General features: G+C 36.5%; 7 protein-coding genes and 2 pseudogenes across 10 annotated transcripts; 5 read left to right on the top strand and 4 right to left on the bottom strand.

The window, feature by feature from the left end:
- The first annotated feature begins 7,831 nt into the window (after positions 1-7,831).
- On the top strand, positions 7,832-10,759 carry LOC110748481 (uncharacterized). 2 transcript variants are annotated; one of them, XM_088253532.1, is made up of 4 exons: positions 7,832-8,410; positions 9,188-9,255; positions 9,372-9,470; positions 9,591-10,759. In XM_088253532.1, the coding sequence occupies exons 2-4, from the start codon at positions 9,211-9,213 to the stop codon at positions 10,542-10,544; spliced, it is 1,098 nt and encodes a 365-aa protein (XP_088109658.1). In that variant the 5' UTR covers positions 7,832-8,410; positions 9,188-9,210; the 3' UTR covers positions 10,545-10,759. The 2 variants fall into 2 exon arrangements, with proteins under 2 accessions (XP_088109658.1, XP_088109659.1); XM_088253533.1 differs by lacking the exon at positions 7,832-8,410 and adding an exon at positions 8,940-9,041.
- A 637-nt stretch (positions 10,760-11,396) lies between these two features.
- On the bottom strand, positions 11,397-14,063 carry TOM2B (tobamovirus multiplication 2B). The gene is made up of 5 exons (XM_088253534.1): positions 13,826-14,063; positions 12,494-12,559; positions 12,339-12,403; positions 12,035-12,125; positions 11,397-11,601 (listed from the first exon to the last, which is right to left on the bottom strand). The coding sequence occupies exons 1-5, from the start codon at positions 13,955-13,957 to the stop codon at positions 11,563-11,565; spliced, it is 393 nt and encodes a 130-aa protein (XP_088109660.1). The 5' UTR covers positions 13,958-14,063; the 3' UTR covers positions 11,397-11,562.
- Positions 14,064-19,729: 5,666 nt separating this feature from the next.
- On the bottom strand, positions 19,730-21,364 carry LOC110745212 (uncharacterized). The gene is made up of 2 exons (XM_021945293.2): positions 21,062-21,364; positions 19,730-20,593 (listed from the first exon to the last, which is right to left on the bottom strand). The coding sequence occupies exons 1-2, from the start codon at positions 21,134-21,136 to the stop codon at positions 19,940-19,942; spliced, it is 729 nt and encodes a 242-aa protein (XP_021800985.2). The 5' UTR covers positions 21,137-21,364; the 3' UTR covers positions 19,730-19,939.
- A 16,075-nt stretch (positions 21,365-37,439) lies between these two features.
- LOC110745385 (uncharacterized) lies at positions 37,440-39,550 on the bottom strand. Of its 2 annotated transcripts, none has more exons than XM_088253106.1 (4): positions 39,042-39,550; positions 38,559-38,634; positions 38,335-38,461; positions 37,440-37,850 (listed from the first exon to the last, which is right to left on the bottom strand). In XM_088253106.1, the coding sequence occupies exons 1-4, from the start codon at positions 39,153-39,155 to the stop codon at positions 37,649-37,651; spliced, it is 519 nt and encodes a 172-aa protein (XP_088109232.1). In that variant the 5' UTR covers positions 39,156-39,550; the 3' UTR covers positions 37,440-37,648. The 2 variants fall into 2 exon arrangements, with proteins under 2 accessions (XP_088109232.1, XP_088109233.1); XM_088253107.1 differs by having other exon boundaries at positions 38,559-38,665; positions 39,042-39,545.
- A 1,545-nt stretch (positions 39,551-41,095) lies between these two features.
- Positions 41,096-49,390, top strand: PKP3 (plastidial pyruvate kinase 3). 2 transcript variants are annotated; one of them, XR_015835865.1, is made up of 12 exons: positions 41,096-41,517; positions 42,131-42,415; positions 42,959-43,124; positions 44,649-44,783; positions 44,901-45,011; positions 45,113-45,201; positions 45,334-45,396; positions 46,354-46,529; positions 47,424-47,526; positions 47,755-47,903; positions 48,288-48,367; positions 48,764-48,872. XR_015835865.1 is itself a non-coding variant. In XM_021945463.2 (12 exons), exons 1-12 carry the CDS (start codon positions 41,287-41,289, stop codon positions 49,080-49,082), a joined length of 1,731 nt encoding a protein of 576 aa, XP_021801155.2. In that variant the 5' UTR covers positions 41,096-41,286; the 3' UTR covers positions 49,083-49,390. The 2 variants fall into 2 exon arrangements, 1 of the variants encoding a protein (XP_021801155.2); XM_021945463.2 differs by lacking the exon at positions 48,288-48,367 and adding an exon at positions 48,969-49,390.
- A 491-nt stretch (positions 49,391-49,881) lies between these two features.
- On the bottom strand, positions 49,882-54,660 carry NRT1.5 (nitrate transporter 1.5). The gene is made up of 5 exons (XM_021945457.2): positions 54,503-54,660; positions 54,099-54,213; positions 52,136-52,353; positions 51,455-52,014; positions 49,882-51,142 (listed from the first exon to the last, which is right to left on the bottom strand). Exons 1-5 carry the CDS (start codon positions 54,527-54,529, stop codon positions 50,269-50,271), a joined length of 1,794 nt encoding a protein of 597 aa, XP_021801149.1. The 5' UTR covers positions 54,530-54,660; the 3' UTR covers positions 49,882-50,268.
- A 23,701-nt stretch (positions 54,661-78,361) lies between these two features.
- LOC110745388 (serpin-ZX pseudogene) lies at positions 78,362-79,537 on the top strand (annotated as a pseudogene).
- A 21,553-nt stretch (positions 79,538-101,090) lies between these two features.
- On the top strand, positions 101,091-103,859 carry LOC110744365 (eukaryotic translation initiation factor 2 subunit gamma-like). Its single transcript, XM_021944331.2, has 8 exons — positions 101,091-101,245; positions 101,360-101,421; positions 101,872-101,984; positions 102,078-102,180; positions 102,290-102,517; positions 102,596-102,814; positions 103,121-103,381; positions 103,488-103,859. The coding sequence occupies exons 1-8, from the start codon at positions 101,137-101,139 to the stop codon at positions 103,788-103,790; spliced, it is 1,398 nt and encodes a 465-aa protein (XP_021800023.1). The 5' UTR covers positions 101,091-101,136; the 3' UTR covers positions 103,791-103,859.
- A 23,022-nt stretch (positions 103,860-126,881) lies between these two features.
- LOC110744364 (serpin-ZX pseudogene) lies at positions 126,882-128,054 on the top strand (annotated as a pseudogene).
- Positions 128,055-128,801: the final 747 nt, after the last annotated feature.

Genomic DNA, 128,801 nt, shown 5'->3' with positions numbered 1-128,801 from the left:
ATATATATATATATATATAAAATAGGTAGATGAATGAACAAAGTATATGGCTGGAACCTTTTAATTATTTGCTAATTCGGTTGAAAATGTAGTGGCTGGAGAAAATTAGGCTGAAGGTTTTTGAGTCCACTTATCTTATTATATATATATGCAACTGAAGGGTTTGCAAATATATGGCTGCAGGCTTTGGGGATCTACAAATTAACTGAAGAGTTTGCGGGTCGAGAATCTAATTGCATATATATATATATATATATATATATATATATATATATATATATATATATATCAAGGGGAGAGTTTTCACAATCCCAATGACATCTTGGGCAGTTCATGCCTAGAGCTCTGGAAGACATTAATATTGGAAGGATTTTCGAGCCAGAATTAGTTGTGGACATTTAACGGCCAAATCCTGTGAGTTGAAGGAAGCTCTATGAATTGGTCGTCAGAAGAAGAGAAAAGGACCTCCGATTGAACACACAAAATCTATCTTTTTATCCTGTACTTTTCAATTCATAGTCTAGGATTTTATCTTTCAAGCTCTTCAGATTATCCAAGTTCTTCATTTTCCTAGTGTAAGCTTACTTTCTTGCAATTTAATTTCAATTGTCTTTACATTCAAGTTTAATTCAAGTCTTTATCGCTTTAATCTATTTTATCGCATTTACATTTCTGTCATCTATTTTATCTCATTTACATTCCTGTCATTTCGTTTACTGCATTTACACTCACTGCACTTATCACAAAAATCCTAAAAATAGTCATACAAAGCTCGATCATCCTTGACCTCGAGGAAGAAAAAGAACCTAGGCCAAGAGGAGGTTCCTTGCTTGACCGATCAATCATTTGATTAGGATTCGGAAGTGCAAACACACTCACATGATCTTTCCATCCAAGCCATCAAGTGGTTTGGTGGTGGCACGCCTACGTGTTGCATTCCTAAGAGGACACAAATTAATGTGCAAACAACCAATTAAAAATACCCGCAAGTGCACGAATCTATTGAAGTATAGATTATGTAAGTACGGGGTCGATCCCACGAAGAACTTGTCGGCTTCCTATAAGTTCTAATTTGAGTACGTAAAGAACACTTAATTGACACACTACAAATGCACAAATGCAAAATGGAAACTAAAAATGAGTAAAAAAGTGTAAAAGAAATGAAACAACACAAGAAAACTAAACAAAAACACAAACAACACTTTCTATCACCCTTTTATCACCTATTTATCACCTGTGAACAGTGCATGAACAGTGACGACCGAAAATGAACAGTGACGACCGGTCGTGAACAGTGACGACCGGTCGTTTTTGGGCAGATTCATGTGCGACCGGTCGCCTGAAAAGTAACGACCGGTCGTTTTTGGGCAGATTCGTTTCTCTGTTTTTCCAGTTTCGACCTCTGTCCAGTGTTTTGCCTATAACTTTCCAACCGTTTATCCAAATTTCACGTTCTTTATACCATTGGATTCAGCACACAAAAACGAAGAACCAACGCGGACCAAAAGTCCAAAACAGTTACGAAAATAAACAGAATGTAGTAAACAAGACACACAACGTATCAAACACACAACTCACACACACATTGGGGGGGGGGGGGGGTTTGGTTTGGTTCAAGTGACCTATTTCTATTGCATGAAAGTAAATGGACTTTGAATTTAAATGAGAATAGCAGAGATGAATTATCACAATGTGAAATAAAAATGTAACAAACACTAGGGTTTCAGAATCCACCATAAACAATTCTACCCAAGTTCATGAATACTCAAGTGATGAACTCTAAACGTGTTGTTGAAGATGTTCGCAATCAAGACCAGTACGAGTGGCTCAAGACGCATTGATTCTCTCTAATGTACGTAAAGTGCAGTACGAGTGCTACAATACTTGTGCCTTCCCTATAATCGAATCTAGGTGTGCTTAGTACTTTGATTCAATTACAAGAAAAACCCATTAAGTTCAAAGGGAATATGAACATCACAAGAATCCTAATAGCATGGTGTTTACATTAGGTATTCAAGAAACCAATTCACATGGATGATTCTTACTTCATCCATTTCTTGCTTAGGATAACATGAAGATACACATAATCCCAACAACCTCAAGAAGCATGCTTTCAAAGGTGATCAATCAAAGAAGAACATACATCAAGGATAGATTAATTTGGTGAATTGGAATTCAACAACAATATCCAGAAATTCATACACACAAGTATCAAAACAATAAGGTAATCATGTTTAGGGCTTCAACCTAAGCCCTAGCTATGGAGTTTAGTTCCTCATACTTATTTCAAATACAAACTCAAAACAAAACTAGAAAGAAGTTACAGATTTTGTGAACATGGGAGCTCAAGGTCTTCAATGGTGGAAATCTCTTCCACTTCTTGCTTTGTTGCCCTTGTCTTCCTCCTTTAGCTCCCTAGCTCCAAGCTTCATCTCCAGCTCCAAAATCTCTGCAAATTGTGGAATTGCTGTAATGGATCCATTTCCCACGTTGAAAAGCCTCTCCAATATCAGATTGCACTTCCTTTTGCTTCCCTCTCTCCTCCTTTCCAGCTTTTACTTTTAGTATTCTAATGCAAAGTCTTCACCCATTGTCTTCTTGTCCCCTTGCAAATGATGAAGCCTTGTCCTCACAAAGATGCCAAATGCTTCAGAAAATATCTCATCTACTAAGGTAAATTCTTGTTACCAAGTGTTATGGTAACAAGAATAATCAAGATGACACAATGGGGGTAAAAGCTGGCCAATTCCGGATTTCCAGAGCTGTGGTAACATGCTGGATTGGTTGGATAGGCAATACTTGTCCAATGGAGCTCAAATTTGGATATGTTGTAGTTAACATCCATTGGAACAAGTCTCATGAAGATCATGACCTCATCCGAGCACCAGAGCATGTTGATCCCAGGCCAAGAAGTTGACCTACGAAAATGAACAAAAACAAAGTTTATAACCAATAATGCACTTTTAGCTCATTTTCATTCCAACCAAGGTAAAATCTAAGAAAACACAAAAAGGAAGTAAAAAGCTATAAAATGTCAAGAACTAACTCAAAATAGTGGGTGAATAACATGAAAAATCATGTGTAAAAATGAACCGAACACTACGCATCTTAAGAGAAGAAGGACCAAAAACTCCTTCAATCGGCCTACCCGGCCGAAAAGAGGGAAACAGTTAAGCAACACATTGTCAGCGGTTAGAAGACTCAGAGTGGTTAAAAGTTCACTCTTGCATCTCAAGCTTTCATCCCCCAAACCCACAGAGCTCAGCTTGTTTCAGGCTTGTGGGTTTTAGAGAGGGGTTTTCAATTACAAACCATAAAAGGTATGAATTTAAGAGCTTTTACAATATGGGTTTTGTTTGTTTCTCAATCTCAACCTTTCTCATCCCCAACTCCGCAGCCTCAGCTTGTTTCAGTTTTGTGTGTTTCTAGAGTGGGGATTTCAGTAAACTTACTAAAGTGAAGAAAGCAATCTGTGAAGAAATTGGGGAATCAAAGTTTTGTATAATTGTTGATGAAGCGCGTGATGAATTCAAGAGAGAGCAAATGGCTATAGTGTTGCGATTTGTTGACAAAGAAGGTGTTATTCAGAAGCCTTTTTTTTAGGCTTGTTCATGTGTCAGACATTGAGGCATTAACTCTGAAAAAAGGTATATATTCTATATTGTCTCATAATTCACTAAATATTCAAAATATTAGAGGACAAGGATACGATGGTGCAAGTAACATGCGAGGTGAATGGAATGGGTTACAAGATTTGATTTTGAATGATTGCTCATATGCTTACTATGTTCATTGTTTAGCACATCGATTACAATTGGCATTAATTGCATCATCAAGAGAAGTTATTCATATGTTCACCATTTTTTCACTAAATTGACTTCTATTGTCAATATTGTTGGTGCTTCATGCAAACGTAATGATGAACTGACAAATGTTCAAGTTGCTGAAATTGAGTACATGATTGCAATTGATGAGCTTGAGACTGGGAAAGGAATGAACCAAATTGGCACCTTACAACGTGCTGGTGATACTCGTTGGGGTTCTCATTTGAAATCAATTACAAGCTTGGTAAATATGTTTAGTGCAACATGCACTAGTTCTAATTAATATAATTGATAACGGAACTACTTATTCTAGGTGACGCTGATGCAACTTATGAGGCAATGACTTCATATGAATTTGTCTTTATCTTACATCTTATGAAAGAACTTATGGAGATCACTAATGATCTTTGTCAAGCTTTGCAATGTCAATCCCAAGACATCATAAATGCCATGAATCTTGTTTCTTCCACTAAAGCACTCATCCAAGAATTAGGAGATGATGGATGGGATTCTTTGCTTACTAAGGTGAATTCTTTTTGTGAAGCACGGAACATAGATATCCTAGATATGAATGCTCGTTATGTTGCAAGACGAGGTCGAGCTCTCCATCAACAAGATGATTTTACCATTAAGCATTATTACATGATAGATATTTTTTATGCTGCAATAGATTCTCAACTTCAAGAATTAAATAGCAGATTTAGTGATCAAACAACAGAGTTGCTTATTCTGGGTCGGCTTTAGATCCTCATGAAGTGAATAAATCTTTTAGAATTGATGATATCTGTCAATTGGTAGATAAGTTCTATCGCAAGACTTTGAAGATCATGAGAAGATAGGTTTGAGAAGACAACTTCAACATTTTGAGAGTGACGTCGTTAGACGTCCAAAGTTCATAAACTTGTCAACAATTTATGATCTATCTCAATGGATGGTAATGACTAGAAGATCAACGACATATCCACTTGTTTATAGAGTGGTTATGCTTGTGCTTACTTTTCTTATTTCTACAGCAACTGCAGAGCAATCATTTTCTGCTACGCGTATAGTAAAAACTATGCTTCGTAACAAGATGGAAGATGAATTTCTCACAGACTCTTTGATTATGTACATCGAAAGGGAAATTGCAGAAAAGATTAGCATTGACTCAATCATAGATGGTTTTCGAGATATGAAAGAACGACGAGTGTTATTTTGATACCTAATTGAATAAACAATTATTTTCTACCTTTAATTTTTCCAAACATTGTTAAGGTTGAAAAATTGAAATTTTTTAATGTCTTGTTTGGTTTATATGTTGGCCCCCCAACACATAAATTCCTAGCTCCGCCACTGAAGGTATTGTTATCCTACCATTTTGGCGGGATTAGATGGGATAAATTTTCTTCTTGAGTAATCCATATTCTACCTTCAACTTGGTAAAATATATATATATATATATTCATTCTTCCTTAAACATGCTTTAAAGATGAGGAGTATCCAATTCAATCCAATACTATTCACCAAACATGGTCTCTAAGTCATGGGTTTGAATTGGAATATGCTACTTCATGCTTTGCTCATTACCCTCAACCCACAACTTGTTCCCAACCATTTTGTTTGCTTCAAGAAAGTTAGTAGCGAAACAGAAAAGTAAAGAAAAGACGATAGCAGGGCGAGGACAAATATTGGAAGAAAGAGAGAGACACATATATAGATGCACAGGGACGAAGAGGAGTAAAACGTCAATGAAATATGTTCCATACACCTTTCTCTGTATCTCTCTCATCACATGATGAGAGACATGGAAAGGTGTATGAAACCTGGAATAGGCAAATTATGGTGTATGAAACATGGGACATGCAAGTTTTTTTGGAACGAAGAAGGTGAAGGGAGAAGAAAAAGTGAAATGGGAAAAATGAGAGAATTAATTAAAACTAATTAAAAAAATAAAATGCTTTTAAAATTTTGGTCTGAATGCATAAATATTTAAATAAATAAAACTTAATTTGAGAAATCTAGTTCATCTCAATGCTTGAAAGTTATAAATTTCATAGACCAAAAGTTGTGTAATAACTTGTGCACTCTTGCTTTCGTTTTATGTTCTCCCCTTCCCTTTTCTTGCAGGACGGCGCATGCTCTCCCGATTTTTTACATTATTTTCGTCTAATTTTTTTAGTGAAGTGTGTGACTCCAAGGATTTTTGCCTAACTTTATAATAGTAGAGATATCATATATCATACGAATTAATTCGGAAATAGGAATTATGAACTGTTGGTGTGATCGGTCCTTACTAAGAATGATTGTATTACAACCATTTGATAGTGAAAGAGCCAACTGTAGGAATCTCACTTCAACCAGCTGCTGTTGTATTTGTGTGGTTGTATTCCGCATAAAACTATTGTTTAGTAAAAAAGATAAGAGCGAAGAGCTGTTGCCTATGCATATATCATGATTAGTGATCAAATATTGTCTTTTTATTTTCTGTTTTTAACACATTATAACAAGATTTACCGTCAAAAGGTTGATGGAATCATGGAGGGAGGGACCCTTGAAAACATGAATATTCATTTTGTTTGTTCGTTGATGTATGCATGTGTATGTTGTATTCAAATATGAATTGGATACGATTCTTTTATGTTGTTTTTTTTTTTTTGCTCAATTGTGTATTAAGTTTCTTGCAGAAATCAAAATTTTGGCAATAAGATTGTTTTTTTAATTTCAAATTAGTGGGAGGAAAAGGATAGCGGGATAGGTACTCTACCAGATGGATGTAGAGAAACCTCAATTTTCCTATTAAGATTAAAGATCATATTTATAAGGCATAAAAAAGTCACTTATGGTCATGTAGTTTGCCGGATTTTTCACTTTTCTCTATATGATTTTAATTCCGGCGATTTGGCCCATGTAGTTTGATATCCATCATAATTCAGGGACACGTCCAAATTTTCATATAATTTCTTGACGGAATAAGCAATTTTGGACGGAATTGAACGGAAATTTGGACGTGTTCTTGAATTACAATGGATATCAAACTACATTGGTCAAATCACCATAATTGAAATCACAAAGTGAAAAATTTGACAAACTACATGAACCAAAAGTGACATTTTCTCTATTTAGAACACATAATATTTTGGACAAAAAATAGTGTATATCCATCATTTTTTTTTTGTCAAAAGTGTGTATTCATATTCAGAACCCATAATTTTCTAGACAAAAAATAAATAGAATTACCTATATGTAGCACATTGCAAAAAAGAAAAGGCAAATTGACTCCTTTTTTTGGGCATGTGAAAAATTGCAATATTTGTGCGCTTATGTTCATTGTTCTTGTAGTGGAAGTAGTACTTCTTGCTAGTAAAAAAAGCTATCGCAAACTGAAAATCCATAACCCAAATACCATTGGCATGTCATGTTTCAATGGCTTCACTTGATTCTGTATTTTTTTTTCTTTAATAAGGACAAACACCATCTGCATGAAGTCTATTTGGGAGTGTATTTGAAATATCTAAAAGCGCTTTCTGACAATTAAAAATACTTATGATTGTTTTTGGCATAAAAATTAAAAGTACTTATGAGTTATAAAATCGCATTATGAAGAAACAAACAAAACTCTTAACAAAAATTTCGACACTCTTCTAATAAAAGTACTTATAAGCACAAAATACTTCCTACAGAAATAGTCCCAAACGACCTTTTATCGAGTTCAACTTGTGTTAGTCTCCCAACTAGCCCAGTCCTTGACTAGTAAGCGCTCCATAACTTTTTTTATTTTCTGAACCATTTGACACCAATATTCAATTTCCACGAAATTTCATACCTACCAACTAAGATTTGACCCATCATCTTCCTATGAGCTGAAAAATTCTCATCTTAAAGACTCATCTGACCAGTGAAGGTTCTACTCTCTAGTCCCTTTCAACCAGCGCTTCAAGGAACCTTCATACCGTGAACTTCAACCATATCAAAAGAAAAAATATATTTAAAAATATTATTAGACTCTTCAAACTCTGAACTTATTATTCTGTTACTATTTGAGGCAGAGACGTTATGTAATCTGCCTTATAATAATGCTTTCTGAAACTGAAATATAGGTCATTGTACGGCAGCTCATCTTTTCTTAAGATTTTCCCACCAAATTCTTCCAATCTAGCAACAACTCAATCAGAGTGTAGGCATACATGTAGTTGTGTTTTTTTAATGCCAATTTGTATAAATAAATAAGACTAAATTTTGACTTTGTCCATTTGTAAGCATTTAAACAAGGGATCTCCATGCGGCATCTCTGTATATACATCTCTGTCTTTTGAAGCATTGGTTACAACTTACAATTACAATAGATTTGAGCAGAAAAAGATTTCTTTTTGGTTTCTTCTGCAATTAGATCCAATTTGAGTTGTGCCCAATTGAGCCAATATAACATTTATTTTGCCAAAAGAATGTCTAAGAATGTTGAGCAACACATTGTCAGCGGTCAGAAGACTCAGAGTGGTTAAAAGTTCCCTCTTGCGTCTCAAGCTTTCTCATCCCCCAGACCCACAGAGCTCAGCTTGTTTCAGTCTTGTGGGTTTTAGAGAGGGGTTTTCAATTACAAGCCATAAAAGGTATGAATTTAAGACCTTTTCCTATCTGGGTTTTGTTTGTTTCTCAATCTCAATCTTTCTCATCCCCAACCCCACAGCCTCAGCTTGTTTCAGTTTTGTGTGTTGCTAGAGTGGGGATTTCAGTAAACTTACTAATCCATAATCATAATCAAAATAAGGAGTTGGATTCTGATTACGAATTACTATTCACCCGATTACGGATTAATAAACATGTCATAAGGCTTTTACCATCTGGGTTTTGTGTGGTTTAGAGTTGGTTCAAATATTAACTCATTTCTCTATTATTTTGCACCATTATTGCAATGGATCTATGGTTTCGTACTTTTACTTAAATGAATTAAATCATGGGTACTATGGTTTTAGATTTATGGGTATTTCAGATGTGATCTGCACCGTTAAAATGGATATATGTCTTGGGATTCATGTCATGATTTTTGGGCCTTACACTTGTCTTCATGCCTGAATCTGTTTTATTTTCAGTTTCCTCTATTTGTCCATTTCCTAGTGGTTTTTTTTTTCTAGTTTCTTAGTACCCAATGAACTAAATAGTTTTGAATCTTGATCTTCTTTCTTCCATTGCCCTTGGCATAGTTTCTTTCATTTCTTAAATCTTTCTGCTCAAATCCACTTTGTAAGCAATAGAGATTTTAGTGGTGTTTTGGCCACAGCCTTTACATACCAAAAACAAACTGTTTTTTGCTCCTAATCTTATGATCAAAAGTTTGATACTTGTTTGAAAAGCACTTAATAACAAATCTTCTCTGTCTCTGTGAGCAGTGGTGAGAATTGGAATTGATACTATGGGGAGGAACACTGGTGAAATTGTTTCACATGCAGGCTCTGAGGTAAGTGCTGATAAATCAAGATCATTTTCTTCATTTACTGCAAGTATGAATATTATAAGCAAACAATTTGTAACAATCTTAATGGTAATATAAAAAACAAATTTGTAAAAAAATAGGCCATGAAGAAAGGAGAAGGTCGATTGAAAAAATCCCTTTTTGCTTCTATTCACAAACCACCAATAGATGATGGGAGACCAAGAAGCATGGTTATTAAGGTAAAACTTGAACTCTCTCGAAACATCTTTTCTCGTATTTGACTTCAGATATCTCAAATAAATCTGTATCTGATTTGAGTTTGCTTGCTTTGTTTGGTTAAACTTGGAACTACAAAACAGAAAGCACACAATATGATTCCTCCTCACATTGTAGCTGAAGCCATATCAACACTCCATGGTGATGGTGTGGAGCTCAGATTTTCAGGCCCTATTACACCAACAGAAAGGGAATATGTTGAGCAGTATGTGTTGGCAAAGTACCCACAATATGCTGCGCTTGTTGAAGGAGAACAGTTTGATCTTTCTAGTATTTGCATCATTGAAGAATCTACTGAGACCATGCCTGATGATAAGAGGAAATCACCGAGGGGTAGTTTGAAGTCACCTAGGGAGTCAGCAACACAATTCGCCGGGAGCAACCTGCCTGACTTGGACAGGACTCAGTTGGAGCCGTCGAGGTTGCTTGACATCCTCACCAAGAAATCCTCCTTCCCCGGAAGCTTCATCTCGATCCCCGAGATTCAAGCTCAAAACAAGGTCTTGAAGCACTGTGGATTGACTGATGATGAGTACCTTGTTCTCTTCACCCCAACCTACAGGGATGCCATGGTGTTAGTAGCAGAGAGCTACCCTTTCTTCAAGGGAAACTATTACTTGACCATTCTTGGGGAACAAGACTGCATAAAGGAGTTTGCCGGTTACAAGGAATCCAAAGTGATTTTGGCACCAGAGACTTGGTTGGATTTGAGGATCAAAGGTTCACAATTAAGCCAGTATTTCAGGAAGAAGAGTAAGCTCAAGGTCAAAGGGTTGTTCTCTTATCCAGTTTTTGAAAATGGGGTCCATCACTCACTACATTGGGTTTCCGAAGCTCACCGGAGCTCGTGGCATGTTCTTCTTGATGCAACCGAACTGGTTTTTGGGAAGGATCACTTGAATCTCAGGCTTCACAGGCCTGACCTTGTTCTGTGTAGCATTGACAATTCTCATGGCCAGACTTCAAAGATCACTTGCCTCTTGGTCAGGAAAAAATCCTTTGACACTTCAATGCCTTCGCCTCAAGTCAATGAATGAGGGCTATTTGTGTGTTTATGTACAATATGTTAAACGGTTCTAAGACACACCAGTAAGCAGTAACATTTTTTTTAACTGTGGAAAAGGGAAGATGGACACGAACATGAGCGGGTATAATCACTAAATTGATATTTTAATTGATCGAAGTACAATAAAACTTCTGAATGTTGTGAGTTTCTGAACATATATATACATATGATGCACTTGAGTTCTCATCTCTGCAACTATTTTTTGTTCAGATTGGGATTTCATTCTTAGTAAACATTTTTGGCTGATGTATGTAATTTATGCAACTTTCCTTTCCTGCATCTGTGTTGTACAAGCTTTTGGGGCGAGTAATTGTCAGTTAACATTTGCATTGGATGCTTCTTTAACCATTTCCAAAAACCGAAATTGGAACCGTGTTGAGGTTGCCGGTAAAATGAGCTAAACTAATCCTGGCCATTTATGTTAAAAAGAAACTTAAAGACACATGGAATGAGGTTCTAACTTGGTATATTAAAGCAGAGGAATGCTTATGCAGGTTACATAACATAATAATACACATTATGTACCTCACATAGGAAAATATGTTATGGGAAATGAAACTTGCCAGGGATAAGAACATGACCCCGCTTGTCTGCTTCTCAAATGACTCACAAAAGAGTGCCAGAAGCACCAAATGCAGGACAATAGAATAGGAACAAGCCAGGGCCCCTGAAAGTATAAATTAGTTCCTCCAAGGCGCACGCAAATTTGGCATCTTGTCGGATGCGGTCATCAAAATGAAATTCAAGAGATTCAGGAGATCACATTAAGTTGGTCAAGCAGCATGGTTTCTTTCCACTTTATGTTAAGAAAAAGAAAGAGAACAACTTCATACTGAGTCTACTGGTACTATCCCTTAGTGTGTTTATGTACATTGAGATCACATATAATTTACTCTGACCAGTCTCAACAAGAACTCCAAAGGTTCATTTTGACAACCATTATGTTACATCCGCCAATATACAACAAAATGGGTACATAGTTTGGATAGTTAGCCCACCTTTGGAGGTTGATTTTCCACCTCGTGTTCCTGAGAGGGGAAAAATAAGGAATATAAAATATAGATTATTATAAATAAACCCAATCCTAGACATGTATTTATAAAAAAACCCACACACTATTTAAACATAGAAACACACCCAAAATCAACCCCAAAATCAACAATTGTATATTTTTTGGGTGTGTTTATAAATGGGTTTTGAGTGTGTGTAATGATGGGTTTTGGGTGTGTTTATAAAGTGTTTTGGGTGTTGGGTTTTTTTATAATTTCAGCCCCTATTTTGGGTGTTTTAGTGAAACTCCCTATAAAATAAGGAAATCCCAATGAAAGCTAAAGACTTCTAGGGAACAAATTGCGGCAGAAAGATTTTTGCTAACCAAGAAATAATATCTTATGCATTGAGCATTCAAAAAACAAAGGGTCACAAACGCATACACACAGAGAGCGAGAGGGAGATCTTAACCTCTTGAAGGACTTTAGCTTGAGACAGAGAACTAAGTTGGCAGCTTTCCATGTTTTCAAGTAATTGGATTACAGTTTGCAGATGAGGAACACTGAAAAATTTATAAATGTTATCAGTAACAGAATCATATGAGCTTATATTTCTTAGAGGAGATAATAACAACAAAAACGTATGATGACACATCACAACTGTTAATTAAAAATATTTCTGATCTCATGAAAAAGAGTTGCCGCAGGCAAGGTGCTGATGTATGTAACTGTATGCCACAAAAGTTTTGCGAAAACAAAGCCTACATGACTACAACCTTTGTAACCCACTTTCCATATGTGCATCCAGAGATGAAACTACTCGAGGCATCTGCTCCAACAACTGCATAAAAAGGAAAGGAATACAAGATGGGAAGATGAAATTTACATGGAATGTTAATAGTCAAGATCATCTTGGTGAAAGGAAACATACTTGTCCGGTATGCTTTATTGTAGATGTTTTGACCAAAAGGTTCTTTGGTAGCTTTATCAGTTGGGCCTGCATAAGAGACGATATCAGAAATATAATAGGCCAGTGAGGCAAGGTCAATTTATGCTATTACACACATACTGCATAGTGTCTAATTACCTCATGTACCCAAATAATAAGATAAAAATTAAGGGTGAGAGTGAGTAATTCACATTGCGTCGGGACATATAGATATAGTTATGTTATATGCCAGGAAAGTTGCAACAAGAATTTTCACGAGAGTAATCTAATTGATAACTAAGGATATTCAAATATTATGATAACGGTGAAACGTGAATCATACCAAAAGCATGGATTTAGAAGAGTTACAGTGTCAGGCGGCATACAAAAGTATAAGCAACCCTACCAGAGACACAGTTTTACTGACCTTAGTAGTTACTTACCTTCTCATTTCTTCTTCCTTTTGAAACATATTTCCATCTCTAACAACTCTATGCAGATTTTGACAAAATTTAGAATGAAGGCTATCTCCAAGATTACAGCTTGCAGCTTCGTAATAAGAACCAATGCACCTCCACTCCCATCGGCCATCCCAGTGTGTTTATTATATCATCACAGTTTCAACGCCAAGTCATGGTAGGCCACACACCCTCACCACAAACTAGAAGATAATTAACAAATTTTCAAAAGCAAGGAAATTCTGATTCCCTATTAAAAAAACCTGCTTATATCTACCCCATTCCTGTTTCACTAGAAATGTCCTAATAACACAGCCTCCAGAAACTCTTGCATCTCCTGCACATTCTAAATAAGCATTTCAGTCTTCCATTCATCCATCTACTATGTGTATCAGTTTTACAATCCTTCACCAGGAAGAATGTGTCTGATAATTTGGACATCATTTTCTGGTATTTCAGTTCTTTAGTGTCCAGATACATGTCCATGACCACATTCCTTTTCTTCACATTTTTTATTACATTTCTGTCTCAAAAAATTGTACTATCTTTGAAGTAAAATACCCGAGCCACATAGGAATCTCCTTCAAATTTTATGTTTTTAATATATTTCCCCTATTTTTTTCCTCATTAATCTTAATTTTACCAATCAAATCAGCCTCCACACCTGGGATAACAAAAATAATTCTCTCTGTAATACAATCGCCCTCCCCAAATTTAACCAAAACCCATTTCCCAAATTGATTTTATATTGAAATTTTTTATTAAAAAAACAAAGGACAAAGAAGACCCATTAAATCACTATTATCTTCTCCGACATGCATATTCTGATAGAAAATCTGAAAAAATAAAAGGTGAGAAACAGAGAGTAGGAGGATGCCTGGGAAGGAGAGGATTGTTGCATGAGGTGGAGAAGGTTGGAAGTGGACAGTATGGCCTGAGAGATCTGATCAGACACCATGGCTTTTGCCGTATTCCCTCTGTTGCTTCCACCTGCGGTTGAGCTCGCCATTCTTCTCACTGTTCCTAGCTCTCGGAAGCGTGTTTTTATTTTATTTTTGAGAATTTAGCTAAAATAGCCCAACTTCACAACTTTTGTTCCAAAATAGCCACAATTGCATTACATAGGCACTATGACCTTTATATTTTTAGGCAATGGCGATAGCTCGAAAGCGTAGTACAAATATAATTTTTTTTTAAAAGAACGATCCTTCAAATTAATCTAATTTGCTAGAAGGGAGATTCGAACTTAGGTGAAGGGCCAAGCTCACAGCCTGACCAACTAGTTACTAGCCTAACTTATGTTTACAAAATAGTTGCACTTTTACTCAACTACGTCATCCATTCATAATGAGTTTAGCCACAACTAATTATCAAACTTATCATCATCCATGTTAGTGAAATTTGAGACCGTGTCAAAAGAAAGGAGGAGAATGTCTCACTTACTGTAGTGCAAAGCAAACTTGAAATTTCTGTTGGAATTTTAAAAGGTTTTAAAAAATTTAAACCTAGTACGTGGATAACACATATTGGGTGACGTGAAGCACGTGTGGCTATTGGGCTTTCACACATGGGCTAACCCGCTCTGATACTTATGAAGGAAGTTGAGGTTCCACCCCAAAACCAATTGGCAATGAGGGGAGTAGCCCAACTCCTTTATAAGTCCTTGCTAGGTTTCTCAACTTTCCAATGTGGGGCAAAGGACCCACTAGTGTAGTGGTTTGGAGTATTTACTCTCTCGGGCAAGGTTCTGGGTTCGAGTCCTAGCATCCGTGTAGTGTATGTGAGTTTAGTATGCTATCGCCCCTCTCAATAGGAAAGGTCCTCAAAAAAAAAAAAAAAAAAACTTTCCAATGTGGGACTTTTTACATTCACACAAATCTATGTAGTATAATATTTACTTTGATTTTAAATTCTTGAAAGGAAAAAAAAAAGGTGCAAACAGTTCTTTTGTAATTTAATTTTGAATTCAAATTCTAATATTACGTCAATTTTAGTTTTGGCCTATTCGTGTATTCAATTGTTATATTAATTCTTTATTTTCATTTATAGCTATTAATTTTCCGAAAATGGGCAGAGAGTTTATGTGATATTATTGCAAGTTTTATTGAGCTTAATTATTCTTTATTTTGCTAGCTGTCATTGCTTTGAATTTGGGAGAAAAAGGGACAATTTTTTGTTTTGGTAGTATAAATGCAGCTACATGCAGCTTTAGTTTCAAAACTTTAATGTCAATTTCATGACATTTAAAGCTTTTATTTTTGACAATAAAGTTGTTGATATTGTTAGGTGATTATTGCCTTTAATGTTCTGAACATTTATTTAATTTAATTACATTTTTGTTTTAATGTCTTGGATTCATTTTGAGTGCTGCTATTTCCACCCACCTGTCCTATTTCCCCACCCACCTTATCTTCAAAATTTAAAAACAAATTTATCCATTTGTAAAATGACTTTTAAGGACTTTAGATTTAATAAAACACATATTCTCCTTCATCCTTGTCAAACCCCAACCCCTCCCTCTCTCCCTCATCCCGACCAAACCCAAATCAAAATTCCAATAAAGCTTCAAAATTTCCAGTTGGGTCCAATCCAATTCCATCATATTTCTCCTCAGTTTCTGAACCCAAGGGCACAGGCTTTCTGTTCCATGTGCTCAGTTTGCTCTTCGTCTTCTTTCTAATTCTGACATTTCTCTCTGTTATTGTTTTCGTTCGGTGGAGAGATGATGAACATTGAGAGCGATTTTCTTTATTTTTAAAATTTTTTAATAATACTTTACAGAGGATCCGAAGCGTTTTAATTGACAGGGGTTGAAGGTTTGAAGCATGCTTTGAATGAAAGTAAGGAGAATTTGCTTGAATTAATAATTAAAGGGTATTTTAAGAATAATGGTGGGTGTAAAAATAGAATTATGTTTTTTCAAATTTACATGTTGTGTGGGAAGATAAGGTAGGTGGGGAAATAGGACTGGGGGGTGGAAATAGCAACACTCTTCATTTTAATGTCTTGCCTTTAGTGTTCTGACTATTTTGATTTATTTAATTATTTTGGCTGTTTTATTTTATTTATTGTGTGGGGTTATATATATTAAATTTTTAGGTTTTATTTCTATATTGAATGCTTTAATTTTCTAGTTTAATGTGGTGAATGTTACATGTTATTATATGCCTATAAAAGGTCACTCCTCCTTCACATTTGAACAACCACAATACACCATCAGAATATCACATACCACAATCACCACCACAATTTGATTCTCTCATCTTCTACTTTTTATACTTTCTCTACTCATATTATTATTTTGGGCAATGGTTTTGTGACTTGGATACCTATATTCGGCTATAAACGTGCTCATAGAGGATCTTGAGTTTGTGTACAAGGGGTCGTATCTTAGAGTCTTGCAAACCGTCAGTACATGCACGTAGGGAGGCTACAAAGGCTTTAGGACAGTGTCTTTGACATGCTTCACCGTACCAAGCGTGTTCTTACTTATAATTTATTTTGCTTTTACTTACCTATCAATTTGTTTTTCTTCAGTTTCATTGTACCTTAAAAGCTTTCCAATTTGTTCATATGTTATTTATAATATAAATGTTTTTGTATTTGGCTTTACGAAAAAGGAAAACTATATTTTTTATAACAATTTCAGTCACATCGACCCAAGGTGAGAATAATAAAAAAAGAACGAACCATGGAGAAAGCCCCATCTAAGATTGCTCTGAACTCGCTCATCTTCTTCTTGGTTGTTGCATCTTGTGAGTTTTTCTTACTATGAATAATTAATTTCCATTCCTCTATGAATGTTGTAGCAGTTACATTATTCATTTGTTTTTATACACGAGTTTTATTTTGGTCATCCAACTCGTTTTTAGGTCATTTTGATCCTTAAACTGTCACATGTTTTCCAATTCAATCATTTTGGAACATTTTCGGTTGATTTTTAAAGAATAATTGTATAAAAATTGACGTTTTTGCAGGTGTATCATTATTCTCAACGTTGCCAAGAGGAGCAGAAGCCATACTTGTTAAAAGATGTTCTACTAACGATGACTGCAAAGCGTTTCCATGCACTACAAGCTTCGCCTTTTGTGTTAACCACCTCTGCACAAGCCAAGTGGCCAACATTATTGATGACTCAGTTGGGATCATAAAACAAAATGAAAATGGGAAATGTTTGAGTGTAGCTGACTGCAAAGGAATTAAATGTGAGGATTCGACACTCGAATGCGTCGATGGGGTATGTAAATGCGTCCGCTCGCATTGATTAAACCCTCCTTTGTTCTCCTAGGCCATAATATTCTTGGGGCCTTTCGTATTGATGGAAAATGCAAATAAATAGACTTTATTAGAATGACAAGTTTTGTGATACACCATAAGTCATTCGAGTGCATATTTGTGATTTCTAACTATCGATGCATGTGAATTTCACATCCAGAAAATCAGTCACGTCAATTGTTGATGACTGATAAAATCACGCGTTTATGTGCGACTGGGATTGTTCAGATTTTTTTTCAGTTGGCAGGGCCTTGAGTCTTCCCACAATTGCCTAAAATGAAAAAAGAATCCCCAACTCCTGATGTTTTTAGTGACAATCATCCGACTGTTGCCACTTCATGTATTGATCCATCCTAGTCATGATAAGTGTTCCTTCACCAGAATCATTATCTCACAATTGAAATTAGCTAAATAAATAGCATGAAGCTAACAAATGAAGGACTTTCAAATTCCAAGTACGCTTGCAGACGACCAATATTGTGTTGGAAATTTAGAAACTGCTCAAGGAAAAATACAAACTCCATGGCTGGCAATAGTTTATCAAAATCTTGGTCTTTTTCCTCGCAGTTTCATATGAGAGTTTCTTGATCTCCTAAGATGATCACAATGTGAATTTATGTTTGTAATTGGCCAACCTTACAAAATGTTCTACAACCAACACCATATATATATCTAGTGAGTTTCTATTAAGGGATTCTCTTATTTGAGGAACACTCTTGTAGGGTCCACTCCACATTGTATTTCACTAATCCAAATTATCTATTTTGTAGATATTCATTCAAAGACCATCTCTACAAAAAATACTTGAATCCGATGTCATTTGACTATTCAATTAAATTATTGAAATGTAAATACTTTTTTGAAGCACCGTGTTCATAGATTTTGTTGGTCTCAATTAGATGTCTTAATAATTTTCAATTTATCTGATTTTTTGCAAGGATGATCTATGAGTGAAGACTTGAAAAATAGACGGTTTGGATCCAAACTGCCGCAATGAGATTTTTGCATCATATGGAAAAATCAAAGACCATATTCACATAGGTGCCAAGCGCTGCCAAGCCACCCTTGAAACCACTCAGGTGCGCGGTCCAGATCATTGGGGGCCGAGAGTATGATCCCTACTTTGCTGCTGGAGTCGCTAAAGTTTTTGCAGAAACAAGAATAGTTCCTTCACAACTTACCATGTTCATATAACTATGAACTCTGCCAATATCGGTACAATTTTAGGTCAAGACTAGGCTGGCTGCATGCAGACATTTATTCTAGTCTACTAACACATGCCAAACGACTTTATCTTCGGTAATCAAATAAATTGGACTGATAGATACACTTTTTCAACATGGAGAATCAATCGTTGTACAAACCCATGAAGGATGCAGAATATACAATAAGTTTTAGGTACAGTTCTTTTCAGGAGTTTTGTAAAGGTTAATATTTCAGAAGAGATATGTTGTAACTTGTTTGGTTGCTGTGAAATGATAGCAACAGAGAAAGAACAAAGCTGCTTGTTTTTCTTTTCGATTATCCAATACATTACAAATCTTTTACCAGAGTAACGTGAGCATGCGCATTGACTAGTTGTGTGCATTTCATGCATGAGGCTTCTCTGGTAGCTCAGACAATAGATGTTCACTAATTTTTCTTACAACTACAGAGAAAGAAAACAAGACATCTGAAAATTTAAGATTTCTATAATAATTTTTTTTTTTACATACAGCAGTGCTTTTCAAAAGAACTAACAAATTTGAACCATTGAAGCATGAAGGGTCAGGACCACTGACAATTATTCTTTGTAGGTTTTCCCCTATTATGACTGATACTGATACAAAATATGAATATCACATAATTCCATGCCGATTACATTATTATTTCAGGCCTTTTTGCTAATAAAATCTTCCACTTAGCCTGCTCATTTCCAGCCATGAATTTAACAAATGACATGACAGATAAAAGAAAAAAAACTCATACTCAAAGGTGTGCCTTGGAAAATTCAAAATCTCTGCCACTCTAGACATCTCTGCAGCTAGGAATACCATTAAATCAAGTAATCAATGACAGACCAGAACTTGTATTTCAAAATTTACAACTTAGAGGATACGCACAATTGAGAGAGAGAGAGAGAGAGAGAGAGAGAGAGAGAGACTCTGTTAAAGGCCGTTCAGGTATGTTTAAGTATAAAATGGTTCTCTGTTCTGCTTGTTCAACTATTTTATAATTTTTAGTTTTATTATCAGACCCTAACAATAAAGGAAAACCCTTAAATTTGTGAAACACAACTGAGTTGAAATTCAAGCAAATGCCAACACAACAATTTACTTTTAAAGCAAAGTTTAGTTCATCAGTATGTTTTTAAGCAACTCGGCATTACAAAACCCATAGTTACCTTGCCTTCCAAATTTTGGAAAGGTGCATTGACATTAGCTAACAATCAATGATTATTGACTTGTAAACCTTAACACAACTCAAAGAAAAAAATTAATCATGGCAATCAACTCAAGACTTGAAATAAAACATAAATTCCCTTCTCTTCATAAGAGATAAACTCCATTGATGCGATACTTACAAGTTCCAACAGATTTCCAATGTTTAGTGATTAAGTTTAAACTACCCTGAAAAACTAATCAAGGCAATCAACCCTGAAGACAGCAGAGATATAATTTACCTATACATTTCAAAGCAAAGCAATAATTCTACATTACATATATCTCGAACCTTGCTAAATGGTAGCAGCCTTGATAGCTCTCTGCAATTCAGATTCCAAATCACTAGCGGAATTGGTGGACTTTTTCGCCTCTGTTCTCGCATTCTCTTCTCTGACTTTCTTCTTGTTTCTCCACTGTTCGAACCCACCAGAAGTCTCATCCAAAGGAGGTGAAACTCTCTTCCCAACAGAATCACTCTCCCCTCTAAAATGCTTCCTAGAAACTCCCGACTTCATCTCCTCCAACCTGTGCTTCATCTCCTTATTTTCCTTCTCCATGACCTCCAAATCCCTTCTCATCCAAAAGCACATCCCCTTTAACAATTCCAAATCACCCGCATTACTACTATCAGAACCCTTCTCCTCCTCTGCCTTTACCTCCTCAACTCTCTCAATACCGATTTTATTTAGTGTTAGATACGGCATTGCTTTGCCAAACTTTGGTGGAAGATTCACACCCCAGCGCATATTCACCATTGCACTTTTTGTCACTGGCAACACAGTCCTTGCCATCACAACAATGCCAGAAAAAAGCCCATCTTTCCCACTATTTTTCCAAGCCAATGGCTTCTCTGCCACAGACCCACCATTGAAATGAGCTCCACGATTATCCCTAAATTCACCGTTCCCAGCCCCATTTTTGCCACCGCAAGGCTCCAACCTAAGCTCCTGCCAAACAGATGACCCTTCAGAGACAAACCCATTATCAAAATCACCATTTGAAACGGACCCAGAATCCAAATGGGCACCAATATTGGAGGCAGACCCAGAAATCTGTTTAAAATTAGGGTCTGAAAATGCGGTTTGTTTTAGGGAAAAGTTGCCAAATTGGGGCTTGATGTGGAGAGAGAAACTGGGGTTTGTGTGGGAGAGAGAGAAATGGGCAGTGAAAACAAGAGGGGAGTTTTTTGGGGAGCCAAAGAGGCCAAGACCAGACTTGAGGGAGAGAGAGAAAGGAGAGGGTGTGGTGGAGGTGTGAGAGTAAGAAAGTTTGACAGAAGGGCCGGAAGAGAAATTGGATGAGAGAGAAAACGAGAGGTGAGAAGAAGAGTTGGTGGGCATGGAGGTGGATGTGGTGGTGGCGGGGACGGTGGCAATGGAAGAAGTAAAAGGTTGGTTGAAGATGGTTAGAGGTACCTTTGCCTTTATCAGTGGGTTTCGCTGGTTTTGGAACTCTGGTTGGTCTTCTTGAAACCTGAGGGAGATCTTCATCTCTGTGTGTCTGTGATCAAGAGAATACGTTTTGATTTCTGCCTCTAAGGAGGGAGAGGAGTCGTTGAAGCAGCAGATTCTTGATTGCGTTAAAGAGTTCCTCAATTTCGGGGCAGCTGGAAAACAGTGCTTCAGGGCTTTAAACTTCCAATGTTAGCCCTCGTGCTTGCTATTTTATTGAGGCTCGCTTATTTTTCCACCAAATAGACGCGTTGAGATTTTTATGCAAAATTCACTAGTTTTTTGGATAAGTCGTGCTAGGTGCTTCTCCATATATCGCTTTTATAATCTAAAAGCATGTTAAGCAGAAAGCGTTTTTAGGGAAATACCGTAAAATATCATCAAGGCCAAACTTCTCCAAATACCATCCTTGGTTGGACATTTTTGGAATACCAAGTATAAATACATACCTTATCACTTTTTATTTTCCCTCTCAGCTCTCTCTTCGTTCTCTCTCTTAGCTCTTTCTTCGCTCTCTCTCTCTCCATCGTCTCTGCAACCAACAACACTCTCTCCATCGTTGCTCTGCAACCACTACCACTCTATGTCTTCGCTCTCTCTCGCGAAACCCATCTCATCCTCTCATCTCTTTCTTCTGAATTGCAAAACCCACCATCGACCCCATCTTCTAGATCTCTCTTCCGAATCACCTAAGCGAGCAGCTAGTTTGAACCTCGAAGCTCAACTCCATCGTCGACCTCCAATAGGTTGTCTTCTTGTATTCTTTTTGTGTTTTCTAAATCTGTGTGGGTTTCTATCAAATTGGTTTTGTTTTGATTGCTCTAATTTCCTCTGTTTGGTCTTGATGGTCATTTTCTTCATCTATGTGGGTTTCTCTCAAATTGGTTTTATTTTGATTGCTCTCGGTTATATGTTTTTAATGTTCATGCTCCTTTTCTTTATCCGTCTGGGTTTTTCTCAAATGGATTTAGATTGCTCTGGGTATGTGAATTTTGAAACTTGGGATTTTCCATTTGATGTAGTAGATTTGTATTATCTGATTATGATATTTTTTTGTTTGAAACAGCCAATGGGTTTGTTCTTTGTCGATTGATTCTTGCATTTCATATTGGGATTTTCTTATTTACTGTTGTTGTATTGCTTTTGTTTTGTAGTTTTATTTCTGTTTTATTCGAGTGGTTTGCTAGTGGCTTCACATGTGTCAATGAAATGATGTTTTGTCACGCTCATAAATGGAGACAATTGTTATTCTGGTTTGCTACAATGGAAAATGGGTAACCTCAAAGAAGATGTGCAAATACGAATAGGGTGACTCAGAAGGCATAATAGTATCACGGACAATCACATTTTCTTAATTGTTGGATCGCGTGCATAAGATTGGTAATACAAATAGTGGGGAATACAAAGGTGTGCTTAAAGTTCACTGTTGTGGTAGCTTCGAATGAGTTGAAGCACATAAAGATTGAGGACAATGATGATGTTCAATTTTTTTATGAAGTACAATTGTGATGTAACACCTTCAAAACTAGCTCCCTTACAGGTGAGTCTAGAATATAGAGGATTGACTAAATGATGTAGTTGATAGTATATTAGTATGCACATGACGACGGATAGTAGTCGGATGGGTCATTTTTCAGTTGCCGTTGTTGAAAACAATGAAGTAACTCGGAATAATACAAAGGTCGTTGATTTGGCAGGTGATGTTAGGACATATTTTATGGACATGATTGATTTTAGCGAGGTGGAGGAGATGCATGTAATATCCCGACCCAAATTTAAGTATTCGTTTAATTTAATTAATTTAATAAATTATGAAATTACAATTTTTGCCCTTGGGGATAGAGTCATTTTGGTCACTTTTTAATCTGGTGGATTTTGGGGAATTGGATGGCACCATGATGTAGATCGCGTCGATACGAGTTCGTAGACACATAGTGTACGTGTCTTAAATCGGAGTTGTAACGGAGAAGTTATGATCTACGAAAGCCCAGTGGCTTTACCGTAAATAATTCAAAGTCTGATTTTTTATTTTTTAAACTTGTTTTCTCTCTCTCTCTCTCCCCCGATATTTTCCTCCCGCGTGTAACAGGCCCCCGAGTTACTATGCAACGATCGGATTATGCCCCCCCCCCCCCGCCACCTACCGTCCACCTCCGGCCATAAGGCCAGTACCAAAAGAACCGCCTCCACCTCCTTTCTCCATCCCAACTAATTCCCGCCGCAACCGCCACCGTCAGTCACTGGAAAAAGGCCAAAAAGGGTCGGATTTTACCCAATACTTCCCCCGCTCGTTCCGGTGATTTCGGCCACAAATTTCTTCGATCTAGGTATGCTTTTTCATCCTCTCAATGTGTTCTAGTTGATGGTTGGGTTGATTAGGATCAATTTTGGAGTTTTGAAACTTGATTTACCGCTTAAAGTTTGGCCAGTTTTCGGCAAGTTCTAGTCACTTTTTGGCCAAGGTCCAAGAACAAAAGTTGCTCAACTCGTTGTCCTAATCACATAGGTATAGGTATTGATGGGCGTTTCAAGAATTTTTCGGTCGCCGAAATTTCTCTAAACACCCACGCGCTGCTGGCACGTGTGGCGGCGCGCGGGCACTATTTGGGTGACCTATTTGGTACTAAAATGATCCCCATGCCATCCTGAGCACGACATTATGCTCGGATTTGAATTTGGTTGCCGTTTGACTGTTGATCGGATTACGCATATTAGGCGTTATCCGGGTTCGATATGTTCGGACCTTTGGATCGATCATTTCAAAATATGTTGATCTAGATAGCCCTAGGATCGTGTAGGAATTCGCAAATCGTGAATCGGAGTCCCGGATGCTTCGATTCAATGATTCAAAGATTAGGTTAAACGGTAACCGTTCGATCGTGCGATCACGAGCGATCCGACCGTTCGATTCGGACCAAACTTGCAAGACATATATAATAAAGCTTGTTGAACCCGTTGGAACTTTCGGATTGGAAATCGGAGGTTGTGGGCCCATGGGCTCGGTTGACCAAATTCGGAAAGTTTGACAACTCGGTTGACCGAGCGTCTTCCGAGGCCATTCAACCATTCAGAACATGTAGTTGGACCTTAGGAACTTCCTGTCCATCATACACGCTTGAATCCCGGGAGGAATTGATTTTAAAGTTCTTGTTCGAAGTATTTTATGTTAATCTTGCCATTGTATTTTTAAATATGTACTCCGACCCAGCGTATGTAGCAAGCGGGACCTTCTCAGAGTCAAGCAGCGTGGGACTACCTATGAGTGGACTTTGTTTTTAAACTATTATCATTATTTTCAAGGATGGAAAATATGCATGATGATTTCTTGGATTATTGAGTTAGAATATATTTAATTGTTGAATATATATTTTTATGAATACATTGGAAGTATATTTGGATTTTTCGGATTTTGATTTTATTGAATTGATAAATACTATTCTTGAGAATTTCTATCTATATTCGAATATGTGTGGGGTACATGGGTTTTGTTGGAAAGAGGTTATGGAATATGAGTGGTTGTGATGTATTTGGATATGTCGGAACCCGGGCACCCTTGACGGGGTGTTTCGTAGACCCTTAGTGGGGTTAGTCTGCCCGCGTAAGACTTGTCACAGGCGCACGAGTATTGAGGATTCTTCTGTTGGTACTGGTGAGGATACTTCCTCACTCGCCATGCCAATGAGCACGCGTTTTGAGATAGTACTTGGGAAAGGTTTTGGAATCGGATTGGTGATGGTATACTATTACGAGATTATGGATTTCACTATGGTTTTGCCTAACCTATATATATACATATATAGCTACATCGGTTTGAATGCCTATCGTTTTCAGCATCATTTTCTAAACGGTGGGGGGGGTTATATTATGTTGTTTTCAAATGTGGAATAGACTTTGTTTTTGTCCACTCATACTTTCCTGTTTTGCTCCCCCAAGCAGTAGATAGATTCAAACCGAGTGGTCGAGCCGAGATCTTCCTTCCGAACCCCGAGCTTCCGTAGGACACTCTTTTATTCGTTTTTACTTCCGTTAAACTTTATATTCTATTTGTAAACTGAATTCTGTTAGATATGCTCTGATGTCGCCCATACTAGGGTTAATTATAAGGCCGGAGGCCATGGATGTTAATTGCATGACATTATCTTGTGCATGCTACCGGTTGGTGTTATTAAATGTGTTTTTAATAGGTTGAGAATTTTGGGAATGTCCATTTTTCAGGGGAGACTCTATCGAAATTTCAGCAGAAAGTCTCGTCTCTTTTTAGTAAGTGGGCCTGGCATCAGTATGATGTCGGAATTACCACAGGATTCATCCCAGATTCCGAGGAGTTCGGGGCAGGTTTTGTTAATGCATGGTGGTCATAATGGTACTGAAACAAATGAAGTGTCAATGTACTCTACCCCTCCTATTTTGGGCCGTTTGGACACATCAGCCCAACTGCCAATAATGCGTTTAGAAGTAGCATCTGAACCTACTATACAACATAATTTGAGTCCATAGCCTTCTTAATTTTTTTCAGACTCCTTCTCATATTTCAAACACTCATTCTCTAGCATCCCTTCCAAGTCGCACAATCTCTTCCTAAATGCTCGATTTGAAGTAGCTACCTTTGCCAACTTATCCTTTGTGCTTTGTAACTCACATTTCAAACTGTGCAAGTCAGTTGAAGAGAGTTTACTATGGCCCTGGAAAATATAACACTAATATTGTGACTTTATTGCTATCGTGGGTATTACCTGTGAGGTCCCAAGGCTTGCTCTTGTAGATGCCGATCTCAGAGATTGCATTAAATTTGAAGGGTTTTCGACACACCTTACGCTTGAGGTAGTAAATGACGAGTTCTTCGTCTGTTGGATGGAATCTGAACCCTGGAGCCAAAACGTGTTCGATGTCGCAACTGGTAGTGGTCGCAGAGCTGAGATAGAGACTGGCAGTGGTGGCGGAGCGCTGAGAGATAAAGTGGTGGTGGTCACAGAGAACTGAGAGAGAGAGAGAGAGAGAGAGAGAGAGAGAGAGAGAGAGAGAGAGAGTGTGTGTGTGTGTGTGTGTGTGTGTGTGTGTGTGTGTGTGTGTGTGTGTGTGTGTGTGTGTGACAAGAGAGATAACCAAATTTGGGGCTAAGAGAGTGAGTTAGGTTTTCTTTCAGTATGACACGGGAAAGAAGAGAAAAAGAACCTAAGAAGAGAGAGCGCGATAGTGAATTCAAAAGTGTGCAAAACGGGATAGGTGCCCAATATGTATGTATTTAGACTTGGTATTCCAAGAATGTCCAGCCAAGAATGGTATTTGGAGAAGTAAGTTTGGCCTTGATGGTATTTTACAATATTTCCCTCTCTTTTTTTGGGTAATATTTTATTATTATTATCATTATATTTGTTAGTTTATTTTTCCTACTTTAATCCACCTACATAAAAAGCCACTAGCGTTAAGCGTGAAACATTCAAAATCTCACAAATTGTTGTTAATGAAAATGTTGAAACATAAGACATTTCTTTGAATAGGAGGTCATAATTATAATCCAATGGAGCTTTATTGGCAAAGTAAAATAATAAATTCATATTTCTATTTACAATAGAAAATTAGGATTTAAAGTAAATTAAATACAATTAATATGAGAATCCTTGGTGTTGGTCCACAGGTCACGCCAACAATATGTGCATCACCACAATCCCTATTGTTAGCAGGCTCAATAGCATGTCTCCTAATGATGATCTGCTCTCACTCCACTGTCGAGCATAGCTAGAAGTTATGGAGACTAGGCTTGTAAAATGGGACGTTACTGGCCGGGCCAATCAGGCCCTAGGAGGTGTGAACTCATGCCCTACTATTGACGAGTTTTTACAGCCCTAGGAAGTGATCGGGTCGGGCTGGGCTGAGCCTGCCCTATACAAAATATGCTAAGCCCATGCCCTACCCACGGGCTATACTATTTCAGGGTTTTAGAGCTTACTCGACCCATGTAATTTTCAAACTAATATTTAGATATTTTAAACACCAATTTGGAAATTTATCAAAAATCTAAACTAAACATTTTGTAAAAAGCCCAACTTGGCTTTTTGCACGGGCCTATATGGCAAAAATCTGAAGAAAAGAAGTCCAAATCGAGTTGACATTCCGGGCCCAAGCGCCTTGTCAGGGTGGCCTTCAAGTTTGGGTAAAATGCTGCTGGTTGTAATGTGGGACTGCCCCACTCTCATAAAACACAGTCAAATATATTACTTTTCCTGCACCCACAAGAATTGTTTTCTTTCAATTAATCTTATTGTCCACCCTCTTCCTCTTCTTCTTCAAACCCAAATCACCATAAATGCCAACCCATCAACAAATACTTCCTCACCCTAAATCCCTTTGCCTAACAACCAACATCCCCAACCCACATAATTGCTTATTGAAACTAACATTATATACCCTGAATATGAAACTAACGCTAATTGAGTAGTATTGCATTCAGAAGCCTTCAGATCTAATTAAAGTGTGAAACCACACAAATACACAATCAAAACCTTTAATATGTACCTTCCAATTGTGAGCCTTCAAATATGAGGCAAGTGAACAAAACAAAAGGACTAAGTTGCTAGAATTGTCGTCCTTGGTCAACATTGATGTCCAAAGCAATGAAAACATCAACGAGATTTAAGCTATTCTCAAGATTAAACTTCTCAAAACTACCTTCATCAACCTCAAGTACTTAGCAAATTCAGCATCCCAAGCAGAGGCCTCATGTTGGACTGCTACTAGGAGTCCCACATTGGTTTCTTAAGGAAACCTCCCTTTTTTTTTCTTTTTCTTTTTTTAATTCTTTTATAAATAGGTGGTCCATAAGTCCACCCTCCTGCCATAATTGTGTTAGTTGTATTATGTTAAATGTTGAGTTTGAGTTTTTCAACAGAGCATTAGTAATAATTGTTTTTATTTGTTTTGAGTGTTAATTATTATTAATTTAAATAAAACTTAATTAATTAAAATCGGGCTGGGCCGAGCTTTTTAAGGGCTTAAAAACATGGCCCATGCTCTACCCATTAGACATCGGGCCGAACTGAGCCCACCCATTGTGTTGGGTTTGGTAACCCATAATTCAAAAAATCGAGCCAGGTTCCAGCTAACCCATTGAGCCTAGGCTTATTTACAGGCTTAAGGGAGATGTTTACCGAAGATGAGCCTGAAAAAGAGAGTTCATATGGACTCATAATTGAACTTACAATTATAGTTGGCTCATCCAATCCGTTGACGAGCTAAATCATACACGATCATCTTATCTTTTAGAACAAGATCTGCAATTGAAAAAACAGAAAAACGGCATAATTAAAATAGTACATTTATGATTGACATACACGGTTTTCAAAAGCAAATTGTGATCATCAATATTTATCAGTACAAAAGTAACTACAAAATGCTCAGAAAGTCATTGCATTGTGCACCACCAGGTAGACTAGAAAATACATTAGTTAGCATAAACCCTAGCATAAATAAGCTTCTGAACAAATAAACGCACTGAGAAAAATTGAAGAGGATTCATCCAACCAAATATGAGCAAACTTTTTTCCACAAAAATTTAATAACGATCCTAAATTCAGGGACTAACCCCCTAAAATTGTCACCCCTCCCTAAGCCTTCTGAAAACCAATGCACCACACAGTAGTTGCTACCTATAACAATACAATGACCCATTACATTTATGCCATACAATTTGCAATAATCATATGTCTAATGCAATGACTTTAAATAAGAACTTGAATAGATGGAGAAGGAGGAACATCTTACACTATGTATAAGGTACTGTTCTGATTTCAACACCATTGATGCATTGGCGGCAAAGTTTAGACTAATTGCTAGAAAAATCTCAGCCAAACTGGAACATAAAATGTCATTCAGGTCTTCATAGCTTTTCTTTAGAGGGAAACTTAAAGAATATTTAGGGATAGAACCAACTTGGTGGTTACAAGATAACACTGATTTCCGTCTGAAATCAAGGGAGTCATAGATCGTGAAACAGCTAAAGTTATCTACACATCCCAACACAAAATCATATTTTAGTAAGGAGAAGATATCTTATTTTAATAATATACTCATTTTTCATACCAAACACCACAACCATTATGTTCCTCCCAATGCTGCAATTTATTAACTAAAAGGAAGTCTGAACTCAAATAGACAGAAATTAGGATGAGAGATGAATTAAATGGAGAAGAAAGAAAAGGAAATTCCAATGGGAAGTGAGCTTAATTTTGTGCCTTAATAAGTGGAGCTAGCTTCTGTTCATGAAATTTGATCACAAATCAACCCATAAATAAGACCAAGTGAATAAACTTACAACACTAACAAAAGGAACGTAAGCTTCTTCAACAAGGTATGCCAATGTTGTTCATGAGTCGATAATAATTCCTCTGCCGTGTGATGTGTTGGATCAATTGGCAATATTTTCCCATTGACAGCAATGCTTTGTAGATTTAAATAATAATGGTGCCTGGAAATAATAGTGAAGGAAGTTATATGAAAAACTCAAACTCAAAAATAAATAAGTAATATCAGATAGCTAAGAAGTAAAAGTTTAAAATGCCAAAAGTGACAGCATCTAACTAACCCTCGAGAACACTTTGGGAGTTAACCCTCGAGATGACAACTGTGATATAATAGATAGAGCCCATTGAAACACCTTTAAATCAATATACACTCCATGGGTAAGTCAAATTTGATTCCTCTCACCTCGTTTACGGCTCGGGCCAGGCTAGGCTTTTCTAGAAAATTCAAAGCCAAGGCTGCCCCATGGGCTTTGCTTTCTCACATTAGCGAGTGCAGGTACAAGTATCAATATGCAGGTTGAAGAGGGACAACTGGTTATTACATATCAGATGCACTATATTTTGATAGGATTCAAGAGCAATCTTATATTTCTAACTCTTCAGCATTCATTGTTTTTGGGTGAGATGTTTTAAAGGCACTCAACCACTGATGGCGGCAGAGCTATGAAGTTATATTGATTTTGGTATCTGTAAGTATTTAAATAAGGGTGTAATCAGGAATTTTCATAAGGGTGGGCATATGGTTAGTCATTAGGTTGGGCCGGGCTTTATGGACTTTTTATTTTTATTTTTCAGGTTGCTCGAGGTTTCAAAGGGCTTGGCCCTGGCCCGACCATCATGTAGGGCTGCCATGGGCCTAAATGGGCCGGGCTTAAAAAAAAGTGTTTTAAATCTTTTTGTTACACATTTTTTTTGTCAAAAGTGATGGATTAAGAGTCTTCTCTTAAACAATAGTAGAGATTACTACATAACTTAAGAATGAGTAGCACTTCGATCTTTGCCACTAAATTTTCCCTCTTAGAGCAAGTCCATCCATGAAGGCTAAGGCAAGGCTAAGGCAAGGCAAGGGCTGCCACTATTTATGTGAATAGTGGCAGCCTTGCCTTAGTTGGTTCCACCCTTGGAAGGCTAGGGCAAGGGCAAGAAAAAGAAAAAGATTATGCAACAAAATATAAACAATTTAGAAAGTGAATAAAATTGTTATGTATTTATAGGGAAAACATCCATAATATTTTGGTTTTAAAAAAAAAAAAAATTGAATTTTTTTGGATTTTTTAGAATTTTTTAAGAATTTTTTTGCTCGCTGACGTCAGCGCCTTCGGGCTTGAGCCCAGGCGAGATTTGCCCGTGGGCTTGCCCAGGCTGGTGGGTCCTATGCCTTGCCCGGGCTGGATCTCTCCCGCTGGACTCGTTTTTTGCTTGCCTGGGGGGCCTTTAGCCCGGTTTGGCTCTATGGCTGGACTTGCTCTTAGGAAACTAAAAAACATACCATTTTGCAGAAATGCGGCTCTTGAAAGCTTCGATCTTGGCTTCCGTCGCCATGCTATTATCTCTCTCTGTTGTCTACTATGGCTTGCCGGCCACCTTTCTTTCTCTAGAATGGGCTTTTCCGCCGAGTCATTGAGTACAACTTGACCAACCCCGAGCTCGGGACCGAGTCAAGCAGGCCCCGTTCTTGCAAAATAAGGCGGGCGGCGTCGTCGACTTCCCAGTCAAAGGCTCCTCTGATCCCTACCTCTTCGGGTAATTTTATCATATGGGTTCTCTTTTATGTTCTTGTATGAAGCTTTTGGTATGTTTGTATTAATGGGCTTGTCTCAAATTGGTATATATTTTTGTGTGAGTTGAGCATTCTTTTGGTTGTTGTTAATCATTGAGGTTTTTTAATTGGTTAAGCATATTGTGTACACATGTTATAAATTAAGTTAATTTTTTCAATGTTGTCTAAAATTTTGTAACAAACAAGCAATATATACACTATATCTTTTAATGACCCTGTTTTTTCAAGTTCAAATTTAGTGGCTCAATAAAGAATTTGAATGCTTATTTCGGATTTATTAATTCTAACGACATAAATTGCTTTAATTTTCATGATGTCAATCCTATTTTGGTATAGAAGTAACACATTTTCATAAGATTCATTTCAAATATATTTTGGCTATTGGTGTAGGTTTAGTAAAAGAATTTGGCTTTATATGTTTATTTTCTTAAGTTATGTAGTAATCTATACTATTGTTTAAGAGAAGACTCTTAATCCATCACTTTTGAAAAAAATATGTAACAAAAAGATTCAAAAGACTTAGAAAAGTATTTTTTTTATTTTAAAAAAAGCCCGACCCATTAGGCCTGAGCCCAGGCGGATCCCAAAAATTTTGCGAAAATACCACTAAATACCATCCAAGGCAAAACAGAATCTGTAAATACTGTCCTCAAGCTACACAATCTGCAAATACTATCTACAAATACATACTTATTGTCTACTTAACACATTTTCGCACATTTTCTTTTTTCTTTCAGCTCTCTCTCTCTCTCTCTCTCTCTCTCTCTTTTAATATCCCGCGGAGTCTTCATATTTTATATTTTACGTTTTTTCAAAGAATATTGTAACTTCATATTACCCCTCAAAAGTCAAAATGTTGTTAGCTTCATATGAGATCGCCAATTTTAGATCACTCAGTATTATCAGTCAACTTGTAGGTCAGTTAGTCGAAAAGTGTCAGAGGAAATTTGGAAACTTGGAAAGCGTCAAAGTGAGTGAGCGAGAATGCTCTTCCTTCTTTCAATCTACTTATTTATTCAACTTCAACTACTGTCAGTTCCTGAATGTCTGCTTAGTGCTCTCTCTCCAATCTCTCTCTGTATAATCAATCTCCGAGAAAGAACTCTGCCAATTGATTGTATTTTTGTGGAACGTTAAGATGAGATTTCTCTGCTATAAAAATAAATAATCATGCACTTCTGGGCTTTGAATGAGAATATTTCCATGTGGAAGGCTCTGCATAAACGTTTAAACGTTACATGAATGGATTGATTTGTTGAAAGTTAAACCAAGCAGGAATCCAAAGCTACTTTATCTATTATTTGTAAAAGCATGAGAGCATGCTGTCGGGTGGTATATTTTGTTTATTGGCTCAATGAGCTACTGTTATTTCACCCATGCTGTCGGTTGTTGTCCCAATAGAACTTTTCTCTTTTGACTAAAAGTTTGTCTCTAAAAGAGACGTTGGTCTCTTGCTTTGTAATGAGAATGTTGTAGTAAAAACTATTATTATTGAATGTGAACTTATCAGACGGAAAAGCCTTTCTTCCATATTCTCTCTGTGTTTCCAGCTTGAGTCTTCTTCCTTCTATTCTCTTCCGTGTCTGCGTGAGTTCATTGAGTGTTCATTGAGTGAGTGTTTTCTTGCTTGATTACTATTTGGTTTTATCTGTGTGCTTGTTGTGTTGTTCAGTCTGTTTGTCCATGAGTTAGCTGCCGTGAGTTTTTGATTTATTCTACATCTGGTATCAGAGCTGAGGCTCAAGAAGGATGGCAAACAGAAATGACTTTGTGCAGTGCCCTGTTGGTAAATTTGATGGGAAGGGGAACTTCCAATATTGGCGTTCTCAGATGGAGCTTTTCTTCAAAGTGATGGAGTACACAGATGTTGTATTAACTGGATTTGCAGAACCAGGAGATCAAGTAACTCTCACACAGAACCAGAGAGAAGAGTTGGTGAAAAATAGGAAGAAAGACAGCAGGGCCTTGATGTACATTTTTGGTGCAATTGATCCAGCAGTCCATGAGAAAATTGCACATGTCTCTACATCTAAGGAGGCATGGGATGTGTTGATCAACAGCTATATTGGAAGAGAGAAAGTGAAGAAGGTACGGTTGCAGACCTTGAGGAGGCAGTTTGAACTTTTGCAGATGGAAAGAAAAGAAAGTATCTCTGATTATTTCTCACGTACTTTGTCCTTGGCTAATCAGATGAAAGCCAATGGTGAGGATATGAAAGAGCTACTGATTGTGGAGAAAATACTTCGAACCTTGACAGACAGGTTTGAAGGCAAAGTTACAGCTATTGAGGAGACACGTGACCTTAGTACTTTGACAGTTGATGAGTTGCAAGGTTCACTGCAAGCTTATGAGCAAAGATTAAATGAGAAGTCAGAGATTGGGAATGAAGAAGCGTTGAAGGCCCAAGTGAACGTGAAAAAGGAAAAGAATGACTCTAAGAATGAGGAGTCCTGCAATGAAGCAAGATCAAATGGCAAGAATCATAACTCAAATTATAGAAGGGGACAGAATAGATTTGAAAACAGAAGAGGAAGAGGCAGAGGAAGAGGAAGAAGCAACAATTGGAGCCAAGCCCGTGATAGCAACAGTTGGAGTCAAGCTCGTGATAAATCTAATGTTCAGTGTTTTAACTGCCAGAAATATGGCCATTACAAAAATGAATGCAATTCTCAGAGGTTTGAAAATAAGGGGCATCATGCTAAGTTTGCAGAAAATGATAAAGGCAATGAAGAAACTTTGTTGCTGGCTTTTAATGCTGTAAGTGATGATGAGAAAAACAAGTGGTTGTTGGATACTGGATGCAGTAATCATATGTGTGGGCACAAGGATTTGTTCAGTGATTTGAATGAGTCTGTGCAGTCTGTGATCACATTTGGTGATCAAACAAAGATTCCAGCCAAAGGAAAAGGGAGAATCTCTATCAAGCTAAAGGATGGCTCGTCCAATTCCATATCAGATGTTTATTACGTGCCTGGTTTGCGGCACAATTTGTTGAGTTTGGGACAGTTGTCAGAGAAAGGATATGACATCCAAATTGTCAATGGAGTTTGCACCATCCATGCTGCCAATCATAGACTAATAGCAAAGGTAAAAATGACACCAAACCGGCTGTTTCCATTGTATCTCAGTTACCGTGAATTACCTTGTTTCAGTTCAATGATGGTTGATGATAACTGGCTATGGCACATGCGATATGGACATTTAAATTTTAACAGTTTAAATCTCCTTGCTCAGAAAAATCTGGTATTTGGTTTGCCTCATATTTCTGTGCCTAATGATTTATGTGAGACCTGTGTTCTTGGTAAAAAGCATAGAGACAGTTTTCCTAAAGGAAAAGCCTTTAGAGCTCAAAGGCCTCTTGAAGTGATACACTCTGATCTGTGTAGTGTTGAGACAACCTCACACGGTGGTGGAAAATATTTCATTACATTTATTGATGATTTCAGCAGGAAGACTTGGGTGTATATCTTAAAGAACAAATCTGATGCTTGTGACACTTTCAAGAAATTCAAGGCCTATGTTGAGAAACAAAGTGGTGAAATGATAAAAGTACTGAGAACTGACAGAGGCCAAGAATACATAGTTTGTGATGAGTTTTTAGAGAAGAATGGGATAAAACATCAATTGACAGCCAGGTATACACCTCAGCAAAATGGTGTGGCTGAGAGAAAAAACAGAACAATTATGGATATGGTGAGATGTATGCTGAAATTGAAGAATCTGCCTAAGTATTTTTGGGCAGAAGCTGTTGCTTGTGCTGTGTATATTTTGAATAGGGCTCCTAGCAGAAGTGTGAATGGAAGAACTCCTTATGAAGTTTGGAGTGGCAGGAAGCCAAATATTCAGCATCTTCGTGTGTTTGGATGTATTGCTTATTCTCATGTCCCAGATCATATTAGAAAGAAACTTGATGAGAAGGCAGAAAAATGCATTTTTATTGGCTACAGCACAGTCACAAAAGGCTACAAGCTTTATAATCCAAAGACAGAGAAGGTTATAATCAGCAGGGATGTCACTTTTGATGAACAAGGAACTTGGGATTGGTCCTTGAATGAAAGCAGACCTGCAACATATTTTCCAGCAGCTGATAATTATCATTTTGGAGATGATCAACAAGTAAATGAACCAGAAATTCAGCAGGAAGTTGAGCCAAGAAGGTCAACACGTGAGCATCGATTGCCATCTCGTTTCCAAGATTATCAAATGACAGGAAATGTTGCCTCAGATGAAGAAATTGTGAATTTTGCCTTGTATGCAGATTGTGATCCTCTATCATTTGAGGAGGCATGTGAACATGAGCACTGGATTAAAGCAATGGGTGAAGAGATTCATGCAATTGAAAAGAATGACACTTGGGAGCTTACTTCTCTTCCTGAAGGAAAGACACCTATTGGAGTTAAATGGGTATACAAGACAAAGTACAAGCAGAATGGAGATGTGGATCGTTTCAAGGCAAGGTTAGTAGCTAAAGGCTACAAGCAAAAACCAGGAATTGATTATTTTGAGGTTTTTGCTCCTGTTGCTAGGCTTGATACTGTTAGAATTGTTATTTCTCTTGCTGCCCATAATGCTTGGAAGATATTCCAAATGGATGTAAAATCTGCATTTTTGAATGGAACCTTGGAAGAAGAGGTTTATCTTGAGCAACCAGCAGGTTATGTAAAACAAGGGGAAGCTGACATGGTGTGTAAGCTGAAAAAGGCTTTGTATGGCCTTAAACAAGCTCCAAGAGCATGGTACACCAGAATTGATTCTTACTTCATGGAGCATAAGTTTCAAAGGTGTCCATATGAACATACTTTGTATGTCAAAAATAATCAGCAAGGGGATGTTGTTATTGTCTGTCTGTATGTGGATGATTTGATAATTACAGGAAATAATATGAGATTGATTGCAGAATTCAGGGAGGCTTTAGCATCTCAATTTGAGATGACTGATATGGGATTGATGTGTTATTTTCTTGGTATTGAGGTGAAACAAACTGAGCAAGGGACTTTTATTTCTCAAAAGAAATATGCTGGTGACATCCTCAAACGTTTTAGAATGGAGTCATGCAAGCCAATTTCAACTCCAGTTCAAGAAAGATTGAAGCTGCAGAGAGATGGAGCTGGAAAGTTGGTTAATCCAACATTTTTCAAACAGTTGGTTGGTAGCTTGCGTTATTTAACTGCTACTAGGCCAGATATCACATTTGGTGTTGGGCTAATTAGTAGATTTATGGAAACTCCAAGACAGTCACATATGCAGGCAGCAAAAAGAATTCTGAGATATGTCAAAGGAACTCAAAGTGATGGTATTTTCTATTCAGCTAATTGTCCTGTGAAGCTTGAAGGATACACGGACAGTGACTGGGCTGGTGATGTTGAAACAGCAAAAAGTACTTCAGGCTATGCATTTCATATTGGTTCTGGAATGATTTCTTGGTCATCAAAGAAGTAGCAAGTTGTGGCCCTTTCATCTATTGAAGCAGAGTATATTGCAGCCACAAATTCTGCAACACAGGCAGTATGGTTGCGCCAATTACTTGGTGATCTTCATCATGAACAGAAAAGCCCCACAACAATTTATTGTGACAATAATTCAGCGATTGCATTGGCAAGGAATCCTGTTTTTCATGGGAGGACTAAACATATACCTGTGAAGTTCCACTACATTCGGGATTTGGTAAATGACAAGGTGGTTGAAGTCCAATATTGTCCAACTGGAGAACAGATTGCAGATATATTTACTAAGGGTCTCAGGATGGATGCGTTCATGAAGCTGAAGAAGATGATGGGAATGCAGAGTTATGATGAGCTTGGTTTAAGGGAGGCTGTTGAAAGTTAAACCAAGCAGGAATCCAAAGCTACTTTATCTATTATTTGTAAAAGCATGAGAGCATGCTGTCGGGTGGTATATTTTGTTTATTGGCTCAATGAGCTACTGTTATTTCACCCATGCTGTCGGTTGTTGTCCCAATAGAACTTTTCTCTTTTGACTAAAAGTTTGTCTCTAAAAGAGACGTTGGTCTCTTGCTTTGTAATGAGAATGTTGTAGTAAAAACTATTATTATTGAATGTGAACTTATCAGACGGAAAAGCCTTTCTTCCATATTCTCTCTGTGTTTCCAGCTTGAGTCTTCTTCCTTCTATTCTCTTCCGTGTCTGCGTGAGTTCATTGAGTGTTCATTGAGTGAGTGTTTTCTTGCTTGATTACTATTTGGTTTTATCTGTGTGCTTGCTGTGTTGTTCAGTCTGTTTGTCCGTGAGTTAGCTGCCGTGAGTTTTTGATTTATTCTACATGATTAATAGTGTCTGTATTTTAATACATGATTACATACATGGTCAACAAAAATTCAGTCCAAAAATTTCGGACACAAGTTCGACATTGTTATCCTCGCTTCATGCCATCTTGGATATGGATGCAGTTGTTTCAGCATACATCTTCTGTACAACTATTCAATAATCAGTTGCTGAACCTAAGTCTGATTCTGAATTATGAATCTGTATCTGAATGAGAATTCGATTCTGTGTCTGATTTCCAATCAACTGGTTTCATCCTGTTCGTGTTGGCTTCTAGGGGAGGCAGTCCATCATCATCACTTGAGTCAAGCTCATTCTCTTCTTGTTGGGAGGTAGTGTCTCCCTGCAGACTTGCGTTGCATCCATCTGGAACTGCGGATTTGAAGATTTCTGGCCTGCATTGGGTGGTCAAAGCAAATATAAGGAACAAAAGACCAACAAAAAAGAAAGATGAGGTGGAGGAGATGCACGTGAGTGCCTGTCTCTCAACACTTAAAACATTACAGAAAATGTGCCACAAGGCTGCAGGATTTCACACTACACGTCCATGAGCTACCTTTTTCCATCTTTTGGTAGGATTATGTGCTAGCTCTGGATACTATGGGAGGCTTGTTGAACTACTATTTCCAAAGAAAAAAGAAAAAAGAAAAAGAATTTTGACAGTTCCAACTTTATTAAGTTGCAACATAATGCTCAAACAGTAGACCTTCACCCATATGAAGGAAGCCGGAGTAAAAATTGAGTTAAGTTTCAAAGTCTGATAACCAAAAAACCACAAAAGGACATCGTACTGTTAAATGTTTATGCAAGCCGGGTTTTAGAGGGTGGCATATAGTGAGATAGTGGCACATCATTTTAAGATGGGAAGAGAATACACACCATTCTGGTGATTTCTTAAGCGCACGAACTTGTTCGTAAAATAGAACTTGCGAAACAATGCATGCCACTCTGCTGCCAGATTCAACAACCTTCTCCTTTCCACTTGCATCAACAACAACAAAGCTCCCTGCATAGAAAATGAATGCAAAAACAATGTCTTTTTGGGTACATTTACGAGAATCTGTTGAAATTGGTTGACTTTACAGGGAACAGAGTCAACATACCTCGTTTTATCCACATGCTCTTTTGAAATTTAGCTGGAAACAACGCCAAAGATTTCTCTCCTTGTGCATCCATGACCTTAAATAAGTAGAGCAGAATCAAAGACAAGCTGTAAACACATTGTGCAGTACAAATTCAGTTAATTTTCTTTACGAACATAACTTCAATCTAAGAATTAGCCCAACCCCAGCACATCCCTTTATGATTTGAGTGAAGTCCTAGGGCATAGGAAGGAGCCAACCCACTAAGCTTATAGCCATTAGTGCATTTTCATTAACACTAGCTGTTAATTACATGCAGAAACTGGATTTCGAAAAAAATAAATACAGCTTTTAGGGTTAAAGATTGGCACTTTACTGCAACCAAGTGCGTGAAGAAATAGATTGAATATGAACAGAGTCTTAGAAGGGTTTTTCTCTATTTGACCCCCCCAAAAAAAGAAAAAAAAGAAACAAAAATAGCGGATTTATTGAATAGAAGAGCACCTCAATGAGATTGGAACCACGTAGAGAAACCACTTGCATTATAGAGTGACCATCTTTGAGGGTCAAGCTCTCTTCCTCCACTGCCCTCTTCAGATTCTTCCTTCCACCTTTCATCGAGATTGAAATTAAAACCCTAAAATGATCACGTCCTGCTCAGTTTTCAAGCTTTGGTTTTTGGGAATGTTGCATCCACACAGGAGCAAGGGCTGCTGCGACGGCAGGAGGTGGTCGGCGCCGGCGGAGTGGTGGTTGGGGTTAGGGCTTAGGGTTTAAGAGGGAGTGTTAAACTAATTTGGGAATTAAGGGTTTGGAGGACGCCTGACTCAGGTCATTAAACTTTATATTTTCATTGATTTTCTTTTCTTCTTTTGGATAAAATGAGATGGGAACCATATCACGGTTTTTTTTCTTCAGGTTTTTTTAGTTTTGTTTTCTTCTCTCTTTTGTGTGAGTGTCAGGGTGTGTGTCATAGAATATGCTTATGAACCAGAATTTTCCGGGAACCTTCTATAATATTAACAGTAATAGATATCTTCGTGTGGCGTTTGTCCATATAGACCTCATGGTTATAATTTCATCATATCCGCTGTATATTCTTATGGTGTTTAATAAAGTATCTTTTTCAACATTAAAAAGAAGCCCTAGAAAACTACATGACTTTGATTGGCCTACGTCGTTTGCTATTTTAGGGTTAAACGCCAAAATGTCAGTAATTCTGGACTGCTTAGTATCAGAGTCACAATATATATCCATATATAATCCCATTTTATTGAGGAATTCTTCAAATAATTTTATCTGAGAGACGCCCTTTAAGGTATCCTATGAAATTTTTTTCCAACGATCTAGACCATCTATTTTTTAAGTTTTCATTCATAAAAAATTCTTGCAAAAAATTAGACAAATTGGAAACCATTTAGACATAAAAAATGTGCAGAGATGATCAAATGATATCTAAAATCCAAACCTACAAAACGTGCTTCTACTAAAATTTTAATAATTTAATTGAATGGTCAAATAATATCGGATTCAAGTGATTTTTTGTTAAAATGATCTTCAAATGAATATTTACAAAATAGAAGATTTGGATTAATAAAATGCAATGTATGGTGGGCCCTACAAGGGTGTCCTTCAAATAATCTTATTAGAGGGATCTCATTATATATATTCTTGTGTTATAATATAATATATACCGTCCCCTTCTATTGAGGGATCCCTTAATAATTTTATTTGAGGGACACCCTTTAAAGTACCCTATGAATTTTTTTCCAACGATCCAAACCATCTATTATTTAAGTCTACATTCATAGATCATCCTTGCAAAAAATTAGACAAATAGGAAAACATTTCAACATCCAATTGTATCCTACAAAATCAATAAACACGGTGCTTCAAGAAAGTACTAAAATTTCAATAATACAATTGAGTGGTCAAACGATATCGAATTCATGTGATTTTTTGTAGAGATGATCCTTGAATGATTATCTAAAACATAGACGATTTGGATTAGTGAAATATAATGTAAAATGGGCCTTACAAAAGTGTCGCTCAAATAAGCTAATTGAGAGATCCCTCAATAGAAGCTCTCTAATAATATATATATATATATATACAGTTATTCTCTTATCCGGATGTCCGCACGTTATTATCGTGCGGATGCTATTGTAAACAGGTAGGAAAACAAAGAGGGGTAGAAATTCTCTTATGCGGACATCCGGACGTTATTATCGTGCGGACGCAGTGTATTTTGTACTACCCCTCTTTGTTTTCCTACCTGTTTACAATAGCATCCGCACGATAATAACGTGCGGACATCCGGATAAGAGAATAACTGTATATATATATATATATATATATATATATATATATATTCTTGTGTTATAATATAAATAAATATTTATTCATACTAGGCTATTGACACACATGTTATTTTATACTTTTTATTTTTAAATTTTATAATCTCCAATATTATTATTTACAAGAAAAAAAAGAAAAAAAGGGAAACATGTAAGAAATGAAAATATAAATAAGAGGAGTAGAAATAAACGGTCAAACTGTCTGAATCCTGGACAGACTCTCTTCCTTTCCTTTTGCTCCAACGAGACTCTCTCTCGTCCTCGGCTTTCCCTCTCTCATCCCATTTCACCGTAGCTCGTAGGGCCATCACCAATTTGGCCATAGCTTCCTTTCTCTATCTTTCGTCAGTAACAATTAACAAAACACTCTCACTTCTCCAAGCTTTTCTTCAATGGCGACCCTTAATGTTCCCGCAAGAATGTCTTTCTTGAAACCTGAAAGGTCTAGAGCCACTGATCGATTGGCTTCCTCCAAGAGCCTGTGTGATTCTACTGCGTTTCACTGTAGACCCAGAAGAAAGTATGCTCAGAAGAAGCAAAGCTTTACTGTTAAATCAACTGGGATCTTCCAGGACAGCAGCAGAGGCCATTCTAACTCACACAACGGTCCTGTGGAGAGCGTTGTAAGTTTGCTTTTTCTTGTTTCCATTTGTTATGCTTTCTCTGTTTTTCCTATTGGGGGAGCTTTGCTTTTGTCCTTTTTATAACATGGGTTGTCAATAGTTCTTGAATTTATGTGGCTTTTGTGCGTGTTCTAATTTGGTTTTGTATTGTTCTGTCTCTCAGAGTGTGGAAAACTTTGAATATTTCGAAATTTTAGATAATTGGTATTTCAATTGGTAGGCACATGGGGCTGAAGTTTCTTCCTTTAATTCAAAAACACCTATAATCTTTAGTTTCTCGTGATATTTCTCTGTTTGGTTGCTGAGAAAGTTTAGGATAAACGTACAAAATAGGATACCAGTCGTCACATTTGCATTGTGAGGAGCTGGGGACTGCAATACCCTTCTCCTTTTAAAAGGCTGAATACAGATTCTTGGATTAGTTAAGTTGCTTTCTAGCATAAAACTTAGAAATACAATAAATGCATGGTAAATTTATTGCCTGCTTTAATGCTTTTTCTAGCTTTGCTATGTTTTATGTATTGAAGACAGGTGCTTCATTAGAATGCAGTTAATAGTATCACTTGTGCGTGTTCTAAATCTATAACCTTGAAATGTTGTTGTCTTGTTTTAGGACAAGGCTGACTCAACTTTTGAACTTCAGTCTGATAATGATTACCTTATGGCCCAGCCAAAGGTATATTCAGATGGTGTAAGGAAAACTAAGATAGTATGTACAATTGGTCCTTCAACAAGCTCACGTGAAATGATATGGAAACTGGCTGAAACAGGAATGAATGTTGCACGTTTGAATATGTCACATGGGGACCATGAGTCACACCAGAAAACCATTGAACTTGTCAAAGAATACAACTCTCAATTTGAAGACAAAGTTGTAGCCATAATGCTGGACACCAAGGTATGTTGATTGCTTTTTCACTCTCATTCTTTGCCTGCTCATATCCTATTTAACTTATGGTTAGGAGCACAGGTTTCTGTATCAAGAATTGCTGCATTGGCGGGTAAATTTGTTTCACCTGCTGTGGATCAAAAGTAGGACGAAATTCAGGAATCAAAAGTTTTTTTATTTTTGGTTTAACATATGATTTTGTTTTTTCTTCACTCTGCTTATTTTTGTGAAGAAATTTTACATTTATTATGTAAACTGTGATTTTCATTTTTACTGTTGTAGACTACTCCAAATTGTGTATCATAAAATAAGACTGGACTTTTGAAAAATGCAGAACATTGCCCCTTCTAGATTAAAAGTTTCGTTTACATTTAGCATGTGTTAGTTTAGATTTTCATTCTCAATATTTAGTGTACTACTCTCAAGTGAATGCTCGTATTTATCACATTGTAAATAATTGTTATAGCATAAAGGCTTTGAATATCTCATCCTGATTCCTTCTAATCACCGTTGAGGTTATGGTTGATATATGATTTTTCTTTCTTCATGCAGGGTCCTGAGGTTAGAAGTGGAGATGTACCACAACCAATTCTTCTTAAAGAGGGACAAGAGTTTAACTTTACAATCAAAAGAGGAGTTAGCACAGTGGACACAGTTAGTGTAAACTATGACGACTTTGTGAATGATGTGGATGTTGGTGACATTATTCTAGTTGATGGTAAGCATAATATTTTGCGGGTGCTGAATTTGTGGACGAGTCAATTTGTTTTTGTTTTTCATCCTATGTGATATGATATTTCTTTTAGCATGTCTTTCTATGGTTTTAGAAGTATGGCAAATCAAATCTTGACTCTTTTGAGTAAATTCATTAAAGAGACTGAAGGAACTTGTTTGTGCACGCAATTCCACTAAGTTTTGGAACTCTGTAACTGGTTAGAGTGACCTACAGATTATTGTCATAGCTGTTGTGCATTATGAGTTGTTGCTTTGGTCAACTTTAATGGCAACTGTAATATTATAGAACTAGACTAGTTTTGTAGTGAGCTGGTGTTTGTTAACCTCAAGTTGGTGGGATAGGAGTTATCAAGGAAGAACTTAGCCACACTAATGTTGACTGTTTTCAGATGTATTGGAAGTAATGTCCGACTGCATCTTGCCATTTACTGAATCAAACTGGCCACCCTGATGTCAAGAGTCAACTCAGTAGTCTTTTGGTATAAATAGGCATAGGGTGATGTTCTTTTCCCAAGTCTCTGGCTGGTTATGTTGCCAGACTCTCAACATGAACAATAAAAATATACTCTATTAGCTTCTTTAAGATAAAAAGAAGATAAAAAGAAGAGAATCTCCCTAATTAAGAATCCAAGCTGACATGCCACTGTGTGGTGAGAGAACATTTCCGTTCATACACACACACGGGAAATGGATTAGGTGTGAAATTGTCTGCATGCAGACTGGTGAGAATAACAAAGGCTGTTCAAATAACTGTGTATGGCCGTTTGAATGGCCTTTGTTTTTTTTTTTTTTTTTGAGTCGAGTCCATAGTGTGAAATGTGTTCCTCGTCATTAATATGTTTGCTCGTGGTAATTGTGGCCTCTCAGGTGAATCACATCAGCTACAGTACGGGCCTCATATATTTTCTACAGGGAAAACTTGCGAAGATGGTGCCTCTGTTAAGGAATCACATGTGGGCCCACCCCTCAACGTGATATGATAATCTGAACTGTCTACTTTCCTCATTGAAGGATCTCTTTACAAAGAATAGTTCAATTGGAAACCATTTGGCGATCTAACTATGACCAAGTACATAGACACAATGTTTCAGATAAACACTGAAATGATAATGAGGATAATCAAATGGCTGAACGAGTCTCTGTTAGCTATTTTTTTGTAGGAATGATTCTTAAATGGTGACGTAAAAAGTGAATGGTTCAAATCATGGGACCAACATTGCAGGGTGGGCCCATAAATGCTGTCTATCTTTTTTCTTGCAAAGAGGGATCTCTCTTAAAAAGGAAGGGGACTATATGTATCTTAATCTGTTTGATTTAGCAAGTTCAAGTAGTTGTAATTGTACTTTATCATCCCAGTGGTTAGACTGTCTTGAATTGATTCTTTTCTTACAGCTCATAAGTTGTAACCAAGGGAGGTGGAATATCATTCATTACCCCCCCACCTTCTTTTCTATTTATCTACTCACATGGTTAAGAGACCTGATGATATATCATGTCTTTCTGCTAGGTGGAATGATGTCGTTAGCTGTGAAGTCAAAGACAAAAGATTTGGTTAAATGTGTGGTAGTTGATGGCGGAGAACTAAAATCAAGGCGCCATTTAAATGTGCGTGGAAAAAGTGCAACTCTGCCTTCAATAACAGGTAATCTTCACCAATGTTTTTGGTGTTTATATGAACATCAGTCCATTTGATTTTCAAAAATTCGAAGAGGCACACAATATTCAATTTGTTGGTCTGCTTTATTGTTCTCTTCTACAGAAAAGGACTGGGAAGATATCAAGTTTGGAGTGGACAATGGAGTTGACTTCTATGCTGTCTCATTTGTAAAAAATGCTGAGGTGGTCCATGAGTTGAAAGATTATCTCAAAGGTAAACTTCTTCAATCTCTTATCAGTTTATTCAATTAACATTTCTTCTTTGTGGATCTTTATAGTATTGTCTCCTAAACTTAATTTGCGCCTCTTCTGTAGGTTGCAATGCAGATATTCATGTTATTGTAAAAATAGAAAGTGCGGACTCTATACCGAATCTTCATTCGATAATTATTGCATCTGACGGGGTTCGTCTTTATTTGTAACTTTTTTTTTCTTGCATGCAACAAAAGCCCTGCCATCCTTATTCTTTGATATGTTGGTACTACCATAAGCAATGACTTATTATCCAGTTTCTTGTTTTGCTGTCTGCTTTATAGGCAATGATTGCTCGTGGAGACCTTGGAGCTGAGCTTCCAATTGAGGAAGTTCCTTTATTGCAGGTAATTTGATCGTAGTTGTATCTTTACCATTTCTAGTGTATCTTAGCTAAAGAGTTGGGTTGTGAATTAGGTGAGTGGCCTTTGAGTTACCTTATGTCTTATCTTGGGTGGTACTCTATATTATTATCTATGTGCCTTAACCCCGATTCCTCTTGAAGGCAGCCTTTTTGTGCACCCTTCTTTTTGTTTTTTACTTTTTCTATTGGTGCCGAGTTAGTTGCGTACTTTCTATTTGTCCATTTTTTCATGTGCCAATTAAGGGAGCTAAGATCTTAGGAAAGCGATGAGTGATTTCCATGGAAGAGGAGTGGAGAGGAAACAAATGGCTGCGAACTTGTGCAAAAACCAAGGGAGAAGGGCGGTTTCGGAATCTAGAGGAGAGAAATAGTGGATTTTCTTGATAAGTGTTTGTGGAGGTTGCCTCTTGAGCAAATGAAGAGTCCATGCGAATGGATGGAATTCTCAGATTGTTGTGAGGAGTTTGTTCCAAAGACCTTGGAAATACTTTTCTCAAGGTTACCTTTCTTTGTCCCCTCTGATGAAGCTTCTTGTGGGTAATGGGAAGAGAGTCAGATTTTGGGAAGATATTTGGGTGGGAGATTCGTCTTTCTGACAATGATATTTGTTACTGATAGGAGTACTAAAGACTGATACAATCAGAGATCTCAAGACTACTTTCAAAACCGGACAGTAGTTCAATAATCAATAGTACCTTTGCTAATGAATATCTGGGGCTTAGAGACGGTAAATAATAGGATGTTTCAGAGTCACAATATTTGCTGCTTATATAACATAGCTTGTGATGGTTGACTATAATCTGCATCTCAAAGCAATAATGCGCTTTCTATGTCTATGTATAGCCTTATCATTTTCAAATGATAAAGTTGAATTTTAACCTTTATGGTTGATTTTGAAGCTAATTTTATTATGTAACTGAATCCTGTGTTATCTTAAAAGGAGGACATCATTAGAAGGTGTCACAATATGAAGAAACCAGTGATTGTAGCAACCAATATGCTGGAGAGCATGATTGATCATCCTACGCCAACCAGGGCAGAAGTTTCTGACATTGCAATTGCAGTAAAAGAAGGTGCTGATGCAATTATGCTTTCTGGAGAAACTGCCCATGGAAAGTAAGTCAACTGGTTGACATTTGGCAGTCACAGTACTTATTTCTGGTATCTATCTTGATAGAAATTGTAATCTATTTATTTGTAGATATTGCGTCACTTTTAATATGTGAAAATTTCTTTCTATTATGTTGGTTTTTAATATGGGGATTGCATTTCTCATTAGTGATTGGTTTTCTTTATCTATAAATCCTGAGATGACCAGTGATGGTTTTCGTCACTTTTATCAACCTTTGCAGACATGTGTAAAATACCAATGCATCCAGTTAATAATTTATTAATTGTTTTTTTCGACATATTTGATGGGCTAGTTTAGGTTGACCTGCTTGAATACCTTTTCATATTTTCACTGCCAGTAAGTTTTTTATTAATCCTCATTTAAAAACTTTACTGTTGACACCCATCTATTCAATTTTTATGCTGGTCCTGGTTCTAGTTTGGGCTATGTCATGTATCAGTTCGCTGTCAAGATTGTTTCGGGTTTTATTTATTTTTATGCCACTAGAGTCTTGCATAACAACACCTTTGATTGCGAGCTAGTCATCCCATGACATACAAGATTAATTAGAGTGTTCCCCATTTTGGGGTAAACTCTGACTTTGTTACCATTTGACCAAGTAATTATTTATTTTATAAGTTTCTCTGTAATAGCGAGAGAGCTAGAGAATCCTATATTTGTGTTAATTTTTACTTGCCTAATACATTGATACATACTCGGGAAACCTTGGTTGTTCTCTTTCTTCTGGATTCCCTCATTCATGGCCAATGACATTTGTCGGTTATATATATAGTATATTATTTTATTTTATATTTTGTGAAAAGTTTCATACTTTTTTAATGCTGACAATATGTGGAACAATTGTCATATTTTTATATATTCTGCAATTCTAAATCTAGGCATCCATTGAAAGCTGTTAAAGTAATGCATACTGTGGCTTTAAGAACTGAGTCAAGCCTACCAATTAGCACTTTTCCTCCAATTCAATTGAGGGCCAATAAGGTACGCAATGATTGCATCTGAGGAATTATGGTACTTTTTCAGATGTATAAGTTATTTTGGAAATATGATTTTTTTCGTTTCGTTTTGGTCTGATATTTTTGGGTTGTATATGCTTTTTATTTTTAGGACTTCTTGGTGCTGGGTTGCTTGAGGTTAAAATTTTAGCATGTTCTGCAGTTGATTTGAGATCTACCCATTGAATCTGATTACTTTGTGGATACTTTTCAGAGTCATATGGGGGAAATGTTTGCTTTCCACTCCACAACTATAGCAAACAGTCTTCAAACACCCATCATTGTTTTCACGAGGACAGGATCCATGGCTGTGCTTTTAAGTCATTATCGGCCTTGCTCAACAATCTTTGCCTTCACAAATGAGTAAGTCCGGTATTCTAATTTTTTAAGGTCACATGTTGACTTGTCATGTGATCTATATCTTGGAAAACAATTTCTGAAACAATTTCTACTTTAGAATGATTGACATGCTGCAGCTTGCTGCATTTATTGTCGGTCAGTCCTGCTTATATATTGGATGAAATACATATACATATATATATATATATATATATATATATATATACATATAGTGAACATGTATGTGGTTCAAATATAGATTTTACACGGAAAACCATGTCAACTTTATAGAAGTGGCATTATACATTTACCTGTAACTAAGGGCCTAAAAAATTGTTTAACCTTCTGAGAAAAGGTGATACAATGTTCTCTGCTCTAAGCATTGCTCTTTGACCTCCTACTCAACAGTTATAGATAGAAACGATCAGTCAGGAAGATTACCAGCTCCTTGGTATAGCCCTTAACTTACCATAGCTTTGTTGATAGAGGTCAGCCAGTTTTCCATCTCTGTTTTTGTTGTATACTTTTATTTATAGAAGTTTTCATGCAACAATTGTTTGCATTAGGGTTGTTGAAGCTTTTGACTGCAGAAGCTAAAAGCATTTCTGATGGAGGCTGTTGGGTACTTGTACAGCATTTCTACAGATATTGCTATAAAAAAAACAATTAAATTAAACTTACGTAAAACTGCCATGTTGAAGACTGCATATTCTTCAGATTTGCTGCGCCGTTAAAAAAATTTCATTCACATTCCCTTTGGTTTTTGTTTCACAGGGTTATTGCAAATGCAATCGATATTCTTTTTCTATGTAGGGGATTTTGAGCAATTTAAACTTCTTTTCACTATTTGTTCTTAAATTTGTGACATAATTTCTTGTTAGCAGAGAAAGGATTAAGCAGAGGTTAGTGCTTTATCATGGCGTCGTCCCCATATATATGCAGTTCTCAAATGATTCGGAGGAGACTTTCTCAAGAGCAATAAAGCTATTAGTGGTTAGTGATTACTTATTTCTCAATTGTGTGTCTCCTTCTATCTGATTTACATTATACTCTTATGTGTTCTGAATTTTGCCATTATTCCTTGCACAGGCTAAAGGTCTTTTAAAAGAGGGGCAGTTTGTTACTCTTGTACAAAGTGGTGCGCAACCAATCTGGCGTCGAGAATCTTCTCACCATATCCAAGTTCGTAAAGTTGAAAGTTGATTTTGAACCTCTGAGGAGTTTTCTTTCACTTTTAGTTTCTGTTATTCAAATTGAAGTTTCAGTTTAAGTAGTTGACATCTTGTTAACACTTGTTCCAAGTTCCAATCAAATGAACTTTGTAAATGATAATGTAAAGGAGTTATGTCGTTACGAATTTTAGATGTTTCAATAGTGCCCTGTAAAATTTTGGAATTATTTGTTTGTGTTTCTAGGTATATGTGTACACAGAAATCTATGGATCCAGATCTGTAAATCTATGCCATTTCGAGCCATAACCTCTCTTTCTGAATGCAATTTTCCTTTTTGTATTTTTTGGTCCTTTTCTTTAACATTGCCCTTGCCGATATCCGCCCTAGTTGTCTTCTGTGTGTATGATGAAATCTATCTTTCTCTGGCTTGTCGCCAGCTGGTAAAGAATTGTTTTGTTATGTGATAGTTGTAGATTGCTGCTAGTTTATGGAGCTTTGGCTTGTTGCTAGTTTATGGTGCTTCCCCAAACAAAATCCTTGCCAAGTTTCACCCCGAGGAACTTAACATTCTGCCTGGAAGATAAACTGCAATTTTCATCCTTCTCAGATAAAAACTTATCATAATCTTTGGTTACTCTGACATTTTTCTTTGTTGCTTAGGAAAATCGTCTTCTGGAAAACTTAGACAGATCATAGGAAGATGCCTTTTTCTCAGTTACCCTTTTTTCTAGTCAATCCTTTACTAACATGGCTCATCCATAAATGTGTTTCATATATGTGAAGCCAAATTAGGTTTTGGTAGGTTATGTCTGTTGAAGAAACATGCAAACTAAGTCTGAGAGGAGGTGCTTTCATCAAGGTTGGAGAGAGAGATTAGTTCTCTTACATAGTTATGTGCTATAGCTTCACAGAGTGCCCAATCATATTACAATAGATTTCTCTACCAGCACATGTTAATTCTATGGCTAGCAATAAAACAAACAAATGAGAATGAGGAAAGATGTGAGACCTAAACCAAAAGTTACCCGCCTCTTTAAACACACTTCCTGGGTAGAAAAAGTACAGTGTTGGTGCTGCTGAGATACGGAGAGAAACGGGGCTAGGAGTGGTGAGAAAAGCGTTTCTTTTACTCCTGCTGACGTTGTTGCCAACCTCATTCTTCTTATTTAATATAAGTTGCTAGCATAGGACTTAACATGTCTGCTTAGTTTTATACATCAGACTTTGAAGTTTCCTTGCTCATCATCAGTTGCTTCAAATCTTCCCTCCAACTTGATACTCTTGTACCACTTGGCGCTTGCAATGTAGACAATCAAATCTATCGATGTCAGGACAGCTAAGAGGAAGTAAAACCTATCTAGGTGACCCTTGTTGAGGTTTCCGGGGATCCATCCGGGCATGTCATCTGCCGTTGAGATCTTCATGACCACACTCACGAGAAAGCTGCTAAAGTAGTTACCCAGTGAGATTGATGTCATGCACAAGGCGCTCCCAAAGCTCTTCAGCCCGTCTGGTGTTTGTGCATTGAAGAACTCCAGTTGACCCACATACATGAACACTTCAGAAGCTCCTATGCATGCATACTGAGGTATTTGCCAGAAGATGCTTAAGGAGCTCGACCCTTCACAATGTGGACATTCTTTATCGGCATACTTAAGCCTATAGCACTCCACAATTCCTGCTGAAAGCATTGCTAAGACTGCAATAACAAGGCCAATGCCCATTCGTTGGAGCTCAGTAAGCCCTTTAGCATCTGATTTCCTTATTCTAGCTACAACTGGGTCAAGAATACGTCGGTAAAAGAAAATGAAAACTGCAACGCTGAGGATGTCGAAGCTAGACATGCTAGCTGGTGGGATTTTAAAGTTTGAAACAGTAGTTTTCATGGCAGCTCCCTGCTCTACAAAGAGAGAAGCCATTTGTGTAAAAACCACCGAGTAGAGAATGGTGCAGAGCCAAATTGGGAGTAATCTTAAAATGCATTTAACTTCTTCCACTTGTGAGATCGGGCAGAGACGCCATGGGCTGCGAATGCCCTGCTTCTGGTGATCTAAATCTCTTGATGAGATATATGCAGCCCTGTCCAAGAACCTGCAGTTTATGCAGATGAAAATGAGTTAGCTCTGTATTTCAATAGTCATAGAAACTGACTGTAACTAAGCCCGTCAGGCTTTGGTTTCCTATCAGTTGGTTGGGTTGGCAATAGCATTTATCATCAGAGCTTAAAATGGGAAAATCTATTTGTAGTTCAAGATGCCCAAATTCAGCAGGATTGCTTAATTGAGCCTATGGAAGATAATTGTCTCAAATCGAAAAGCCATAGTGCATACCAACTAAATCCATAAAAGTTTAGCCAACTTTTAAGAACATAGACAGAGTTATGAATTTAAGCTACACTCTTACTTGAATCCATGGGTGTAGAGGATCTTTCGGTTGCTATTGGAAGACTCTTTTTTAACCTCATCATACAAGTCGTCTCCACCTTGTGGCATCTTCGCCCTGCATTTCTTCATCGCAGCAACTAAGACTTGGCAAAACCTCGAAAGCGGGTTGCCATTTGGCTTGAAATGCCTGTACCTAGCAGTCCCACCAAGAAACAAGACCAAAGCTGCAAATGCAGATGCAGTGGATGCCCAGAACCCAATGGCCCAAACTCCTTCATCCTCAAAGTATCCCAATATGGTGTTGGAGAAAAGGGAACCAAGGTTCATAGCCAGGTAGAAGTAGCTAAAAAAGGCCACCTTTGAATGCCCCTCCTTGTTGTCCTCTTCATCAAACTGATCAGCTCCAAATGTTGCAATGTTTGGTTGGTACCCTCCATTTCCTAGGGCAATGAGGTAGATGGAGAGGTAGAATAACCAAACATGTAACTTTGAGTGTGTTCCACATGGATCTTCTTGGCTCCCACAACCTTGTGGCTTCAGCAAGAAGAGTTGGGATGATAGTGACAATGATATCAGACCCTGTTGTCAAATGCACACAACACAAGTCTCATAAACAATGCATTGAAAACAATACTAACTCATACTCGCTCCAATTTCAAGAGCATATAAGATTAAAAAAAATCAAGCTAATCATACTTACTGTGACAAAGATTAGTTGAAAGATAGCACAGGTTTTGAATCGCCCCCAATACGAATCACTGAGGAAAGCACCAACAAGGGAGAAGATGTAGACCGTTCCAGTCCATTTGCTCACGTTGTTAGCAGCAGTCGCATTGTCTTGTTGCAACACCCTTGTTAGGTATAAGACCAGGTTCACTCCGACTCCGAAGAATGCTAGGGTAGCCAGACCTTGGTTCACTGGTTTTTCATCGAACGATCCAATAAGACAAGTGTCAGAATGGAGTTTCAAGCAAGTAAATGTTGTACATAATAAATCTTGCTAAGATTCAAAAACCAAAACATCCCAAGGGTAATGAAGTTTCATATGCATCAATTTTAGGCAGCTTTCGGGGTGATCAGAGAAATCGTTTTCAGAGTTGCTTCCAAGAAAAGTCCTAAGCATTAATTAAGAATGGAAAAGAGAAGTTCCCAAAACTTCTTTGAAAACAAAATCAAAGCCCACATATGGCTAGAGTTCATCAAAGCCCATCCATCGTCTGTTTCAATCATAGCTAACTGAAATCAGACTCCTCCATACCAGATCACCGGCCAGAAATTAATAAGCATCAATCATCATGCATGTGCACTCAGGCTATATATTTAGCAAGTTGACAAGCACCACAAGAAAATGTGATAAAAGCATGCACATATAATTAGGTTGCTCTGCCACAGTAAAATTAATGGAATTGTGGCGTGTAAACCATTTCACTATGAAATAGTCTTGGTAGAAAGAAAGGTTCCTTTTGGAAAATTTTAAAAAAAATGGTCACCTTGCGACAAGGGCCATCCATGCAGATGCTTTCAATTTTATTTTTAAATTAAATATGCAATATTTTAATAAAATTCTATGAAATTCTTATTACTTTTTGTCTTTTTAACACCGAAATTGACTCAAACTTGTGCGGTGATTGTGGCTGTTTTGTATGGTATGCTCCTTTTTTGTCTTTTAATAAAAAGGCAAAAAAGAAGAAAAGCTTTAGGGTGTGACAAAGTTATTTGATTTTACAGTCATGCTTTAAATTATTTAATTGCCTAATTTTTCAAAATTATATTGGAAAGTAGGACATTTTCATAAACCCAGCAATACTAATCTTAAAAAAAAGACTAGTTTTTGCGGTTACAAATAAATGAATGAAGACATTAAATTTGGGGGTGGTGGGGGGGCCAAGTGCTTCCATAAAATTTGTTTAGCCTAAATATTGAAGAAAAACACGTGGCAGAAACCCACGTCACGGAAGATCAAGGGACTGATTACGTGTCCGGCACGCATTACTCTGAATGCATGCTTTCCTCACCTTCACTCCCTTTTCTCAAGTCTCTTGTCATGTCGTTTAGTTGAAACTAAAGTAGTAACTCAAGCCTTTAAGGCTTCTCTCTCTCTCTCTCTCTTCAAGCTATGATGTCTATTTTTCATTCTCTAAAAACATGGTGATGATGAGCTGGCTTAAAACCCAGCATGCAACAAACGAACTCTCTGCAACACTTGGTTTGGTTTTCAGTGCCAAATGTTACCACTCCCTTTCACTTATCTTGTCTTTTCCCCCTTCCACTTATTATGACTTGTATTTGACAGATCATATACATCCCCAACCCCCCATACCCCAAAAAAAAAAAAAAAAAGTCTTCTTCCAACTGCTTATCCATAAACAAGTTTTCATTTCAGATAAACTCTGTTTTCTAGTTTGTTTGGATGGACTTGAATGTTCCTGAGTGAGAACCAAGCTATAAAGCAACAGGGACATTAAACTAAGCCCCAACATCAGAGGACCTTGGGAAGTGACCAAATTTTTGTTTTTGAAAATGACCAATTCAATGATCACCAAAGAAAAAATGAAAAGAAAAGTGTGCATGAGCTTCAAGGAATTCAAGATTAACACAAACTATCAAAGAAACCCAATAAACTAAGAAATTTTGTGTGTGTTCTGTTTTCTTGTGGAGCTTACCAAGAATGATGATCCCAGCAACCCATCTTCCAGATTTTGCTCTGATTGCAGGCTGGCCATGCATATCAACTGTACCATCCAGAGTGCACGCATCTTCATCTTCTTTGAACTTGCCCTGAAAGTTGTTGAGAAAAATGGAAAAAATATTTCTTAAATAACTATAGCAGCAATCTTTATATGCTCAAAGAATGCATGTTGTCCAATATTTCTTGAGGAGAAATAAAAAAAAACAGAAAAGAAAGAAAGGAAGTCATGTACATGGTGCACAAGATGATGGTTCCTTGGAGAATTTAACATATAAGAAAAGAAAAAACTGAGCAAATTGGAGCTCAAGGAGGGTAGAGAGAGGGGGAGAGAGAGGAGAGAGAGAGAGAAGGGCATTGTAATTTGAAACATTTTCTCACCTCCTTGTAGACCTCTAAGCAAGCCATTGGGTTTTCTTGAAGAGCTAGAGAAGTTTGAAATGGAGTGGAGAGGATGGTGAGACAGAGGAAGGTGGTGAGAGTGCCAGATTGCCAAATAAGAGAAAGAACTTAGACAAACAATGAAAGGGGTGGGGGGTTATTATATAAAGGAAGGGGGAGGCAGAATAGACGGTGGAGATTTGACAGATGAAAGTGGGCTCACCAACATGACCAAAATCATCCAATTTTTGTGTAGGTGCAACTTGTTTGGACAGAGTAGCACCAACAAAAAAAAAAAAAAAGATTGTTTGGACTGGTGTAGTGGCAAGTGTGTTTCAACTTCCTAGAACTCAAATATTTTAAGGGTTATGCTAGGGAGACCAACTTTAGATACCAACTTGTGTACCAACTCTCTAATAGAGATGGAGCCTACCAATACAATAGGTCTCACGCTCTATTAAAGAGTTGGTACACAAGTTGGTATCGAAAGTTGGTCTCCCTAGCATTTTCCATATTGGGTTAACTTGATCCACATAAAACGGAAAGATGAATAAAAATTGGGCAGGTTTTTCATTTTTTTTTTTCAAAAAAGAGGGAGTGGAGATAAATGCTTTATACAATATTGCTGAAAACAAGGGTCCTTTACCCACACACCGAAAAAAAAATAAAAAATCATAAGCTGTCTCTAAATGGTTTTCTAGAATACAGAGTATTTTGAACAATATATTGACTCGTTATTTTGTAACGTATTCGCGATTTGATGCTACCTATGCTGCTGATTATCTCCATTTTTCATGGAAAATTTTCATATTTCAAGTGATTATCTTCCTACGCTACCACTTTTCTTTTAGTTGCTGGCATATACTGCAAGGACCATAACCTATGTCGAATTTTCATTACGAACATGTTATAATTGAAACTGTTTATTTTCTAAATCACTATTTAAAAGTCATTTATGCAAAAATCGATCATATTGGAAATTGTTTAATCATTCATATATATCAACTAAAATCGTTGATTTGTTCAATAAATATGAATTGCTAAACAACTTTCAATTTGATTGATTTTTCTCAGAGATGACCTTTAGATGATGATTTAAAAAAATAAACGATTCTGATATGACATGTGTGTGATGAAGATTCGTTAATCACAACGGGATGGACAATGAAGTGCGCCTTAAGGATTGTCTATATTGTCACGTGTTGGCTTGACATTATTCTAATATTTCAATGAGTTGGAATCAATATACTCTTCTCTGCGCAGTGAACGTAACTTAGCTTGTCATTTAGCTCGGGAAAGTCTTCTAGTTAAAGCATATGTATTATCATTTAGCATAGGAATTAGTACTCCAAAACAGTTATATTCATATATATTTAAATCAGTTATTCTCTCATCCGGATGTCCACACATTATTATTGTGCAGACGCCATTATAAACAAAAAGTAAAGCAAGGAATGGTAATACAAAACACACAGTGTCCAGATGTCAACATAGGAATTAGTACTCCAAAACAGTTATATGCATATACATATACATATAATATATATGTCATAGATTTGCATAAAACATCTTTACTTTGCTGCTCAATTATTACAGAGGATAAGATTCCTTAATTATATTATGCACATTCACTAATCACACAAGATGAATTCATATTCTTCTTCAGGGGAAGTGGTCGCGTATTTGATATATCTGTCTTTTAAGTGGGAGTTTGATTATTTTCTGCAACTAATAATACCCATTTGTTTACACTTTATGCCTCAAGTTGCTAAGACATTCTCTTACGCATGATAATATTCTGTTTTATAATTTTCATCAGTAAGGGGAATTTTGCAGAAAGATATTCTGTCAAGAATGAGTGATTTGTGATGACTAATTCAATATGAACAGAATTGTACTTATGTCAGCTAATATATGCCTCCATTTATATCACATTTGGGTTTTGAAGGGAAAATATTCTTAAATTCTTCTGTACTTAGTTCTTGTAAATCACACAATTTTTCTTCAAAGAATAGTATTTATGGTCTGGCCTGGCCAATGTTTCTCCATACATATTGAAAACAAGACAAGACAATCTCTGCTGTATTGATTTTTTGTGCTTTATTTACTTGAACTGGTGTATAGGGACAAGAAACTTTCCTAAAATCTAATTAAAATGGTAGACATGGCTTAGCTAAGTTGGTTAGAGCAGATGTGCTCCCAACTCTGCTCCCGGGTTTGAATCCCCCTCCCGTAATTTAGTAAAGTAGAATATCATTAGATGCGGCTAATGTGAAGAAGTAGGACATGTAGAATCAATGAGACTTTAATAATGCAAATAATTAGACAACTGAGATTTGCAAAGAATATGGATCTCCCAATAGTTAAGCATGACCTTAATTATTGTGAATTATGTTGGCTTTATTTCCTATGAATAAGAATAGCATTTTTGAATTTGGTTATTCTTAATCTTATTATTTCCATGCATCTTTATAATTCTTTGAATTTTGTGAAGATGCTTCTCCCACTTTTAAAAAATAATAATAAATATATATATATATATATATATATATATATATATATATATATATATATATATATATATATATAAGTCCCCTTCTATTGAGGGATCCCTCAAATCATTTTATTTGAGGGACGCCTTTTAGGGTACTCTACAAATTTTTTTTCAATGATTTAAACCATCTATGTTTTAAGTCTACATTCATAAATCATCTTTGCAAAAAATTAGACAAATCAGAAACCATTTCGACACCCAATTGTGTCATACAAAATCAATGAACATGGTGCTTCAAGAGAGTACTAAACTTTCAATAACACAATTGAGTGGTCAAACGATTTCGGATTCAAATCATTTTTTGTAGAGATGATCTTTAAATGATTATCTAAAACATAAACGGTTTGGATTAGTGAAATAAAATGAATTGGGCCCTATATATATTTTCATTCATTACTGATGGCCATATGCTTACGGCAATTTATAATCTACTCGGGGAAGAAAATAAAAGAAATAAGAAATAGAACAAGTGAGTAGTGTTGGAAAGTACCATATAAGAGCATTGTTCTCTTGCAGGATCTCCTGAGAATAAATTTGTAGGACATCCCATGAGGAATGTCCATTGTGTCGACGAGACCATCTGATCAACTTGCCGGACGACCGTAATCGGATGGCCCGAAACTCCATTTTATGCTGAACATTATATATATATAGGTGAAATTTCACCGGTGATGTTGGTTATGCTACAAATGAAAAAAATGTCCTACAAATTTTTGGGAAAAATTATACTTTAGTGATATTTATATAGTAAGGTTTATCATTTAATGCTAACATATAAACGGGGCGAAGCCACGTATAGAACTGAAGGAGTGTTTTTGGCTCTTCGAAGTACAAGCAGTCCTTTTGAACTTAATAGAAAAAAATTGCAAATGTTTAGCAATGGTTTGCAAATTTTTTTTGGTCGAGAAAGTACTCTTTCTATAACATAGATGGCTTGCAAAATGGTGAAAATAGATGTTGAAGACTTTGAAAACCTTCTTAGACTCTGTTTGGGCATGTAACTAATATATAAAATTAATTACCTTGTCTTTATGTATATACATTATGAAATAAAGGAAGAATGTGATATAGGACTCCCAAAACAATTTGTGATATAGGTCAAGTTGAAAAACTTAAAGAAAATAAAGCGGCTGAAGGTTCGTGGGAAAGTGCTTAAAGATAGAGAATCTCATTTATGCACCAATTAATTACCTAAGTAACTTTCAAGTATAATTGGTTTTTGGCGAGATTTATATTTAATTTTTTTTTTTTAGAAAGAGAATTCATTTATGGCTAATTTATGTACATGCCCCTGTGCTTTCAAAGTTGTCTCAGATTATCCCATGTGCTTTGAAACGTCTCAAAATGCCACCTATACTTTTAAAAACTATCTCACTTTACCTATTTCCTCAGCATTAAGAGACGTTCCGTTACGTGGTGTGGGCCCTACTTCTTTTCAATCGCTTAACAATGGAGAGCAAGGGCTATTCAGTTTCAGAAAAGGGGGTATTTGGATGAGAAGGGGATATTGGGAGAAGAAGGCTAGGGTTTTTGTGCCATAGACGCTAGTGGCAAGCAGGACGTGGTTTGCTGGGGAAAGAACAACTCTTCATCGACTCCATCTTTGGGTTCTTCCTCGGCTTCGGCCTTTCTTAGCAACATTCTAGCAATAGCTGCCCTCTCGGGCGGTAAAGGCTTTCTTTGTGGCATTTTAGTGAACACGTTGCTGGCATATTGTTGGAGCTCCATTGCCCTAGGTATAGATCTCGTTACACCCATATTCGAGACCACTGCTTATTCTCATATTGCTACTGGGAAGAACCATGTATGTGCCATTAAAGGGTCATATTACTCTGATCATGAGTTTGGTACAGTGGATTGTTGGGAAATTTTTGAAACTTGGAACAAAAGTTTGAGTTCCAAACAGAGCACTCTGTTTTCTGACCAGTCTATTAGCAATCTTGTGTTCAAAAAGGTTGTTTCTGGTGAAGGATTTGGCTGTGGTGGGGTTAGAGATGGAGGGCTTATTTGCTAGGGACCCAATTCTTCTAATCTAGGGGTTTTAGGTCCAGTAGATAATTTCATAGCTTTAGCTTCAGGGAGGGCCTCACTTTGTGGGATTTCAGATTTTGGTGAGTTGAAATGTTGGGGTGATACTGATTTGTTAGCTGGTCATCCAAATGAACCCAGTATGTGTCTTTGGCAGCTGGTGAGCACCATTTTTGTGGGATTCGAGAAGACAATCATGGAATTGAGTACCTAGCCTTCTTCTTCTAATTTCCCCTTCTCACCCAAATACCCCATTTTCTGAATAACCCTTACTCTCCATTGTTAAGCGATTGAAAAGAAGTGGGGCCCACACCACGTAATAGAACGTCTCTTAATACTGACAGAATCGGTAATGTGAGACAATTTTTAAAAGTGTAGGTGGTATTTTGAGACGTTTCAAAGCATATGTGGTAATCTGAGACAACTTTGAAAGCACAGGGGGCAAGTACATAAATAATCCTTCATTTATAGAACCAAAGACGTACAAAGAACAACATGATATAGTGGCCTTGTTAAAACCTTCCTAGGATAACCTCATGGGACAAATCTTAAGGGAGGAAAGAGTACCATACATGTCATGGACTAACAAGAGAGTTCGATTCAAGTCACTTTGGGCCATTACAATAAAAGAACAAATAAAAAACAAAAACTAACACATAGACCTCCGACGAGAATCACAACTATAGTCCAACACAGTAGACCGGCATAAGAGGACCACATAACATCCCAATTGTCAAAAGAAGCATTCTATGAGCAAAATCATAGTCCTTTGACACCCACACAAACTGCAAGACATACCATTGCAGAAACAAGGAGAGAACACGTAGGAGGAACACATAAACAACAGTAAAAGGACCCTTGAGAAGCACTCTACTTCAACTCAGAATCGAACAAAGAAAACCTCCTATGACCAAGCATAGTTCTTTGGTCGGCACAGAGTAGAGAAGAGCACCACATCCCAACAAACTACCACCAGCGTTGCTGCTGCTGTCGCCGCCATTAAAACAGAGACAAACCATTAGCCACCAGGTATCACAACTCTCCCGAGGAGAGACACAATCCAGCGTCATGTTGCGTAGATACAGCTGCACCAAAATGGATTCAGTTGCATCCTCAACTTGTGATACTCGCAAGTGCACGAACCGTTGGTAGTATAGCGTATGTAAGTGCGAGGTCGATCCCACGAGGATTGGTGATTGAATGATCCCATTCATTTTCCCTACACAAAACAGAAATGAAAAAGAAAGGAAATAAATACAACAAGAAAAAAAGAAATAACTCAAGCAAATAAGTTCCCAAGTTCAATTAGATTAATGGATTGATTCTAGCTAAAGTATGATTAAGCCATGGTGTGTGGTCATAACCTTGTGTTCCTAATTCCCTAATTTGATCATTTGTTGTCTAACCTAAAATTAAGCATTAGGAACCCATTAAGCATAGAAGAACAATTTAAACAACCAAGCATGTATCTAATCTCTGTTGTCGAATGTCCATACATACTCTTCCTATTCATAGTTCAATTCAAATTAAAGCATGGTGTATACTCTTAATTCAAACCAAGATAGCTAACATGCAAGCCTTAATGGTGATCAATCATTCAAACTAGCATATTAACTTATAAGCATAATGAATAAGAACATGAACCATAATTGAAACTTGGAAACTAATCAAACTTGAGACTAAAGAAAAGAATTTACATAATGAAAAGTAAAGTGGAACTAAGAAAAACTTAAGGAAAATTTCAACACAAAAGATTTCATTACAACAATTGAAAACTAGAAAGAGAAACTAAGAGAATTTGAGGGAGAGAAGGGAAGGGAGCTCTAGAGAAGTGTTTGAGAGCTCCCCCCCTTGGGGTGTGTTTACAAGCTTAGAGAACATCCCTATTTATAGGCCTAAGGGAAGTGAAAATCTGAATTCAATATGGCTAATGCATACAACACTTGTATTATAAAATCTTGAATTGGTTGATGCACTTGTATTAGAAAATTTGAATTGGTTGCTGCACTTCACCAATAAATCCCACCAGCAGCCCTAGCTCATCTTCATGTCACCATGACCAAGCTTTGAACCAGCTACAATAGCTCATGCCTAGCTCACCATGACCAAGCTTCCAACCAGCTCATCCTCATGTCAGCATGACCAGCAACTTCAAGGGCTTACGAATTGGGCTAGGCTGAATCAAATGAAGACTTTAAGATGTCCATTGTGAAGTTCAGAATGTGTATGATCCAACCACACAAGTATTGGCCCAATCCAAGCTCGGAGGAGGAAGTTAAGGCCAAAACAAATTGCTAACTCGTTTTGCTCGCTGACAAAAATCCATCCTGAGCATGGTTCTGTGTTTGCTAGGTGACAGACTCCATATGTATCCAATGGGGCTGAAATTTGGATATGTTATAGTATACACCCATTGGAACAACTTTCATGAAGAATGCTGCCTCATCCGAGTTGTGTAGGTTGCTGAAACAAAGCTTGCAATATGACCTACGGAACTGGACTGGCAGGGGGCTGTAGCCAAAATGAGTTTGTCTTTAAGCACTTCTTCCCTTTATCCAAATCAGGCTTTAACATGCATGGATTGCATCATTTCCTATCCAAAGCCATCATTGTTACCTAAAGCTGAAAGATAAACACAAAAAGGATTCAAAGCACAAGTTTAACTAAAAAACATAACCAAATCATAAGCTAGAAGGGTACAAAATGATATACAATTATGAACCGATCACGTCACCACATAAATAACAATAAAAGGACCCTTGAAAAGCACTCCACTTCAACTGAGAACCGAGCAAAGAAAATCTCTTATGGCCAAGCATAATTCTTTGGTCAGCGCAGAGTAGAGAGGAGCACCACATCCCAACAACTAGCACCAACGTTGCTACTGCTGCCGCCGTTGAAACAGAGACAAAATATCAGCCACCAGGTATCACAACTCTCCCGAGGAGAGACACAATCCAGCATCACTACTGTCGCCGCCGTCTAGACAAAGACAACACCAGCCACCTAGAACACTACAAAAACAATCAAACAAAACAAATAGACAAACATATCTAGATTATCTAGGGAGGGGAAGGGGAGGAGAAGAAAGGATTAGAGGAAGGGAAAAGATGGGAGAAAAATATGGGGAGATGAGGAGAGGAAGGGGAAGATGGGCGGAGGGGAGGAGGGGCAGTAGCCACCTCCCCCCTTAGCTTCCTTGTGGTTAGTTGTTGGCAAGGAGAAGGGGGGCCAGAGTGCAGCTAGTTTTTTTATTTATGAAAGTGATGGTCTATTGCTTTGATAATTTATTTCTAGAATAAATAGTCTAGTAGGATATTATTTCTTGATATGATTTTAATAGGGATGACAATGAGTGAGTATGGGCCGGGTGTGTCATTCGCATCCCCATCTCATTAAGTTGTTTTGCCCCATCCCGACTCCATACCTGTAACATTCAAATTATCTTCGCTAGTGGCATAGCGATAGAGGAGCAAGGAGGTAGAGTTGCACCTCTTCTAGCTGAAAAATCCTTTGGAGAGGCCAAAATTTGCCCCTATGCTGATGCCCACCATGTGTTCGACTAAATGCCTCAAACTCAAAGAGGCTTTGATGTTTTGTTTGTTTGTAAATGTTTTTTTTTTCCATGAATTATGAATGACATTATTATTGTTTAAATTCTAAGGATATTTGATTGTCTAAATTTTTGTGTGGAGTTTATTGCCCTTCCTTTGAAAAATTCATGACTCTACCATTAATCCCTACCTTTGTTTCAAGCCACACCCGCTATCGTCTCCTCCTTCTACCGACCATTATTTGAAACTGAGAGATAGAGCTTTTTACTTTGTAGCTAGAGTTTCAAAAGAAAATTGTTTTAAATTGGTTAACAGCCTTGGCCTTGTCTGGTTTTTCCTAATATCTCAATTAAATAACTAAAGCCATGTTTCACATGAGCCCAAAGGTGACATAAATTGTAGTCGCAAGTAGGAGTGGGCACGGTCCGGTTTGGTCCGGTTTCACCCTCAAACCACAGCTGAACCAATTAAACTTTCACGGTCCGGTGTGGTTCGGTTTGAGCTAAAATCAAAATGAAAACCAAACCAAACCAAACCATTCATATACGGTTTGGTCCGGTTTGGTTCGGCCGGTTTAGGCATAAAAGAAAACATCATTTTCTCCATGTCCCCGAATATGTTCATTCTCAAGTTCCCTAATATGTTCATTCTCAAGTTCCCTAATATGTTCCACATCATACAACCCAAAGACGTAAAGAAAAAACAGACAAAGGAAAGAAGCTGCAAGCAATAATAATTATTACAGAACATGATTCTCAAAGAAATACAATCCTATTGTGCTTAATTATATAGTTATTACAAATCATGATTTAAAAAACAGTGATAATCCTTCCAAACAGCAGCCCCATCAGATTCAACACAACAAACAACATCCCTGAGATCTGTGATCGGTTCATAATTGTATATTATTTCTTACCCTTCTAGCTTATGATTTGGTTATGTTTTTGAGTTAAACTTGTGCTTTTAATCCTTTTTGTGTTTATCTTTCAGTTAATTGAGCTTTAGGTAACAATGATGGCTTTGGAGAACATAATTCATGCAATTCAAGCATGTTAAGGCCTAATTTGGATGAATTGATGAAGAGCTTAAAGACAAATTCATTATGGCTACAGCCCCCTGCCAGTCCAGTTCCGTAGGTCATATTGCAAGCTTTGTTTCAGCAACCTACATAGCTCGGATGAGGCCACATTCTTCATGAAAGTTGCTCCAATTGGTGTGTACTATAACATATCCAAAATTCAGCCCCATTGGATAAATCTGGAGTCCGTTACCTAGCAAACACAGAACCATGCTCAGGATGGATCTTATCAGCGCGGAAAATGAGTTAGCAATTTGTTTCGGCCTTAACTTCTTCCTCCGACCTTGGATTGGCCCAAATAACATATGGCTGGAAAGAAGACATTCTGAACTTCAATTTAGAGTGCTTAAAGTCCTAATTTTATTAAGAGAAGCCCAAGTTGTAAGCCCTTGAAGTTGCTGGTCATGCTGACCTCAGCATGTGCTGGTTGGATGCTTGGTCATGGTGAGCTAGGTATGAGCTATCATTTCTGGTTGGAAGCTTGGTCATGGTGACATGAAGATGAGCTAGGGCTGCTGGTGGGATTTAGTGGTGAAGTGCATCAACCAATTCAAGATTTTCTAATACAAGTGCATCACCCATTTCAGATTTTCTAATACAAGTGCATCAACCATTTCAGATTTTATAAAACAAGTGTTGTATGCATTAGCCATACTTAATTCAGATTTTCAGCTTCCTTAGGCCTATATATAGTGAGGTTCTCTAAGCTTGTAATAACACCCCAAGGGGGGGGAGCTCTCAAACACTTCTCTAGAGCTCCCTTCCCTTCTCTCCCTCAAATTCTCTTAGTTTCCCTTTGTAGTTCTCAATTGTTGTAATAAGATCATTCTATTAAATTTTCTTTGTACTAAATATCAAACACTTTTCCTTTCTCTTCTTCTAATTCTCTAAAGCTTTCAAACACATGTTCTTCCAAAATCCTCAAAGTTCTCAAACATCTCTCTACTTCCCTTCTCTTCCAAAAGTCTCCATGTCTCAAACACTTCACAAACACATTTCTCTTCCTTCCCTAAGTTCTCAAATTCTCCAAGTTCACAAACATCCTCCAAGTTCTCAACCACTCTCTTCCAAATTCTCAAAGTTCCTAAACACTCTCTTCCAAAATCCACAAAGCTCTCAAAACACCTCTCTACTTTCTTCTCCAAATCCTCCAAGTTCTCAAACACTCTCTTCCAAATTCCCCATGTCTTAAACACATTCCCTTCCAAAATCCTCAAAGCTCTCAAACACATGTTCTTCCAAAATTCTCTAAAGTTCCCAAACACTTTCTTCTCCCTCCTCAAAGTTCTCAAACACTTCCTTTCTTCCTCAAAGTTCTCTTAGTTTCCTTAATGTTTTCTTAGTTGTAATTTATTTTTCTTTGTTATGTAAATTCTTTTCTTAAGTTTTCAAGTTGAATTAGTTTCCAAGTTTCAATTATGGTTTTTGTTCTTATTCATTATGCTTATAAGTTAATATGCTAGTTTGAATGATTGATCACCATTTAGGCTTGCATGTTAGCTATCTTGGTTTGAATTAAGAGTATACACCATGCTTTAATTCGAATTGAACTATGAATAGGAAGAGTATGTATGGACATTCGACAACAGGGATTAGATACATACTTGGTTGTTTAAAATGTTCTTCTATGCTTAATGGGTTCCTAATGCTTAATTTTAGGTTAGACAACAAATGATCAAATTAGGGAATTAGGAACACAAGGTTATGACCACACACCATGGCTTAATCATACTTTAGCTAGAATCAATCCATTAATCTAAATTGAACTTGGGAACTTATTTGCTTGAGTTACTTATTTCTTTCTTCCTTGTTTTATGTTCTTTGTTTTTGTTTCTATTTTGTGTAGGGAAACTAAATTGGATCATTCAATCACCAATCCCTGTGGAATCGACCTCGCACTTACATATGCTATACTACCAACGGTTCGTGCACTTGCGAGTATCACAAGTTGAGGATGCAGCTTAATCCATTTTGGTGGAGCTAAATCTACGCAACAATCTGCACCAAGGCACAAATGCAAGGTCCTCTTCCTCTTCTGTTATTCACTACATTTGATCTTCTCTCTTGTGAACAGGCAGCAAGCATTAATATCACATAAGCAGCATTTTATATTCATTATTATATGAACAAAACTAAATCAAAGCAAGGTATACTACAGTCTTTATATACAACCAGTTATTGGAGATTATACTACATTCTTCATATCATAATTAACTCCAACTGGCTTTTATATATTATATAAAACTGCAGCTACGCTATTGAACAGGCATATGATTTCAGATTAATTTGGTGAGATTATAATCTATGGTCGTCTTGTATAAAAACACATTCAATTATAATCTATGGTCGCCAGCTTTTATGATGTCAGTTTGCACAGCCAAAAAATTAAAAACATTAAAAACAGAGAAACTAGTTTTCATACCTATACCCAAAATAGAAGCAGCAGATGAAGAAGAGGTGAAGGAGGACTTCGTCATCTCAGTGGTTGAGGGGCTGTCTACGACCTCGTCATTATCACAAAAACAAACCAGACTTATTTTTATAGAATCAAAATCAAATAATTACAGAAAATTTGTTAAATAAACAAAATAATTAACTCAACACACCGTTGAATCAGAGTTGGTCTGTGGGTGAAGAGATTGTAGAGAATCTCAGGTATTTGCGTGAGTCAGAGAGTGTTGATGTAGCAGCAAGTGGAGTAGAGAATTCTAGAGGGGAAGAGAGAATGGGAAATAACTCATTCTTGTAATGCCAGCAGTAAGCAATCGATTTCTATTTCCCAGGAGATCTCAAAGGTGGTCCATTCTCTTTGCCTGACGATGGATTTCGCTGAGGGCAAATGGGTGGGTTTCGCCGAGTATGAATCATGTTGGCTTGAGTTAGCGTCGAGGGATAGGGAAAGGGAGATGTAGCAGAGAGACAGAAAGAGGGGGAGAGGTAGCAGAGAGAGATGGAGAAATAATGAGAGGGAGTTGCGGCTAGGGTTAAGAGACGAAGGAAGGAAGGAGATACGAGAGAGGATCTAAGAGAAATCTGAGGGAGAGAGAATGGTTAGATAACTTAGATGTGTCCGTGAGTTGTAGTTTTGGAGTCCAATCAAGTGTTGCAAGGTACATGGTACACTTCTAAATAACCACTCAAGCCTTGCCACATGTAAACTAAATTAAATAAATAATAAATTAATTTATAATCGGTCCGGTTTGGTTTAGGACAGTTTTTAAAACACTCAAACCGCAGCCGAACCAAACCAAACCGGTTCGGTTCGGTTTTTCAAACTGTTGACTTTTTCTTTGGTCAAAACCAAACCAAACCAATCCAATATAATCGGTTCGGCCGGATTAACCGGATCGGCCGGATTGATGCCCACCCCTAGTCGCAAGTGTGCAAAATGCTAAATATATTTAAAGTGCGAACTCTGATAAATGGAGCATAATAATGTCATGGGTCCTAATGTCATTATAATTTATACTTCGGTAATAAAACACATAAAGTTCACATCCACTTTAGAAACGAGAATTATTTAAAATGAAAAACAGTAAATATTCCAGAGAAGAGAATGATGCATATATTAACATAAAGGGGAGTCTTGTTCGAAAACAATTGTCATCCTCTCACTTTACTAATCAACCAAGAGAAGTAGTAACAAATTTAAAAATGATGGAATTTAATAAGATCATGTTTTAAGTTTAAAGATGGTAAACTTTCGTAGTTGGGTAACATATGTTAATTTACAGTTTATCTTTATTGAGCTATCAATCTATAGATGAACGGTGATGGCGGTAGTAATGGTCGCGATGATAGTGATGATAGTGGGGGATGGTGGGGGGAGGTAAATCAGCTAGTGGGGTGAAGTGGTGGCGGAGTGAGATCGGTGATGTTAATGGGTGATGTAGGATGTAGGCGATTAATTTTTTAGCATAGGTGCAATTTTGAAAGACTAAAAGCTTTATAAAAAAAAAAATAAGTAAAAAAGCAAAGACATATTATGAATAAGTTTGAATTACATTCGAACTTACTTTGAAAGCTTGATTGATACAAAATTTTCTTCCTTGACACAAGACTTGATTGATGAATTAATTTTTATAAAAGACTTGGAGTTCTCTCAAAATAAAATTTAAAAAAAGAAGGAAAAACACAAACATGGTGATGAGGATGTAAAAAAAATTATGAATTTTCTACTCTTTTATAGGAATTGGTGGTTGTGACGTAAGGAACTCTTTCTTCAAAATAAATAAAAAAACAAAGTCTCTTCGTTTGACCAAAAAATAAGCAAAATATCCCTATTGCTGAAGGAATTCCTTTTCCGTCTACAGTACGATTAATTATTATTATTTTTTTCCCCTAGTTCAAAATGACATCATTTTGACGAGGGATTTAAATAAAATAAAAAAATACAAGCTCGCGTTGCGCACAACGAACAGCATAGAGCAGCGCAGCAAATGAGGGTTCAAAGAGGACTTTTGTTGAACAGGTGGCGTGTGCAGCTGCCTAAACCAAGGGGCAACATTTCGGCACTTGCAACTCCTGCTCCGGCGAGGGAGGTGCAGTTGCACCTACTTGCGCTTCTGTAAGTCTGTCTCTGTAGGCGATGACAGTAGGAGGTGTTAGTGGTGATGATGATTGTAGTTTCTTTATCTTAAAATATCTCTTTGTTGAGTTTAAAACCTAAAATTCCAAGTTTTTGTTTTTGTTTTTTCATGTACAATTTATGAATTGCTTTGTTTATGAAAAAAAAAAGGAAATTAGTAAATAGTACATTAAATAATGATTAAGGAAAAAGCTTTGGCTCTGTAAAATTGAGGAGGAGTTCCTCTTTACAACCAATGTGATTTTGACATGTGTCATCCTCTCCTTACGCACAATATTTTTGAAGTAATAATATTGACTTTTTCTGTTCTTTATAAGAATTAGTTGCGATTCTTTGTTATTTTGGTTGTTGACAAATGTAATTATTCTTTCCACTTTATATATGCTTTACTCAAATAGAATATATATATATTATTTTATTTTATTTTTTGAGAGGCAAGATTTTATTTTAAAAACTTAAGAAGAGAGTACATCTGCAGAAAGAGATGGGAGCAGCCAAGTAGGTGCTTCCTCAATCCAAGAAACAAAATCATTACAACTGATTGCAAATTGAGCCAAGATGTTTGCCACCTTATTACAACTCCTTGGGGACCATTGACGGAAAGCTACTCTAAATTGGCTTAATAGGCATTTTGCTTTTTCAAGTAAAAGACCATCTGTTCCATTGCATTCCTTCGCCAAAAGAATACTAGTTATGCATTCTTTTGCGTCCATCTCTAAAATGGCACAACTATATCCTATGTCAAGAGCAAAACCAAGTATGATCCCTTTTTCTAAAGAGGCAAATTAAATCAACCTACGAGTGTTATGGTTTTTCAGTCTACACCTCATTTTCACATAAGTTATTTTTTTTCTTCATACAAGAGATAGTCTAAATTACTTTAAAATTAATCGAATTTATGTGGGCATTCGAACTTGAGTGCAAGAGAACGAGCTTACTGTCCTGATCAACTAACCTAACCCACATCTACTTCACAGTAGTCAATTCAAGCCACACGACCTTGTCAAGGCATCCTTCATAATCCTGAATTATTTGTGTTGATTCTACATGCCCATGGTAACAGACAAATAAAACACTCTCTCATTTATCTTTCAACATATTTAAATTGCTAATTAATTTCTTTAAACTTCATTAGGTCTTATATTAACTTATAGCTCTTCAGCCAAATGACATTTTATTTCACCATATTTAATTTTTCTTGCTAACTTTTCTCTTTAAAATAATTCAATAGGTTTTGTATGGACTTATAGCTTTAGCGATAAAATATTCACACCCAATCCTAGACATGTATTTATAAAAAAACCCACACACTATTTAAACATAGAAACACACCCAAAATCAACCCCAAAATCAACAATTGTATATTTTTTGGGTGTGTTTATAAATGGGTTTTGAGTGTGTGTAATGATGGGTTTTGGGTGTGTTAGTGTTTTGGGTGTTGGGTTTTTTTATAATTTCAGCCCCCATTTTGGGTGTTTTAGTGAAACCCCTTAAAATAATTCAATAGGTTTTGTATGGACTTATAGCTTTAGCGATAAAATATTCACCCCGCGCACATACCGAACGTCAGAATTCGACTTTCGCTTTCTCTCGTGCAAAATAAAGAAAATCCATCTCGTTAGGTCTTAGTCTTTAAAGCTAGTGATGAAGGATTACAACTATTAAGCATGACATAACGTGCATCTAACAGAACAGATTAAAAGGAAGAAAGCAAGACCACTCATACAATTTGTGTGGGATACCGCTGGCAATATATTGCATGGAGGGAATGACAGGAGCAGAATTGCAATTTCCAGGCATGGCAAAGCCACTTTGTCTCAAAATCTGCCGTGCCATTTTGGCAATTTAACTATTTATGGTATTTGCAGCCCACAACCAGCTACATTCATGCATGCACAGAAATATAAGAAAGCAAAGCTATACAGTATTAGCAGTAGTAGGTGTGAACAGTGAAACTTCAAGTTATCAAAAGATTTATTGCTTGATTGTCCAATGGATTGTCGCATATGATATCAATACCTAATTTTTGATGTGAAACGCAATGGCTCGTATTCTGTCCATGCACTGACTTATCAACCACAAAGCCAAGATCCTGAATTACAATTTTGGATTTTTTCTTACGCATGCAAACACTACAAGAAAAGCATATTATATAGTGATTTTAAAATAGGGACTTTGGCTTATCATTTGTGGCCATGTTTCCAATTGCTACATTTCTTGTGATTTGTTAAATTTATGGTCTGCTTTGGCTAGTCAGATCCCACTTTGTCTCTCGTAAGAAAAACGTCAGCTTCGTTACCAAATTAAATCGAATATCCATTTTGATGCAACAGCTTAAGCTTTCATGGTGTATGCACCTCATCAACCAGGATAAATTTTTTGGATATGACAAATCAATCATGTTTCATCACGCGTGATAAATCTAATTTGTTGAGAACTTGAGAATAACGAAATAATGCTATTCCCGTGACATACAAGTTCTTCTCCACCAGCTAAACTAGCTTTATCTGCCATAAGATTATGATGGGGTCACACTATTGCCGTGACATATACATTCTTCTCCACTAGCTATAGACTAGCTCATCTGCCATAAGATTATAATGGGGCAGAGACAATGACCTTTTTTTTTTCAGTCATGTCCAAGTTTACAAGCACAATGCTTGAAACTCATTCGTGGAGCCTCTGGTCTGCCCCATCAAAGGGGGCAATTTTTCTTCTGCCTCAATGGATTTTTTCAACCATAGTCTTCCCTTGTCCCTGTTTTCACCACTGCTGACAGTAAAGTTTTTGTGCAGTCTGCTTCGCTTGTACTGTCTCAATCTTTGAATTCGCTTATCAATCAAATTGAATATGTGTTTTTGACAAGAACCCAATTGTCCAAATCCACCAACACATCCATCAGATTTCATGTTTCTTGTGATTGGTTTGGTAACATTGATGAGATCATAAAGGGGTTTCATCATTAAGATTCTGACCTTGTTTGGAAAATTAGTGATGGTATGGATAGCCACTTGGAAGTTGGAAGCCTGACCTAATAAATCCATCTTGTTTTCGTTAATTTCTATCCACAAATGTTATGAGGTTTTAGCTAGCTAGCTTGATCTGTTGGCTGGATTTATTATTATTCTAAACACTGATTTAATTGCTAGTTGCTACACAGGATCTGTTGAAAAAATAAACCTTTGTAACCGTGCTCTTCCACGTGTATCAACCTCAACTTGGGTAATTTGTTCGTGGATTTGGTGCGCTATATTTGCGCATGCTCTTGGACTTCATCATTTGGAAATCTATCTTTATGATTATTTTTTGTTTGTAAATTCTATTTATTGAGAAATACTTAGGAAATCTATATATTGATAGAGCTACTGTTTAATGCCGAATTTAAAACTAGAGGAGAAAAGTTTTCCCGGCCGTTAAACAATAGCACTATCAATAAATTTCCCCTATAATCTGCTATTTGTCTAGTGGCGGAGCCACTTCTAGGCTTGGAGTGGCCCTGGGCCCCCTAGATTTTGATATCTTCTATATTATATTATATATAACATATAAAATTTGTAATAAACAACTTATAATTTAACTTAAAATTCCCTCTAAAACAAATTAGATATGACAAAATTAAAAATATTTAGCTCTAAACATGTAACTATTGAATACATAGGTGTTTTAGATACTCTTATTTTTTACTTCAGCCCCCCAAATTTACAATTCTAGCTTTGCCCCTGTATTTGTCCATCTTCATTCTTCCAAAAAGAAAACAAAAACAAACCAATATATGTAGAAATTTGGAAAGTTTTTATAAACTACATAATATATTGGCACACCAGAGATAAGCAGCTAAATCCCTCACTGTAATTACGTATGTGTCAAGTACCTGTGGGGATTACAAAAAAGAAAAACTCCACTTGTGTATCGTTTCATTATCTTGCGCATTCATGCTCTTAGGCTTTATCATTATCTCATTATCTAGTCTTTTTTTTTTTTTTTTAAAGGACAAACATCTAGTTTTTTAAATCCATGATGATAAGAAAATCTAGTTTTTCTTAGAGTACTACTTGGTGCCTCTTTCCTTTTATTAGTTGTAAATTACAAACACGTAGTAATTAAAAGAAGGAAAAAAGAAAAAAGATTTTTATGTTTTTATTTTGTTGAAGGTACCCTGATTTTATTCATGATATATTTTTTGAGAATTCTATGAGTGCAGTTTGGTTTTATGACCTTTTATTTCAATATTTCTGAATTAGAATAAAATCTCTCGTAGTGTCGAGATACTCTTAAAAATAAAAAAAGTATTCTTGTATACATGTTTTGCTTTAAACCATAAATGGATTGAAAGCTCGACTTACACTTTTTTCTGTAAATGAGTGACCAACTCATGAGATAGAATATAGGAAACGCACGTATCGCCGCCACCAGCACCGCTAGACATGTCCAAATGAAAGCAATCTTTTAGGTCTTGAACCGCCGCCACCAGCACCGCTTATAATATTTTTGCTTAATTTAAATACTTTTTATTTAAATAATTTGTGATATGACTGATTGCTGATCACGACAGAATTAAATACTTTTATTTAATTAATTTGTGTGTAGCAAGAACATTAAATATAGCTCCTAGTGGAAGACAAAGACCTATCTAAAGTCTAACCAGAGGGAGAGAGGGTGGCGTAAGTAAGGGCACTATAATTAGCCTTTCATGAGCAATCATTTCAGTTAGGTCATCCCACAAGGCAGAGCAAAACATGTTCGTGTTCCTCAATATATCTGCCTTCTGCTTTTGTTGCCACAGTTGACATAAATGCCAAAAAGACCAGCAAGGTAAGGTGCCTGTATTTGATCCATTTCCAGATACAAAGGCCTCAAATTATTAAGCATAAGATATTGAATTTTTCCTTGATGTTAGCTCGATGACCTAATTCGTACATGTAAAGATGCTCGTCTAATCTTTTTAATTTTTGTATTGTTAAAATTACATTTCACGACACGTTCGCATAATTAATGGTCCCTCCAAAGTAATCTTATTTTTGATTGATTGATGAGATTGACAAATCATACATGTACTATAGTTGGTCCAAATTATTTTCAGATTAAGATAGTTCAAACGAAATTTAATATGATCAGTTGGATGGCTGGGCACGAGACAGTTGAATCCAGAATGGACCAACAATTAATTGACTGTCAATGCAACACGTAGCAGTTTGTAGTTGTAGCTGCCAATGCTCCTAAGTAAGTCCATCTTTTTTCCTCGGAGGGAAGCCATTAAAGGATATCATTGGCGGCTTGGTTTTAGAATGAGTTTGTTTTGTTTTCAATGGATATCATTGGCGGGTGCGTCTGTTTCAGTCATTTGGTTAGAAGAGAAAAAATGATGGCAACCTAATTAGTGAATGTGAAGAAGACAGACTGAAATGCAATCCAAGAAATTAATATCATAACACTGATGAGCTGGAGGCACAGAATAAATTTTGAAAATTAGTGCCCCAAATGTTTGTATTTGTTAGAGAGAGAGACTCATTAATTTCATCGTATTGCAAATCCGTGCGAAATTCAATTTGGATGAAACTCTTTTTTGTTGTGTTTTTTGTTTTTGTTCAAAGTTTGAAAGGGGTAAGGGAGGTGCTATTTGCAGATAAATGCTCCTATCACTGAACTATGAACCCGTACATTGATTCTTTTTTATTATGCTTAGATATGTCTTTGTTTTATACATAAAAAAAGAAAAATCCAACCAAGCAACAAACTCACCCATGAGAAACATTAATGAACCGCATTTGATTAGTTAAACTGAGACTATAGTTGAAAGGTATTTGGTCACTTTCCAGCCCCATGCATATATAGCACCTCATTATAGACATTCCGATTACATGGATAACGTTGACAACATTGACATGTAATGAATATTATTAGGAAGGATTCGATTCGGAGAAACTTTTGTATATTCCCGGTTAGCTAACTGGTGTAAGACAATTTCCACTAAATAATAACGAACTTCCTAAAATTTCAACTTGGCGCTTTCCTATTTATTCATGTTCTTAGTGAGATTGCACCTCTTCTTTCATATTTTGGAAATTCTCTAATTAACTATCCCCATTTTATTGTAATTGAGATGCAAGCTGTCATGGAGATTAGGAAACCACAAAACTCTACTAAAAACAAAGATGAAAAAGGGTTTAGGCCAACCCTGAGAATGGAAAAGTAACGACCTTGCCTTAACATGTGGGACAATATATGTCAAAATTGATGACTATATTACCACCATATGAGATCCTATTAACAGATCAATAACCCTTTGCTTAGTGGGCATGCCTCGTATTATATATTTAAGTTTTTTTTTTTATAATTATTTTAAAAATGAACTTAAGACTTCATGAAAGAAAAAACAAATAAAAACCCACTCAGAAGCTATCAAATATATACCTAACTAATACCATACAAAAGAGAACTTCTAGCCCTTTCATTTTTTCTCCTTCTTCTAGCCGCCAGTAGCTTTCACCTTTGCAAGATTATGCATGTTATCTTTGATGATTAGGAAGTCACAAAGCGGATTCCGATAAAAGCATATGTATTTTTGGCTAATCAAAAAGCTGGGAAACAAAGTGATCATCAGTAAAAGTTTTTAAATCTTTTGAGATGTTAATGGATTACAGTCCTTGAGTTACTCATGAGTAGAAAAGAAACTGTACTTTGTTAGTCTTTGTTCTTAATTTTAAATCTACTAAAAGATCTTCGTCTTTTGTTTTTGTGTTGAAGACATTACAAAACAGAAGAGCTATGGGCCATTTTATGATATTCATTGTTTTCCGGGAGAATTGTGTTGGGTTAGGAAGTTAGGGAAATCGAAAACAGGAAGAAAAAAAAATGGAAATTGTGTGGATCAAAATGAAATATTCCATATCGAACAATTATAAAACTTTACATTTCAACACACTGAAAATGGTTAATTAAGTTGAAGACAATATTGATGTAATATGTAAAGCCGAACGAGGTATGTCTTCAATAGTGAGTATGAGGAGTCAATAGTTTTTGGATATATTAATATCATAAATCATACACTCTTCTTCTTCAACAATTGAGTATCAGAGATTATGCTTATTGGTCTCAGATTTAGTTGTGTATTAATTTTTATTTTATTTTAAAAAGAAACAAGTAAAATTGGGCTAGTGATTCTTTAAAAGCCCTCCTGCACTCTTCTTGAGTACCCTTTCACCTTTGCGGGATTATGTGCCCGGTACAAATTGGATTCGGCTTAGCTAGAAGCTCAAAACCAGCCCAATCGAAGAAGATGCTCAAGTTCTGTAAAATAGGAGTATTCCATATGCACCCTAAGATTTGCTCAATTCACCCAAAGCCAATATTATGGTCAGCCTCCACAGAAGCTGTTGTGGAAGCCAATCAAAGGAGTGAGGCTCCCCATTCCCAGCCATGCCTCGATTTGTCCTTTTGTTTTGTTGTTTTTTTTAAAATATAATTTATATATATGTATATTTTTTAAACCATGAAAGTTAAATTTTTATAGGTTTGTTTTGAAATATTCAAAATTTGGGCTGGGCACATATGTAGCTCCACATAAATAACTGTTCAAATCAAGCCAACCCAATCTTATAAAATCACATTGTAAATTGGGCTTGGACGTATAGAGCAAAACCCCACAAGAGGAATGGATTTTGTTCTTTATTTTCCTGGACTCACAGGAACCAAAACTTTAAATAAACCAATGAGACGAATATGGAAGTGCAAAGCATCTCTTAAGTGATGAGGCAAATGAGTAGGCAAACCTCATTTGCCCTTGACACATCATCATTTTTATGCTCCAAGGGAAAATGCAAATAGGTAGGCAAAATATACACTCTCCCCAACAAAGCAATATTGCCTTTTTAAAAAAAAAAAAAGAAGTATATTGGGCTCCACTTGCTTTTTATAATAAAATACCATCGCCAAAGAGAACAAAAGTCATGTCCAATACTATATATGTTGTGCCAAATGTCACAAATTGGAACTGCAGTACATTGAAAACATTCAATTAGGATTCTAGAGAGTTTAAAAAGATTTTAAAAATCCGGTGTATTCAATTTGGATTTATAAGAACTTTAAAAGAGTTTCTACAAGTTTGGGTGTATTCAATTCAGACTCGTATTAACTTTTAAAAAGTCCATACAAATATGGGTGTATTCAATTAGGATTATAAAAAAGTTCAATAAAATCTAGGTGTATTCAAAAATTCATATATATGGAAGGATTTCATTGAGTGATAAATTTTGGTAGGTATTAAGGTGAGAGGTATAAATAACAAAGACCATAATAAATCCAACCTCCCTTCCAAAGATTTCATCATACGCTAGTTTTTCACCAGAAGAGAGGATAAGTATGAGAGAAGCTGTAGCCACACTCAACAAAATCAAGACAGTTTTTGAAGGACCCTGCTACAGGAAGAGGTGTGTTGTTAAACCGTAACACTTCAATTAATGGGTCTTATCCTATGACATGTCTTGGTATGGTATAAGTAGATAGGATGGTTTGTTCTGTTGTGTTGCTGCAACTTTCGCCGCTGCTTTCGCCATGCCAAGAGGCAAGAAACGGCTAATTACAGCAGCCAGGCCTCCCACCCTATTTTTGTTGTGTGTAAACCAACAAGTTGGGTTTAGGCCCTTTTGGGAGCTATTAGCCTAAAAGCTCAAATCACACACAATTTTGGTATATATGACGGGTCCAAGCCCAACAAATGTACCTGGTTCTTAAAATAAAATTAAAAAAAAAAAAAAAAAAATTGCGTATCTTGTCTAACTTAAAAGATTATAATGCTTGGAGTGTTGAAGAGAATATAATTTTTTTTATGAATTTTGCTTTTTGTAAGAATATCATTCATCATTACTATGTTTGACCAAACTATCTGGTCATAAATCATTAGGGAAGAGAGTTTATGTATTTGAAGTCTTCAATAACCACAAGAAAAAAAGACAAAAAAAGAAAGATCCGAAGTTTCTTCCGAAATCATATAGCTCTTGCAGCATACTTTTTATATAGAGTGCCAAATGAGAGAGCAATAAAAAACAAATGTCCCAAAGAAACAGAGCACAGCTTATTGCTCGATGGAAAGCAAACATCTCTCATTGGCTTTTTGATTGTCTTGTCTGGGTAAGGATGCCAAAGTTAATTAGCATTCGTCTAAAGAAATATATTAAAGAAAATATGGAAGTCTGGAATAAAAACCATACAAATCTTATAATAAATTTATATAAAACTCTTCCCAAGTCTATGTGAAATCTAAAAGTTCCATAGAGTTCCCTGAAATTTGGCACTTAAAAAAATTCTTTTAAAATGCTCTAAAAATCCTAATTGAATACACCCCCTAAGAAAATACTTTTTTTAGAAAACAGATTGATGGATTGATGAAAGAAATTCCAACGAGGCATATATATATCTTAAAAGTATACATGTTTACCATGAATATTGCTCACCCACAAAAGAATACAATGAAATCTCTAAGGGTTATGCTAGGCTTACCACATCTCTAATAGAGGTGGAGCCCACCTCTATTAGAGAGGTGATACACAATATGGTATAAAAATGTGGTAAGCCTAGTATTTTCCAATCTTAATATAGGAGGAGGTGGGAATATTTAAATTCACTTGTTGACTTAAGAGCACATTAATTCTTTAGATTTCTATCGTCTCCACATTCCTTTTATAACCATGATTTTTTGTTCTATTAACGGGCCATATATCTCTCATAGAATTTCCAAATTATGGCTTCATATTCTTTGTTCCAAATTATGGCTTATATTAATTACCTGATTTCATGAGGATTTTTTTGGACAATTTAGGATTGCTTGGTGTACAATTTGTTCTAATTACAAGTTTTAAGCCGAGCGTTTTTAGACAATTTCGGATTGCTTGGCTTGGCAGCAGAGTAATCTTGTTCCACAAGTAAAAGATCTTGTAGAGAAGGCCGAGGGTTTTGTTTTTAAGGCTGTATAAAAACCCCCTTCTCGTTCCACCTCCATTCACAACCACCATTACAACAACATCAAAACTCTAAGCACAGAGCCTCTGTGGTTCCGGCGACAATGGACCTCAAAGAATCAGTACGCAACCAAACTGATGTGGGCCTAAGAATGACGAGGCATCTGTTTCTGGCTGAAGCCATGGGGCAGAACATGGTGTGCTCGCCGCTGTCCATCCATGTTGTGTTGAGCATGATAGCAGCTAGCACAAAGGGTCCAACCCAAGACGAGTTGCTCTCTGCCCTAAAGTCCACGTCCACTGGAGAACTCAACTCCCTCGCCTCCAATCTCCTCCCTCTGGTGTTTGCCGACGGCTCCCCGAGCGGCGGTCCTTGCCTGTCCTTCGCGAATGGCGTTTGGGTCGACAGGTCTCTCCCTCTCAAGCCCTCTTTCAAAGAGGTGGTGGATACTTTTTACAAGGCGGCTCAAAAGCATGTCGATTTCCAGAATAAGGCTGAAGAAGCAAGAGCTGAAGTCAACTCATGGGCTGAAAAGGAGACTAAGGGCGTTATTAGAGAGGTTCTTCCTCCTCTGGCAGTTAACAGCTCAACAAGGGTCATCTTTGCAAATGCATTATACTTCAAAGGAACTTGGGATGATGACCCGTTTCTGTACTCAAAAACAAAGGACTATGTCTTCCACCTTCTCAATGGGAGATCAAAAGTAGAGGCACCCTTCATGACTATCTACAAGAGGCAGTTTATAAGTGCCTTTGACGGCTTCAAAGTCTTAAAACTTCCATACAAACAAGCATACGATGAGAAGAGGCGTTTTTGCATGTGCTTGTTTCTTCCAGATGAAAAAGATGGTCTGCCAGCTCTGGTTGAGAGAGTTTGTTCTGAGCCAGGCTTCTTAGATCGCCATATTCCATATTTCAGAGATGAAGTGGGTATCGTCAAAATCCCAAAGTTTAAGATTACTTCTTGGTTTGAAGTTTGGGGCATTCTCGAGCAGTTAGGTTTGAAGCTTCCTTTCAACATGACAGAGATGGTGGAAGCGCCTCCGGGTCAGGACCTTTCTGTTTCCAAAATGCTTCAGAAAGCCGTCATCGAAGTTAACGAAGAGGGAACGGAAGCTGCCGCTGTTACAGTCACCAGTGCGAGCTTCTCATTCGCAGCATGGGAGCCTAGGAAGAAGATAGACTTTGTGGCAGATCACCCATTCCTGTTTTTGATCAGAGAGGAAATGACTGGAGCGGTGTTGTTCATTGGGCAGCTGCTCAATCCTCTTCAAGGCTGATTATACTAGACTAGTATTAATAAATATGTCCCCTTTTTGTTTATTTTTCTTTGTATTAAAAATCTGATTCATTCAGTTAGGACTTTTATATATTTAATTATCTGTGTCAGCCAGTGTTTACATCCCTCTTCAATTTGAGGTGGTTTCAAGGGAGTCTTAAGTTTTGGCGGAGATTATCAATTACAAACAAGCTAGAAACGTTTATGAAAGTTTTTAACTTTCGTCGTTGATATATGGTTTAATTCTTTTTCTTTTCAAAACCCCGTTTGCCCTAGTTTGTGTGAAGAACTTCATAAAGGAGGTGCGTAGATTTTGTCACATTCAGTCTAGCTACTTGGATGCTTTTCTTAGTTTTTACATACAGGTGATCTTAAACTATATATATATATATATATAGAGACGAAATTATATGGACATCCATTTATGTGGCTGATCATCCAAGATTTTGTGGCTGATCATCCATTTATGTTCTTGATCAGAGACGAAGTTACTAGAACAGTGTTGTTCGTTGGGTATGTGCTCAATCCTCTTGTAAGCTAATTATTGTATGATATTAAATGACCCCGTTATACTGGAGAAGGATTGAAGAAAATGTGCAGATGAAACCAAACAAGTATATATGCATGTCTTTGGTGTTAAAAAAACAAAAAAAGCATGTTGATGTGGTATTTATATTTAGCTATTGCCTAAACAAATACATGCTTGCAATCTTGCACCTTGTCACCACCAGAAAAACCATTAGATTGCGTAATCAGGCAAGCTTGTTTTGACATAGAATCTCTTTGTAAATAGCATTTTAGTCTATAATAATCTCAACCGTTGTAATAATCTATCCACTTAAAACATGGCATGTCATCGAACTTTGAGTTATATCGTTCCTTACTTCTGTTAACATTGAAGCCATCAGTTTATTTATAGATTGCTTGTTTTTTGCCCTTCCCTGGATTTTTTCTGGGAATGAAAGAGAATGAGAGAAGCTCTCTCGCCAATTTTCTTATTTACTTCTATAAATCCAAATCTCTCCCCCTCACTCTCACATATTTGAAGAGGGTCTTCTGTCTCAACGAAATTCAAACATGGAGAAGCCTACATTACATGTATATTTGCTCTGATCATCCCTCTGAACCTTGAACATAATTCTCGAACTTGAAAAAATTATGACTACCAATTTCGGGGTTTCTTCAAAATGAAGCTCAGATGATCAAGTAGGACAATAAGTGTAGGGAACTAAAAATTACCCGAATGTAGAGATCGGAGATGAGCAACTCCATCTCACGACGAGCCAATGGTGCGCGCCTGTTGGTGGCGTGTGACGTTGAGACTTCAACTGACGGAATCGCAAAGACGAGAGGAGGCAGCGAGGGCGGTGCTCAGATGCCCAGTCTTAATAGTTACTGATGAGAGAGAGGGACGAAGAGAGAGATGGAGAGAGAGCTTCAAGCTTCTGCTATGGAGGCTTCAAGCTTGAGCTCGACCAGAAGGAGATCAGAGCAAGTAGGGGTGGCATTTTTTACTGAAAAACCGAAAAACCGCAAAAACCGACCGATAATTTACCGCAATGAAACCGCAATCGCGGTAAACCGAACCGCATTTGCGGTATTTAAAACCGAACCGCATTTGCAGTTGCGGTTGCGGTATTTGATTTTCAAAACTTGCGGTTACCGCAAACCGCAAATATATTTTAAATAATATTATCTAAAATATATTATATTGGATATAATATAAATATACTTATATAATGAAGGATTTTGGCTTTTGGCTCTGTGACTAATTTAAGTTATATTCAATATATTGTACGTAAACAAGTATATTTCATACAATATTTATTTAGGGTATTGCATTTTCCCACACTTGAGTTGGTAACTTTAGTTTGTAATATTGGTGCATTGCATTTTCCTTTTAGTTTGTAACTTTAATTAACTTTAAATTGGATTTTCTTTTGGGTTGTAAACTTTAATTCATTTTGCATTGTATTTTCCTTTTCGTTTGTAACTTTAAAGAATTTGGAATTGAAATGCTTGAGAAGTTTAACTTTAATTGGAATGCTTGGAATTGAACTTTAATTTTCTTTAGGTTGTGATGCTTGAGAAGTTGGATTTTTATGACACAAAAAGAACTTGCGGTTTTAAACCGCTAATTCACGGTAACCGACCGCTTTTTGCGGTTTACCGCAGTGCGGTAAACCGCAAAACGCGGTCGGTTCGCGGTTTCAAAAATCACCATACCGCAAATAGTCGGTCGGTTTGCGGTTTGGGCAAAAAGTCGCGGTTACCGAACCGCAACCACCCCTAAGAGCAAGCGTCGCTCTAGCGATGAGACGAGTAGAAAAAAAATTCGAAAAATACAGACTTTTTCTATTTTCTAATTTGTTGGTGTTTTTTAGTTTATTTTGGATTTGAGTTTTTAAAAATATGCCAACCAAACGGGTTTTTCTGTCTTTTAACTTAAAATATATTTTTGAGTTTATAAAATTATTGGATTCAAATCCAATACCAAACAGCCCTTGAGCTTCTTAAATAAGCCCATGTTTGGTTTATGAGGGTTACCCTCCGAATTTAGATTTCCATCATTTAAATTTTGGGCAATTAATAATTTCATTATTTGGATTTATATATGTCCAATTGTGTAAATGATAGAAATTACAGTGAAAAGAAATTCATGCTCAATTGGAATTGCGTAATGATGACTCTTTTGACAAAAATTAAACTCAGGAATCTCATCCCCAAGTTCCACAATTTTTCCCGCTTGTCATTTAATAAGTAACATGTTTAAGTTGCCAAATAAATAAATTATATAATATTTTAATATAAGAATATTGCATGTTTGTTTTTTTTTTAAAACGTGTATTTTACCGAGTCTTTAAGACATGTACTAAAACAGATGTAACATAGAAAAATATGTACGTATGTGTTTAATACAAATATCAAAAGTGAAAATTCTTAATTCTTTATACGATATGAGTAATAACTCTGGAAAGTAAAAATATCAAAAGGGGACAATAGAGACTCGGATAATGGCCTAATAATAATGGATAATGTTCCAAACTACTCTTATCGATAAACGAAAAATTGGTGAAATATATATATTAAAAAGATCCCAATATATTATAAATAGAATAAACGAATATTAAACATGAAAATACTTAATTCTTTATAAGGGTAATAACTCTGGAAAAGTATAAAAATCAAAAGGGAACAATAGAGACTCGGGTAATGGCCTAAGAGTAATGTATAATGTTCTAAACTACTCTTATCGATAAACAAAAAAGCGAAGAAATATCTTTTTTTTATATATTTATTTTATAAAATGATCCCAGTATATTATAAATAGTATCGCCCCACATCTATACTATTTATTTAAAAAATAATAATAAAGAAGACCCTAGTAAAGCCGAACGGCTATAATATATATATTTTTTAATAAAATAAAAAACCTAGTATAGCCTCTCGGCTATGCTATTTTTTTTTTTTTTTTTTAAAAGGGCCCGCCTGTTGGGTTCATTTTTACACATGATTTATCATGTTATTCACCCATTATTTTGAGTTAGTTCTTGACTTTTTATAGCTTTTTACTTCATTTTTGTGTTTTCATAGACTTTACCTTGGTTAGAATGAAAATGAGCTAAAAATGCATTATTGGTTATAAATTCTGTTTTTGTTCATTTTCGTAGGTCAACTTCTTGGCCTTGGATCAGCATACTCAGGTGCTTGGATGAAGTGAAGATCTTCACGAAACTTGTTCCAATGGATGTTGACTACAACATATCCGAATTTGAGCTCCATTGAACAAGTATAACTTATCCAACTGATCCAGCATGTTACCACAGCTCTAGAGATTTGTCTTGGGCCAATTTTTACATCCATGATGTCATCTTGATTCTTCTTGTTACCATACCATTTGGTAACAATAATTTACTTTGATGAAGTGCAATTTTCTGAGATAAAGAGCATCTTTGTGAAGACAAAAACCCAAAAACCATCATGACTAAAGAAAAGAATGATTATGTTATTGATGGGTGAGTTGGAAAGGAGGAGAGAGAAGGATGGGCAAAAGAGAATGAATGTGCATCAGCCATTTTTGGAATCATTATTCAATATTGTAGAGATTTTGGGAGCTAGAGAGCTAGAGAAGGAAGACAAGGTGCACGCAAGCAAGAAGTGGAAGAAGATTTCCACCATTAAAGACCTTGAGCTTCCATCACTTTCACAAAATCTGTAAACTCTTTCTAGTTTTATTTTGAATTTGTGTTTGAAATAAGTATGAGGAACTAAACTCCATAGCTAGGGCTTAAGTTGAAGCCCTAAACATGAATACTCTATTGTTTTGATGCTTGAGTGTATGAATTTCTAGATATTGTTGATGAATTCCCATTCACTAAAATAATCTATCCTTGATGTATGTTTTTCTTTGATTGATCACATTTGAAAGCATGCCTCTTGAGGTTGTTGGGATTATATGTATCATCATATCTTCCTAAGCAACAAATGGATGAAGTAAGAATCATCCATGTGAATTGGTTTCTTAAATGCCTAATGTAAACATCATACTATTAGGGTTCTTGTGATGTTCATATTCTCTTTGAAATTAATGGGTTTTTCTTGTAATCAAATCGAAGTACTAAACACACCTAGATTGATTATAGGGAAGGCACAAGTATTGTAGCACTAGCCATACACTCTACTTATATTAGAGAGAATCAATGTGTCTTGAGCCACTAGACCCGGTCTTGATTGCGAACATCTTCATCAACATATTTAGAGTTCATCACTTGAGTGTCCATGAACATGGGTAGGATTGTTTAGGGTGGATTCCGAAACCCTAGTATTTGTTACATATCATTTTCACACTTTGATTTTCATCTCATTCTTGTTAAATTTAGAGTTCGATTACTTTCAAGTATTAGAATTAGGTCACTTGAACCAAATCAAACCGCCCCACCCCCCCCCCCCCCCCCCCAAATTTTGTGTGTGTTTGTGTTGTTTGAAACGTTGTGTGTTTTCTTTACTGAATTTTGCTTATTTATGTAATTGTTTTTTACATTTGGTTTGCACTGAGTTCTTTTTTTTTTGGTGCTGAATCCAAAACCTTTGATATGTAACTCTCTCTTGGTCTATCACTTGCTGTTGTCTTTGATTTCTGTTCAGATTTTTTTGTTTTTGTAGTTTTTTGGGGCACTTTTACTCTATGGTATTCTGCACAAAGTGCCCTCAAAAGTGAGGCATTTGTCTTCGCATATGAAACAGTGCCCCATGGATACTTATGAAACTCTTCAAGGTTTTTCGACAATTTCAACTACCGCATGTCAATGTTGACATGTTTTTCACTACCCATCAACACAAAAACAGCAAAATATAGAAATCCAAGCTTTACGACGTCCTCCTCATCAGAGCAGTCGATGAAGGCTTTTTCTAGTTCGGAAAGCCATAACTAATCCTACGTTGAAGTCCAATTCTATACTTTATAAAACTCAACAAACCCTAACCTAGGTTGATTTGGATTGAATTCAATCAAAATTAAATTAGAAATACGCATAAAATCTAGATTCAATACAATCAAATCATACATGCAAATGGAAACCAAATTCAATCAAATATAATCAAACTTCACATATAATCTACAAAAATAACCCCAATAAAATCAAGATAAGCAAATCTAGAATCCAAATCAACTCTAAAGCTATAAGAAAACTCATAATCAAGCATTGGGGGTTAGGGCTTTAGAGAATCGCACCTTTGGAATGTCACTGAGAATTCAGCTTTGAAGCAATAGGGCTCCAGTAATGGTCTTCTCACGAATGAGGAACTGGAGCTTTTGATTAAAGACACGCAGAGAGAGAATCCAGAAATTGTGAGAGAGAATCTAGAATTTGTGTGAGAGAGAGAGAGAGAGAGAGATGGAGAGAAGTGAAGAGAACGTTGAATGAAAAATAAGACGAGGGAAATTATGTTTTTAGCGGATTGCAAATATAGCTGGGGTTTTCGGCCAAAAAAAAAAAAAGAAATACAAATTACGACATACTCAGTCACACGCTGTAATATGTATAAAAAAAATTTGCATTCACGGCGTATATAAAATCACACCGTTAAAAGACACAAAAATTACCTTATGCTACAGATCGTTAATGAAAATCTTGTTCCGACTTGATATTCATTATTATAATTGCAGATAGTTAATGAAAATCTTGTTCCGAGTTATGCTAGAGGCCTACGACAATCTTTTCCGCTCAGATTTTGCTTGGGTCACCTAATTCAGATGCTCATGTTGAAAATATATTCTATTAGTTTTGTTTTGGTAGTCAAATCACTCTAATTAGAGCAAATAAGATAGATGGTGGGTGAGAAAATAAGATTGTATTTTTTCAAATTTACATGGTGGGTGAGAAAATAAGATAGATGGGAAAATAAGACAGGTGGGTGGAAATAGTAGCACTCATTGAAGACCGTATAGAGTAGACGGTTTGGCAGTAGGTTAGGACCGTTATATTAAATTCACTTAAAATATAATTTAAGAGTATTTGTTGTATAATAAAATAAATTAAAAGAGGGACCAAATAGATAGAAGCAACTCTAGAGTAGCTTTGCCATCTTGATCTGGATGATATACAGCTGGAGATGAGCGATTAAGAGGGTTCCACCTGCCACTTGGAATAAGATCCATTATTCCATTCCACTTGGCACTTGGAATGCATATCATCGGTGGTGGTTTCGCTTACGTTTGATTAATTGTGTAGTTGTGTTAATTATTTAAATGGCCATTGGCATTACTCCCCCCCACCTCACCCCTGTTGTATTCCATATCACTAGCCTCTCTGCATGCGCTTTTGCGCCTACGAGAGGCTTTTTTTTTTTTTATAAAAATTTTTAAATTTAGTTTAGAATTAAAAAAGATAATGGATAGCTGAGTTCCATAAAAATAGGATTCATTATCTGATTATTCTTTTAATTTTAATTTTTTTAATATGAAAAAGTGTGAATTTACCATATTATCCTCATTTAATTAATAATTTCAATTCTTAATGTTTGCATTAACCAAGGGCATGTTCTGGTATTTTGAATGTTTCACCATTCTCTGTCTTTTGCTTTATATATATAGATACAAAACAAATATTAGAATTTGGTAGAGCATTCATCTCATTCTCAACCACCACGGTCCACGGACATTTGCAATAACTATTTAATTGTAATCTTATACAATCTTGTATCAAGTCGGAACAAGATTATCATTAACTATTTGCTTTGTTATATGCCGTAAATGTCAATTATTAATGATAGGCGCAAAAAGCGTGCCGTAAATATAAAGTCATAAAAGCTTTAATTTGGTGTAGTGATAGGCAGCCCGATCACCTTATGGCGTTCTTGCAGGCGGAACTGGGGACAAGTGGATCACTTGATGGGCAACAGAGGTTGGTCGTCAAGGGAAGATTTGCACCGAAGAATTTCGAAGCAATACTGCGGGGATATGTCAGTAAGTACCTAGTTCTATGGTTTGATTTATTTATTTTTATTACAGCTTTTAATCTGGCACAGTTCAATTGATAGTGTTCGATTGACTACGTACGCATGCTTGGCAGTTATATCTTTACTTTTCTATGTGCTATCTTGTTTTTCACACTTGTTACTACTGTTTAATTTTTGCTTATGTAACCTTTTGTTTTTGCCCTTTCCAGAGATCAATACGTCCAATGTGATGGGTGCAAAAGTCCATACACTATACTTTCAAAAGAGATCATTCATCAAGCTTTACCATTTGTTGCAGAATGCATGCTTTGTTGAAGTTTGGAAATTCTCATCATGTTCTTATTCTTTGGGTAATTAAATTCATTGATAGAATGAATAGCACTAGAAATTGGTTTAGAGTAGGCCTGGGCGCGGATCGGTTTGGATCGGTAGAGGGCTCTTCCGTTAACCAAACCAAAGACTTCGGTAGACCATTTTCTCTTCCGTTAACCAAACCAAAGACTTCGGTAGACTTCGGATCGGTTAACCTAACATTCGGTTCGGAACGGGTCGGTACGCCGGTACTACCGTAATAAAAACATCCTAATAAAAATATAATTTATAATACTTTCACATAACATAAGTTCTTGAACAAATACACCAAATTATCCTTTTAAAATATAAAAATCTAATAACCTAATTCAATATGTACTCAAGATGTATTGGGAGCCACTTGTGTTTGTTGTTTGAACTTTTGAGTGTTCTTTTTATTGAATTCTCTACATTTATGTAAATGATTTTGACATTTGTTCCGCGTTGGGTTCTTTATTTTTTCATGCTGAATCCAACCATATAAAGAACATAAAATTTGGATCAACAGTTGGAAAGTTACAGGTAAAAAACAGGATAAAGGTCGAAACTGGAAAACATAGGAAGTTCATAAATTCCTCTCTGACCAAAAAGTGCTACAGTACTCGGATAAGTGATACAATGGTGATAAAGCAGTGATACAATGGTGATAAAGTAGTGACACAATGGTGATAAAGAAGTGATACAGTGGTGATAAAAGAGTGATACAAAATGCTGATTGTATTTACCTTTGGTTTCTTGTTTTGTATTTAAATAATAAAATAAGTATAAATATCGGATCGGTACGGGTTTCCGTCGGGTTATGAATTTTGTTTCCGTTAACCAAACCAAATATTTCGGTACGGATCGGATCGGAATAATTAAACTGTCCGGTTAGGAATTTTGTTTCCGTTAACCATACCGTCGGTACGGTACGGTCGGTACGCGGATAATTCGGATGAGATGCCCACCCCTAGTTTAGAGGGTTACAGTCATGATCATGAAGAAACAAGGGAGGATCAGAATTTGGATTCATGTTCAATTTAGTAACGTTAGTGACATCAATTTTTGGATTGATGCGACAATGTCACATTTGCTATGAATATAAGTTCATGAATTTGGATTATTTTACAGTCCAGCTGCTATCAAAATCATCCTTTTTGCAACTTCTGGGCTTAAGGACTGATAGGCCAGCCTGCCCCCTTTGTGAGTTCGGCCTGACCATTGGGCCATTTCTATGGGCATCGAAGAATTGCTTGTGGACAACTCAAAATTCTTTTTAAAATTTTACTAATTAGACTTCAATTAATTACTTCTATATTTTTTCTGATTAGTGAATTAATTTTTGGTTGCGTAATTACACGTTTTTTCATGCGCATGTCACATTCGTGCTCACATAAACTCAAAATGCGTTTTATGAATTCGTTATGTGTTTTTTTTCTTCCTAAACACATACTTTATAAGTCAACAAACTCTCAGTTCCCTAAATTGATAAAATTTTCAGCCATAAACGCGTTTGGCCTTATGCATGATTTTGGCCTTTGCCTCTTTGAGAGGGAAACATATTTGCCGCAGCTACATGGTTTCCCTCACAGAAGCTTGCCAGCTATGCATGCCACCAAATTTATGTGCGCACGAATGTGAAGTTTATTAGGATTCAAAAGTCAAACCACATGACAAGGTTAGGAGAAAAAAGGATTCATTGAGCTCGGAGATCGTTTATGTATGGTATTAAAACATAGATAGATATTAAAAAGAGATATTTAGTTATATACCTATTCTTAGCACTAAAATTCTAAATAAACCCTACACCATTTAATTTCTATAAACACACCCAAAAAAAACCCAAAAAATAATAGCTGATTCTATTGAACTTAATTTTGATTATTAAATTACTTTGATGCCCTATTGAGTGTTTTGGGCTTTTTTATGAGGTTTTGGGGTTGAGTTTGTTTTAAGAAATCAATGGCAGTTTTGTAATTTAAAAGAAGTTAAAAACCTTTTTGCTATGTTGTAAATGGGCTTTGGGTGTGATTCTAAAATCCATTTCATATAGGGTTTTTTTTTTTAATAATTTGGACTCCTTGTTGGCTGCGCAAATCTCACGGCCTGGTGCTCCGGGCCGAGGGAATGTGCGTTAACACGTGGCTTCCTGCTTTTGGATGCGGTGCGGTTGTGCGCGGGCGTGCTAGCACGGTCTACCGTGCGTCGAGATGTTGATGTGGATAGAATGGTCAAGTGGTGGGCCTGTTTGAACTCGTCTTCTAATCAAACGATTGTAGCCGAGAGAGGAACTGATCTCGGTTGTTAGGTTCACGGCCTGAGCTACAAGGCCGTTTAGTGGTGGTGAAAATGGTAGGTTTTGGGCGATGCTCCGGCGAGCTGCTCAGGGAGCGACGATCGTATGATATATGGGGTGAATGAGATAGTAACAGGGATGGTGCTCCGGCGCCTTGAAAATCAAGGGTCGTATGATATATTGATGAATGGATTTTCCTTACAATCTAACGCTACTCCTAGGAAAGCAAGTAAAGATATTGAAAGTGCATTACAGGAAAATATAAGTTGCTCCGTGGGAGGCTTTGGTTTGGTGTTTGAATCCTTTGAATGTAGCTTGAGCCTTGTATTTATATGAAGAGTTCTTGGAGGAGTAATCGAGGCTAAAAATCTGCATGGTGGAGCCTGATTAGAGCAAGTGGGTAGTCCAATCGACATTTGGGATCGTGAAGTATGGTGGTGTGACCTCATAAATCCTGGTGAATCTCGGCCGCTGCCCTAATCGTGGGTTCTGCGCTTCTGGCCGTGGAGACGCATTTATTGCTCTGATAGCTGGTGACCTAATCTCTCAAGTTGTAAGAATCCTTGTGAGAATGTTTGCGTCTAATCACTCTGATTCCTATCACCAAATCCTGACTTCAATCACTTCCCACCTTCCCTCGTGCATTAAATGCTTATTTGTGGCCAGTGGGTTTGCTGCAATAAATAGAGGCATTACTTCATTAAATGAAGCATGGGACCCTGCTGTCACGTGATGATTTGACTTTAATACCTTTGGGCGTGATTTTGTTCGGTCTCGGCCTCGGCCTATAATCGAGGCCGAGATGATCATGCCTTAGCAATTTTTTGTTTTCAGGAATGTCAAACATCTTGGCGAAACGCCGCGTTTTAGTTTCACGAGCAAGTGCTAGGGCCGAAAAAAGGAGCTCCTTCGATCAGTTTATGGCCATGATTTATTAGGCACAAACACTCATATATTTGGTATAATAGTGAATCTCCCTATTAAAATATGGATGCTAAAATGGTATGCCTAAGATCAGCTGGGGAGCACGCACAATTGATCCTAGCAGCATTCTAATATCTAATATGTTGGATACTATCAAACAGAGTGGGTAGAATATTTTCAGATATATTTCATTCTCCGAAAGGAGGTATTTATAATATAAGGTTATAAACCCTAGTAGGGTTATACTAGGAAATAAGCTAAAGTCCTAATTACATAATATCTATATAAAAAAAGGAAATAAATAAAATCCTAATATACTAGGAAGTAAATCTCCTAATTACACTAGGATCTCGCTAACACTCCCCCTCAAGTTGGAGCAAAGATGTTGCACATGCCCAACTTGTCAAGCGAGTTGAGGAAGATACTGGAAGAGACAGCTTTTGTAAGGACATCGGCTAACTGATACTCAGAGTTGATGAACGAGAAGGAAACAATCTTCGCATCCAACTTCTCTTTAATGAAATTTCGATCAACCTCCACATGCTTTGTACGATCATGTTGCACCGAGTTATGTGCAATTGCAATTGCAGCCTTATTGTCACAATATAAATCCATGGGCTTATGTGGCCCAAAACCAAGATCTCTCAACAATCTCCTCAACCATAGTAACTCACATACGCCGTGAGCCATCCCACGATACTCGGCCTTGGCACTAGATCGAGACACCACTTTTTGTTTCTTACTTCTCCAAGTAACAAGGTTATCACCAACAAACATGAAATACCCAGACGTAGAACGCCTATCTGTAGCTGAACCAGCCCAATCAGCATCAGTATACCCTTCCACATCTGTATGACCATATTTGTAAAAACAACAATCCCTTGCCAGGAGTTACTTTCAGATACCTTAAAATATGAGTCACAGCCCCCATATGATCTACACTAGGAGAGTGCATAAACTGACTCACCATACTTACAGCATATGCAATGTCCGGACGGGTATGAGCTAAATAAATCAACTTCCCCACAAGTCGTTGATAACGTTCTTTATCAGTCGGAACTTGATCAGGATATAACCCCAACTTATGATTCTGTTCACTAGGGGTATCAATCGGTTTACAATCCAACATCCCAATCTCTGCAAGTAAATCCAAAACATACTTTCTTTGGGATATAAAAATACCATGTTTAGACCTGGCAACTTCAATCCTAAGAAAGTACTTTAAATCACCCAATGACTTCATCTCGAACTCGGAAGCTAGATACTTCTGAAGAATCTGTATTTCTACATGATCATCTCCAGTCACAATCATATCATCAACATAAATAATTAAAGCTGTCAATTTACCTTTATGACGCTTCAGAAACAAAGTATGATCATAGTTACTTTGCACATACCCAAACCTTTTTATGGATGCAGCAAATCTTCCAAACCACGCTCTTGGAGACTGCTTTAATCCATACAATGACTTCCGCAGCCGACATATAACAACCTCTTTAGAGGTCACAGGAATACCGGGAGGAAGATCCATATAAATTTCTTCTTAGAGGTAACCATGTAGAAAACCATTTTTGATATCAAATTGCAATAAGGGCCAATCGTGGTTAGCAGCAAGAGATAAAAGCACACGCACAATGTTGAGTTTTGCCATTGGGGCAAATGTCTCCAAATAATCCACTCCATATGTCTGAGTATACCCCTTGGCTACCAATCTAGCCTTGTAACGATCCATAGAACCATCAGCCTTATGCTTCAAAGTAAACACCCATCTGCATCCAACTGCTTTCTTCCCTTGTGGCAAAGGAACTAAATCCCATGTCTTATTCTTGTTCAAGGCATCCATTTCCACATTCATGGCATCCGTCCATTTGAGGTTAGATAGAGCATCCTGCAGCTTAGTTGGCACACATACACTAGATAATTGACACAAATATGATGCATATGACTTAGATAAATGATGAGTTGTCACATAATGGCTAATGAGATATTTAGATTTGGCATGTATATTAGGATAATATTGTACTTTGGGTTTCCCATGAGTAGTTCGTGGGGGTAATTGATAAGTAGACACAGACAGATCATCAGACATTACCTCACTTGACTTAGTATCATGATTTGACTGGGGCAATGGCAGGGCAGATGGGGGTCTTGTATCGATCTCATCTACACAAGAATCACTAGTATCACTGTCACGTTCTTCTGGGGTAGAGCAAAAATCCTCCAAAAAATCAACTTGCGACCGGTTGCTTCCAAGAAGTAATTGTTGTCAGTCATTGGGGCATGCGACCGGTCGTGACCTTCTGCGCGACCAGTTGTTTCCAGGCAAGTTCTATCGCGACCGGTAGTTTCCTCTGCGTGACCGGTTGTTTCCATTTCGTGAGAAATTCCTTCACATGCATCTTCACGTCCAGGATCTTCCATTCCAACACTCTTCAATTCACTCCTCATCTCCCCCTGACTTGAAAAGGAGGGAGAAATATAATACGGTACTTCTTCATGAAAAGTGATATCCAAAGTAACATGTACCTTCTGAGTAGGAGGGTGATAACACTTATAACACTTCTGAGTATTAGAATAGCCAATGAAGACGCAACGGAGAGCACAAGGATCAAGTTTACTCCGTTGTTGGGAGTAGACATGAACATAAGTAACACACCCAAACACCTTCGGAGGTAACTTAGAGACCGAAACCGGAGAAGTATGGGCACACAACACATCAAGCGGAGTCTTGAAATCAAGAACCCGACTAAGAGTACGATTAATCAAATAGGCCACAGCTAAAACACCATGGCCCCAAAGGTGATTGGGAACAGACATGTCCAATAGAAGGGAGCGGGCAACTTCAAGTAACTGACGATTCTTGCGTTTAGACACACCATTTTGCTGAGGAGTGAATGGAGTAATAGTTTGGTGGATAATGCCTTGATCACGGAAGAAATGGGCCAAGGTATTATTCACGAACACGGCAGAGTACATAGCGAAGCACAGCAAACACACAAATACGGCAGATGCACGAAGACAGGAATGGCACGAATACAGCGACACAACACACAAACCCAGGAGGGCACACAGGGCACAGGTAGGAAAAAAATATGAGGCTAGAACACAGGTGAGCACAACCCACAGGTCACCAAAAAAGTTGGCTCTGATACCCTGTCAAACAAAGTGGGTAGAATATTTTCAGATATATTTCATTCTCCGAAAGGAGATATTTATAATACAAGGTTACAAACCCTAGTAGGGTTATACTAGGAAATAAGCTAAAGTCCTAATTACATAATATTTATATATAAAAAGGAAATAAATAAAATCCTAATATACTAGGAAGTAAATCTCCTAATTACTCTAGGATCTCGCTAACACAACAAGGTATGGAGCTGGCACAACATGATTCATCGGCACATATATAAAGGAATGGCAAAGTTTTCTTGGCTAAGAAACTGAAAGGGTTTATGCCAGCTGAAGTTCTTATACTAAACATTGAAACAAAGGGTTATTAATTCAACCAAAGAAAAAAACAAAATAACTATAGATGATTGCAAGTAATATCCAAATAGAAAGGAAAACTATACATGTTCAGTTAATTGTGAAAGTGTATAAGTTCAGTTGTACTCTATGACAAAAAATAGTATAAGCCCCCAACCTTAACAACATATCACCTTATTTCATCAATAAAATTGCCTAGGCCCTAAACCTTCACATATCACCCTATTTCATCAAACAAACAGTATAGGCCCTCAACCTTCACATAGCACCCTATTTCATCAAACAAACAATATAGGCCTATTTCATCAAAAAAACAGTATAGGCCCTCAACCTTAACATATCACCCTATGTACTCTTATGACAAAAAATTACTGTATATCATAAGCATGAAAAGCTTCTGCACGTCCTCCTACTTGGAACTGTGCTTGTCCTTAATGTGCGACTGAAGTGCGGCATCAGAATAAAATGTACTGCAAACAGCAAGATAATACACATAAAAACCAGCAACATAATACAATCACTATAAGAAACATAGAAAAACTTAATATTCTGGCCTAACGTACTTGCTGCATTGCTCGCAAGGTTGCTTGCCACCATACTTTGCTGTTTTTGGCTTGGGTTGGTAACTCATAACCTGCTCATGAAACAACTGAATTCTCTTAAAAAAAATATAATCAAGGTAATAATCAATTAGAAGACCAGGCAAACTGTGAAAACCACAAAATGAAATTTACCTTCCTAGGAGTAGAGGTCTCCTCAGCATCCTCATCATCAGTTAACCAAACATTTGGGCCAGTACCAACATCATCAGTACAGTCAACAGCAGCCCCCCACTCCTCTATTGAGCCCTCCATTGTTGACATGTTGGTAACATGTGGTTAGTCTGCCATGAGGAAAACATAATGATAGAAGCAACATGATGCCATATGTAAAAGGAGATGCTGCCAGATGTATAAGGAGAAGACATCACGTGAAGACTGTTGTGCTGCCAGACTGTTGTGCTGTAATATTCTTCTTTTTTGTAAACTGATACATTGTACAACTGTTACTTTAATAGCTATTTATGTAACTCCAAAACTAATGTGAAGAATATAATACACGAAGAAAACCATTCGGAAAAAGTTGTGCTGTAATATTCTTCTCTCAAATGTGTGTTTATCGGTTATTCTGTCTCACAAAAGGGGTACAAATGTTACTATCCCCCATCTGGAAAAAATTTCATTTCTATGGATGTTATCTTCTGTGAAGAAGAGGCCTATTTTTCGGTCACTCCTCGTCAGGAGCAGATTGATGGAGAAGAAGAGCAGTTCCCTGATATTGGATATGTACCATCACCTGATAATGATACACATGATACACATGAAAAAGAGTTGCAAGTGTACCAAAGAAGGAAGAGAAATGAGGTAGTAACAGATCCTCCACTTCCTGACCATGTTCCAAATCAACATGTTGCTTTGCATGAAGATCACTCTGAGGTAATTCCACAACCCCCCTCATCTTCCATACATACTGATAATGTTGTTAACCATGATATTTCAGCTAGGGATAATCTATATGACTCAAATGAGTCTATAGATGTCTCTAATTCTCCTCGTTTTCCAATTCGTAAAAATCGAGGGATACCTCCAGAAAGGTTTGGCTACTCCATAGTGAAAACTGTTCAATATCCAATATCTGATTATGTGTCTAACCATCGTCTACCCAGCTCTTATATTGCTTTTACAAACCACATATCTTCTGTGTCTACACCTAGTAACTTACAGGATGCTTTTGGTGACCCAAAGTGGAAGATTTCTATGGTTGAGGAGATGGAGGCACTACAGAAAATTTTTACCTGGGAACTTGTTGACTTGCCTAAAGGTAAGAGACCTGTTGGTTGTAAATGGGTGTTTACTGTAAAACACAAAGCAGATGGATCAGTTGAGAGATACAATGCAAGATTGGTAGCAAAAGGCTACACTCAAACTTACGGTGTTGATTACTCAGAGACTTTTGCGCCGTGGCTAAAATCAACACTATTCGAGTCCTTTTATCTTTGGCTGCCAATCTAGACTGGCCGCTACATCAATTTGATGTGAAAAATGCTTTCCTACATGGTGATTTAAAAGATAAGGTGTATATGAATCTTCCACCTGGGTTTGTTACGGAGACTGATGTTGGTAAAGTGTGCAAGCTGAGGAAATCTATATATGGACTGAAACAGTCACCTAGGGCTTGGTTTGGGAGATTCAGTTTGTCTATGAAAAGATTTGGGTACAAACAGAGCAATTCTGATCATACACTATTTCTGAAACACAGGAAAGGACAAGTGACAGCCTTGATTATTTATGTGGATGATATGGTTATTACAGGTAATGATGAAGAAGGAATCACAGAACTTCAGAATTACTTGGCTCAATAATTTGAGATGAAAAACCTTGGGGTACTAAAATACTTTCTTGGAATTGAGGTGGCAAGATCTAAGCATGGCATCTCTTTGTCTCAAAGAAAGTATATCCTAGATTTGTTAAGTGAGACTGGTATGCTTGCTTGCAAACCAGCAGCCACTCCAATGGAGCAAAATCATAAATTGGGAGAAAACCTTAATCAGATTCCAACAAATAAGGAAAGGTATCAGAAGTTGGTTGGAAAACTAATCTACTTGTCACATACACGACATGATATAGCCTATGCTGTTAGTGTGGTTAGTCAATTCATGCATGCCCCTAGTGAGAGTCATATGGAAGCTGTTCTTCGAATACTTAGATACCTGAAGTTAGCACCAGGAAAAGGATTGATGTTCACTAAACATGGTCATCTAGATGTTCAAGCCTATATAGATGCTGATTATGCCGGATCCATTGCTGATAGAAGATCTACATCTGGATACTTCACCTTTGTTTGGGGGAATTTGGTTATATGGCGTAGCAAGAAACAAAAGGTGGTATCTAGGTCAAGCGCTAAAGCCGAATACAGAGGCATGTCTCATGGTGTGTGTGAACTCATGTGGTTGCGAAAATTGTTGAGAGGCTTGGGTTTCAAATCCAAGAAGGCTATGAATTTAAATTGTGATAACAAAGCTGCCATTAGCATTGCCCACAATCAAGTTCAACACGATCGTACTAAACACATTGAAGTGGATAGACACTTTATTAAGGAGAAGTTGGATGTTGGAATTGTTGACTTTCCATTTGTTAAAACTGAAGATCAATTGGCCGACATCTTGACAAAAGTTGTATCAAATAGAAGTTTTCATTCATGCCTTGACAAGTTGGGCATTTGAAACATCTATGCACCAACTTGAGGGGGAGTATTGACACGTTGGTAACATGTGGTTAGTCTGCCATGATGAAAACATCATGATAGAAGCAACATGCTGCCATATGTAAAAGGAGATGCTACCAGATGTATAAGGAGAAGACATCACGTGAAGACTGCTGTGCTGCCAGACTGTTGTGCTGTAATATTCTTCTATTTTGTAAACTGATACATTGTACAGCTATTACTTTAATAGTTATTTATGTAACTCCAAAACTGATGTGAAGAATATAATACACGAAGAAAACCATTCTCTGGTTTCACATCCACTACCTCTGTTAAGCCTTCCACCACCACCTCTGTTGAGCCTTCCACCACTACCTCTATTGAGCCACCTAGGGATTATTGCGATGGGTACGATCTATCGCCTTTGATCCAAGTAATAAATGGTTTTTGTACTGGCTCAGTAGATCATACAATCAAAGTATTGAACTTTATGCTTCATCTGTCCGAGTTGGTTCATGTGTTGTTATGCTGTCAGAGAAATTCAAAATTTTCTTTTCCCCCTTTCCCACTATGTTTTCTCCTCTCTAGAATCTAAAATCAATTGCCTTTTGCATTTTTTTTTATTTTTGCTATTTCCACCAACCTGTCCTATTTTCCCACTCACCTCGTTTTAGCAATTTTAAAGACAAATTTACCCTTTTGTTAAATGACTTCTAAGGACTTACAAAAAATAGGGTTTGAAAATAGGTCCTCACTATTTCTGATTCTCGGTTTTCACCTCTCTCTCTCAAATGGGTTTGGTTCCTCCTGAACTGAACTTGGATTTTAGACCTAGTTTTGTGCCTAAAACGAGCAGTGATTTCCTTAAGGAGGTTTCAATGACCGGTAATGTGTCCGAGAGGCTGTCCAAGCTTGACGATTTTGTTAAGCGATTGGAGGGAAGAGATGAGGAAGATCGATGCCTTCAAGTGCGAGCTTCCTCTTTGCATGTTTCCCTTGAATGATGGTTGGTTTTTGTTTTTCCATTTCATTAAAACATTAAAACTTCGATTTTTAAGAAAATATTTTTCTTTTTTCTAACTTTTTCGGTTTGGAGATGGGGTTTTGGATTTTTGATGGTTTTGATTGATGGTATTCAGTAAATGATATTAGTTTGATTTGAGAATTGGGGTTTTCCGTGTTTGTTGGGTTCGGTTAATGGGTTGTTGTTTTGTTATAACTCTTTTTCTGGGTTTGCTTTCTTCATATTGATTGCAGCGATTCTAACTCTGAAGGAAGCTGCAAAATGCAATGTGCGGCACCAAATGTTCAAGAAGAATTGTGAAAAAATCAATGGAGGAAGAGGAACCAATAACAACAAGAAAGAAAAGGACTGTAGAGATAAGAAGAATTGGATGAGCTCTGTCCAGCTTTGGAACACTGATAATTATTAACATCCCTCTAGTGATTTCCCATATGATCGAAAACAAGTTTCCAAAATTAATTCCAAGGTAAAGAAACAGAACATCAAAAAATTTGAACAAAACTAAACATATATAGCATTGAACTTTATCTTCTAACTGAGACAATAATGGCAGAAGAATGAAGCATAAAATGGGTTAGCAAATGAGGATCCCTTCCAGACATGTAGAAATAGGACTGCAGGAAAAGCATTTATGTCATTCAAGACATACCATGCTTTCTCTGCCACGGCGGCGATGAAGGAAAGAAAAGGAGGAATTGCCAGTTCATGGGCTGTTTAAAGGGCATTTTAGGAATAGTGGTGGGTGGAAAGATAGGATTGTATTTTTTCAAATTTATCTAGTGGGTGGGAAGATAAGGTGGGTGGGGAAATAGGACAGAGGGGTGGAAATAGCATCACTTTTTTTTTTTTTTTTTGTCTTCTTTTTATTGTACTTAAAAGAAAATTGATCACGGAGCATTTTCTGTGGCTCTCATTTCATCCCTAAACCACAACTAATAAACAAGTTGCAAAAATTTGAATTTCTGGCGCTTCGAAATTCTACTTTTATGCTGAACATGCAAGTACAACTATTAATTTTTATTTATTATTTGTTTTTGGATACTATTTTTATGTTTTTTTTTTCTTCATCAAGTTCTCTTTATATAGTTAAAATAGGCAAGGGTTCTTATATTTTATTGCCTCATATTTCCAGGATCCACAAGTTATTTCTGGCTCTCATGACTCAACCATCAAGTTCTGGGACCTTAGATATGGTAATTTATGTTCTTTAAGTAGTGCATCAAATCTTCCCATGAGTTCTTGCAACATTTTATTAGCTGCATGGGATGTTCTGTATTAACCATTGTCAAGCTTCTGATTCTACTGTCCAAATTATCTGAATTCCTTGGGATGGGAGGTAGATAAACTTATTTGGTGTTAATTTCACGTTTTGTGTCTATTGGTCTGAAAAAATTGGTTAGGTCGACTGTCAATCCAATGGTTGCATACAAGTGACGGAATTGGTTTTTGGTTATTTATCTAGATTTGATTTTGTCATGTTTTATAGGGTCACGATATTCTTATGGCTACTATGCTTAATGGTGCCGCCATTATGGATGGAGCCTTACTTCTCATAGCTGCTAACGAAAGCTGTCCCCAACTACAAACTTCTGAGCATCTGGCTGCTCTTGAAATTATGCGTCTGCAACATATTATTATCCTTCAAAATAAAGTTGACCTGATCCAGGAGAATGTGGCCATCAATCAGCATGAGGCAATACGGAAGTTTATTCGGGTAAGTTCCAATGAACCCTTTCTTCTCGGGTTTTTTAGTTTCAGTCTGCTAATTATTGTTGGAAGTTTGAAAGCAAATTGTCCCACATTGGAGAAATCAAAAGGTTCACATGTTTTATAAGCATGAAACCTTAACACCAATGAAATAAGGATTGGTGGGCTGATGGGCTTGAATGGATGGCTTGCTTGATTAATAATAATATTTAAATAATCAAGGCCTTGGGATGAGAAACCCGCTGCAATCACTGGCGTTAGCAGTTCCATTTTCGTGTCATTTTATGCATCGACTGATTCTCTTTAAATTTCCTCCAAAGAGTGTCCAAGATAATGTCACTCCTCACAAGACTCCTACTTCATTTTTTCAATGGTCAGATTAACTATTGATTTTATTTCCATATTGGTACAGATTTAAACTTGATTTTTCTGTTTTTTTTTTCTTTTTTCTGCTCAAAGCCCCTACGCATGGAGCAAAGCAATTGGAACTGTCGTCGAGGGTGGAGGCCTAGTGGCTAGTGTTGGTGGTTCGTCGTGAGAGAGAGAGAGAGGGGCGACGGCTCAAACAGAGGAGAGAGAGGCAGTGAGGTTTTAAGAAAACCTAGGGAAAAAAAATTTGTTTTCAAAAAAGCCTAGACCTGCCTAGCCCGATTTTTTGAACACTTAAAAGAAATTGAAATTCTAGTTTCAACCAAACAGAAAATATTATCTTGTAATACGACAACTAAAATAAAAACGGGCAACATAACAAAAGGTTTAAATAAAAACGGGCCACATAACACAGGTTTCCATTTTTTTTTTTTTTTTTTATAATAAACTTATTAACCCCCAAGTTTCCTATTATTCTTTGTACAATTTTCCTGAAAGAAAAAGGAATGTTGGGAAGATTTGAACTAGGTTTTTACTATTTTCTTGTTAGCCTAGTTTTCTAGATTTATTAGGATTTTGAGTTTACTATTTAAACACTCTAATGAAGTTGTATTTGTTAGATTTTTTCATATTATTAATCGAATTGAGAGATTTGCAGTTTCAGTCTCTGATAAATTGGTGCGGCAGTCTGTCAAGATTTTGAGTCCATTACCGTACCACCCAATTGTTAGCTGATTACTTAATTAGGCCGGAAGATCTCACAATGTCGTCGAGGAAGGATTTGATGGAGCAAGACCTGAGTAAACTGGATGTAACAAAGTTACATCCACTCTCGCCTCAAATTATATCTCGCCAGGCGACTATCAATATTGGTATTATTATCATTTATTTTGATTTAATAACCATCAATTATATATTTTGCGCTAAAATTTCTTGTCGGTTAGTTTGTGCATGTCTAATTTTGCAATTATTTACCTCTCTTGCAGGTACTATAGGTCATGTGGCTCACGGAAAGTCAACAATTGTAAAAGCAATATCTGGTGTTCAGGTGATCATTAGTTTCCTTCTCGCATTTGAATTTGATGTCGCTTGCAGTTTTTCCTTCTTTTTTCTTTTTTTCTTCGTGGACTATTTGATTTTTAAAAAATTAAATTATTTTAATAGAAAATAATAATTTACTACTTTTTTGTCTACATTGAGGCCACATAAGGTTAAAACAATAACCCTATTTTGCCACATTAGCATTTAACAGAATTTTTAACGGTTTACCTAACGGATGGTGTATTTTGAAAAGTTTGGGGGATTTACTTTTAGTTAATCCTAAACTATATATGGATGTTGACTTTGAAGTTTCGTGGAACTATTGAGTTACATATATTTGAATTATAGATATATTTAGGGTTATGAGTGTCGTAGCATGCCAGGATTTTCTTGATATTAAGCATACAATGTCCTGTGTAAATTAAAAACAATGATCCTGATTCCTGATGTTATGTAGACTTTTCGTTTTAAAAATGAGCTGGAGCGCAACATTACCATGAAGCTTGGATATGCCAATGCAAAAATATACAAGTGTGAAGATGATCGGTGCCCTCGACCTATGAGCTACAAGTGGGTACACATTTAATGTACAGTAATTGTATGTCTTGGATTACCGTTTTGCCATTTTAATTTGTTAACATGTTGTATTCATTTTCTAATTAGGGCATATGGAAGTGGAAAGGAAGACAGTCCTCTCTGTGATGTTCCTGGATTTGAGAATTGCAAGATGAAATTGTTGAGACACGTATCTTTCGTAGATTGTCCGGTAATTTTTAAGTTTTTCAAGGCTTGTATATGGTATATTTAGTCGTATTGAAAAGTGAAATTAATTAACCATTGTCAAGCTTATTTCATACTCTGTTATATTTTTATAGGGTCACGATATTCTTATGGCTACTATGCTTAATGGTGCTGCCATTATGGATGGAGCATTACTTCTCATAGCTGCTAATGAAAGTTGTCCTCAACCACAAACTGCTGAGCATCTGGCTGCTCTTGAAATTATGCCTCTCCGACATATTATTATCCTTCAAAATAAAATTGACCTCATTAAGGAGAATGAGGCCGTCAATCAGCATGAGAAAATCTGGAAGTTTCTTCGAGTAAGTTCCCATGAATCATATTATTTTTTTCTCTGGTTTTTTTAGTTTCAGCTTGCTAATTAATTATATCATTACCAGGGAACCGTAGCTGAGGGTGCACCAGTTGTGCCAATTTCTGCGCAATTGAAGTATAATATTGATTTGGTGTGTGAGTATATTGTCAGAAAGATCCCCATTCCAGAAAGGAACTTTATCTCACCTCCCCATATGATTATTATCCGTTCTTTTGATGTTAATAAACCTGGGTCGGTGGTCGATGAGATAAGAGGTGGTGTGGCTGGTGGAAGCATTCTCAAGGTATGTATAGTTTTATTGTTGGATTTTCTTGGTGGGTTTTTGGGTTTTGAAATGTGCACACTATATATGGGCTTAGCCAAGTTGGTTAGAGAGGGGATGTGCTCCCCACTATACATCCAAGTTCGACTCCCCATCTCCGTAGTTTAGATTATATTATATTAAAATAGAATATCGTCTGTATATGGAAAAAGAAAATACTGCTCTTGATTTAGACCAAATACTTTGGGGGCTTTCAAAAGAATTATATTCCATAAATGCTATAGTTAATGAATGAATACCATATCTGATAATATTGTGTCTTGGCAGGGTGTCTTGAAAGTGAACCAAATTATCGAGGTTCGTCCTGGGATTATTGATAGGGACGATAGCGGAAACATAGAATGCACGCCAATATACTCTAGAATAGTTTCATTGTATGCTGAGCAAAATGAGTTGCAATTTGCGGTTCCAGGAGGTCTCATTGGGGTTGGAACAACCATGGATCCTATTTTGACACGTGCTGATGCGTTGGTAGGTCAAGTTCTTGGTGAAGTTGGGTCTCTTCCTGAAGTATTTGTTGAGCTTGAGGTAAAAACTAATGACTGCAGCTGCAAGGCTCTTTATTTCTTTATTTTCTTATTAGATGATGTTTCTCAGTCTTTGGTGCTTAAGATTGTGCTCTATGATTTTGCAGGTGAACTTCTTCTTGTTGAGAAGGCTTCTGGGGGTCAAGACAAAGGGGTCAGAGAGGCAAGGAAGGGTCTCGGAGCTGATCAGGGATGAGATCCTGATGTTGAATATAGGATCCATGGCTACAGCAGCTAAGGTTCTTGCTGTAAGGAATGATGTGGCAAAGCTGCAACTCAACCGTCCAGTTTGCACCAGCAGAGGAGAGAAAATTGCGCTCAGTCGACGAGTCGAGAGGCATTGGCGTCTTATTGGATGGGGCAATATTCAAGCTGGAACTACCCTTGATGTCCCGCCCTGCCCAATCTGAGTCACTCCACAAATTCGCAAGACGTCCAGAAAGCAAGAGAACCACTAAGACAGCTAAAGAGTGGGGAAGATGGAGGAGAAAACATTGTTTGGATAATTGTCTATTCTGTTTTGTTTCTTTGGTTTTTGATAAAATCATACTTTCATCTGCGTTTATATATTTTTGATAGAGTTAGAAGAGCTTACCTCAACAGTGAATCAATGAAAGCCTTAAAATTTTCACAGAGTAAGAAGTAACCCCAATCGTTAAATCTGCACAAAATCAAAATTAAAATCAGTCGACAAAGTAGAGGAGAGATTGAGGCAAACTAGAAGAGAGGTAGATGAAGACCCCTCGCTCGTGAAACTTGAGATGAAGACGAGAGTGTTTTGTTTTCGCGAGAGATGAGCTCGTTATTTTGGGCCCCTATTTAAGTACTGCTTTTTAAATGCGTTTAGCGAGCATATTATCCTAGTTATTGAGGGCCCGTTTGGTATCCTATCCAAGTAGATAATTCAAAAACTTTTATTATTTTAAAAAACAAAGAGTTCTCAAATCCATTTTTTAAGATTGAAAAACTTGTTTTGTATGCAACTTGAAAACAGTTTTTTAATTTTTAAAATTTGGAAACTTGTTTGGTTGAATTCTTGAAAATAATTTTTGTTATTCATTTTTTTTAGCTAAGATATTGATAAACATTATTTTTCTTATACAATTGATAAACATTATTGAAATTATACTAAACATACTAATTTTAAAATCTATATTTTAATACCATACATATATAATGATCGTCAAACTAAATTGATCTTCAAGTTTTAAATAATACATATTAAATTAAAATATTTTAGACTAAATAAATTCTAAGATTAATGATTCTGAATATAATCCATCCACATTGCTCCGGCTATCTAATCTCTAGCATCACTAATTTCATTAGCATTGTCCTCATGCAAATGGGTGTGTTCTCTACTTGATTCGCTCCAGAGCTTTCTTCATCTACCACATCAAGATCATGCAAATTGTGTAAAATTCCATTAGGACCCCAATAATGTCACTTCAGACACCATCATATCTGTATATAACCAAATTGCAAAATTGGAATGAGAATAAATCTTCACAAGTCTCTAACTAAAATAGCAGATAAAGAATTCCATGATATAGCTGAGCCTGAGATACAAAATTGCTACCACACACAACACAATCTACGAATAAAGTATTCCATGGTATGGTATGCACTGTCATATTTCCTTCTTAGAGTACTCTGTCAAATCTAACAAGCCTTCATAGAACATAATCTATATAGAACCCAATTTAAGCAAGCTCATGACAACTCTATTCAAAGCTTGATTTTTCATAACAGTAGAACAACTTATAATAACCGTCAATATGGTTCACTAGCCATATGCTTGACGATACCAGGAAAATCCGAACTATGGCCACACAAATATGAAGAAACGAAAAAACTGGCTATATATAACTTAGAGAGAGAGGGAGAGAGATGTGGATGAAGAGAGAGATACCTCTGTAATGCTCAACCATTCCAAAACAAAACTCACAAAAACCACAAAGAAAGGGAACCCTACGGCTACATTTGATACCGCTGTAATGTGCCTATGAAATTGATCAAAATGAAAACTTCTTCTGTAACAATTCCTACTAGTTTGAACAAAGGTCTAAGGAAAAACTTGTGTACAAAATACATGATATTTACTGTCACATACTGAACAAGCTCTTATCAAAACTTGTCAAGTTAAGTGAAAAGATCAGTCACAATAAAATGAGTTAATTTTGACTGCAGAGCTCATACTAATGGTAAGCTGATGTGCAAAAGGCTACATATTCAAGAATTCTTTTTAAACAGAATATAGAAGTTGAATAACATATTAAGACTTATTTTTTAGACCAATACAGAAAAAAAATTGCACAGAAGCATCAAATGAACAATTCAACATAAGCAGGATCACAGAAATTACAAGTAACCCATATGAATGGCATCACTGATCAAATATCATTCAGACTTCTGAGTACTAGAGACTTCAAATGAGATTTAAAAAAAACAAAAACAAAAACAACTGAAAAAACTGAAACCAAATAATTCTATAACCAGAATAGGAAACACAGTGGACCCATGATGTCAAAATCTAAAAGCATTTCACCACTTTCTATGAAAAAACAATCAATCAGGTTACACACACAGTGGACCCATATTCCAGGACCATACAATCTTGTTACATGAAATGCACCAAAACCAAAGCAAGCCACCCCTGATAGAAATAAATGAATTCCAAAGATCTTAGGCAAATCCAAAGAGGGTTTTCCTGTACGTTCATCAGTAAATATTTCTAGATCCCAATACACCCAATGCCAGATAGCTGCCAAAAAGCACAAGCCAGAAAACTCAATATGTGCTCCGGCCACACCTTCGTAACTCCAAATACCTGGATTCGTTACAGTACCCCCTGTGATACTCCAACCGCCCCATGAATTGGTTATTCCTAAACGAGTCATGAAAGATATAACGAATTCATATAAATAAAATCGAATTAGATATAAATAAGCCATAAATCAAATATAACCCAAATGAAAAATAAACTCCAATGTTCAGTAACAAGGATACCTCGAAGAAATTAAACCTCGATCCAGCAGACTATAGCTATTCTTGCTCCTAATTAAGTTAAATTTACCAAACAGACAAAGTCCTTATCTAATCAATTAAGGAGGAAACGTTTCTGGCAAAAAGAAATGTTCAAAAGTCGAAAGGTAGAGGAAAGGGTAGAATTAAGAGTTCTTTAGAATCAAAGCCATCTAAAAAGAAAGGTTCATCTAAAAGAAAAGGTTAGTAGTTATTTGATCAACTTTTTTTGTTCATTATTTACTTTATGTCAATCTAATTATCATTTAATTGTTTTACAACGTTTAAGGAAATTAATTTATTCACACGTGAGATGAGCGGGCACTCAAATTTATATACACATGTTCAGGTACAAAAATTTTGTAATTTTTTAACATTGGCATTCTCAAAGTATATTTTTTATGTATTGATTGGAATTTAATATTTAGGAATCAATTGGAATGTCAACTCAAAATCATTTCAACTGTTTGCCAAGTCGTAGATTTTTAGTATGGATTTCCAACTGTTTCTAGTGTTCAAGGGATTCCAAATCACCCACTTGGATACCAGGCTATACATCCAATGTTGTCCAATTACTCACTTATACATCCACAGGTTTGTTATCTTAATTTATTGAATTCACTACACATCTAGTTTTCTATATTTTTTTTTGTAAAGTTTTATTAGTATTATTTTTAATTGTTTGATTAATTTACAGGAAAACATTCAACTAAGACCTGAAGGACCAGCTTAACAACTGAGTTTTTCACATCCATCAACATCTTAGACCAAGTTTTTGCAGTGTAGAAAAAGATAGTATGAACGACATGAATTGTTCTGTTTCGTCGGTCCAATGCTAGGACATAATGCATGACATAACTACCTCTCTATGATTTTCTTTGGAATATTTTATTTGAAGAAATCATTTCGGACTAATATAAAAATTATCATAATTTACCGTTGAAACTATGTTTTATGGTGTTATTCAAATTTGTTATCGCCAAATTATAATATTGTACTAAATAATGTAGAGCAATCACCAAAGTATAAAAAATAATCAAGCAATACAGAGTACTAAAAAAAAAGCAGCATAGATGTTACCTATCTTTCACTTGAATAAATGGAGGAAGCCAAGCTGTTAAGTCTTCAATTCGGATAAAAAGTATTTGGGCGTGGATAAAAGGAGTTAGGTTCAATTCGTATTCAAGCATGTGAATTGAGATTCAGATTAAAGCCAATTACCAATTATTTATTTGGGTTGTTGTTAGCTTCATGGGTAATTAATTTAGAAAAGTGGAAAGTTTGCTAGGTTAGAATAAGGGTAAATCAGGAAAAATCTTATTAAAATATTGTTTCTCTCTCATAATAATGTCATCAAATAAATAAAAAATAAAGAATTAACTATAGTTAAACCCATAGACATGTGTTAACTTTAGGAAAGGGTGGTGAGGGTACACCTACATCTGATATAAATTAGTCAATACAATCCGACGTACCAAACGAGCCCTAAAAGATTAAGCATAAGATACAAAATGAAAACTCTGCATAAAAATAAAAGTAGAAATTAACTCTAGACGACCTAGGTCTAGGTCTAGGCCTAGGTTTCAGCTTCTGCGTGCAATTCATAAGTATTTATATATTTAAATTTCCTTCCCACCCCCCCGACCCCCCCCCCCCCCCTTCTTTTTCTTCTTTAGCAAACCCTAATAATAAATAAATAGTAATAACGGTTCCTCTCTGCAACCAACCTCTCCCTTTTCCTTTTCATCATAGTCAAAAACCCCTATTTATATGGTTTGATTTTGGTCATATTTTTAGGTTTTAGCATATTGGGTTGATAATTGGAATTGGAATTGGGTTTTTCCAATCGTTGGTGGGTTGTTGACACTCTTCTCGTCTATAATCGGTAACGCCTTCATGAAAGCCTTCTGTATTAGCTTGTTGTGAAAGTAAGTGAGCACTATCTTTTAGATTTTAGTTAATTGAAATACTGTGGTCATGACTTGGATCGAGACATGGTTCATTTCAAAAAATTTGTGGTGCGATCTTATGGCGTTGAATGCTAAACCCTATCTTCTCCGTTTTGTTTTCAAATTTGATTTTGAGCTGCTGTTTGGTTGGGGAGATTATTGGTAGTCCTAGGTTTTAAGGTATGAGTACTTTAGAACCTCTTTTGTTTATATCGACTTATATGTTTTTGGAATTTAGTATTAATACTTTGAGCCTGTATCTGAAAATAGTGACAGTGATTATTGTATGGATGAGTTCGATGCAATACCCCCCTCTACCCTGTCGGTGCCTCAATCTGCTCGTGATAGTGAATCAAGTAAGGTAATTTCTAATGCCCAGCACGGTGTGGAAAAGGGATGGCAGAGGCCAGAATCCGACTCATCTCCCACCATATGGATTGAAAACCAAACCTATTTTGCCTAAATCTTAGGACATGGGGTCATATGATTCACTATGACCCCATGTCCTAAGAATCATGGATCCGTCACTGCCCAAGATTGATGCAATTGGAAGATTATAGGTTCAGCTAATTAATCGAAAACCTTGATTAAGTCTCCAAATTATTTTTTTTCGCGCATTACCTCAAATAATTCAGAAATTAAGGAAACAAATTGACCTTATGAAAAAAAAAAAAAAAAAAAAAAAAAAAGGGAAACAAATTGAAGTAGGATTTGGTGAAAACCTTGAAAAATTGTACTCTCCAAAGCCATACGGGGCAAACTTGATTTTTAGGGCCTATTTCAGTACGACCCTATAAAATTTGAGTTAGAGGGGGCTATTACAGCTAATATAAACTTGCATTGCACCAAATAAAATATAAAATAAAGATTATTTCCTTTCATGTATTAGAATCGAATTTCCATATTAATAATCTTTTCTTTTTCTAGCTCTAGCGTATTATTAAGCCTCAAATTTTGAAGATATCTATTTAGAGGGGCCATATGAGGTAAACTTGTAATTTTACAAAATATATCGTATAAAGAATAAACAACCCCAGAGAGAGAGAGAGAGAGAGAGAGAAATCCTAACCTAACACAGGTTTCTAACAAAGCCTATAACTCCTTCATTTCTCTGTAGGTTTCTACCGAAGTCTATAAATAGAGCAATCCTAACCTAACACAGGTTTCTAACAAAGCCTAACTCCCTCCTTTCTCTATAGGTTTCTACCGAAGCCTATAAATAGAAATAAAAAACACGTCATTACAAACGCGTCTGTTTGTTTACATTGTTTGTCTTAGGAAGCTACCTCATTGTGACTCGTGAGGAGGATGAAGAGGACGTACGAGTTGTGATTATCTATTTAGAGGCAGATCTGAGTGAACTTGCATAATATCATGGTTCATGAATGATACATTTTTCTTATAGTAAGACAAGAAAAAGTTGGCAAACAGTGGTTTAGCCCTAATTAGTATATTTTTACACGTTTTTGATAAATTTGAATGAGAAGCTTGCCTAGCCTACACTCTCTGCAAAACTGTGGCTGTTTTGTATATCCATGAGGACCACCAAGTAGGGGTCATTATTAGGCCCGTTGTTGAGTGGGCCGGGCTTGGGCTTGGGTGTCTAAAGTTCGGTCCGGCCCGTAGACCCGGCCTGTTTGAGCCCAAGAAAGCCCGGCCCGCCCATAAAAGCCCGGCCCACGGGCTCACATGCATATAAATAAATATATATATATATAAAAAACCCAAGTTAAATGAAATATGAAGAAAATTATTATCTATTATCATTATAAGAACTAAAAAAATGAAGTATTAGATCAAATATGATTTTATTAATATGGGGTTGTATAACTATATCTTTATATTTATGGAAAAAAAAAAAAAAGAACTATGAAGTTATGAACAAAGAAAAAAATGGAGACATAAACATATAGACAAATGTAAATAGAGAACTATGAAAAAAAGAGGAAACATTGAAACACACTAAAACATAGAAAAATAAATAAAGAATTGACAATACATATTTTTAAAAAAAGAGAAAATAAAGTAGGCCCATTTAGGCCCGGCCCAGCCCAATGGGCTTTTTCAAAACCGGCCCATGTGCTAGGCTTAGGCTTTGAATTTTTTAAAAAAAACCCGGCCCGGCCCGACCTGGCTAGGCCCAAGTCCATTAAATTTGGGCCAAGCTAACCCAACCCGGCCCATTGACGAGGCCTACCACCAAGCAAAGAATATGAATAGACTAACGTTGTAATTTCTATTTTTTGCTAAATTTCTCATTACTAGTGACGAATAATTACCAATCCTACGGGTCACGAATTCGTCACAATATTATTATTTATGTAAAAGAATTTATCTTAATCAATGTTTAGCAGGAATATTGTTTCTCTTCACATTACATGTAAGAAGAGATTATAAATATAATAATACAAACGAACGAAAAACTCAATAACACACTTTCTATGGAGAGAAAGTGTTTCCCACCACAACTGAATTAGACTCAATAGAATTCAGCATGAAAAGGGTTTGTTAGAAATGAAGGCTCCCATCCAAAGTGTCCAAGTTATTAGGCTGGCGAATATAGCAAAAAGTAGCAAACAGATTGGCTTGACCATTCCCTTTAGTGTCCAAGTTATTTACCATTCCCCAATTATGTACATATTTGGAAAGTACTCTAACTCTAATATGGACAAAACTCACGTCTCCTCGTAGACTTGCAGAGCGAGATTGGAACATAAAGTTGAAGTTTTATGGTTCATAGCATGAGAACGAATATAAATACAAACACGTCTCTTCCTAGAGTCGCAAGACCTGCTCTAATATTACTTTCAAGCAATGGCGGATCCAAAATTTTTTATAGGGGTAGTCTAATATTTTTTTTTTCTATAGGAGATATATTATAAGCCTTTTTTCTCTTGAAACAAAAATGTAAATAAATTTTTTATAAATCAAACAAAGCCACATTACAAGCAAATATAACACAAAGAAGTACAAAATATAAATAAATATAAAATCAAATACATTGTTCAACTACTTGAGATGTGAGTTGAATAAATTCCTCAGGAATTGAAGTATCAACATCAGATGCAGAAGGTGTATCCTTACTATCGTTACCCTTTTTTTTTTAAGAATAGTTTTTCTTCTCTTTCTTGGTCTATTATCATCATGTAACAAGATATCCTAACAAGAAATACTAGACACCAAAAATCATATATACTAATTAATAATTCAAGTTGCAAAAATAAAACATATATAACAATCCCCAAAAGTTTTCGCCCAAACCCTAAATCATAAAAACTTAACAACAACAATTAAAATTGGAAATTTAATAAATAAAAAAAAGATAAAAACTTACCAAGATTGAAGAACCTACTGAAGATAGGTTGGTACAATTTTTTAGAGGGGGAGAGCTATTTCTTCTAGGCTCTGAAGGTTCAAATATGATGTTTTGGGTGGCTAGAAGAAAAATTATAATGTTTGCTTCTAATAAAATTTATATAGGTTATGGATTGCATGTTTACTATTTCCTATATGCTTCAAGAGTGGGCTTATTTCTACATAGAGAGCTGAGCTTATTTTAAATAGAGGGTTAGACTATTATTTACTTTATCTATATTTGGCTTAAACCACTAAAACTACAACAACAACAAATCAGCACTAGGCTGGAGCCCACTCCAGCCCAAGTGTACATCCGCCTTTGCATTCAAGTTCATTTATGTGTTTGTGAGGTTAGGATATCTCTCTTTCTCTCTAGAGTCGCAAGACCTGCTCTAATATTACTTTCAAGTTCCTTTCTGTGCTTGTGGGGTTAGGATATCTCTCTTTCTCTCTAAAGTCGCAAGACCTGCTCTAATGCATGTTCGTATGTCTTACAAGATCATATAATAATGTAGTACGTACTTACATATGATGAATATGGATCAACATTAGGCCCACGGCCTATGGGCCGAAGTGGGTAGCCCGAGGCTTTGTGGGCCAAAGCCCGACCCGACCTCTTGTTTAGGCTTGTTCTTGAATTAGGTAAGGCATGTTCCTAGGATTTAAAACCCTCGGCCCGATCTGTCTAGGCCCATTTACTGCCGGCCCATCTAGTCACCTTTTAAAAAAAAACTTAATTGATGCTTACATCAATTTGAAATAATGTAATATGTATGATGAATTAATAAACTTCATATTTTATTTTACACATGTTATGAATTAAGTTAATTTTTTCAAGGTTCCCTAACAATTTGAAACAAAAAATTATAGAAGACATTGAACTACAATCCCACATCCAAGTGCACTCCCTAACCTCATTTTCGACTTAATTGAAATAATGTAATACTTAGGATGAATTAATAAACTTCTTATTTTGTTATACACATTTATTAATTAAGTAAAGTTTTTGAATTTTGTCTAAAAATGTATAACAAATAGTTAGAAGACATTACACAACAACTCGACATCCATGGCTAACCATTTGGAAATAAAAAATAAAAAATACCAAAAATAAAAAATTCAAAAAGACATGCCCGTCCCGTCTAGGCCCATGTTCTACCTTGCTCTTCCCTTTCTGCCAAGCCCGTCTAGGCTCGGCCTGGTGGGCACATGTCTACTTAGACATTTGAAAACTTGGCTCGGTTTAGCCCAGCCTGAAAATTATAAAAAAGACCTAAAAGTCCGAGCCATAGCTGGCCCTAAACCCAAAATTTTTGGGCCAAGCTTATTCAAAAAGTCAACACGTGCAATAACTTTTTGAAGTGCAATGTTGCGAACCATGGGTGCAACCGTGGACATGAATTAAAGTCCTCTTTTTACATAATACAAAATGTAGGGCTCAATAACGAAGAAAATTAACACTACATATGTCCACCGAAACACATGATGTTGTCAACGAGAAAAACATGCTCTCGAAATCAATAGCTTTAAAGTCATGACACTAAGGAGTGAGGATGAGTTGGCCAAGGGTCTGTGCGAGCAGCCAATACTGGCTAGAGTCAATGCCAAAGGTCGCGCTTTCCACAAAATTAAAACAAAGGGCGGAAAATTTCTTGAGGATTGTGGGACAAACATGAGCAAATTTGTTCAGTTGTTGTGATAGGGATCAATGAAGCTAGTAACGATGAGTACTAAGTTTCTTCTTTTTAAGTTTCCTACGTTTTCCGATATAGAATACGACACAAAAGTGGTTTATGTACGTATGTCTTACGAAGATCATATAATAATGTAGCACGAACTTATAAATAATGGATATGGCTCAATATTAGGCCCGCGACCTGTGGGCTGGAGTGGGTAGTTGGAAAGCTAATAGGCCAAAGCTCTGCTCGACTCATTGTTTAGGCCCGCTTGGCCCGTCTAAAAGTTTGTAACAAAAAATTATAAGACATTGCACTACAACTCCACATCCAATCCAACCTCTTCAAAAATAAAAATTAAAAAAATGGCCTAACCCATTTGCCTTGGCCCGCCAAGCCAGCATATGCATGGCCGAGTGGGTGGGGCTCGACATAGACATTTGAAACCTTGGCTTAGACCGGCACAGCCCGAAAAAGTAAAAAGCTCAATAGGCCCGACCAAGGCCATTCACGAGCCCACCGTAAACCCAAAAATTTTGGTCTACGCTTATTCAAAAAGTTAATTTGTGCAACAACTTTTGGACTATAATGTTGCGAACCATGGGTGCAACACTGGACATGAATTAAATGCCCATATTTACATAATTAATTACCATTGCTAATTAATCAGTCTATAAATACGCTATCGTATGTCTCTCCTTTGTCCCATCCAAGCACAAATTTCTCTATAATCCGCCTCCTATTCCTTCTAACAAGAGGATTAAAAAGAAAGTTACCTCCCTTGATGACTTTAGCAGAATATGTGGTGGGGGCATAAGGAGTCAAGGACCTACTTTTGGTATTGTACTGCAACCATTACATATGGATTCATTTTTCATTTTTCTTACTTTGTGCTAATTATTTTATACATATATTGTGTGTCTAACTCTAATTGTAATATTATATTATATGTACAAGTTCTTGTTGGGCGTTTGCAACCACTACAACCGTGGAAGCTCTTCATGCTTTAATTTTCCAATTACAAAATCCTCCAATGCTATCCGTGCAACAGCTCATCGACTGCAATGCTGCCAACCACAGGTGTGGAGGTGGAAATGCATTGGATGCGTTTGCTTACATTATCTCAAATGAAGGTCTAAACACCGAACAAAATTAACCATACCAAGGTATCCAAAGAACCTGTGACACTGTCAAGGAAAAAGGAGATGGTCTAGAGATCGATGCCTATGCAATCGTGAACCCGAGGAATGAGGACCAGCTCGCCTATGCTCTCTACGAACAGCCAGTAGTGGTCGGGATCAATGCCCACGGCTCTAACTTTTCACAGTACAGAGGCGGGAAATATCGCTCGAAATGTGGCACAGACATTAGCCATTCGGTTTTACTTGTTGGGATGCGGATTGACAAAGCTACCATTGACCAGTACTGGATACTCAAGAACTCATGGAGTGAAAAGTGGGGTGAAGGAGGGTTCATGAAATTGTTGAAAAATGACGACACTCCCGGTGGTCACTGTGGCACTCCACGGACAACTATATAAATACAATTGCGAAAAAATATTTACGAAACTTTGTAAGTCGCGCGTAGCGCGCATGATTAAAAAAAAGCCTCTCGCACACGCGGAAACGCGTGCAGAGAGGCTAGTCTAATGAACTTTAGGAGCTAGGGGGATTCTTATTCAAGTAATTACCCACACGTTAATATTATCCAAAGCAAATCCAACATTAATAGGAAAATCTCAAATAATTTAAGTAAAATAATATTTTCATTCTACACAACATCGTAGTTTTAGATTATGGACATAAATATTTACATAATATGCACATAGGAGGAAGACATGCAACAATCAAGACCATTTGCGCCACCCGTTCCTCTCTAAATGATCTTTCACTTTTTCATTGTCAATCTATACATAAATAACATGAGATGAGACAAGTTTAATCATATACTTATAAATTTGTAATTGACAAATTTTAGCATACACGTATACTCACCTTCAATTTTGATAGTTTATCCTTTGCTACATGCCTACTCCAATTATCGGAAGAAAACTGTACCAAAAATACTGTTATTTTCAAAAGACAAGAGACAAAAGGAAAATCCTTTCGTTTCTATATAAGAAGCCTTGTTTAACAATAAAACAATTAATAAGAAATTGATTGAGGATTAAAGGAACAGTTTCATGATTTTACATTCATAAGGGGAATTTTATGTTGCCTTGATGATTTTGTTAGGCCGACTACTCTACTATAGGCTACTTTTAGCTTCTATAGCGGCCCTTTTTTTTTTTTTTTTGGTACCTTAATTTTGTGCTCTAATTTCTCCACATAGCAACAGATACGATGTTTGTAAAACTGGTACAAAAATGAGTATAAAAATAAATTAAAGTGTAAACTCATTCACTTGAGATACTAAAGTGATATAAAGTATCTGGCGTAAAAAGTCTTTATGTCTTTGATTAAGTTTTCTACTATACCAAAAGAAAAATGTTGTTACAAAATTAGAGTATAATCATCAAGGTTATGATTTTTTTATTTCTAATTTGAAATAAAAACAATACCTAATCCGACAAACTGTTTTGTAGGTCCAAATGATATGAGGAACATTTGCATGTTTGAGCTGCTAAAGTGCACGATTTTTACGCCACCTATATTTGTCACTTGTCATCATTAACTTATAGGTAGGTAAAGTAAATATTTCTCCAATAAAACAATACTTATTGCTTTGTTTTCTATTTTTTCCATTCTTTCAAAATTAGAAGACTAAGATCACTGTTGTTCATTGTAATTGAATAACTCCAACCCGAAGAGACAACCGAAACATGTTATTACACTCTGCATCCTGGTTTGAGATTTTGTCAAATACACTATTTTCATGTACAACCATAAGCAATAGGAAGGTTACATACTCTTAAATAAGGATTTAAATAAATTACAAAAATATAACTTTTAATGTTGTACTTGCTGAAAAGTAAAAAAAGTTTACATTGTTATCATCATTTGTTGTATTAACGTGCTGAACCAAAACACTTTTTAAATAGTTTGCTATAATAGTTTTCTAGCCATTTTAACTGTAATTACTTTAGAGACTTTCATGAGGATTTTTTTACCATGTTGCTTATATAACCTAAGAACCAAACAACAAACTTAATGGCTTGTAAAGCCCCTTGTAGTTTGTAAGTGATGTCCACAGTGACTTTAGAAACTTGCATTTTTAATTGTAGGATGATACTGATGAGGATGATGAACAAGGGGAAGGCTCTACAGAGGAAGGGGCAAGTTCTACAGTGGAAGGCTCAACAAGAGATGAGGCATTGACAAATTCTACCAAGGGCTCAACAGAGGTTGTAGTGGAATGCTCAACAGAGGTAGTGGTGGAAGGCGGCTCAACAGAGGTAGTGGTGGAAGGCTCAACAGAGGTGGTGGTGGAAGGCTCAACAAAGGTAGTTGGGGGCTTCTATTGACTCTACTGATGATGATGGTACTGGCCCAACTGTTTGGTTAACTGATGATGAGGATGCTGAGGAGACCCCTACTCCTAGGAAGGTAAATTTCATTTTGTGGTTTTCACGGTTTGGCCGGTCTTCTAATTGATTGTTACCTTGATTATTTTTTTTTTCAGAGAATTCAGTTGTTTCATGAGCAGGCTATGGGTTACCAGCTCAAGCCAAAAACAGCACAGTATGGTGGCAAGCAACCCTGCGAGCTATGCAGCAAATACGTTAGGCCAGAACATTTAGTTTTTCTATGTTTCTTAATAGTGATTGTATTATGTTGCTGGTTTTTATGTGTATTATCTTGCTGTTTGCAGTACATTTTATTCTGATGCCGCACTTCAGTCGCACATTAAGGATAAGCACAGTTCCAAGTAGGAGGACGTGCAGAAGCATTTCATGCTTATGATATACAGTAATTTTTTTGTCATAAGAGTACATAGGGTGATATGTTAAGGTTGAGGGCCTATACTATTTTTTGATGAAATAGGCCTATATTGTTTGTTTGATGAAATAGGGTGCTATGTGAAGGTTGAGGGCCTATACTATTGGTTTGATGAAATAGGGTGATATGTGAAGGTTTAGGGCCTAGGCAATTTTTTTGATGAAATAGGGTGATATGTTGTTAAGGTTCGGGGCCTATACTATCTTTTGTCATAGAGTACAACTGAACCTATACACTTTCACAATTAACTGAACATGTAGGTTGCCTCTGTTCAGTTGTTGTGATAGGGGTCAACGAAGCTAGTAACGATGAGTACTAAGTTTCTTCTTTTTTAGTTTCCTATGTTTTCCTATACAGAATACGACACAAAAGTGGTTTTTGTATGTATGTCTTACAAAGATCATATAATAATGTAGTACGAACTTATAAATAATGGATATGGCTCAACATTAGGCTCGCGACCTGTGGGCTGGAGTGGGTAGTTGGAGAGCTAATAGGCCAAAGCTTGGCTCGACTCATTGTTTAGGCCCGCTTGGCTCGTCTAAAAATTTGTAACAAAAAATTATAAGACATTGCACTACAACTCCACATCCAATCCAACCTCTTCAAAAATAAAAATTAAAAAAGTGGCCTAGCTCATTTGCCTTGGCCCGCCAAGCCAGCATTTTTGGTCTACACTTATTCAAAAAGTTCATTCGTGCAACAACTTTTGGACTATAATGTTGCGAACCACGGGTGCAACACTGGACACAAATTAAAGGCCCATATTTACATAATTAATTACTATTGCTAATTAATCCGTCTATAAATACGCTATCGTATGTCTCTCCTTTGTCCCATCCAAGCACGAATTTCTCTATAGTCACTTAATCTTTTTCTTTTTTCGTGAGATCAAGAAATTAGCAACAGGTTTTGATAAGAAAAATATTGTCATATGTTCTCTGTTAATATTTTTCCTAGTAAACTCTGAGTCAAAGGCAATGTCTGAAGAAGCTACATCCTCATCCCCATCCACTGCTGCAACATCGATATCGTCTGAGGAAACTCATGCAAATGTTGCTCAAGCATTTGAGTAGTGGATGAAAGAGTACAAGCTGGTTTACTCGAGCGATGAAGAGAAAGAAAAGCGTTTCGCCAACTTCAAGAAGTCGTTCGACTTTGTGGAGAAATTCATGAAGGGGCCAAAGACATTGTATACCGTAGCTGAGCCTATTTGCTAATATGGATGATAAAGAAGTGGAAGCTTTCCATTGCATAGTACTCACCATGGACAATCTACCTCTTGCAAAAACATTGAGTTTTTTCTTCAGTTTGAGTTAATTTGTTATGTTAGTCTTTTAATAAGGAAGTAGGAGAAATTAGTGATGATGAGTACTAGTTTTCTTATTTTTAAGTTTCCTATGTTTCCCATATAGATGTCACAAAAGTGGTTTATGTATGTATGTCTTACAAGATCATATAATAATGTAGTACATACTTATAGATGATGGATATATATCAACATTAGGCCCACGGCCCGTGGGCTAAAGTGGGTAGTCCGATGGTTGATATAGGCCAAAACTTGGCCTGACTCGTTATTTAGGCTCGCTCAGCCCGGCCATGGCTTAGCTCGTCTAGGCCAGTCTAGGACCTATTTTTTAAGACTTAATTCATTCGCTCCCTTACCCCATTTTAGACTTAATTGAAATAGTGTTATATGCATGATGAATTAATAAACTTCTTATTTTTATTTTACAAATGTTGTGAATTATGTTCATTTTTTCAAATTCATCAAAAAAGTTGTAACAGAAAGTTATAAAGGGGATTGAACTACAACCCCACATCCAAGGGCACTCCCTAACCTCATTGAAGACTAAATTCAAATAATGTAATATGGAGGATGAATTAATAAAGTATTTATATTATTTAATCAAGTTAATTGTTTAATATTGTCTAAAAATTTATAACAAAATATTATAATACATTGCACTACAACTCCACATCCAAGTCCAAACTCTTCAATAACAAAAAAAAAGGACTCGGCCCATTCGACCTGCCCCGCCAAGCCCGTATATGCCCGGTCAAGTGGGTGGGGCTCGACTTAGATATTTGAGACCTTGGCTTAGTCCAACCCAGCCTAAAAAAACAAAAAAGCTTGATAGGGCCGACCGATAGTCCATATGAGACCCCACCCTAAACCCAAAAATTTCGGTCTACTCTTATTCGAAAAGTTAATTCATGCAACAACTTTTGGACTATAATGTCACAAAACGGAGGGCTCAATAACGAAGAAAATTACCCGTTATACACCAAAACAAGTGATGGTTTCAAGGAGAGACCATATGACTGTCAAGCAGGCTGCATGTACCAAATAACCACTTCTAATTAACCCGTCTATAAATACGCCACTCTAGGTCTCACCTTTGTCCCATCCAAGTACAAATTTCTATGTAGTCACTTAGTCTTTTTCTTTTGTCGAGAGATCAAGAAATTAGCAATAGATTTTGATAAGAAAAACTTTGTCGTATGTTCTCTGTTAATACTGCACCTAGCAAACTCGAAGTCAGAGGCAATGTCTGAAGAATCCACATCCCCATCCCCATCCCCTGTTGCAACATCGATATCGTCCGAGGAAAATCCTGCAAATGTTGCTCAAGCATTTGAGCCGTGGATGAAAGAGTATAAGCAGGCTTACTCAAGTGATGAAGAGAAAGAGAGGCGTTTCACCAATTTCAAGAAGTCGTTCGACTTTGTGAAGAACTTCATGAAGGGGCCAAATAAATTGTATACCGTAGGGTTAAACCTATTCGCTAATATGGCCGAGGTTGAAATGGAAGCTTTCCATTGCAGAGTGCCCATCATGGACAATCCGCCTCTTGTTATCTCCTCCAGTGAGGGCGTCCATAGGATATGTGGTGGGCATTGACTGGTCAGAATCTTTTGCAAGTATCAAACGCGTAAGGTATCAAGGAACTTGTGGTAAGAGAAATGAAGTATAGTACTGTACTAGCAACCATTATGCATGCAATTTTCTTTTTTCTTACTTTTTGCTAATTATTTTATGCATGTGTTGTGTGTGTAACTCAAACTTATATATTATATTATATGCACCGGTTCGTGTTAGGTGTTTTCGACCACTTCAGTGGTGGAAGCCCTTCACGCTATAACTTTCAATTTACAATAGCCTTCGATGATGTTCGTTCAACATTTGATCGACTGCAATGCTTCCAACTACGGGTGCTCGGGTGGAAACAAATTGAAGGCCTACGATTACATAATCCAAAACGGAGGTCTAAACACCAAACAAAATTACCCATACCGGGGTATCAAAGGAACATATGACGCTATTAAGGAAAGAGGAGATGGTCTCAATATCGATACCTATGCAATAATGACATCAAGAATTGAAGACAAGCTGGCCTATGCTATCTACGAACAGCCAATGGTGGTCGGTGTCGATGCCCACAGCTCCAAATTTGAAAAATACAAAGGTCGGATATTTCACGAGGAATGTGTGACGAAACTACCGATGACCAATACTAGATAATCAAGAACTTGGGGGTGACATGTAGGGTGTAGGGGGATTTATGAAATTGTTGAAAATGACGGCACTCCTGGCAATCATTGTGGCATTGTGCTAGATGCTAGCTATCCTGCGCTCTACGAGGATTATGATGATTAATAAAGAAGGGAAAATTATAAGTAACTTTGTTTTGTTTGGAGTGGTTTGGTGTTATTTTAATTACTTGAAAAAAAAATTGAATCCACTACAGGATGTTTATTTGATTTGATTTGAGTTGTTTGGTGTTATTCTAAATTTTCGGGCTTTGACCGGGCCTTATCAGGCTTTTTCTTTTTACAGGTCGGGCCGAGTCTTGTCTTTTCATACTTAATCAAATTTGGAGAGAAAACAGTTTTTAAAGTATAATATGTAGATTTTTGACTAATTATGAAAAATAGACTTTCGAAATACTAATGATTTCAATGATATTTTTGGCAATTTATATTCCTTGTATCTTAAATAATCAAACATGATTTTATGAGGTATCAATATTGGTATAAACTGTATCTTTAATTGAATCCAAATGCGGGGACTTCCTTATTTACATTGTAAACTTAAGTAAATGGCGTAATATAAAAATAAATTAAATTTAAAGACAAAACATTTACTTGAATGTTTGGAATGGAAATAAGGCAATATAAGGAAAAACCAAAAAACATAAATAAGGCAAATGGGCGAGCCTACTAGGGTCGGGCCATGGGCGGGCCTAATCTGGCTTGGCCGGAGGTTTAAAATCCTAAGCACAAGTCCTACCTAGCCTTAGAACTGGTTGGGCTAGACTTTGGCCCATCGGACCTTGGGCTATCCACTTCGGCCCGCACGCCAAATGATGTTCCCTATTTGGCTCTAGATGTGTTTATGTCTTTGGTTTGCTTTGCTATGGACTTAGCTTGATCTGATATGAGTGGTTGGTGTTATTTTATGTATTTGCTTCTGTTTGGGCTTGATTTATTATATGTCGCAACTCACATTTTCTTAAAGTAAACTATATAGCTATGTTCATTTTTAGGGCAAACATCTTCTCTGTTTTTGTGTCTGGTAGTGAATATCCATTTTCGATAAAAAAAAATATTATTAATTAAGTAAAACAAGAGAATTTATCTTAATTAATGTTTCGCCCAAACACATTGAAGGGCATTTCCGTTCTTAATAAAACCTCAATAAAACATTTGAGGGCATTTTCGTCCAAATTGCTTTTAAACACTCTTAACCAAGGGTGAATCTATTACTAGGCTGGAGTGGGCTCCAACCTAGGGGAAGATTTTTAAATATTAAATATAGTTAAGTTTACATAGTTAAGTTTATTCCTACTCCAATAAATATTAGCTCACTACACCAAATAAATATAATAAACTAATAATAGTCCAATTTAAGTAAAGTAAATAATAGCTTTATTTAAAATAAGCCCATTCCTAAAGTATATAGGAAATAATAAACATCAATCCAAACCTATATAAATTTGATTAGAAGTAGAACTCATGCTAAGGCTCTACCAACTTGACCTATTTTAATCATACTGATATTGGGCTACACCCACAGAGAGCAAACATCAAAAAAATTCTTCTAGCGACCCAAAACGCCATATTTGAACCTTGAGAGCCTAGAGGAAATAGCTCTCCTCCTCTAAAAAATTGTACCAACCTATCTTCAATGGGTTCTTCAATCTTGGTAAGTTTTTCTCTTTTTTTATATATTTAATTTCCAATTTTAATTGTTGTTGTTAAGTTTTTATGATTTAGGGTTTGGGTGAATTTTTTTGGAGATTGTTGATATATGTTTTATTTTTGCAACTTGAATTATTAATTAGCATATATGATTTTTGGTGTTTGGTATTTCTTGTTAGGATATCATGTCACATGATGATAATAAACCAGCAAAAAGAGGAAAAACTATTTATTCATTCTTCAAAAAAAGTGGTAACGATAATAAGGATACACCTTCTGCATCTAATGTTGATACTTCAATTCATGAGAAACTTTATGAACTCGGATCTTATATTTGCTTGTAATGTGACTTTGTTTGATTTATAAAATTTTATTTACATTTTTGTTTCATGAGAAAAAAAAACTTATAATATATCTCCTCTAAAAAAAAAAATTATTTAGCCTAGCCCTATAAAAATTCCTGGGTCCGCCATTGCTCTTAACTCCAATATTTTCCATCCACAAAATTCTCTTAAAACTAACCTATATTAGCTCCTCAAAATATCAGGGTCTCACAATCCACCCTCCTTAAAGGAAATTTCGTCCTCGAAATTTGTCATACCAAAAATATTTCTTCTTGAGGCCAAACTCCAATTCTCAAACACAAAAGAATGTACATTGTCATACTTTCCAACTTTCATATTCGGTCTGATAAAAAAAAAGATTTTCTATTTAAACCCCACACTTCTCTTAGTTCACCCCATGTTCTAAGTTCACCCCATCTTTTAATTTAAATTTTCACAATTTCTAAGAAAACCCCACTATCTTCCCAAACTACCCTTAAATACACCCCAAATTGAAATAAATAAATAAATAAATAAAAGAAATTTTCTATTTAAACCCCACAATTTTCTTTGTTCCCAGCAAAAAAAAACACAAACAAATAGAACCCCAAACCCGAAATTTAATACTTTCTAGAGAAAGAGAACAACTTTACCTCTCTCCAGGAACTGTAACTGGAATTCCAACACTTGGGTATTGTTGAGTTGATAATCAACAAGCCTTTCCATCAACTCCCACGCATATTTAAAGAGGTAGGCTCGTCAATTTTCTACGTCTTTAAAAGAGAAGAGTAATCTGGCAATAGGATGTAGAGGAGTTTGTATTTTTCTAAAACTTACTATGAAGAGTGGTGGGGTGTGTGGGGTGTGGGGTGTAGGGTGTGTGCATAGATGTACTAGGGTTAATTATTAAGTTGGATGACCTTTTTTGTCTTTTTACACAATAATAAAACTTACAGCTTAATAATTTAAGTATTGGGGTGAACAAAGAGAATTGCGAGGTTTAAATAGAAAATCTCTATCTAAAAAACTCCCATATTTGTTCCTGGCATTAATTATCATTTTGAATCTTAAATTTTCAACAAGTTAGTAGAATCCAACTTAGTTGTGAGGACTCATCTAAATTCGCACAATTCTATTTACAACTCAAAGTCCTTCAACGTATCCAACAAAAACCTTAATTTCCAATACTCAATGATCCTCATACATATTTCAAAGCCTACTTATTCCATGAATACCATCAAATTGTTCATCCAATTGTCCAGTACAAAGTTTCCATAATCAATTTCAATATCAATTATCTCCATTCTATCATTTCAATACCTATATATAAAGACCATACAAAATTGTCTAGGTGAATCATTACAACAAACAAAGTGGTTCTATCGCAAAGCTTATGAATAAAACTCTCCAATACACAATTAGTAGATCAACCGTATCATTCCATTAACCTAATCCATTTCGATGGATTCTTCTATCATCACACCACAAACTTTAATGGTCCTATACAACACTTCTCGATAATCACACGATCATTATTCACATATATATTAAAACTTAAGGGAATCTCCAAATAAATTTCAACATCAAAACCACTACAAGAACTTTATCTCACATCTGCAAGAATCTCAAACAGTAACATCACTTCCCATTTCATTAATCTAACTCATACCCACACAAATGTTGCACCTCACAATTACTCAATCCACACAATTATAATTATTCACTTTTGATGTCATAATAATTATTATCAATAATTCCACTTGTATCTACACCTAATAACATATCCACCAATAAATTGAGCATCTTTCAAGGAATCTTGTAACAATAACCCAAATAAAATCATGATTGTGCCTAGTCAACAGTACTCCAACTACGAAAAATTAAGGTGACATGTTCCCGCTTCTAATCTTTTTAGATCTAAATCTAAAAAGCTCAAGAAAAAAAAAAAATGGCCTCCAGCACCCTACCTCATACTTCTGATTAACCCAATCCTACAAATTAACCCACCCCAAAAATTGGATCTCAAAACCTTGAAGGTAGGTTATATAATTGTATCATTAGTTGAGAAGTAGGGGTGCGGCGGTGGGTCGCTCCTAATGAATTTGGACAGTTCATAACTCTAACCACAACCATCCCTTCTGCACATAAAATAGGACTCTTTTTGGAGTTTAATTCAGTAACAATCTTTATGCAAGCAACCTTGATAATTTTATAACCTTATTCACTTGTCAAATAATATAATATAAATTTGGCAGTAGAGTACGTATCCTTGTACAACAAGTAATAGCTCTTCTAGAAAAGGCCGAGCGTTTTGTTCTTTTTTCCTTTGTTTTTTGTTTTTTTTTTTCTTCAACTTGAAGTGCAGCAGTGTATGCAGGGTTCACTGGCTTTTCAATAAACAAGATTTTTTGAAGAAAAAAAAAATCCAGAGTAACATTTTAAAATCAAGTTAATCAACAAACCCAACTAAGAAGTTGGCTTTAAAAAGCTTGGTTATGCCTACAATGAGACAGAGAGAGCGAGAGAGAAGAAGGGAACGAGGAGGTGAAGATTGTTGCGAGGAAGGAAGACAAGCCTTGAACGTGTATTCTTTTTTTCTTTTTCTTTGTTTTGAAAATTTAAGATTGTTATTTAAGTAAAACAATGAGTATGAATTAAGGTTAAGACTAATAACTATATGTATCGTTAGATTAAAAAGCTCCTCTGAGCTCCTTATTTTTAGGTTCTTAAGTGAGCAGAAATCTCTAATATTGGAGGTAGGAATATCTAAATTCACTTGTTGACTTAAGAGCACATTCTTTATATTTCTATGATCTCCACATTCCTTTTATAACAATAATGTTATTGTTCATCTCTCATAGAATTTTCTAAGGTACGTCTTGCAAAAGAATAATATATATTTTTTCTTAAAACATTTAGGGTATATTAAAAAAATTACTTCGTATTTTTTGTTCCTAGCAAACACAGGCTTAGCCAAGGTGACTGGAGCGGATGTGCTCCCCACTCTGCATCCGAGTTCGAATTCCCCTCCCTGTACTTTAGATTAGATTAAAACATAATATCGCTTTTATATAATAAAAAATATATATTCTTTGTTCCAAATTATGACTTGTATTAATTACCTGATTATATGAGGATCTTTTAAGACAATTTATTAGGAATGCTTGGAGCACATTTCGTACTAATTATAATTTTTAAGCCACCAAAACAATAGAATTTGGTAGCAGAGTAATCTTGTTCCGCAAGTAAGGGATACTTCTACAAAAGGCTGAGCGTTTTTCTTTTTTTGGCTATAAGAGCCCTAAGTTAGATAACAACGCTGCAGACTGTTTTTTTTTTTTTTTGTTGGAACAACGCTGCAGACTTAGAGAGTATTAGCTAGGGTTAAATTTCTTCCCCCCCCAAAAAAAAAAAAATTCAGTCGGTGTCGGTTTATATGTAAAAAAACCAAAAAGAATTTAATGAAACCGTACGTATAACCAAAGAAATCTTACCCATCGAGCTAGGGTCCACAATATATACTCATATATACAAATAAAAAATATACTCCATGTTTTCTTTGGGGTTTGATTCCGTTTGGGTTAGATCTTCGCTATCGCGTGATTTACCCTCTATATTAGGGTTTATAAGAAGAATATCCTCCTCACAGCCTCACAGGAGCGCATCTGTACAGCTTATTGCGCCTATAAAAATATTAAACAAATCAAAACTTATAGGACGTTTACTCTCGTTTTACCTCCATTCACAATAACATCATTGTTGACGAGTTCTTAGTTAGAATTTTTTATTCCTTATTATGTTAGGATTTAGTTACTTGCTAATTATTATTTAGTCTTATTGTAATAGAGATTTATTTCCTATTCTAATATAGATATATTTTCAATGTTATTTAGAGTTAATACATCTTTGTATTTGTATAAATACCTCCATATTGAAATAATAATATGAGCATAGATGAGCATTATTTGAATATTTGCCCTACTTTGTTTGACAAACTCTAACCACACAGCCTTTGTGTTTCCAGCAACAATGGACCTCCAAGAATCGGTACGCAACCAAACCGACGTTGGATTAAGAATCACGAAGCACCTGTTGTTGACTGAAGCCAAGGAGAAGAATACGGTGTGCTCCCCGCTGTCCATCCATGTCGTGCTGAGCGTGATAGCAGCCGCCACTAAGGGTTCAACCCAAGACGAATGGCTCTCTTTCCTAAAGTCCAAGTCCACCACAGAACTCAACTCCCTCTCCTCCAATCTCGCCCCTATCCTGTTTGCTCACTGTTCCCCAAGCGGCGGTCCCTGCCTGTCCTTCGCGAATGCCCTTTTGGTCGACATGTCTCTCCCTCTCAAGCCCTCTTTCAAGGAAATAGTGGATGCTTTTTACAAGGTGGTACCAAAGCAAGCCGATTTTCAGAACAAGGCTGAAGAAATCAGAACTAAATTCAATTTATGGGCTGCAAAGAAGACTAAGGGCGTTATTGAAGAGGTTCTTCGTCCTGGGGAAGTTGACAGCTTAACAAGGATCATCTTTGCAAATGCATTATACTTCAAAGGAGCTTGGGATGATGATCCGTTTGATAACTCAAAAACAAAGGACTATGTCTTCCACCTTCTCAATGGTACATCAAATATAAAGGCACCCTTCATGACTAGCCACAACAGACAGTTTATAAAGGCCTTTGACGGCTTCAAAGTATTGAAACTCCCATACAAACGAGGAAAGGATGAGCAGCGGCGTTTTTGCATGTGCTTGTTTCTTCCAGATGAAAAGGATGGGCTACCTGCTCTGGTTGAGAGAGTTTGTTCTGAGCCTGGCTTCTTAGATCGCCATATTCCGCATTACGATGTTAAAGTGGGTGACTTTAGAATCCCAAAGTTTAAGATTACTTCTAGGTTTAAAGTTTGTAACATTCTCAAGCAGTTAGGTTTGGAGCTTCCTTCCTCAGTTGAAGAGATGGTGGAATCACCTCTGGGTGAGGGCCCTTTTGAATCCAAAATGAGTCAGGTAGCCGTTATCGAAGTTAATGAAGAAGGAACGGAAGCTGCCGCTGTTTCAGTTTGGGATAATATGGGTATGTGTTTAGGTGAATATGAACCACCTGTAGACTTTGTGGCAGATCACCCATTCCTATTTTTGATCAGAGAGGAAATGACTGGAGCTGTGTTGTTCATTGGGCAGCTGCTCAATCCTCTTCTAGACTAGTATTAATAAATATGTCCTCTTTTTGTTTATTTCTCTTTGGATTAAAATTCTGATGAGTCAATTCAGTTAAGATTTTTGTTTAATTATTATCTATCTTCGATTTGATGTGGTTTCAAGGAGGACTTATGATTTAATTCTTTTACTTGTCAAAATTCTCTTTTGGCCTAGTTTGTTAGGTGTGTAAAACTTCATAAAGGAGGTCCTAAGTTAGTAGTCCATGTTAAAGTTAATTCTTGTACATTTGATGTCGTCTGTTTTTGGCTAAATGAGATCATTAGTAATTGTTCCGGTGGCTGTAGTGATTTAAGCTACTTAGAGTAAGATGTGTCCTTTGACATTTAAGCTACTTAGAGTAAGAAGGAAAATTTGTCCCTAGTGTTTTCTCTAAAGAAATCCAGGTGGGGATTAGACCCACCTTTTTGAACCACATTTCAGATACTTGTTCACCTTTTTGATCCATTCCCACGTATGCCTTTCTCTGTAGCTGTCTCTTTATTTTGTCAGTAGAGAATATAGGGTTTAGCAATGAGATTTTATCAAAGAAACTTTGTCATATTATTGTTCCTAGCATTATTACTATTGGTCGGGAACTCGGAGGAGGCAATGTCTGAAGCCACTTCCCCTGCAACATCAGTATCGTCATGGAGGAAAATCTTGCAAACGTTGCTCAAGCATTCGGGGATTGGATAATAGAGTACAAGCGTGTTTACTCGAGCAATGAAGAGAAAGAGAAACGTTTCACCAACT

This window comes from Prunus avium, chromosome 5 (genome assembly GCF_965620075.1).
Source record: "Prunus avium chromosome 5, drPruAviu1.hap1.1, whole genome shotgun sequence".
Classification (NCBI taxonomy): domain Eukaryota; kingdom Viridiplantae; phylum Streptophyta; class Magnoliopsida; order Rosales; family Rosaceae; genus Prunus; species Prunus avium.
Note: the sequence above shows the minus strand (reverse complement) of the source record. Positions and strands in the feature narration are given on the sequence as shown.

What these genes read in the sequence shown, in the direction of transcription:
- LOC110748481 (XM_088253532.1), top strand. Translation starts at nt 9,211, where the DNA reads ATGGGGAGGAACACTGGTGAAATTGTTTCACATGCAGGCTCTGAG. An exon ending in TTTCACATGCAGGCTCTGAG is followed by an intron (nt 9,256 to 9,371) that starts GTAAGTGCTGAT and finishes GTAAAAAAATAG; the next exon opens with GCCATGAAGAAAGGAGAAGG. An exon ending in CAAGAAGCATGGTTATTAAG is followed by an intron (nt 9,471 to 9,590) that starts GTAAAACTTGAA and finishes ACTACAAAACAG; the next exon opens with AAAGCACACAATATGATTCC.
- LOC110745385 (XM_088253106.1), bottom strand. Translation starts at nt 39,155, where the DNA reads ATGAAAGGTGGAAGGAAGAATCTGAAGAGGGCAGTGGAGGAAGAGAGC. An exon ending in GTGGTTCCAATCTCATTGAG is followed by an intron (nt 38,635 to 39,041) that starts GTGCTCTTCTAT and finishes TACTTATTTAAG; the next exon opens with GTCATGGATGCACAAGGAGA. An exon ending in CTTAAGAAATCACCAGAATG is followed by an intron (nt 37,851 to 38,334) that starts GTGTGTATTCTC and finishes CACCCAATGCAG; the next exon opens with GCCAGAAATCTTCAAATCCG.
- PKP3 (XM_021945463.2), top strand. Translation starts at nt 41,287, where the DNA reads ATGGCGACCCTTAATGTTCCCGCAAGAATGTCTTTCTTGAAACCTGAA. An exon ending in AGGAAGTTCCTTTATTGCAG is followed by an intron (nt 45,397 to 46,353) that starts GTAATTTGATCG and finishes TTATCTTAAAAG; the next exon opens with GAGGACATCATTAGAAGGTG. An exon ending in GAGCAATAAAGCTATTAGTG is followed by an intron (nt 48,873 to 48,968) that starts GTTAGTGATTAC and finishes TTCCTTGCACAG; the next exon opens with GCTAAAGGTCTTTTAAAAGA.
- LOC110745212 (XM_021945293.2), bottom strand. Translation starts at nt 21,136, where the DNA reads ATGAAGATCTCCCTCAGGTTTCAAGAAGACCAACCAGAGTTCCAAAAC. An exon ending in ACCCACTGATAAAGGCAAAG is followed by an intron (nt 20,594 to 21,061) that starts GTACCTCTAACC and finishes TCTGTTTGGCAG; the next exon opens with GAGCTTAGGTTGGAGCCTTG.
- LOC110744365 (XM_021944331.2), top strand. Translation starts at nt 101,137, where the DNA reads ATGTCGTCGAGGAAGGATTTGATGGAGCAAGACCTGAGTAAACTGGAT. An exon ending in CCTCGACCTATGAGCTACAA is followed by an intron (nt 101,985 to 102,077) that starts GTGGGTACACAT and finishes TTTTCTAATTAG; the next exon opens with GGCATATGGAAGTGGAAAGG. An exon ending in AAATCTGGAAGTTTCTTCGA is followed by an intron (nt 102,518 to 102,595) that starts GTAAGTTCCCAT and finishes TATCATTACCAG; the next exon opens with GGAACCGTAGCTGAGGGTGC.
- TOM2B (XM_088253534.1), bottom strand. Translation starts at nt 13,957, where the DNA reads ATGGCGAGCTCAACCGCAGGTGGAAGCAACAGAGGGAATACGGCAAAA. An exon ending in CAATAAAGCATACCGGACAA is followed by an intron (nt 12,404 to 12,493) that starts GTATGTTTCCTT and finishes CTTTTTATGCAG; the next exon opens with TTGTTGGAGCAGATGCCTCG. An exon ending in AAGCTAAAGTCCTTCAAGAG is followed by an intron (nt 11,602 to 12,034) that starts GTTAAGATCTCC and finishes TTCCCCTCTCAG; the next exon opens with GAACACGAGGTGGAAAATCA.
- NRT1.5 (XM_021945457.2), bottom strand. Translation starts at nt 54,529, where the DNA reads ATGGCTTGCTTAGAGGTCTACAAGGAG. An exon ending in TGCTGGGATCATCATTCTTG is followed by an intron (nt 52,354 to 54,098) that starts GTAAGCTCCACA and finishes ATGAAAAACCAG; the next exon opens with TGAACCAAGGTCTGGCTACC. An exon ending in CTCTACACCCATGGATTCAA is followed by an intron (nt 51,143 to 51,454) that starts GTAAGAGTGTAG and finishes CATAAACTGCAG; the next exon opens with GTTCTTGGACAGGGCTGCAT.